Here is a 120,084-nt window from a genome sequence, read left to right on the forward strand (position 1 = left end):
ATACCATCGTACCCAAACATGCTCCGATGGGGACCAAACTTTGCAAGCATGTGGGGGGGATCCACCCCCACATGCTTGCAAAGTTTGGTCACAATCAGAGTATGTTTGGATTGGTAATTAGCGCCTAGTGCGGATTTTTCAAGTCTCTTGGTGCTTAAGAGGCCATGGAAAATCCAGGCCTTCCCCATACCGTCTTACCCAAACATGCTCCGATTGCAAAGTTTGGTCCCCCCCACATGCTTGCAAAGTTTGGTCCCCATCGGAGCATGTTTGGGTACGATGGTATGGGGAAGGCCCGGATTTTCCATGGTCTCTTAAGCACCAAGAGACTTGAAAAATCTGCACTGGGCGCTAATTACCAATCCAAACATGCTCCGATTGTGACCAAACTTTGCAAGCATGTGGGGGTGGGTCCCCCCCACATGCTTGCAAAGTTTGGTCCCCATCGGAGCATGTTTGGGTACGATGGTATGGGGAAGGCCCGGATTTTCCATGGCCTCTTAAGCACTAGGAGACTTGAAAAATCCGCACTGGATGCTAATTACCAATCCAAACATGCTCCGATTGTGACGAAACTTTGCAAGCGTGTGGGGGTGGGTCCCCCCCACATACTTGCAAAGTTTGGTCCCCATCGCAGCATGTTTGGGTACGATGGTATGGGGAAGGCCCGGATTTTCCATGGCCTCTTAAGCACCAAGAGACTTGAAAAATCCGCACTGGGCGCTAATTACCAATCCAAACATGCTCTGATTGTGACCAAACTTTGTAAGCGTGTGGGGGTGGGTCCCCCCCACATGCTTGCAAAGTTTGGTGCCCATCGGAGCATGTTTGGGTACGATGGTATGGGGAAGGCCTGGATTTTCCATGGCCTCTTAAGCACCAAGAGACTTGAAAAATCCACACTGGACGCTAATTACCAATCCAAACATGCTCCGATTGGGACCAAACTTTGCAAGCATGTGGGGGTGGGTCCCCCCCACATGCTTGCAAAGTTTGGTCCCCATCGGAGCATGTTTGGGTACGATGGTATGGGGAAGGCCCGGATTTTCCATGGCCTCTTAAGCACCAAGAGACTTGAAAAATCTGCACTGGGCGCTAATTACCAATCCAAACATGCTCCGATTGTGACCAAACTTTGCAAGCATGTGGGGGTGGGTCCCCCCCACATGCTTGCAAAGTTTGGTCCCCATCGGAGCATGTTTGGGTACGATGGTATGGGGAAGGCCCGGATTTTCCATGGCCTCTTAAGCACCAAGAGACTTGAAAAATCCGCACTGGGCGCTAATTACCAATCCAAACATGCTCCGATTGTGACCAAACTTTGCAAGCGTGTGGGGGTGGGTCCCCCCCACATGCTTGCAAAGTTTGGTCCCCATCGGAGCATGTTTGGGTACGATGGTATGGGGAAGGCTCGGATTTTCCATGGCCTCTTAAGCACCAAGAGACTTGAAAAATCCGCACTGGGCGCTAATGACCAATCCAAACATGCTCCGATTGTGACCAAACTTTGCAAGCATGTGGGGGTGGGTCCCCCCACATGCTTGCAAAGTTTGGTCCCCATCGGAGCATGTTTGGGTACGATGGCATGGAGATTTTCAACAAACAATATGATAGCCAAAGTGTTAAAAAATATAATAAAATCAAGAACATCAACTAAAATGTAATGATACTCAATAATGAAAAAACTCATAATGATATAAACATCAAATAAGTACATCTGAATGAAAATGAGCTACCCCAACTAGACTGAGGTTAGTCACTGCCCATAAAACTAAGTACAATGTAAGTGAGCTAACCCAGCTAGTCTGAGTTTTGTCACTATCAACGGCAACCCAATCAAAATCGTCATCTCTAACTGCCGGTCGACGTGCGCGTCGAGGCTGCTGTGCACGTCGAGGAGGCTGTGCCGGCTGCGGGGGTCGTCGAATGTCTACGGGGAGGTCTGCCTCAAAGGCAGGATCGTGGGCTGGTGCCGGTGTACTCGCGAGCTCACGAGTCCCAAAAGCTGCTATAGCCCTCTCTCTCTCTCTCTACGTCGTGCTAATGCAAGACGTCTCTATCTGTAAACCCAAAATCTATAATCTGCAATGGTACGTGTCTGCCACTCTGCTCGTGTAAGCTCCTCTGCTGTGAGGACACGCTGCTCATGAGAAGCAGCACTGCTGGTAGCACCATCACCCGAGGTGCCACTACTAGGACCAGCACCCCCCACGCGCTCATATGCTGTGATCTGGCTCTCATGTAGGACTCTCTGGTATGCATCAAACTCATGTGAGCTCCACTCAATCTCTGGAGGCACCTCAGGCTCCTGATCTCTATCATCGAAGGCGTCGAGTCCCAAGTCAATAGAGCTGATGTAAAATCAATAGGCCTGCCAGTCCTAGCATCTACTCAAACGAGGCCTGGGTGAAGATCGTCAATGCCCAAAACTCTGTATGTCTCTAGGTCGACGCGTGCACGGCAAGAGGGGCATGCTGAGAACCGTACTAGCTCTTGGGTGATGCAAGACAAATGGAAAAAATGTCCACATCCCAGGGCATATCCACCAGTAGTATCAATGTCCTCGATACATAAAGCGCAGCACGCATCACGTAGGAAGGGTGGTGCATCCTGAGGGAGAGGTCGTCGAAAAACCTCTGTAACAAGCCGTGGATATAAAGGTAGGTAAGGCACTGTCACGTCCGAGGATCTGCGAAACTCTCGAACATGCAGTATCAACTGCTCTGCCCTATGCTGGGCAATCCGCTCCATAATCTGGTGATGCTGTGCCTCAGCTCTAGAGCTCTCTACCTCGGTTTAAGCCTACGCAAAAAAGTAAAGCATAAAAATAATTGATTAGTCTCTCTCATTAGGCATTACTTAAAGAAATTTATAACTTAGGACCTTAATTATAACTATTTTACGTGCAAGAGAAACCTACCTGCTGGATGTCGGACTCTCTCAAATGCTGTGCCTCTGCAGTAGCTGCCTCTGCCGTCTGTAATGCAGCTCTAAGGCGGTCAATCTCCGCTCTCGCCTCTACCAACTCCTGAGTGAGTCTCTCAGTGGTAGGTGTGGGACCCTACGTGACACAATCAACCATGCCGCTCATGTAAAAATATAGAAAAGTACATATAAACATGTAAATAAATGACTAAAAAAACTTAAGAAGTAATAAATATATAAATACCTCAACATCTGTCGTCGGTATCGATCGTGAGAATAGGCGCACCACGTGCTGGGGATGCTCTCCTGGTACTCCGTACGTCGATGCCGACCTGGGTGCCAAGAGCCTCTACTGTCGACATAGGCACAAATGAAGGATCTGTAGTAGGAGCTACACGAAGGGCTGGTGGAGGCCGCCTACCCTGGTCCTGGAGACGGCCTCGGCCAGCACCACCACCCGGCCGATGGCTAGTGTAATCCACCTCCTCCCCTAAGACAAACTCCGCATATAATTGCTTTGTGAAGTATATGGGAATCTGGCGGTTGTTCGGCATCCTCCCATATGCGGCAACATATCAACTATAGATATGTGCCGCCATACGAGGATGCGAACACCGCAAAATAGTAAGGGACTTGCCCGCCCCAGGCCTCATCCCACGACTATCGAGGAAAAGATCTAAGTAGGCTCCATCCCTAATCGGAGCAAGATCACAGACCTGACGATATGTCAGGCCATGTGACACAGGAGCAGTGCGATGGTGGGCTATCCACTCATCTACATAAACAATATCGTGAAGGCTATGAAGGGACGAAAGCATCGCCTCTCCAAGTCTGCCACGATATGTAATGTAGACGGTGTGTCTCTAGCACTCCTACGGATAGCTGCTAACTCGCGGTCTATCTCCGCGATGAGGTCCACAATAGATGAGCGGCCCTCCTCGTGGCCCTCCATGCTAAAACCTAAGCCTAACACAAAGGTCCAATGTGAAGGGTCCAATGTGAAGGGTCTAATGTGAAGGGTCTAATGCTTAGTGCTAAGTAGCACTAATGAAGCTATAAAACAATGCTAATGGGCCCACTAATGCTAATCCAAATCAAGAGAGCAAGGAGAGTGAAAACGACTTCTGACAATGAGGCAAAAAAAAAGTTTTTCGATTTTATAACCTCGATCGAGGTTCGGTTAATCATGCCATTTAGGGTTTGCAAGATTAACGCTCTGGATTTTAGGGTTAGTGAAACATACGGCCAAGATACACACTTAATTTTAGGGTTGGTGAAGGATCGACGGCGGCTGAGATTTGATATTACTATCTCGTTTGAGGTATATTGACGGCTATGATTTAAAGTCATTACCACGACCAAGGTATGTCGACGGTCGAGATTCATTATATACCTCGATCGAGATATTTAAACGGCTGAGATCGCATCTTCCAACGTACCTAAATGGACGGTAGAGATTGCGTCTCTGTAACTCGAACGAGATATTTGGACGGTGGAGATTGCATCTACGTATCTCGAACGAGATATTTGGATGGTGGAGATTGCATCTACGTATCTCGAACGAGATATTTGGACGGTGGAGATTGTATCTCTGTATCTTGAACGAGGTATTTGGACGGTGGAGATTGGATCTCAATATCTCGTTTGAGATACGTGGACGGTGGAGATTGTATCCCTTTACCTCGAACAATGAATGGTCGCGATTTGATTTTAATTTCTCGTTCGAGATACATGGACGATGGAGATGTGCTAGTCAAATATGCCTAGGGGGATACAGCGTGGCCCTGATGTGGATCCGAGTGGCATAGATATCTCGATCGAGATAATGTGGTGGCGGTGACATGTAATGGTGACATGGATGATGACTGGAAACCCGGACCTGCTAGCGTGGCATTAGTTGGCATCTCGATCGAGATATGTCGATTTAGGCTTGGGAAACACGTGTCGTGTTTTAATTCACGGCGCTATCACGATCGAGGTACTCCGCTCGCCGAGATGCATGGATGTCCCAATTTTTAGAGAGAGTGAACGAAAGTGAGTACCCTCATCTTGCAACCTCCCCCATACATCAATAGTGTTTCAATAAATGATATTACAACCACCAAAGTTTACATGCTACAAACTAATCTATCCATAAAATGGTAGTTTCAATTTACAATAGTACAACCATCAAAGTTTATAAGGTCAAATATTATTCAAGTCAAGAGCTTATATTAGCCTTGGTGAATCAAGTGCCTTTTAGTACTCTATCGTAGAGCCATAAATGCAACTTTTCATGTAGGTGTGCTAGCTCGTTCACATCCTCATGTTGTCACATTGGAATGACCTCTATGGTACCTTCAGAGGCTTCTACAAAAACATACACAACCTCTAAACAACATAAAGACGTGATTCAAGCAACAATGCATTGCAATTGAGACTATGTAAACAAACATACACAACCTCTAAATAACATAAAGACATGATTCAAGCAACAATACATCACACATGCAATTGAGACTATGTAAACCATCGAAAGTCTGATAAGACATCTCTCCTCTCTTGTACAAACTTTGGATATAATTACATGTCCTAAAATCTACTATGAAAACATACACAATCTACTATGAAAACATACACAAATTTTGATTTTAAAAGGGAGTTTCTCAACTTTCTCTCTCTAAAACTACACTCTTAATTTATTTAAAAACATAATACCTTTCCTAATCTTTACACGAAAATGCATGTATGCATGCAAAAAGAATCACCAATTATTACTACATGCATGTGTATGTAAGTTGGTTACTCATTTACACATGATTTATTTCAAATAAATTAATGATAGAACTTTTCGTCACATACTTCAATTTGAGAAGAACCTTTGTTGTTGATGGTGCCCAATAAAATGGCCAAAAGGTTGCATTTTGAGTCATTTTTGCTCTACTACTTCATAAAGAGTGAGGCCTCGACAATGGATCCAAGTGATGTGCAACCTCACTAAATATAAATGTTGGGGTTCCTCAATTGTGACCTTGTTGGGTGCACAAATGTTGGGGTTCCTCAATTGTGACCTTGTTGGGTGCACAAATGTTGAAGTGCAAGAAGACAGTGAAAGAAAATTTGCACCATAGATGTCACGGAGTCTTTTTGTACTTCTTGAAGAAATAATTAAAAAATCACAAATACATCAAAAATTAAAACAAAGACTTGAATCAAATTAATATCAAAGAGCATAGCATAACATTAGACAAGACAAATAGAATAACATCACTATCAAGATAAGATCGGGTGCAATCTCTCTCTCTCTCTCTCTCTCTCTCTCTCTCTCTCTCTCTCTCTCTCTCTCTCTCTCTCTCTCTCTCATGTGTGTAGCTCCACTTCCACGACATGAGTATTTTGAGAATTCTATTCCATAAAAATAGCCCAAGGAGCTAATAATAGATGTGCGTACAGTTTGGGCTTGCTTTTTTTAATTTTGGATTTTGCTTTACATATTATTAACCATATCAAAGTTCCTAAGGTTTTTACATATCAAAACCTTTGCCTAAATATAAATGCTAATGGACCTTGACACCTGAAATAACTTTGTGCACATTTGCACATATTATAACCTTGTGCACATTCGCACATTCTATTAAGTCGATTTCTACACACATTAAATCAAGCATATTTTTTCTACAATTATTAAGCATAAAAAATATGATAAAAATATTATTAAGCAAAAAATGCTATAACAACGTTATGCTCGTAACTATTTATGTCATAACTTGCAATGTAAACTCAGAGGTCCGAACATGGCTCAGAGGCTGATTAGGCATGGCTCAGAGGTTCTTATGGACATGGAATACCATAAACAGACTCGAAGGCTCATTGACCAAGAATGGCTCAGAGGAGGCACAAAGGCATGGCTCAGAGACTCAGGTGAACATGGACTGCAACAATAAAACTCGTGCGACACCTAAACTTGTGATACTCGCACTCATCATCAAATCACAAATAATACGGAATAATATAATATAGACAAGATCCCTTATGTGCGACACTGCACTCCTCATCATCTATTTCTGTAAACATATCCCAATTAATTGACAATTAATCCCAATATGACATTTCTATAAACATATCCCACTTAATTGCCTTCTGTACAATTAATCCCAATATGAAACATTGATAGGCACAAACACAACATATATTCACCACTTGTTTCACTATGATGAGAGTATCATTATGTACCATCACTTTGACCGTGTGCAGTTGTTTAGCATAGTCCACTTGTTTCACTTGACCACAATACAGTTGTCAAGCATGGCACTACTTGTTACACCTCAACAACACACATCCATCAAGCATGGTCTCAAGCTATGCCAATACCACTAGGTAATCAGTATATTTAATGTGGAGTCACCCATGATACCAATTCACTAGGATGGCACACTAGTGTCTAGGCGTCCCCGTACAACTAAAGGGTGGACATTATGTAACAATAGATGGGGTTGAGAAAGAGATATTATGGTGACATAGGGGATTTTATTAACATAATTAGTAGGGTTCCTATGATAATATAACAAAATCAAAGCTTAATATGAGACTAGAATCCCATTAATATCCATCGAATTCAAATATAAACATAGATATTAGTGTAGAGCATGAAAAAATCTACACTATATGTAAGTGCAACAAGCTACATAAGCTTTGAAAGCTCTATAACCTATGTAAAACTATGATCAATTGTGTTCAAGATTTTACCAAAGCTTTTTCACCATTCCCTCTCATAAGTTACAATACACAATAGTAGAAGTATTCAACTTGAGACTTCATAAGCTCGGATGTCACCATCACAGGTTCTTCTTGGCTACTTTTGACACATGTTCCTTTCATGTATTTAATCAAGAAATCCTTGAATTGGGAGATAAGATCTATCCCTATCTTGAGCCCACATAAAGACCCCTCATGGCTACTTTTTTGAAAGTCTTCTTTTTCCACCTACGACTTCTAGAACGATTCTTCTCTTCCACACTCCTCCACATGCACTGCCCATGACATTCACAAACTTCCGCAAGCTTGGCAAGAGTTTACCATCTTATTTTAATAGAGTTACTAAGCAATGACATAAATCCCACTCCTATTTTATGATCATCACTAATTCCACAAAGCATTAACACTATTTCCCTTACCAATGTATTGATCATCCGAACATATAATATTTACAATGTAGCTCTCCACGCCCATTCCCAGACCCAATACATAATATACATAGAAATCCTTCAAATCCTTCATGTGAGATAAGATATTTGAAGTCAAATTACCACAAAGCCAAGCTCTTCCCAAGTTTCCCACTAATCTCATGAGACAAAGATTTCACATAAGCATTAACATCTTCTATATGCCCTTTTCAGGTGAGCATTACTGGTATACCAAATGCCGGGTTCCACATGGATAAACACCATACATACATATCATACACATTACAATAAGGAAGCCTCAACAAAAGGAAAATTTTGATATTACATACCCTTTTTAGGTTGCCTAGCTTGTGAAGTACAAGAGGACATGGGAGTATCTTTCACAACTATTAAGAGAGTGCGCAAATAACTTCCACTTCTCATATATCCATTGTTTATACCATAAAACCTCACCTTTTGATAATAATTCTTGGTGTTTTATTAACCTTCTCATGTTTTCTTATGATTACCATATAGCAATAATACCTTGAGGAGACATCTACATTGATTCTTCTTATGCCATGACTTTGCCACACCTTTGATAACCATTCTTGATGTTTTCTTCACCTTCTCATGAATTTTTATGATTATCATAGCAATAATACCTTTAGGAGACATCTACATTAATTCTTCTTATGCCATGACTTTGTAATTACACTTAAATTACTACAATTTACTACAAAGTGGATTAATGCAAAAGCATTTAAATTTACAGGCTCATGACCAATTGGGAGATTGTTTTAGTGTGTTATAACCTATCATGTGTGTAGAATAGGTACTTTATGACCGTTTAATTCACATATTTCTATATAGTCCGAGGACCCTTTCTAGGTTACATAGCTTGTGAAGTACAAGAGGACATGGGAATATCATTCACAACTGTTAAGAGGGTGTGCAAATAACTTCCACTTCTCATGTTTTCTTAACCTTCTCATGTTTTCTTGTGATTATTATAACAATAATACCTTGAGTGGACATCTAAATTGATTCTTCTTCTCCCATGACTTTATAATTACACTTAAGTTACTATAATCTACTACAATGCAAATGCATTGTAGTAGATTATAATTTAAATGCAAAAGCACTTAAATTTCAAGGCCAACCAATTGGGAGATTGTTTTACTTGATGAGTTCACTACTTTCTCTTAATGTTAAACAAACTTTGATGAAAGATTGTGACAGTGTAACAATAAGTAGATTAAACAAAAAAAATATTCTATAATAGTAATGTCAAAAAAGAATTCAATTTTATAACACATGCACATGTATAAACACACAACACATGCATGCGTGTACATGAACACACACATATGGTTGCTTTGTGTGTGTGTGTGTGCACGAGAGAGAGAGAGAGAGAGAGAGAGAGAGAGAGAGAGAGAGAGAGAGAGAGAGAGAGAGCTCACACACACTTTGTGTGTGTGTGTGTGTGTGTGTGTGTGTGTGTGTGCGCGTGTGTGCGGGGGTGAGAGAGAGAGAGAGAGAGAGAGAGAGAGAGAGAGAGAGAGAGACACACACACACACACACACACACAAAACAAACATCTCTCTCTTTCTCTTTGAAATCAAGAGGAACAGCCCCTTATCTTACTGTTTGGAGAGACCGAGCAACCAAGACTGAATTTCGTAAAAAGAGGGTTGCCCTTCGGGGCACGGAAATATATCTAGGCCATAAGTTTAGCTCTAGGGAAGGGAGAAATGTTCTTCCGAGTTGGAGACAAGTAGGCTAGTTTGAGCTCTCTTGCCATGGATCCATATGGTTGACACAAAGGGTCTTTGACCTTTGAATCGCGAGTACTCCTAAGGGAACTCTTTCATGAGATTATGTTCGAATTTTTGAATGTGTTTCCAAAATGAATTTCTACATGGTTTAGTGCCTACAAGGAGTGTAGCCCATAAGATCAACCTTATACCTAGGGCATAACCAATATTTAGGCAATTTTATTGAGTCAATATGAGAAATTTCCACATGCTTTACTACCTACAAGGGGTGTAAACCATAAGATTGAGCTTACACCATCAAATTAGGATATATGAGAATAATGTCTTTAAGACATGTTTTCAAACCAAGTATGGACATTGTGAGTACTTGGTTTTACCATTCAAACTCATGAATGTACCAGCTACTTATCTGATGTGAGCGATATCTTTTGTTTATATCTAGGAAAGTTTGTAAGTCTTTTTGGATGAGATCCTCATGTATAGTAGGGCCTTTGAGGAATATGCCTAGTATTTAAGGATTATATTATATATTCTTAGAAAAGAATTCTTATTTGTGATTTATTTAAGCAAGAGCTAATGTACCTAGGACAAGTAATTACCATTAACAATGTCCATATTGATTATGAGACGATTAGGAAAGTATGTGACCAAATGACCATCACCCAAGTCAAATCCTTTTAGGGATTTATGAATTTCTTAACATTTATCTAGAATTATGCAAAAATTGCTTTATCTCTTTCTAATATTTCTAAAGGGGTAGAGAAAGGCAAGTACAATAAGTAAAAGCATGTGGAATGGGCTGAAGGAGCTAGACAAATATTTCAAACATAAGACTACTATATCTTCTATGCTCCAAATTGTGGATCGGGGTACACCTTTTGTGGTTAAAATGTATGTTAGGGATTATGCTATTGGAACTATTGGAGTAGCATTGTTCTAGGATGTAGGCCAATTGCTTTCTTGAAAGTAAAAAGATGGCACACCCACAATTCACATGGTTAATGCATGAAAAAGAGCTTTATGTTGTGATGTGGGATATTGTCCAAGATGGACGACCCCTATCTCTATTTGTTTGAGAGAGTATTCTATTCGTAATGGTTTGCTATTCCGAAAGGGAAAGCACGATGTTGATGGTACGAGGAGTTGCGAGTCACATCATATTTGAGTGTCATAAGACGCCTTCTACTAGGCATCTTGTTGGTGTACTGAGGATTGAGCATTTGGTAAAAAGGGATTTCTTATGGCCAAAGCTGAAAGCCTCAAAATTGTGAGCAGCAATGCCAAGTCAACAAAGCCGAGTAAGATGTGGTAGCTTGTGCCATTTGAAATACGTGAAAAGAAATGGGAGAGTATTTCTATGGATTTTGAAGTTGGATTACCACAGATTTTAAGGGAGAATATTTCCACATGGATGGTGAGATCTTTTCTTATGAAAGAGAATCTCAAATGTGCAACTTGCTCATCTATTTATTGAGAAGTTATTTAGCCTTTATGGCTTGGCAGTTGTGATATTGTTGATGATCTAGATCCTAAGCTCACTAGAAATTTCTTGCAAGAGGTGTTCAAGAAATTCAACACAAAGCTGAGTATGAGCTCATTTGATCATCATGAGTCTAATTAGACAAAAAGAGCCTATGAATCAGACCATGAAGGACATGCTACATACATATGTCTCTATGAGAATTTGATTGGAAAGAGTATCTTTCATTAGTAGAGTTGGCTTACAATAGTGCTTAGTATTCTACTACTAAGACGAGCTCTTTTATGTTGATGTATGGCTATCAACCTAGAGCCTTGTGGATGATTGGCTTAGAGAGTTTGAGTTGGTGCTACTGCAGTTGACTTTTTGAAACAACATCAAGAGATATTGTAGTTTGTAAGAGAGAGCATAAAGAGTGCGCACAAGAATAGAGCTCAATTTTATGCTAACCAAAAGCGATTAACGAGTCGTGGAAAAAGTCCAATGGGTTTACTTTGAGAATTAGATCGAAAAAAGCCTATAAGGTGTCTCCAAGATTTGTTGGACCTTATATGATCTTAAAAAAGATTAATGAGGTTGCTTATAGGTTGTGTCTTTGGGATGAAGTATGTGTGCATCTTGTCTTTCATGCTAGTAGACTCAAAGAGATGTTGGTGGGTGCATGAAATAAACTTGGTTTCCAACCGAGAGCTTGTGAGACTTGAGGATCTATTTGTCTATGTTTTCCATAAGCCAATGGCTACTATGGATTGTAGGAATTGCATCCTTAGCAATGTGATTATTTTTGAGTGGTTGATTAGATGGAAGGATGGTACGAATGAAGACACAAATTGGAAGAATGTTGCTTCACTACATCACTAGTATTCGATTTTGTCCCCCAATCTTCCTCTCATTAGCAAGGGGAGAATGTTATGTGAACAGAACGAGGCCGATCACACACAATTTATATAGTGTAGCGTGAACTGGTCATTGCGCTACGTAGTTTTTTTATATAGTAGTGTGAACTAATTATTGGGATATATAGTTGGGATTGTGGTTTGTCAGAGTTTATGATTAAAACTCTACCTTCGGAGAGGTGTCTTCAAAGGGATCCGTTATGCTGTATAAAGCATAAATATGACTTGTCTTTAAGACATGTTCTTTGATACTCAAAAGATATCACCCTTGGAACATAAGCTATTTGTTAAGCCCTACAACTACAAGAGCCATGCTGTACCTAGTCAAGGCCCAAGGTCATCTACTTGGTTTTTTCCATTCCTTCCTCTCTTTGCTATCAATAAAATTGTGGCTTTATTGCTATAGCTTTCTTGGAGTATTTTTGTGGTTTTGTGGGTTTTGGTCCACACAGTAGTGTTTCACTATCCAAATTTTTGCACAACCTCCAATGTATAAATTTCGTGGTTTTGGTGTCCACAAAGTAGTTTGCACCCAAAAAAAAAAAAGTTACACTATTCCAAATTTTGCACAACCTCCAATGTAGAATTGATAATGATGTTAGATCCTCACAAGAAGACTTCCAATAGGTCCTACACTACTTGATCCCCTGTATGCTTTATCTCCTCTCTTCACATAAAGTCACAAGAAGACTTCCAATAGGTCCTACACTACTTGATCCTCTGTATGCTTATCTACTCTCTTCACAGCAAGAAATCCCCGTTGCGTTTCAATAGTTTCTTGTAAGCCATGGTAGGAAAATCATATACATAAGGATAGCAAGTCAAGCTCCAAAAGAGTGGAGGGGGAAAACAATACAATTCAGGTAATAGGATAGCCCCCATAAAATGAAGCGAGTTTGCAAAAAATCATGATCTCCAAAAGAGTGGAAGGGGAGAACAAGACAATAGGTAATACAATAGGCCCCATAAAATGAAGTGCGTTTGCAAACAACCATGATCTCCAACTTTGCATCTCTTTGTTACACAGCAGCATGGATTATTATTAGTATTATTATTACATGCCTGAATGTGCCTACAATGATACAGCTGCAAGAAACAACACTCTGTACAACAGCAATATGGAATTATTATTACATGGCCACAAAATGTGGAATCCCTCATGTCCAGAAAAAGGATCTAAATCTAACCACGCTTTATATACCAACTCATCCCTCATCTGTACCTGCTTGCTAGTCATCATTGTACAAAACTTTCCAAAAAAAAAAACTTCACTCACAGAAGTACGTACACCACATGTACTCTTCATGTAAAGTACAGCTCTCCTCAGCTACCAAGGAGAAATGCCTTGACATCAAATCAGCCCAGAGGCCGATTTTTCAGAAGTTCTTAAGCTTGGAAAGCCAATCTTACTATGATCATATGTATTGACATAACGGCCTCCCGTGACTACCGTCTCAATGGCCGTTTGTTGCAAGCACACCGAACCATTCTAATCACTCTGTTTTCTCCTCTTCCTTGGACTTAGTGGCTGCTTTGTCCTCAGGCACCACCCCTTCTTTCATAAGGGACCCGTTTGTAGTCTGATGAGTTGAGTGTGCGAGAACATCTACAAAGTCATTCTTTAAACATTGGAAAAGACCCTTGGTTTCTCCCTTTGGTTCCTTTTTATTTATTTTGTCAGCATCAATGAAAGCAGGCTGGTTGGTTGAGGAGAGCAGCCGTGCCCACATTCGATCAGCAATGTTCACACGGTTCTGTTTTTCTGTTACTCTCTGCACCAATTCAAACAGTTTAAGTTCACCTTATTAACTGCCACACGCATGGATGATGCATGCACACACCTGCCACACGCACACTTAATAACCTAACAAGGCAAAAATCCTGTCTCCAAAAAAAAATTCAACAAGACAAGAAACTTGGTGATGACATACCGAAATTGGAATATATGCGTGACGACCATTTACAGGTCCAACTGTATATCCAGTATAACCTGCCATAGCTCCATGGATACCACTTTGGGCCAGCAAAGTACAATACACATTGTCTGCTGCATTGCTAGGAATAGCACGAATCATGTACGTGGGATCTGCAAAATGATCAATAATCAACAAATGCACAAAAAACACTCAATCATGTGTGCATGATCTCCCATACATGAGCATGTACATGTGCATACATATGATACATGACTAGGCCAGCTTGACAGGCAGTTATGCATGCAGTATGTTCACGTAAGCATTTCCATATAGTCCGTAAAAGCTTCCTGCTTACCGATATACTTCAAGTTCAGAACCTCTCTCTTTGTAGCAAGAAAATGATCCTACATTGAATCATCACAAGTATCAATTACTACAAGGCATAGCTGGAAAGCAAAGGGGTATACTTAAGAGTGCTTCTTTACTCCGTCCTTATGACTTCCACATACCTTGAGCTTCTGAGACATCCACATGCCTATGTCACGAAGCAATTGGTTTCCAGATGCATCACATGCATTTGTACTTTCCTCAAGAAGTTCTTGTCCTGCCCCTTCTGCTACAACTATTACCATGTGTCCACTTTCTCGTAGACGTTTTTCAACAAATTCATATAGCCCACCCTCACCTTCTAAATAGAAGGGTACCTCTGGTATCAAACATAGATCCTGCCATGATAAAACCCACGATAAATCGAAAACAAATCACAAAGTTGTGAGAAGCGTGCCTTTCTACAATCACAGTCAACAATTATACTCACCACATCACGACTTGCCAGAGTAGCATGCATCGCAATGTACCCTGTAAGCAAAGTACTAAAAACTTTCAGTGTATATTATAAAAAAGTATTCCAAAAACCTGTATGTATTATATGTGAAAGAGCCCAGAAAGATAATGAGATAGCAAACTTTTACTTAGCAGCCCCACCCCCCCCCCCCCCCCCCCCCTTTTCAACAAAGACCCTGCAGTCCCAAAATAAATAAAAACATAACTTCTGTCATATGCAATAAAAGAACATTTGGAGGAAAATGTTGTGATTAATATAATCACAAATCTAACAACTGAGCACTCATGTCCACAAAACAATAAAAAACTTGTCCTTGATTGAAATTTATTTTAGAGTTAGCCAAGTTATAGGGCACACCGTGGGCATGGGATTCCAGGTGAAATCTATGAGCCTTATGACAAACTCTCGTGATAAATGCTTCGGCAGCCTCTTCACTAGACATCCTGTCTCTGATTGGCTTTCAAGGTTCATAATCCTTGTTGGTGCGATTATCTCTACCAGACCCTTAAAGATGTTCTAACATTCAGCGAAAGTTTTGCTTTATTTTTTACCCAAAAATAGTACCCGTGCCTCTTTGCCCCATGTCCTGCTTTTCTTGGAGAACAGGGTGGCTCTGCTGAGCACCATTTAGGTCTGGCCCACAGCCATACAAGGATGCCTAATTTAACCACAGCCATGCCCAGTCCGTATGGCAACCCCCCCATGCTGTCTCGGCCCCCCTGTACTGCCTGTTCTGCAAGACCTGCACACTTCCTGCAAAAGGCCTTCATGCACATTGTGAGCCTCCCATGTGGATCAGTCACCCTAAAAAGGACCTGGCACAGCCCGTACACAATAGGGTTTGCCTGGACTGCCTGTGCAAGCATAAGTACCAGCATCCAGCCCTCCCATGGAGGATGCACACAGTACAGAGCCCACACAGAGGCCCGTTCCTGACCCTCTGCACACAGCACTTTGGACAGCTTGTCCATGTCTCATAGGCTTGCAATGAGATCCCTACAGAAGTGTCCACGCTCATGGGCATAAACCTAGCAAACTTTGCGCTGAGGCCCCTGCCCCCAAGGATTCCACCCATTCCGAGAACCATTATGAGCATTAATGCCTGGATCTTGTGCCGGGTTTGACAAAGGATTCTCCGAGCCCCTCTAAAAGCGAGCCCTCGGTGGACCCCACTGCCTCCCCCCTGGTGCGCCCCCCTCATCTTCCACCCACTCCCCTCCTCTGGCTTCTTCCACCCTTGGGGTCCGGCCACCACCGGACCAGGTCCCTGCCCCCCAAGCCTCTTCTCAGCCTCACCCCCCTCTCCTCCAGCTTCTCCTTAGCCACACCACCTTCCTCCCGCCCCCTCTGCCCCTCCCCAGGAGAGTATGGTTCACCCCCTTGCAGCAGTAAACCTCCGCGCACCTAGTACTAGTCCTGGCAGCAGTTCTCTGACCCAATGGCTCCCCGGCCGCATCTCTTCCCCCCGACTCCGAGGGCGCCCCTCCATGTCTTATGCATCACACCCACTGGATTATTCTTTTTTACATTGCCTCTCTTAGATGCCAGTTCACTCGAGGAGGGAAGAACATATCCGCCTCAAGTGCCTGCAACCGTGCAAGGGTAGTCACTACTCCCCCTCCAAACCGTCTTGGAAAGCCTCACTAGCCAAGGAGTAAACCTCCGCACACCCAGTACCAGTCCTGGCGGTTCTCTGACCCAATGGAGACCCTCATTTGCTCCTCCCCAGCCTCATCTCTTCCCCCCGACTCCAAGGGCGCCCCTCCACGTCTCATACGTCACCCGCTGGATTTATTCTTTTTTCCATTGCCTCTCTTAGATGCCAGTTCAATCGAGGAGGGAAGAACATATCCACCTCAAGTGATTGCGACCGTGCAAGGGTAGCCACTACTCCCCCTCCAAACCATCTTGGAAAACCTCACTAGCCGAGGAGAGGCCCTTCAGGGCCCGCAGCCTCTTCGCTTAGTCATTATTGGTATTATCTGAGTCTCAGTTGTGTAAGGCTTATGTCTTGTCCAGTGTGAACACCACTTATTAGGATTAGGTCAGAAGATAGGCCTTGGTGTCTATAAAAGCATTGTGCATGGTGGGAGTATTATCACGTAATACAATCATTCTTGTTTGATGCAGCTCTCTCATACTTGAGCTCTAACTCTCTCTTGCTCTCTCTCTCCCTCTAACCCTTGTACTTCGTTACCATGGCTTGCGGCTTATCTCTTCTTCCCCTCAAGCCTACTCACACACATCTTCATGATGAAGCTGTTCAAGCCTCCATAACCTGTGGACCTCCTGTATTTTCTACATGGTATCAGAGCCATGTTCTACCAAGCTTGAGCCCATCCATGAATGCACTTTTGCCTTGCGTTTTCCCCTTTGAAGAACCTGTTTGATCTCGTTGCCACTGCCACCCCTGCCCACTGCTCCCATGCCTCGCCATCGAGCACCACCTTGCGTTTTTTCTATCAGCCGGCTCTGTTGCTCGTCGCTCTACTCCCTCTGTCAGGATGCTTCCATTGCTTGGAAACAACGCCACAAAAGGGTCTTCATCAGCATCGAGGGGGGGTTCTTCCTAAATTTTTAGCTTTTATTTATGTTTGAGTCTAGGGTTATCTGGTCCTCCAAAATCTGAGTATTTTTGGATGTCTTTCTGGAGTTTTTGTCATGCCTTGATGCTATAAAAGGCAAAGATGTATTCTTATCCCAGTTAGGAGTCGGGAGGGGTGACTAAGCAATAATCTCAGCTTCGGTCATAAGCTGAATGGGAATAGTTATGGCACGGGAGGTGCGCATGCTAGGTCGCCTCTCTGCACTGATGTGATGGAGTTGGAGGTTGGTCACTTCTTTTGCATTCGGGTCTCACCACCTTCACTCTGAGGGGAAACAAGAATTATTGTATTATGTGATAATACTCCCACCATGTACAATGCTTTTATAGGCACCAAGGCCTTATCTTTTGACCTAACCCTTAATAAGAGGGTGTTCATACTGGACAAGACCTTACACCACTGAGACTCAGATAATTCCAACACCGGTGCCAACTCTCTCATACTTGAGCTCTAGTGCATCTCTCTCTCTCTCTCTCTATCTCTCTCTAACCCTTGTACTTCATTACCATGGCTTGAGGTTCATCTCTTCTTCCCCTCAAGCCTATTCTCTTCATGATGAAGCTGTTCAAGCCTCCATAACCTGTGGACCTCCTGTGTTTTCTACAGTCATGTGGATAGCCTCGTGGAATATCCGAGGACTAGGTGGCGCATTTTGCAGCAAGCAGAAAAAGGTAGTGTGCGAGGTGCTTCAGAGGGGGAGACCGAGACGCCCTCATGCTATAGGCGCATCATCTGACCAGGGGGCAGGACCAAAGAGTGCAAAAAGATTCTCCCTGAAGCTACCACATGATATCTCGAGCAGTCTCTGCTGGTGGCTCCAGTCTCCCCTCAAAGGCCGTGAAACACCGGGCCCTCCAGGTGAACCAGATGGTGAGGCTGCTGAGGAGCTCCCATCGTAAATCCCTCTCCTGTGTCCAGCTGGCGGACGAAAAATCCGGTGCCGAAACCAGGCGAGGCTGGCCCCTAATGAATCTAATGGCCTGACTGTCCTGCTCCATCTCATAGCCCATAGCAGGCCCTGACGAAGTCGACCAAGCAGCGGCACCCCACGTAAACATACCCTTTGGAGAGAGGGGGGCCAGAATACGCAGCATCTGCAGTCAAATCTGCTGCGCCTGAGGGCAATCCCAAAGGCAATGTCTCTGTGTCTCCATAGGGTGGCCGCATCGGACGCAGGCTGCCGGAAGACCGCTGTAAACAAGCCAGGTGCCAACTGCTGAGCCCCTGTGGGGGCGACCAGCCACTGGAAAGTCGAGATCCTGCGGGCCTGTCGACTAGCCCAGAGCCGAGCCCAGAAATCCTCCAGGAACTCCTGTGAGAGTCCCTGTAGCCGCCAATGCCCCGCTGCAGCTGGAGAGACCATCCTCCTCGCCATCAAAATATGTCTCCCCAGCCGAACAGTATACTGGAAAAAGGTGATCTCTGTGGCCTCAAGGGATGCATAAGGATCAAGCCACTCGTACTCCCCAGGGTCCCACTGTAACCGGGCCAAGGGGCGCGCTGCATATGCCCATATGCGCCAATCCGGGAGCACATCAGCAGGGTCGGGGTCAATATGCCACTTCCGAGAAGCGACAGCCACTACCCGTATCCTCTGAAAGGTGCACTCTGCAACCAAAGGCGACTCCACCTCCACTCTCTGAAGTCTGCCCTCATCTTGAATCTCATAGTAGAGGCATCTGCCATCCTCAGTGCAAGCTCTGACAGCAATCAGGATCTCCAACTGAGTAAAGGCTCCCATCCACCGTGGGGCCACTGGCTCGAAAGGCGTGAACCACTCCTCTGTGAGTGCCTCCTGAATATCATCCCTCATAATCATCCCCCCTCTGAAGTGACTCAGCCTCTCCACCTGGATCTCCTCTGGGAGACTGCAGAAGGCCTGCCAGTCTCAAAAACTGCGTGCTGGGCCTGCCGCCGCTAAAGGTTCCCAGGCTAGACGAGGCCGAGAACCTAGCATATGACCCTGCTCTGTGCGAACCGCTGGGCTCCAGATGAGCGGCTGTCTGGCCCGCTCCTCAACACAAGAAGGAGGTCGCTGAGAGAGCCCCGGTCTCAGCAGCTCCCAAGCTCTCAGGATACTCAAAGCAAATCTGTCCTCCCATCCTCTACTACTGAGGCCTGTCCTCCTCATCTCTATGAAGATCCAACGAATCTCTGGTGCCCAAGTGCCCCCTGCTGGGGGAGCCCGAGCCTGCAGCCGCTGCAAGAGAAGCTCTTTCCAAGGCTCAGCGCCTGGAAGTAGCCCCCGAACAATAAGCTTCCCCAATAAGGCTCTCCTCTGATCGACAGGATCTATAATGCCCAAGCCTCCCTGAGCCAGCGGAAGTGTAATAACTGCCCATGCAACCTTTGCCCGGGCTGGCTGACCGTCCCGCCCAGACCAAAGAAAGTTCCTGATCAGCCTCTGTACCTGGCTGATGCAAGAGCTCGAGAAGATCCAGCAAGACGTAATGTACCACATGGTCGCTAGCAGCACCTGATTTGCCACCACCACCCTCCCAGCCAAGGATAGTCGAGCTGTACTCCAATACAAAAGCTTCTTCCGAATGCTCAGAAGAAGCGGGGCAATCTGCTGCTCAGGTGACAAATCTAGTCCAATCTGGCATCCCAAATACCGCACTGCTGTGCCAGGAGGAATCCATCTAAAACCGGGGTCCGGGCTCCATGCCGGAGTGGGAGCACTACTGATCCAAAAGGCCACTGTCTTGCGCCAATTGATCAATGCTCCCAAAGCTGCACTAAAAACCTGGAGCGACTGCTCTGCCCAAAGAAGATTGGCCTCTTGGCCATGCAAAAATAAGCCCGTGTCGTCTGCAAACTCAGCATCAAGCAGGTCCTCCCCTTGGACTGGGAGCTGCAGTCCTCTCAAACCAACCTCCTCTCCCGTCAAATACATGCTCATAACCTCCGCAAAGAAGAGAAAAAGAAAAGGGGCGAGGGGACACCCCTGTCGGACTGATCTGGTCAGCTCAAAACTCGGCCCTCGTCCTCCTGCAATTAACACTTAGCTACGAGTTGTGGAGTACAAAGCCGCCACCCCTCTGATCCATCCTGGCTCAAAGCCCAGGCGAAGCATAGTGCCCTCTAAGAAACCCCAATCAACTCTATCGTATGCCTTCTCAAAATCGAGAAGCATCACGACCAAGTCCTCGCCAAGAAATCTAGCTCGGGCCGTCGCCTCCCAGAAAGTAAAGATGTTGTCAAGGATACTGCGCTCCTTGACGAATCCTGTCTGGGTAGCATGAATCAACTCTCCCAAAAAGGGCTGGATCCTCAAACTCAAGGCCTTTGCTAAGACCTTGTAGACAGTGTTGAGAATCGTAATAGGCCTCCAATGCCGAATATCATCTGACACTCCCTCCCCCTTGGGGATAAGAAAGATCAAGCCCTCTGAAAAGCTCTGTGGCATCACCCCAGTGTCCAAAACATACTGAAAGCCCCTGCGGAGGCCTGGCCCCAAAAGGTCCCAATAGCGCATAAAAAAGGCCGGCATCAGTCCGTCCTCCCCTGGGCAACTATGTCGCGGCAGGACCCTCAAGGCCTCGGCAAGCTCAATCTCTGAAAGAGGCGCACCAAGAACTGTACGCATACGATCTGTGACCCTCCTCTGCACATGGGCCCACACAGTCTGTCTGCAAGCATCTCTGTCCTCAGTGGCTGGCTCCGCTAAAAGCAGGTCTCTATAAAATGCAGTGGCAATGGCTCTGATCTCCCCGGGCTCAGTAGCTACCGATCCATCCGGTCTACCAAGCTAACGGACTCCTGCCGGAGCATGGCGGGGTCTAGTGATCTCAAAAAACTCCCCAGTCACTCTATCACCAAGCTACGTCCACTGAGAGGCCTGACGACGATAGTAAAACTCATATCTCTGCTCCTCTGCCTCTCTAACCTCCTGGCATGCCTGGCTCAGCTGTGACGCCAACCACTGTAAGGCTTATGTCTTGTCCAGTGTGAACACCACTTATTAAGGATTAGGTCAGAAGATAGGCCTTGGTGTCTATAAAAGCATTGTGCATGGTGGGAGTATTATCACGTAATACAATCATTCTTGTTTGATGCAGCTCTCTCATACTTGAGCTCTACTACTCTCTCTTGCTCTCTCTCTCCCTCTAACCCTTGTACTTCGTTACCATGGCTTGAGGCTTATCTCGTCTTCCCCTCAAGCCTACTCACACACATCTTCATGATGAAGCTGTTCAAGCCTCCATAACCTGTGGACCTCCTGTATTTTCTACATGGTATCAGAGCCATGTTCTACCAAGCTTGAGCCCATCCATGAATGCACTTTTGCCTTGCGTTTTCCCTTTTGAAGAACCTCTTTGATCTCGTTGCCACTGCCACCCCTGCCCACTGCTCCCATGCCTCGCCATCGAGCACCACTTTGCGTTTTTTCTATCAGCCGGCTCTGTTGCTCGTCGCTCTACTCCCTCTGTCAGGATGCTTCCATTGCTTGGAAACAACGCCACAAAAGGGTCTTCATCAGCATCGAGGGGGGGTTCTTCCTAAATTTTTAGCTTTTATTTATGTTTGAGTCTAGGGTTATCTGGTCCTCCAAAATCTGAGTATTTTTGGATGTCTTTCTGGAGTTTTTGTCATGCCTTGATGCTATAAAAGGCAAAGATGTATTCTTATCCCAGTAGGAGTCGGGAGGGGTGACTAAGCAATAATCTCAGCTTCGGTCATAAGCTGAATGGGAATAGTTATGGCACGGGAGGTGCGCATGCTAGGTCGCCTCTCTGCACTGATGTGATGGAGTTGGAGGTTGGTCACTTCTTTTGCATTCGGGTCTCACCACCTTCACTCTGAGGGGAAACAAGAATTATTGTATTATGTGATAATACTCCCACCATGTACAATGCTTTTCTAGGCACCAAGGCCTTATCTTTTGACCTAACCCTTAATAAGAGGGTGTTCATACTGGACAAGACCTTACACCACTGAGACTCAGATAATTCCAACACCGGTGCCAACTCTCTCATACTTGAGCTCTAGTGCATCTCTCTCTCTCTCTCTCTATCTCTCTCTAACCCTTGTACTTCATTACCATGGCTTGAGGTTCATCTCTTCTTCCCCTCAAGCCTATTCTCTTCATGATGAAGCTGTTCAAGCCTCCATAACCTGTGGACCTCCTGTGTTTTCGACAGTCATGTGGATAGCCTCGTGGAATATCCGACTAGGTGGCGCATTTTGCAGCAAGCAGAAAAAGGTAGTGTGCGAGGTGCTTCAGAGGGGGAGACCTAGACGCCCTCATGCTATAGGCGCATCATCTGACCAGGGGGCAGGACCAAAGAGTGCAAAAAGATTCTCCCTGAAGCTACCACATGATATCTCGAGCAGTCTCTGCTGGTGGCTCCAGTCTCCCCTCAAAGGCCGTGAAACACCGGGCCCTCCAGGTGAACCAGATGGTGAGGCTGCTGAGGAGCTCCCATCGTAAATCCCTCTCCTGTGTCCAGCTGGCGGACGAAAAATCCGGTGCCGAAACCAGGCGAGGCTGGCCCCTAATGAATCTAATGGCCTGACTGTCCTGCTCCATCTCATAGCCCATAGCAGGCCCTGACGAAGTCGACCAAGCAGCGGCACCCCACGTAAACATACCCTTTGGAGAGAGGGGGGCCAGAATACGCAGCATCTGCAGTCAAATCTGCTGCGCCTGAGGGCAATCCCAAAGGCAATGTCTCTGTGTCTCCATAGGGTGGCCGCATCGGACGCAGGCTGCCGGAAGACCGCTGTAAACAAGCCAGGTGCCAACTGCTGAGCCCCTGTGGGGGCGACCAGCCACTGGAAAGTCGAGATCCTGCGGGCCTGTCGACTAGCCCAGAGCCGAGCCCAGAAATCCTCCAGGAACTCCTGTGAGAGTCCCTGTAGCCGCCAATGCCCCGCTGCAGCTGGAGAGACCATCCTCCTCGCCATCAAAATATGTCTCCCCAGCCGAACAGTATACTGGAAAAAGGTGATCTCTGTGGCCTCAAGGGATGCATAAGGATCAAGCCACTCGTACTCCCCAGGGTCCCACTGTAACCGGGCCAAGGGGCGCGCTGCATATGCCCATATGCGCCAATCCGGGAGCACATCAGCAGGGTCGGGGTCAATATGCCACTTCCGAGAAGCGACAGCCACTACCCGTATCCTCTGAAAGGTGCACTCTGCAACCAAAGGCGACTCCACCTCCACTCTCTGAAGTCTGCCCTCATCTTGAATCTCATAGTAGAGGCATCTGCCATCCTCAGTGCAAGCTCTGACAGCAATCAGGATCTCCAACTGAGTAAAGGCTCCCATCCACCGTGGGGCCACTGGCTCGAAAGGCGTGAACCACTCCTCTGTGAGTGCCTCCTGAATATCATCCCTCATAATCATCCCCCCTCTGAAGTGACTCAGCCTCTCCACCTGGATCTCCTCTGGGAGACTGCAGAAGGCCTGCCAGTCTCCAAAACTGCGTGCTGGGCCTGCCGCTAAAGGTTCCCAGGCTAGACGAGGCCGAGAACCCAGCATATGACCCTGCTCTGTGCGAACCGCTGGGCTCTCGATGAGCGGCTGTCTGGCCCGCTCCTCAACACAAGAAGGAGGTCGCTGAGAGAGCCCCGGTCTCAGCAACTCCCAAGCTCTCAGGATACTCAAAGCAAATCTGTCCTCCCATCCTCTACTGAGGCCTGTCCTCCTCATCTCTATGAAGATCCAACGAATCTCTGGTGCCCAAGTGCCCCCTGCTGGGGGAGCCCGAGCCTGCAGCCGCTGCAAGAGAAGCTCTTTCCAAGGCTCAGCGCCTGGAAGTAGCCCCCGAACAATAAGCTTCCCCAATAAGGCTCTCCTCTGATCGACAGGATCTATAATGCCCAAGCCTCCCTGAGCCAGCGGAAGTGTAATAACTGCCCATGCAACCTTTGCCCGGGCTGGCTGACCGTCCCGCCCAGACCAAAGAAAGTTCCTGATCAGCCTCTGTACCTGGCTGATGCAAGAGCTCGAGAAGATCCAGCAAGACGTAATGTACCACATGGTCGCTAGCAGCACCTGATTTGCCACCACCACCCTCCCAGCCAAGGATAGTCGAGCTGTACTCCAATACAAAAGCTTCTTCCGAATGCTCAGAAGAAGCGGGGCAATCTGCTGCTCAGGTGACAAATCTAGTCCAATCTGGCATCCCAAATACCGCACTGCTGTGCCAAGAGGAATCCATCTAAAACCGGGGTCCGGGCTCCATGCCGGAGTGGGAGCACTACTGATCCAAAAGGCCACTGTCTTGCGCCAATTGATCAATGCTCCCGAAGCTACACTAAAAACCTGAAGCGACTGCTCTGCCCAAAGAAGATTGGCCTCTTGGCCATGCAAAAATAAGCCCGTGTCGTCCGCAAACTCAGCATCAAGCAGGTCCTCCCCCCGGACTGGGAGCTGGAGTCCTCTCAAACCAACCTCCTCTGCCGTCAAATACATGCTCATAACCTCCGCAAAGAAGAGAAAAAGAAAAGGGGCGAGGGGACACCCCTGTCGGACTGATCTCGGCAGCTCAAAACCCGGCCCTCGTCCTCCTGCAATCAACACCTGGCTACGAGCTGTGGAGTACAAAGCCGCCACCCCTCTGATCCATCCTGGCTCAAAGCCCAGGCGAAGCATAGTGCCCTCTAAGAAACCCCAATCAACTCTATCGTATGCCTTCTCAAAATCGAGAAGCATCACGACCAAGTCCTCGCCAAGAAATCTAGCTCGGGCCGTCGCCTCCCAGAAAGTAAAGATGTTGTCAAGGATACTGCGCTCCTTGACGAATCCTGTCTGGGTAGCATGAATCAACTCCCCGAAAAAGGGCTGGATCCTCAAACTCAAGGCCTTTGCTAAGACCTTGTAGACAGTGTTGAGAATCGTAATAGGCCTCCAATGCCGAATATCATCTGATACTCCCTCCCCCTTGGGGATAAGAAAGATCAAGCCCTCTGAAAAGCTCTGTGGTATCACCCCAGTGTCCAAAACATACTGAAAGCCCCTGCGGAGGCCTGGCCCCAAAAGGTCCCAATAGCGCATAAAAGAGGCCGGCGTCAGTCCGTCCTCCCCTAGGCAACTATGTCGCGGCAGGACCCTCAAGGCCTCGGCAAGCTCAATCTCTGAAAGAGGCGCACCAAGAACTGTACGCATACGATCTGTGACCCTCCTCTGCACATGGGCCCACACAGTCTGTCTGCAAGCATCTCTGTCCTCAGTGGATGGCTCCGCTGAAAGCAGGTCTCTATAAAATGCAGTGGCAATGGCTCTGATCTCCCCGGGCTCAGTAGCTACCGATCCATCCGGTCTACCAAGCTGACGGACTCCTGCCCGAGCATGGCGGGGTCCAGTGATCTCAAAAAACTCCCCAGTCACTCTATCACCAAGCTGCGTCCACTGAGAGGCCTGACGACGATAGTAAAACTCATATCTCTGCTCCTCTGCCTCTCTAACCTCCTGGCGTGCCTGGCTCAGCTGTGACGCCAACCACTGTAAGGCTTATGTCTTGTCCAGTGTGAACACCACTTATTAAGGATTAGGTCAGAAGATAGGCCTTGGTGTCTATAAAAGCATTGTGCATGGTGGGAGTATTATCACGTAATACAATCATTCTTGTTTGATGCAGCTCTCTCATACTTGAGCTCTACTACTCTCTCTTGCTCTCTCTCTCCCTCTAACCCTTGTACTTCGTTACCATGGCTTGAGGCTTATCTCTTCTTCCCCTCGAGCCTACTCACACACATCTTCATGATGAAGCTGTTCAAGCCTCCATAACCTGTGGACCTCCTGTATTTTCTACATGGTATCAGAGCCAAGCTTGAGCCCATCCATGAATGCACTTTTGCCTTGTGTTTTCCCCTTTGAAGAACCTGTTTGATCTCGTTGCCACTGCCACCCCTGCCCACTGCTCCCATGCCTCGCCATCGAGCACCACTTTGCGTTTTTTCTATCAGCCGGCTCTGTTGCTCGTCGCTCTACTCCCTCTGTCAGGATGCTTCCATTGCTTGGAAACAACGCCACAAAAGGGTCTTCATCAGCATGGAGGGGGGGTTCTTCTAAATTTTTAGCTTTTATTTATGTTTGAGTCTAGGGTTATCTCATCCTCCAAAATCTGAGTATTTTTGGATGTCTTTCTGAAGTTTTTGTCATGCCTTGATGCTATAAAAGGCAAAGATGTATTCTTATCCCAGTTAGGAGTCGGGAGGGGTGACTAAGCAATAATCTCAGCTTCGGTCATAAGCTGAATGGGAATAGTTATGGCACGGGAGGTGCGCATGCTAGGTCGCCTCTCTGCACTGATGTGATGGAGTTGGAGGTTGGTCACTTCTTTTGCATTTGGGTCTCACCACCTTCACTCTGAGGGGAAACAAGAATTATTGTATCATGTGATAATACTCCCACCATGTACAATGCTTTTATAGGCACCAAGGCCTTATCTTTTGACCTAACCCTTAATAAGAGGGTGTTCATACTGGACAAGACCTTACACCACTGAGACTCAGATAATTCCAACACCGGTGTCAACTCTCTCATACTTGAGCTCTAGTGCATCTCTCTCTCTCTCTCTCTATCTCTCTCTAACCCTTGTACTTCATTACCATGGCTTGAGGTTCATCTCTTCTTCCCCTCAAGCCTATTCTCTTCATGATGAAGCTGTTCAAGCCTCCATAACCTGTGGACCTCCTGTGTTTTCTACAGTCATGTGGATAGCCTCGTGGAATATCCGAGGACTAGGTGGCGCATTTTGCAGCAAGCAGAAAAAGGTAGTGTGCGAGGTGCTTCAGAGGGGGAGACCTAGACGCCCTCATGCTATAGGCGCATCATCTGACCAGGGGGCAGGACCAAAGAGTGCAAAAAGATTCTCCCTGAAGCTACCACATGATATCTCGAGCATCCCCTGCGTACAAACACATAGTAGACAGTGCTGTGGTTCACCTCTCAACCATAGCTCCTGCGGAGCACTCCCAAGCAAGCGTCTCATACCACCTTCGCCCACCCCTCCGAGGTGTGTGGCTAGAGTTTAACGTCTAGGCCTTGCATGGGTTGATCCCCCTTCGTTGGATGTGCATTTATGAGCCAATAACTCATTTATATAGGCTTGGGGCTAATAATAAAGCAAGAGAACACTTATTAATAGATATAGTTAAATATAGGCTTTCACATTAACCCACACCTGTATAGTGTCCATAAGTAACTTATTCCCTATGCATCCCCTCTCGGACCACACCCTTGGTATAAGCCTAGCCTCAAAAACCCCATCAGCTGTTAATGGTGGCCAATAGGGCCCGTAGCATTCTCCCTCCTTTATTCTAAACCTCCCACACATATGTTAAAGTAGTAACTAGTCAAAGAGATAGGGAGAAACTCCTTAGAGATTTTGCAATCTCATAAGAGCTCTCAACTTTCAGTATGACCTCTCCACTTGTTTGACATCTCTAGAACATTCTTGTTCTTAAGTGCAAACTTAAAAATATCCAAAATTCATTCTGGTTTTAGTGGAACATTCCGAGTCCGCTCTTTGAGTTAAACAACTCAAGCCAAAAATTCTCTTCACATGTCCATTTTACGAAAGGAGGGAATTTGTAAACTAGAGATAAACGAATTGAATAATCTAAAGCTTAGCTCATTACTAAGCTATATTCTCACAACCTTCAGTTGTATGAGAAAGTCAAGTACATCTCGAATCTATCAGTCAATAAATATGTGGTCAAAGACCAAACACAGTTTTCGCAATCGGAAATTAATCTCTCAAAGCAGGTTATATCCCCAGCCACAACTCCTACGTCCCATACATAGAACAAATCACTTCATATACCTTATCACCTCATTCAACCTTACAAATGAACAATAGTCTATCAACATTCAATGTTTCTAACACCTTACCTAATTGAGAATGTCCTAGGTGATAATCACCCATTCAATGTTTCAACGTTAACTAATTGAGAATGTCCTAGGTGATAATCAACATGTTCATACTGGGCTGAAAAGGTGCCCGACCTTCGGCCACTTGACCAAGCTGGTTTACACATGCTTAGGTGGCCCAAAATTGGTCCAAAACTGCCCCAAATCAGTTCCTAAACTGCCAAATCATGTCCCCATGTCACCAAAATAATTGGTACATGAGACAAAGGCTCGGGCCAAGAATTAAGCTGATGGCTGGGTGGTGAGTCCACTAGCTCTATGAGTTTCTTGTTCAACCATAATGCATAGATGGGCTTGAATACCCAAACTGCATGTACCTTGGTCCTCTTCACCATATTCAAATATGTAAGCGGTCACCCTTGCTACATACAATGCATAATACATACATACATAAGCAGATGACAAAACCTAACAAACCGGGCACACGGGAAATGCGAATTGAAGACACAACATACTCACCACTATATCGGCCCATCAATTTGACAAGACCAATACCATTCTGCACACTCTCTGCTTCTGTATGTGCAGCATTGATAGCCCTTTGAGCCTCCTCCACAGCCGTATCAAAACCAAAAGACCTATCAATCACCTAAAACAAAAAAAAGATTAAGAGCAGAATCATCACCCCTGGTGCATTCTCTGCATACATAAGAAAAACTTAAAATGCATAATTAGCAACTTTAACTTACAGAAATATCATTGTCAATTGTCTTTGGTATCCCTGTAACAGCAACCTTCAAACCTCGCCTTCTCACCTCCTACATGCCATCAGATTTAGAGGAGTTGATTAAGTGAACACAAAAAGAGAAAGCAAGCTTATGAATAGGCCCTAGTTTTCATTTTTTATTGTATCTGTTTACAAGCAATTCAACATAGACAACTGAAATATGCCAAAAACAAAAGGCAGTCATCACCTCATATATCACGGCTGCACCTTTCTGGGTTCCATCACCCCCAATAATATATACCTGTTCAAAAAAACACATGATTTTCTTGCCCACACATCCAGCCAAACAACTCTTTCCCCATTTTTCCATTGATGAGAAAAAAAAAAACGTTCAAAGCGCAAATTACCTGATTGATGCCACGGTCCTCGATACTGCTCACAATTTTGGTAGTATCATGGCCACCCCGCGAAGTCCCAAGTATGGTCCCTCCACGCTTGTGGATATCATTGACAACTTTTGGATTCAAAGGTAGAGTATTTCGGGCATAAAATCCTCTGTAACCACCCTGGATAAACACCAAAATTTAAAGGTTAAAGCATTTCAAAGGATCTCTAGCAATAAGCATAACACAAAAAGCCAGCCTTGGACACAAGGACCAAAAATCTACGAGTTTACTTCTTCCTCCATAAGCATGGTAGAAGAGTTAGAGAAGAACAAGGAAAGAGTCAAAGTCAGATAGAAGACGAGAGAGAGAGAGAGAGAGAGAGAGAGAGAGAGAGAGAGAGTTCTTGAGAAAAAAAGAAAGAAAGTTATATTAAGTGTTTACAAAAAAAGAAAGAAAGAAAGTTATATTAAGCGTCTACAAAAGACCCGAAGGGTCTATAAGACCAAGAAGTGTTACAATAGCTACAGGATCGTGAATACAAAACAAAATAAACTAGATACATCTGTCATAGCGGGCATGGGGAGCATGTGGATACATGTGAAGGGAATATCTCCATATCACTACAATACAAAGAAGTCTGCACAGGTAAAAAGCCCCTTATCAACTCTATGACCCTAAGGCCAAGAAGGTGCAAGTGAGCAGAGATGTCCAGATTCAGGAGTCGTCTTGACAGGTGAAGGAAAAGCATTCCTCATCTTCACCTAGCAGTGGGCAGAAGCAAATCCAAGAAATTACACCACCACTAGCCATGGCGCCAGTTCCCCTTCCACCATGTCAGGGGCAGCAGACAATCCTACTTAACGAATCAGATGAGGAGAAAGAGCCTGCAGTGCCATGACAGGACAAGCCATTCCCTAAGTGATACTTGCAACTTCTGGATGATGCAGCACCGCCAGCCACTGAGGAGGTTGCACCTAATGTTCAAAAGTCCAGACGAGTTCAGGAAAATTTGGTCAATTACACACTTGTGGTGCAGCGCAGTGCACGAGCCCGTGAGGTGCGAGAGGCCCCTCATTGTATGGCAGCCATGTAGACAGAGTATGACTCCATTCTTTGCTACCATACTTGGGACCTTGTGCATAGGCCTCCACGACACAAGGTTATCGGGACCAAGTGGGTCTACATGGCTAAGTACAGATCCCTGATGACACATTGGAGAAGTACAAGACCCGGCTTGTGGCCAAAGGTTTTGCACAGGTGAAAGGTCGTGATTTTCAGGAAACCTTCGACCTCACAGCTCCCATTTGAATGGTTTTGGCATTGGCAGCCCACGAAAAGTGACCCATATACTAGATGGATGTGAAATCAGCCTTCTTATGCAGTGACCTTGAGGAGGAGATATATGTGGAGAAGCCCCCAGAATTCGTTGTCCCGAATTCAGAAGGCAAAGTGTGCACATTACAAAACGCACCACATTGTTTAAAACAGGCTCCACAAGCTTGGTACCACTGGATTGATTCCTTTTTTTGAAGGTATTGGTCTCACTTGAAGCCCATTGGATGCAAACTTGCATGTTTTTCTTGATAAGCGCAGGTGCATGGTCATCGTCTTGTATGTGGATGATCTAATCATAACAGGTGGTCACGAGGAGAAGATTGTTCATACCAAGGAGATGCTAAGACAAGAGTTTGAGATGACAGACCTCGGTCTCATGCACTATTGCTTGGGCATTGAAATCTAGCAGGAGTCAATAAAGATCTTCATCTCATAGCAACAAAAGTATATAGCAATTATACTTAAAGCATTTGCCATGGCTAAGTGCAAGGCAGTTGTGACGCCTAAGGAGGTTGGGTCAAAGCTTAAGCTATTATTGCAATGGTTGTGTCAAAAGGTTTGGTAGATGAGACCTTGTACAAGGAGTCTCATTTTATTTTTTTCTTCTTTTTTTTCCCGACTGGCCTTAGGCCCAAGATCCTCTCATAGTTACCACTTTTCACTGCCTGTAGGCTGCCCACCCATAGGCGATGCCGCTGAGGAAGCACATTGTGGGATTTTGTCACCATTTGGTCCCTCCACCAGTCTTGACCATTGTTTTACACACTGAACGGAGCCAAGGTGTGAATGGGGATTTTCCACAGAAGCAAGCTGAAGCATTCACTGGCATATTTTGGCCTGAAAGATGGCAACAGAGTATGAACTACATGGGATTCTATTTGTTGGTGTAACTTATAAGGTTTATAAGTCAACAGATTCACACATCATTAAAGTGTGGCCGGACTTATCACCTTCTGGGCATGCATATGTGGACCAAAAGGATGCGCCTAGAGGAAACTTGACCAACAAGCTGGGAAAAGCATAAAACTTGATATTTTTGGCAACTCAACCACTTTGGCTCAGAAGAGAAAAAGCACAGCTATGTTGGGGCTGGTCAACTCCATGTAAAGGAGGAGGGATGCGCATGAGGACACACAAAGGCGGGCAGCAGTTGCTGAGTTCTCTCTCTCTCTCTCCTGAGCGCTGGCCGTACAGCAAGGCAGTAGCCTTTCCTCTCTCTTGAGCGCTGGCCGTACAGCAGGGCAGCAGCAGCCGACTGGTTTTCTTCTCTCCTACAGCACTGGCCGTACAGCAGCCATCTATTGGTAGTACAGGACAGCACTTTCTCTCTCTTCTTCCAGATTTGGCCGTTGATTTTGGGGATGTTTCAAGACTGCTTTGGGCAGGTTCTTGGTGCTGTTGGTATCTCGGTCTTGAGCAAGAGTGTTTGCTGAAGTGTTGTGCAAAATCCAGCATCTTGTTTCTTGTAAAAACTTCCATCTGTAAAAAGCTTCTAGTACCCCAGATTGGTTTCAGGTTTTGAACCCAGGACCTCCTGGTCCTAGACAAACACCTCTACCACTTGACCTATCACCTCATTGGGAGAGAGTCTCGTTATCTTGTGTAACACCAAGCCAGACATCAGCTTTGTTGTTAGCGTCTTACGCAAGTTCTCCGACCAGCCACGAGAGAACCATTGGAAGCAAGGCTGTGGGTGCTACACTATGTTTATGGACCACTAGCTTTTGGCATCACCTACACTACAGTCAAAACTCTTTGTAGGTTTTGAGACTTTGACTCAACTGGTGATTCAAGCACCAAGCACTTAGTGATAGATTATCGCTTCATGCTTGGTTCAAGATGCATTTCTTGAATCAGCAAGAAGCAGCCTAGTGTTCCATACTCGCACCATGCACATTGAGATTCAATATCACTTTGTGTGTAAGCTTATTATGTCTGAGGAGGTTCAGATGATCTACTGCCCCACGGCAGAGGATTGTGCCAATATGTTCACCAAGGCTCTTGGTAGAGACCAGCTGGAGCGGCATCAACAACAGCTCGGCATAGGGCCTTGCACTTGGTTCATCTTGAGGGTTCATCGAGAGGGGGTGTTGGATATCAATGTCCCGCCTCACTCTATTTTATATTAGCTCATGTTTTGTAAGGCCTCTATTATGAGGAGAACCCATGGTTGAGCAACTTGACACAGGCCTGGGTTATGGCGGCCTAAGTGGCTGGATGGTCAAGACTCAAATAGGCTTCATGTAGGTGTGGATTGTTAACCGGAAAAACAAGACATATTGATTACTCTTGGACAGCATGTCCTGACATTGCAGGACCCAAAAAAGGCTGAAGATAAGCTTGTTGAGATATCGAGCTCAACTAGTGCTACGGCGGACATTGATGACCCGCCTGGGTAATAGATTCCGCATCTACACCACTGGCATGGTTGGTGAGATTATGGGTGATATGCGGCCAGTGGGATAATAGGCTGTGTGACAGCCATTTTGGATTACTAGAGACTGGCATAGTTATAGCGCTAGCTCATTTAGTCGGGTTCACATTATGGACCAACCCTTGTATATTATTGTAGTAGTTGAGTACTAACCCATATAGTGTGTACTCTTATCTTTATGTTATGTTAGGTGAGTAGAGAAGAAGAAGATAGAAGAAAATTCAGCTATCCATCTCTCTCGTGTCTTGCTCTCTCTTGTGTGTGTGTATTTGCTTGCTAGTGTTTGAAGCTCTCCCTCTCCCCCACATTCTCTTTATGGTATCAGAGCCTGGTTCGTGTGAGAGCTAAGGAGGCAAGCAAAAGGCAAGAACAAGCAAGAAAGGAAGCGGTACTACACGGGTAAGAGCACCATCATCTCTTTCCCCTTCTTGGTTTAGGTACAACACCCCCTCAGTAGCTCTGGGAGCTACACATCTCCGATTAAGGAGTTGTCTTCGCGGGAGCGGAGCTACAGGGTAGGTATACCGTCCTATTGGACAATTATTTTTCGGCCAGATTCGCGTTTCGGGCACGTTACGGGCTCCATTATGTCACTGCGGGGTATGTTCGGCAGTTTTCTGTAAGTTCTAGTAGAGAACTGTTTCTGCTCGAAATCTGGTTATTGCAGTGCAGCAGTACATTTTGGAAGTGCAAACAGGATTTGCACATGTATTGTTGATTCTGGGTGTATGTACATGTACTCTCGTCACATTTAGTGACACACAGGCCGTGATGAAGTACCGCTATTGCAGCAGCTATAGGAGATACTGCTGTATTACAGGTTGCATACAGAAGTTGTCTGTTTGCAGGTTATTTGATTGCTGTAGGAAAACATGTCTGACGGAATTAATTAAATTGTTAGTGAGAAGCTAGATAAGAATAACTTCCATGCCTGGAAGTTCAAAACGACCGATTTCCTAATGGTTACAGGATTTTGGGATTATGTAGAAGGAGACAATGAGGAGCCTCCAGAGTTATCTGAGGAGAATGCTACTCTTCCAAATATAAAGGCATTCAAGGATTGGAATCAGGGTGCAAGAAAAGTCATGTACTGGCTTTCAATTAGTGTCATAGACACTATGATAGGACACATACAGGATGCAAACACTCCAGCAGTTGCATGGCAGAATCTAGTTCAGATGTTCCAGACTAACACAAAGGCAAGAAAGTTGCAGTTAAAGCAAGAGTTGCATACTGTGGAAAAGAAAAGCATGTCCATCAATGAATATGCCTTAAAGATCAAGAGCATTGTTGAATCCCTTGGGTCTATCAATGTATCAGTGGAGGATGATGATTTGGTGAGTGTCTGTCTGAATGGGCTTGGCAAAGAGTACAAGCCATTCAAGACCTCCATTGCAGTTAGGAAGAATATTCCCAACTTTTGGGATTTGATATCTGGTCGAAGCCAAGGTGGTGGCCGACAAGGAAATCAGAATTCTGGACAACAACAATCCAATGATTCACAGAAGCAATCATACACAGGTGGAAGAGGCTAGTCTAGAGGCGGAGGGAGTCAAAGAGGCCGAGGTGGTTGGCAAAGAAATCAAAATGCAAATAGCATAGAGTGCTATTACTGTGGCAAACCAGGACACATGGCAAAGGACTGCTACAAAAAGCAGAATGACATTAAAAGTGGGAAGTTGCAGCAAGGAAGTTATGTATCATCTAGCAAACATGGAGGTGATGACAGAAGTGAGCAACTGTTTGTGATACAGCACATGCTTAGTTTCATAACAGGAGATGTGTCAGGATCACAAGATATATGGTATGTGGATTCTCGCGCCTCTAACCACATGACCAGCCATGCTAAGTGATTTAGAGATATGCAAAAAAATGAAAAAACCAGGGTATGTAGAAACAAGTGATGATATTACGCATCCCATTGCGCATGTTGGTAAAGTGCCATTGTCTATGCAGGATGGCAAAATGAAGTACTTGGTTGATGTAGTTCATATTCCGAATATTACAAAGAACCTGGTTTCTGTTGGACAAATGGTTAAGCAGGGTCTGCAAGTGAGGTTTAATCCTCAAGAATGTTTTGTGGAAGATTTCAAAAATAAGTGTCCCTTGGTTGCAAAGGGTAACAGAAATGGCAGGATGTTTACTTTGGATGTGAACATGCTTGAGATAAAGGCAGCCATGTTTGCGCATGGAACAGGTGTCATTGCAGATATTGACATATGGCACAAGCGCATTGGTCATGTGAGCGTACAGCGACTAAAGCCTATGCAAGCCCAAAATATTGTTGCAGGTTTGCCAAAGTTTAAGGTTGACAGCATGCATAAGGTATGTGAAGCATGCCAACTTGGTACGCAGGCCAAACATGCTTTCCCACATAAAAAGCATGTCAATGCAAGGCCATTGGATGTCATACATTCAGATGTATGGGGACCGACCAAGACTGCAACAATTACAGGTTGCAGGTACAATGTTACATTCATTGATGACCACACTAGGAAAGTGTGGGTTTATTTCATGAAAGAGAAAAGTGAGGTGTTTGCTCACTTTCAGAGATTTAAAGCCTTGGTCGAGAAGGAAAAAGGCATGCAAATAAAATGCCTAAGATCAGATGGTGGAGGAGAATATTTCTCCAATGAGTTCAGCGATTTCCTGAGAAAGCAGGGAATCAAGAGGTTGTTTACGTGTAGGTACACTCTACAACAGAATGGTGTTGCAGAAAGGAAAAACAGGCACATTGCAGAAGTGGCACGTGCCTTGATGGCTGCAAAGAATATGCCACATTACTTTTGGGCAGAAGCAGTAGCAATTGTTGTGTACATTATGAACAGGACACCCACTGTAGTTGATGTTCTTGATGAAGTGAGAACAAAGTTGGATCCAAAGACAGAGAAATGCATCTTCATTGGTTATGCTATGGAGCAAAAAGGTTATAGATGCTATAACCCTACCACTCGTGAGATGCGAGTAAGCAGACATGATGTCTTCGATGAGATGAGTAGCTGGTATGCACCAATAGTAAAGGCAACAGAAGATGCAGATGTTGCACCACATGTAGAGCAGCAATCACACGTGCTGAGTGGACCTAGGGAGTCCTCGAGCAGCGGATCCAATGTTAGCCCATGGTCAGGCAGGTTGAGGAATGATGCAGGTACACATGTATCACGGAAAGGGAAGGAAAAGATAGATCAACCTTTTGTGCCTGATCTGTCGGCAGGTCACTCATATATGGATAGTGACTCTAGTGGCTCTGAGCAGAGCCTTAATGAGGAACTTGGCATTCCGTCAGTGGTTACTCCTGGTGTAAAGAGAACCAGGGATGTTTTGAGGACACCTGGCAGTGATCCAGGTGTTCGCAGGTCTATGAGGGTAAGATACCCTATTGACAAGTTGAGATATTATGGATATACAGCCCATCATTATGCTTACATGGTAAAAGCAATACAGGAGGTTGAGCCCACCTGCTTTAAGCAGGCAATTGGAAATAAGAAATGGGAAGATGCCATGGATGAGGAGATGGCAGCATTGGATGCAAATGCAACATGGGAGTTAGTGCCTTTGCCTAAGGAAAAGAAGGAAATTGGATGTAAGTGGTGTATAAAGTTAAGCACAATGCTGATGGTTCAGTGAGCAAGTACAAGGCAAGATTGGTTGCCAAGGGCTATGCACAGACTTATGGCATAGACTATGAGGAGACATTCAGCCCAGTTGCAAGAATGGCAACCGTGAGAGCTGTCATTGCTATGGCTGCAACGAAGGGTTGGTCTTTACATCAAATGGATGTAAAGAATGCTTTCTTGCATGGTGATTTGCAAGAAGTGTACATGATGCAGTCACCAGGATGAGAGTGATGCATATCCAAATTTTGTGTGCAGGTTACGCAAAGCCTTGTATGGCTTGAAGCAGGCACTCTGAGCATGGTCAAACAAGATCGGGGAGTATCTTGTTACCATTGGATTTTAGATATCCAATGCAGATTTTTCACTATATGTGAAAAAGACAGATAGAGGGATCATGCTATTAGTCATCTATGTGGATGACTTGATTATCACTGGTGATAGTGATGCAGACATACATGATGTCAAGATGCTTTTGAAGCAGAAGTTTGAGATGAAGGATTTGGGTGAGTTGCGGTATTTCTTGGACATAGAGGTGGTGAGATCACCTCATGGCATTTTGCTATTGCAGAGGCAGTATGGCTTGGACATGTTGTCCAAGTATGGTATGACAGGCTGTAAGCCTATTTCAGTGCCATTGGAGCAGAACACAAAGCTTTCCGTAGATACAGGTGAGCTTTTGGAGGACCCCACTACATACAGGCGCATAGTGGGTAGTTTGATCTACATGACCATTACAAGGCCAGACTTGAGCTTGGACGTGAGTCAGTTTATGCAGGCCCCTAGGAAGCCACACTCGGATGCGGCTAGACGGATCCTCAGGTACATAAAGTCCACAGTTGATTATGGACTTTTCTATGAGGTTGGTACAGAGATATAGTTGCATGGGTACACAGATGCTGATTGGGCTGGTAGTATTGCAGACAGGAGATCTACCAGTGGTTTTATGTTCTCATTTGGGAGTGCTGTTGTGAGTTAGAGCAGTAAGTAGTAGCCAACAGTTGCCTTGTTGAGTACAGAGGCAGAGCACAAGGGTGCTGCTATGGCAGCTTGTGAGGTAGCTTGGTTTCAGAAGCTACTTGGTGACATGGGAGAGCCCGTGGATAGGACAGTTGTCATACATTGTGACAACATGAGCAGCATACAGTTGGCCAGTAACCCAGTATATCATGCTAGAACAAAGCACATTGAGGTGCATTATCACTTTGTGAGGGAGAAGGTTCTAGCAGGAGATGTAGATCTGGTATATGTCAGCACAGAGGATCAGGTGGCTGACATCTTCACGAAGACATTGGGCACAGAGAAGCTCCACAGGTTTAGGAGCTTACTTGGAGTGCAGTGTGTGGAGTTAAGCTCGAGGGGGAGTGTTGAGATATCGAGCTAAACTAGTGCTACGACGGACATTGATGACCTGCCTAGGTGATAGATTCTGCATCTACACCACTGGCATGGTTGGTGAGATTATGGGTGATATGCAGCCAGTGGGATGACAGGCTGTGTAACAGCCATTTTGGATTACTAGAGACTAGCATAGTTGTAGCACCAGCTCATTTAGTCGGGTTCACATTATGAACCAACCCTTGTATGTTGTAGTAGTTGAGTACTAACCCATATAGTGTGTACTCTTACCTTTATGTTATGTTGGGTGAGTAGAGAAGAAGAAGATAGAAGAAAATTCAGCTATCCATCTCTCTCTTGTGTGTGTGTGTTTGCTTGCTAGGGTTTGAAGCTCTCCCTCTCCCCCACATTCTCTTTTTAAAGCCCCAATGTCCGTGGGAGATAGAGCTACTGCGTAGCAGCTTCTAGTAGTTCTTCATGGGCCGTGTCTACACCACAGATGGTGCTCTCTACAGAGTTCATCACCCATCACTGTGTGTTTAGCTCCTTACCTTATAGCCACACTCTTCACAGTTCTTGCGGCCATCTAAGCTCCCTCCATGGCAGTGCATGAGTGGGGAACACAGCCATCATTGTATCTTTGCTTAGTGCAATATACTCTACTTCTCTCTATCATTGTCTTATATTGAGCTTACGCTCTAAAGTTCCTACATTTTTTAGTGTGCTAAGATTACACCGCTATTGTAGGTTACCTTACAATAAGCATTCATGAATCTAGCTCCTTCTCTCTCTTATGCTTTCATAAAAATAACCCAGATGACATATCACTCTTCTAGCACGAACGAGAACAATTCCTTGATTGGCTAGTAAAACGTGTACCCCAAAGCTAGTCAATCCTATGCAAGTCAAACATTGGTCAAACTTTGGTCAACACTAAGCCCGAATGGTAACCTCTAGTCAACATCAAAGCAGTCAAAAATGATTGCCTCTAGTCAAACCTGGTCAAAAAGAATCATTACTACACAATTTTTGAAGTTCCAGATAGCTTGGAAATTGACCGTTAACTACCATTTTGTTCTTTACGCAAACTACCTTCTATTCTTTATGCAATCAACAGAATCACAGACAACTCCTACAAAAATTGCACAACAAAAGTCATGTCTAAAATGGTTGCAAGAAACTCCCAAAACTCTGGGTTTTGAGACAGAGTTGCAAGAAACTCTCGAAACTCCGGGTTTTTGAGCCATTTCAGCCGTTTTAGGGGGTCCAAAATTTTGAAACATGTTTCAATTGTTTCATCCGTATCCATTTCCGAAACATGCGTTTCAATTATTCCCCCCGTTACCCCCGTGCCGTTTTAGCCATTTCCCCAACAACATCTATTGTTTCCCTTGCAAAACCCCAATTTCAAGGCGATATTAAATGCTCTTTTGTTCTTTCTTCTCATTGATCTTCTTTTCTTTAGTTTCCAGTCATATACTCTCGTATTTTCTTGCATCTCCATGTATTTCTTTCTTTCTTTTTTAGAAAGGAGACTTCTCTTAAGTATGAAATTTTTTTACAAAATGGAGATTTCACACCAAGCAAGGTGAAGATCTCAACCAATCAGGAGCCCTATGCTGCCAATAGGGTCCCGAATGAGAGGATGTGAAAAAGATACCAATGTCCCACTCTCTCATAAACTGGCTGCGCTTCCTCTCCGCAGCCCTCGAAGATCCCTGGATTCTGGCCCAGGTAGCCATAATAGTGTGAATAATATCACTCCAAATCCTGCAAAGACACTGAGAAACAAGAACGGGAGTACCCTCAATGGCCTCAGTGCATCTGGCCTTCCAGATATTCCAGACTGAGATGCTAGCAATAATCTCCCAAGAGCTGTCTAACCTCAAAGCCGAAGGGACAAAGTGTGAAAATGGCAAATCCTGAAGACAACACTGTCGAGCAACTCCTTGCCTAACCAGAATGGCCAAGCTCCTGTCAGTCCCCTCAAATCTCAGCTGAGGCCCAGACTATGTCAACCAAATGATAGAGCCAAAAGAAATGATAGCATCCCTCTTAATCCTACCAAAGAGGGGTGCAATCGCAGACCAAACCCTCTGTGCTTCCCTGCATTCCCATAAACAATGGTAAACTGACTCCGAAACTCCTGCACATCTAGGGCATGCTGGGCAAGCACCAGTAATAACAGACCTCCACTGATTGGTGGCCAGACCACCATGAAGAGAAACCCAAATAAAGAAGGAAATATGTGGCTTCCTATAAGAATGCCACAATCTCTGCCAAAATACCCTTTGAATGTCAGTTGAAATGCCGTAAGATTCCCAATGGGATCTAAGAGTAGGGACACTCTGAATGTGACCCAAGATAAGATGTCTGGCATTCCGCACCGTATAACTGAAAAAAGGCATGTTTTTCAAAGGGTTACAAGCGTCCTTCCACTCCCACTCACCGGGGTCCCAATGCAAATGTTTGATAGGGCAGCCACCATACAACCAAAGGCTAACGCTCTCTGTGATCATCCCTAGGGGAGGGTCAACAAAGACGTGCTTCCCTAACCTGCCAACAACTTTGACTGGACGAATCTGGGGGCTCTCAATAAGGTCCTGCACGTCACATCTCTCCACCTGCCATCCATCCTGTACAAAAAAAAAAGACCGGTACATCATCCTCCCTAGGCAAGGGGAGACCCATAACCTGAAGAGGAACACCTGTCCCAGAAAAAACCCCAAACCAAGAATGATGATGGCCTTCCAAGAAAGATCCAGTAATCCAGTGGTTGGGAATGGCTGCATCAATCTGTTCAATCCTCCGGCTAGAGCCTCTCAAATGCTGCGTGAAATCCGATCTCTGCACCGGTGAGGCTCTGAAGCCTCTTCCAAGCCAGCACTGTGGGACATAGGGCCTCCCAGCCAGCCCAAAGAATATGCATAGCTGCTCCAAGAGGCCTACCATGCACATCTAAGATCAAATCATTCCACAGAATGGGCTGTCGGTTAGCTTCCTCCACTGAACGCGGGGGGATGTGTACCAAAAAACTCCTCAGGCAGTCCCAAGCCCGTAGGAGGGATCTAACCAAGGGGGATGATGGGGAGCGGTGAACTCCATCCGAAAAAATAAAGCGTGAGCTGAGAGTCTAGTCACCTCCGCGAACAGGGACACACTTCGTGATCTGCTACATGAGAAAGTCCTTCCACGGCTCAGTGCCTGGAAGAAAGCCCCTAACAACAAGCTTACAAAGCAAAGCCTTATATTGCACCTCAGGGTCAATGATATTCAATCTCCCTTCCTGCTTAAGCCTGATAATGGTTTCCCAAGCAACTCTGGCCTTGGTGTGTGCATTTCCATCAAGCCCTGACCAAAGAAAGTTCCGAATAAGGCGACGAAGCTGGCCAATGCAGCCCTTATGAAAAATCCAGCACGAAGCGATAAACCAAGCCATGGCTAGCAAAACTTGGTTAACCACCAAAGCTCTAGAGGCCAAGTCAAGCTTCCTCCTGCTCCAGTGATGAAGTTTGCTTTTAATGCTTAAGAGCACTGGAGTAAACTGTTGTGCAGGGGAGATGTCAACGCCCACCTGACAACCAAGGTATCTCGCAGAGCATCCTCTCCAATCCAAGTAAAACCAACATCTGTACCCCAATCTGCAAAAACCAACTGACTTATGCCAATTGATAGTAGCTCCTGCTGCCAAACAAAAGGCCTCCAAGGCTGTCCGGAAAGCACATAAACAAGCATGTGAAGCCTCAAGGAACAACGCCATATCATCTGCTAACTCACAGTCCAAAAACTCTTCCTCCGTGCATAAAGGCAGCCTGAGACCCACAACACCAGAGGCAGCCCGAAGAAACCTGCTCATAGCCTCAGCTACAATGAGGTACAGTAAAGAGGCGAGGGGACAGCCCTGCCTCACTGAACGGGAAATCTGAAAACGCTCGCTGCGCCCCCCACAAGCTAAAACAGTGCTATGAGCCTCCCTGCATAGGTAGGACACCCCTCTGATCCAGTTTTGGGAAAACCCCATGTGTGCCGTAGTGCCCTCCAAAAAATCGCAATCCACTCTGTCATAAGCTTTTTCAAAATCAAGCAAAAGAATGGCAAGAGGCTGCTGACTAGACTTTGCCCACTCGACAGCTTCAAAAAGAAAAGATGTTATCAAATATACTCCTTCCTTGGAGGAACCCATTCTGTGTATCATGGATAGTCCTTTGGAGAATCGGCTGCAACCTTATACTCAAGGCTTTAGCTAAGATTTTATATGCAAATCCAAGGAGGGTGATGGGACTCCATTGCTTGATGTCAGTCTTGTCCCCACTCTTGGGGATAAGGTGAATCAGCCCCTCCGTGAGGTATGGCGGCATCATACCCGACAGCCACATTTCCTCAAGGGCAACAATGATAACATCTCCAATATGATCCCAAAAAAGAATAAAGAACGTGGGAGAAGGACCATCATCCCCTAGGCATGAACCACTGGAAAGAGCATGCAGTGCGTGAAGGAATATCCTTCGAGAAAGGGGCATCCAGGGAAGAACACATAGCATCTGTAATGAGCCTGGGCATGCACTCCCAAACTTTCTGCCGTGCCACATCTCTCTGAGGAGAGGGCACCTCTGCAGTCAACAAAGACCGATAAAAATCTGAAGCAATACCCCTCACCTTATCAGGCTCAATCTGAACCTCACCCTGTGAATCCTGCAAGTACCTCACAGAATCCCTGCTATGGGAAGGCCTGTGCACTGAGAAAAACTCTTTGTTGCATCTGCCACCCATCTGAGTCCAAAAAGCCTCGTTCGCATGAAACGCGAACTCAGCCCTCTTGTCCATGGCCAACTGCAGCTCTGCTCTCTAACTGTGGTCAAGAGGTCTGTAATCCAAGACGCATGTGGATGCTTTTCATGTTCCCTCTGAAGAGCAGCAGTCCTACGCCTAATAGCTCTCTCCTTGTCCAGAGCCTCCTTCTTCTTGGACAGTGCTATGATAATGATGGCTGGTCCTCTCAAGAGCCAACGCAATATTATGACGAGGATCAGGACCTAATAGCTCTCTCCTTGTCCAGAGCCTCCTTCTTCTTGGGCAAGGCAGTGCTATGATAATGATGGCTAGTCCTCTCAAGAGCCAACGCAATATTATGACCAGGATCAGGACCGTCACAAGATCTCTCTCTCTCTCTGATCTCAAGGGAGATGTCAGCATCTAGATAAAGAGATTCAGGGATATGGACACAAGGAGAGGCCGTGCAGGCTCCTTGAGACAAAACAACGGCGCAATGATCGGAATTGGTGGTGCCATGCATAATAGCAATGGTGCCTCCTCTGTCCAAGGACCAATCATCCACATAAAACCTGTCCAGACGTGCAAAGATGCTCTCATCCCCGCTCCTACGGTTATGCCAAGAGAAAGATAAGGAGTTTGGCCTTCTCTGGAAGTCATCCTCAGTCCAGCAATCCCTGCCAAAAAAAGAAAGCGTGAACCTCTCCCATGAGGTTCGCTCCAAAGGGTGTAAACCCCCTTCGCGTCCACCCTTCTTGTCAGAAGGTTGCTCAACCATATTAAAATCTCCTCCCACTATCCAATGATCAACCTGAGGAATGACATTTGTAATGGTGTCCCAAAAGGCCACCCTTTCACCTCTCACGTTAGGAGCATAGATATTCAAGATTCCCAATTTCTGACCCTCATGCATGATCAAGATCCACTGCGTTCTAGCACGGATGATAACACCGTGCCCAATAACATGAGGCATAACAGATGCTGCCCACACTGAAATGCAAACACCCCCTCTAGTCCCGATTGCCGAGGACCAGAAGGTGTGGCCAGAAAGCATCTATCCAATTTGTGTTCCTGCATGCCTTTTTTCAGTTATACGGTGCGGAATGCCAGACATCTTATCTTGGGTCACATTCAGAGTGTCCCTACTCTTAGACCCCATTGGGAATCTTACGGCATTTCGACTGACATTAAGAGGGTTTTTTCGCGGAGATTGTGGCATTCTTATAGGAAGCCACAGATTTCCTCCTTTATCTGGGTTTCTCTTTATGGTGGTCTTGCCACCAATCAGTGGAGGTCAGTTACTGGTGCTTGCCCAGCATGCCCTAGATGTGTAGGAGTTTCGGAGTCAGTTTACCATTGTTTATGGGAATGCAGGGAAGCACAGAGGGTTTGGTCTGCGATTGCTCACCTCTTTGGTAGGATTAAGAGGGATGCTATCATTTCTTTTGGTTCTACCATTTGGTTGACACAGTCTGGGCCACAGCTAAGATTCGAGGGGACTGACAGGAGCTTGGCCATTATGGTTAGGCAAGGAGTTGCTCGGCAGTGTTGTCTTCAGGATTTGCCACTTTCACACTTTGTCCCTCCGGCACAGAGGTTAGACAGTTCTTGGGAGATTATTGCTAGCATCTCAGCCAAGAATATCTGGAAGGCTAGATGCACCGAGGCTATTGAGGGTACTCCCGTTTTTGTTTCTCAGTGTCTTTGCAGGATTTGGAGTGATACTATTCACACCATCATGGCTACTTGGGCCAGAATCCAGGGATCTTCGAGGGCTGCGGAGAGGAAGCGCAGCCAGTTTATGAAAGAGTGGGACATTGGTATCTTTTTCACGTCCTCTCATTCGGGACCCTATTGGCAGCACAGGGCTCCTGATTGGTTGAGATCTCCACCTTTCTTGGTGTGAAATCTCCATTTTGTAAAAAATTTTCATACTTAATATAAGTCTCCTTTCTGAAAAAAAAAAAATTTTTGTGTTCCTGCAACAAAAGTACATCCATAGACCCTCCTGTAACAGCAGGGTGAAGCTGGTCCTGCAGAAGGCGATTCCTACCACAGGTGGGAAGTCCTCCAAGGCCTTGAACATTCCATGAGACGATTCTCATGGAAGAGAAGAGGGTTTGACTCCCGATCTAAGAAGACCATGGGCAGCCTGAGGACGCCTCTCATAATGTTGGAGGACGGGATAATCCACGGGGCAAAGTCCACTGACATGCCCTTGTCCGAGGCCCTACACAGTACCTGCATATGTACGAGAAACCTGTTCGCCCTGCGGGGCATCAAGGGCAATTCATGCTGAAAATCCTGCAATACATGATCCCCGCTGCACTAAACATCCTGCATATCGTCCTCTCCAAGTAGAGAGGACTCAACAAAACCATCCTGATCTGAGATATCATCTCTCTGCAAAGATGCATCAGCTGACACATTCCTCTGACCAAAAACATCATCTATCTGTACATGATCCGAGGAAGCCTTCCCATCAATCGCACCAGGAGGGGCGGGTGTGAGTGAGCTCGCCACACCTGGCGGACTGAAGGATGGGAAGGAACCAAGGGAGGTGGCGCCTGAGAAGCACGCTTGCAAGGCCTCCTGCAACCCGGAACCCGAGGGCAATCTCGAGAAAAGTGACCCTGTTGGTGACAAACCCGACACTGATCGGGTTTACCTGCAATCTCCATACGGTGCTTCAAAGGGCCACAAGGGCCCGGAAGCAAAACATAGTCCTCAAAGAGCTCAATGTCACAGGCAAGAACCATGACCCTGGGGACAGCATCCGCCGAGGCAATGACCACCTGGGCAGAAGATGTCGGCAAGGCGTGGAGGGGGGCACTTGAAGAACCAGCCCAAAGGCGGACCCGATAGCCTCTAACATAGGCCAATATGCGCGAGGAAGACCTGGGAATCTGAGAGTAATCGGGAAACGGTTCCGGTCTTCCTCAACAAGGTCAAAATAGCTGGAGTAGGGAAGAAAGAATATCTTCCTCGAGCCCAATGGCAAAGGGCTACCCTTCAAAACCTCTGAGGCTGCGTCCTCAGAATCAAAATCCACTTGGAAGAAACCTCTTCCAAGCAACCTGACATCTCGAAAGTGTGAGGCGAGGTCGGAGGGCAGAGCCGCCAAGACCCAATCCCAAGCCTGGAGATGGGAAGGGTGAGATCCAAAGATTCTGGCAATGAGGGTCGTTTTGGAGTCTTTCTCGATTTGAGCGTAGAGGACCGCGAGCTCGGCTTTGGAGAAAACAATGGCTTGCCCGGGCGAGGGAGATTGATTAGCCATGATGCTAATCGAAGAAAAAGGCCGACTTGAACCCGGATGAGGAGCAATCCGAACCAAGGGTAAGGGGCAGGTAAGGAGGCGGAGGAAAGGAAGGGAGGGTGGAAAAGGGGCAAAAACGGAGGGAAGCAAGGTGAAGGGAAGAGGGCTGGACACACAGGCGAAGAAGGGCGGGGGAAGGGTAGCACAGCAAAGGCTGCGCAGAATGGAGGAGGCGGAGGAAGGAGGGGAGACATAGAGAGGAGGGGAGGCGAACAAGGAGAGCAGGAGGGGAAGGGGCGCAGACTGGAGACAGCAGTAGGAGGAAGAGGGGCAGGCAGAAACAGGGGCGAACAGCGGGGGAGGAAGGAGGGGGGACGGAGGAAGAATGGGGGGCGACACAATCGACAGAGGCGGGGGTTCGGGGAGTTTCTCATCACGCTCGCTGAGGATAGAGCCAGGGAGATATGAGGGCATACAAAAGGAGCAAAGGATTTGTCAGATGTGTACCACTGGGGAGGTAGAGACAAAGGAGCACTATATCTCGAGATGCCCAATATTTTTTTTTTCTGGGAAAAAGATCTTTCAATTAATTAAAGAAAAACAGCCACTAAGTACAACCACGAAGGGCTAAATACAAACTCACCTCATATAAGGGCGGGAAAAAAGTGATCATAAGGGAAAGAGATGCTTCACACCCGGCTAGTCACTCTGTGAGGAGAAGGCCATCTCATTCAGGGGGAGGGGGAGGGAACAACCACACAAGTGGTCTATAATGCCAAATGGGGTCACCGCCTCTATCTTTGAGGACAGGGCCAGGCCTCCAAAGTCTCAAGAAGGCTTCCCGCCGCTTCCGCATGTGGTCAGAACCTCCTTGTAACTTCCCCCACTGACCGCAGAGGGTGTGAATGATATCAAGCCATATGCTCATGATGGTCTCAGCCGGCCGAGTGTGGGTACCCTCGATGGCCTCATTGCATCTAGCATGCCAAATGTGCCAAGCTGCGATGCTACTGCAAATCTCCCATCTCTGGCATGAGCCTGGCCGCTAGTCACCTGTAGGAGGGGCTGTGACTGGTAACACTGCAATACGATGGTGAGAGACCTGAAGGGCTAGTCCTCCTCCATTCTCCTCATAAGCCCTGATCGCTCCAGCCTCTGTGGCCCAAAGCAACAGTGCCCAAAGTGATGATCCAAGTCGATGCCCTGTCCATAGCAAAGATGCAAAGAATCCGCTGCCAAATCTGTTGAGCCTTCGAGCAATTCCAAAGGCAATGTCGCTAAGACTCTTGATGGTGGCCGCACCGCGGACAAGCCACTAACCGACCTCCTACTGCCAACCAAGTACTGACCGCCAGACTCCTGTATGCCATCAGCCAAAGAAAGGGTGTGATCTTTCTAGGCCGAAACCTGTCCCAAAGCCTCTTCCAAAAATCTAAAAGGAAACGGTGTGATAGGCCCTGTGTGACTGCCCATGTACTATGACATTCAGGGTCAATACCATTGCCTATTCAGGGAGGGATTTGGCCCTCTCTCTAGGGTGATGGATTACGATGACCAGCATTGGCCTATTTCTGCTAGAGATGCGTCACCATAGAGAGAGACTATTCAGCGCACGGAGACCAAGACGGGACACATCCACAAAGTCCTCAGTTTTTTGCCAAGACAACCCCCGAGGTGACCAAATGTCATACCCATCAGCAAGAGCTACCCAGAAACACCCATCAGCGAGGGGCCACCATTGAGAGAGCATGCCAGATCCGACGGGCCTGACGTCCACAACCACCCAGGTGTAGACCCCCAACACAACAGCTCCAGATCCAGGACATACTTGGGCAGTATCGGAACCGCATGCACCCCCCCCCCCCCCCCCCCCCAAAAGCAGTGGATGTGTCTCACCTCATAGATGTAGATGTGGATCGCATGGACACACCAGCTACATGATGTACACATGCCCCAAGGCCCAAAGCCTTGGGGCTTTAGCTAGGCAGCATTATTTGTCTTTTTTCGTCCGTTTACCAGTTTTTTTGTAACACATAATCTTTGTGCTCCCTTATGTCTCATAGACCTTACGGTATTTTGAAGACGTTTAATATAACTTTCTTTTTTTCTCCCCTCCCCCTTGCTGATGTGGCGTTTCCCCCTTTTCAACCCCCTCAAAATTACTGTTTTCTGTTTCCCCATTTCTTGATCTAAGAAGCATGGCTAAACAGTTTGTACTTCTTTAAGTTCTTATAGTTTGCTGAGTTTTTGTCCCCCACCATATGGTCAAAATATCACATTTTGTGTCACGAGCATAAGTTGGTTACCAGGAGGTCCTGGATTCAAAACCCCACAAGGTGCTTCCACGGCAGCATAGCCTATGGGCAGATAAAAAAGCACCTACTACTATGGGCGGGCGGCTACAGTAACTACGGGAGGATCTTGGGCCTAAGGCCAGTCTCGGGGGGATCCGTATTAGTTCAACTATTGGAAAACCCTCATTAGGCCTCCAGATGCTCAGGATTCCAGCTCTTCACAGTCTCACTCAGGATTTTTGCTCCACCTCAATGCGGTTTGGGAAGGCGGTGGAAAGGAGGTCACTGAAAACGAGTACCCATATGTCTAGACCATCATCTGATTGTGCCTTAAATTGATGACTTACGAGCATAATTATAAAAGAGTTGAATCTTGTCAAGGAACAGAAGATAACACTTACAAGATCTTTTTATTTGAGAGAGAGAGAGAGAGAGAGAGAGAGAGAGAGAGAGATTATATATAGGTGCCAGTGTTCGAAACTACAGGCCAAGGCATTACCACCCAGGCTAGAGCCCACTGCACAATTACAAGAGCTTTCAACATTGATATTTGATTTAACCATAATAGGAAAAGAAAAATAAGAGGGAATACAACATTGATATTTGATTTAACCATAATAGGAAAAGAAAAATAAGAGGGAATACAACATGATCAAGCCTGAATGCATGGCTTGCAACTTACTTCAATACCAATGATGTCTGTAACTCCATATTGATTCCATAATCCACATACTATTTCACGAATGACAGTATTCAACCCAGGGCAAAGTCCTCCACAAGTAACAACACATGCTCTAACTTCCTCTGGTTTAAAGTACACCTGTTTTTCATGAAAAAGACTAAATTAGGACCACTCCTTTTGCCTAGTAAAGAGAATAAATAAACCTCTCTGGACCATACTATAGAAAAACCCTTGGGTGAATGGTTGAGAAGTAAAGGATGCAAGCTCTATGGAAACTAGAAATCCAAAAATCAAATTTGGAAAACCTTCTCTCTGGGGCCTGCCCGTCGAAAATGACTCCCATCTCCCGGAGATTGCAGCGATGTGACAACCTTCAAAATAGGCCCACCATAAAGAGTTTCAGAGGAAAAATCAACTCAAACTTTCAAGTCTAGGCATTTAACACGCTAAAGATTCCAAAGGCAGTAAAGTTGATCCCACATTTCTTGCAACCACGTCATCAGGGCCTACAAAATAGTGCCTGCAAGACAATTTGGAATTTAGTGACTTCAGCTCAAAGGCAGGCTACACAGAAGTAGTAGAGAGTGAGACCCAGAAAGGTTTCTTACCTCCCAGTTGCATAAGCAGGATTGTAATTGAGAGGACTTGGATATGTCTGCAACAGCAGCAAAACAACTAGCAGATAAGATCCAACAGAAACTAGCATCTCCAGCGAGACTGAGCCAGAATGTCAGGTATTATAATCAAGGCTTTGTGTTCACTCTTTCCACTCATCAGTAAGACAGTAGACATAACTACTTTGTTTATAGAAGAGAAGGAAAAAAACCTCTATATGGACTTCTATTTACTCAAAAACGATTTTCAGATTAAGAGTGAAAGAAAATTATACTATGTTTTGAGTGGAAGCTGTAATATTTGAAAAAATAATAATTTACACCACCCTCTCTCTCTCTCTGTTTGGGCTGTATATATATGAGATCACATTATTTGTGGACAGATCTGCAGGGACAGGCACATTGTTTGCTCAAACGGCGGTGCCCATCTTGCTATATGTAGATGACATGGTGCTGATTTCCAATTCTGCAGAGGGGTTACAGAGACATCTCAATACATTGCAAAGATTTTGTGACGAGAGAGACCTTGCAGTCAACCTCGGCCAAACCAACGTCATGTTCTTAAACACTTCCTACCGAGTGCGGGCTGGCCAGTCCTTCCTCTATAGAGGAGCCTGTTAGAAGTCATCTCCTGTCTTAATCAGACACCAGGGCTTCTGTTGTGGGTGTGCCCGCCCTGTAAGGTGTTTTATCCCTCACTCCCCGTATTTTTTCCCCATTTTTCCATGGTGTGGTTGGATGCCACATGTTGGCAGGAGCCCCTGGTGCTGGCCGACTGCACCTCATGTGCTCCTGGTGGCTGGCCGACTCCCAATGATGCAGTCGTGGAGGTGCTGATGCTGGCCGACCTGTTTTATACAGTCGTGCAGATATTTTCTGCTGGCCGACTGCTTTATGCAGTCGTGGAGAGCCCTCAAGCGCTGGCCGACTGCATCCATGGGGCATATAAATAGGCCTCATGTTCCTCACCATTTTCTCATTCACTTTTGTACGGGATCTTGTGTATAGAGAAGAGTTTACACGCCTATCTCTCAGTGTCTCTTGTGCTGTCTATTTTCTGCACTCTACTTGCTCTTGTGGACCCAAGTTTGGTTATCATTTCCGCTGCATATTTTGACATGGTATCAGAGCCCTAGGCTCTTGATAGATCTTGGGAGTTTTCTGAGCAAGAGGGGGATAGTTAAGTTGCTGAGGCGGGCTAAGGTGCTGGACAGCCACTTGCAGGTTTAGAGTTTTTTTTTCCCACCCACCCACGCAATGGCAGATTTGTTAGAGATGGCTGAGAAGCACGTGAAGATCCCAACTCTCCCCACGTTCCCTGTGGACCGTCAGTTGGATGGGAACAATTACGGCATCTGGAAGGTTATGATGGAGTCTGTGCTAGAGTCATATGACCTTGCTGATTTCATCGTCATCGGGGTTCCACGGCCGGAAGTAGAGGAAGGGGAGTTACTATCGATGAAGAAGGACCGAGAGGCACAGGCACACATGTGAGATCGTGTCAACGCCAGGGTCCGGTCATTTATTTTCCTCAATTGCACACCACAAGTAATCAATCACATAAAGCACATGACGCTGGCCAGAGGCATATGGCAGCACTTGGCTTCTCTTTATAACAGGGTATCACCCATGAAAAGGATCTCCTTGGAAGTGCAGATGCGGGTTATGAACCCTGCAAAGTCCTCGACGATGCGGGAACACATTAACAAGCTGCAGGCCCTTCAGCAGAAAGTCCTCCACGCTGGGAAGGAGATATCATCTGGAAGACATGGCCATCACTTTGCTGTCCCACTTGCCTGCTCAGTATTCTGCTTTATACTCCTCGTTGATCACGAGTGGCAAGCTCAGCACCATTACATGGGAGGAGCTTGTGCCAATGGTCTTGGACCAGGAGGAACGTTTCACGAACCCTCCTCACAGCGGCGGTTCGGAGGCCTTAACTGGCCAACGGTCGAAAGGCCGGAATAACTACAAGGGCAAAGGGAAGGCTTCACCGGAGAAGTCTTCTGAGAAGAAGCCTGACTCAGAACGAGAGAAGCTGAAGGCCGAAAGATCCTGCAATGATTGTGGCGAGAAAGGCCACTATTGGAGGAAGTGTCCTAAGCGGGCTGGGAAGAGTGGTGATTCCTCAGCCTCAGCTGCAAAGACTCCTGCATTTGTGCACTTAGAGATGATGGACTCCGATGCTTCATCGTCTTCAAGCGAGAAGGCAGTTGGCTTCACCGCGAAGGATACCCGAGAATGGATTCTTGGCAGTGGTGCTTCCAGGCATATGACTCCGTCCCGTGACTTCTTTTTGGATCTAAAACGGCAGTCAGGTCGCATCTTTATTGGTGACAACTCCACTATTCCGATACATAGTGAGGGCCGGATGGAGATTATTCCCGACGGCAAGGGGGGCAAGCATGCTTCCCGTGTTCTTTATGTCCTTGCTCTGGGTTTTCATCTTCTGTCAGTGCATGAAGTATGCAAGACTGGCTTTCGGGTGGAATTTGAGAAGCATTCAGTTGCTCTACGGGACCGTGAGACTGGCCAGGTTGTTTGGGAAGGCGGTGTGGAGAATGGTATCTACAAGCTCTCTGCACTCTCCTCGTTGACAGGTTCTCAGGTCGGAGATTTGTGGCACTTTCGTTTTGGCCACTTAAATGTGGATGCACTTCGGCGAGCTTTCCGAGACCAGATGGTGGTTGGCTTGCCAGATGTTGGCAGTAGGCAAGGGCGTTGCAGTTCTTGCATACGTGGTAAGCAACACAGGGAATCCTTTCCGAAGCAGGCTTCCAGGCGGGCTTCGAAACCATTGGAGTTGATTCACACTGACTTGTGTGGACCTCAGCAGACACCATCTTTGGGAGGATCTCTCTACTTTATGCTGCTGCTTGATGATTGTACCAGATTCACGTGGGTCTACTTTCTTTCCCAGAAGGACCAAGCTTTTGCACGGTTCAAGGATTGGCACGTGATGGTGGAGAAAGAGTCTGGATTTCAGGTAAAGACTCTCAGGGCTGACATAGGAGGTGAATTCTCCTCAACTGTATTTCTCAGATTTTGTGCAGATCATGGAATCAAGAGGGAACTGGCCAATACAGGATCGCCTTCCGAGAATGGAGTTGTAGAACGCAAGAACAGGACTGTGGTGGAGATGGCGAGGACCATGCTGGAGCATCATGATCTTCCTCATCCACTTTGGGGAGAGGCTGTGGCAACGGCTGTCCATACCCTCAACCGACGACTTCAGTACCTCATATGACTCCATTTGAGGCATACTTTGGCAGGAAACCTAATGTCTCGCACTTCCGTGTTTTTGGGAGTGATGCGTATGTACATATTCCGAAGAAGCACAGGGGGGAGCTTGACTCCAAGTCCCGCAAGCTTGTATTTGTGGGGTATAATTCTCTTTCCAAAGGATACAGATTGTATGATCCAGACAGGAACGAGATTGTTGTCAGCCGGGATGTGGTCTTTGACAAGCATGTTCCAGTATCCACTGTCGAGGAGCTGCCACTTCTTGGAGATCCAGAGGAGTCTGATGATGATTCCCAGACCATTATTCCAGTTGATCAACCGCAATCAATACAGGAGGTTGAGCCCGCAGCTGGAGTAGAGCCCCCGCGCCCACAGGAGGCTCCACGATCTGTTGGAGTACCTAGGTGGTTGTTAGACACCCTTCGGGAGTCAGGTGTCACGGAGTTACCCTCCGAGTGGACCACGGAGGACGGCCCTCGAAGATCACACAGAGTCCGAGATAAAAGCAATACAGCAGAGCTTCTTCAGGTGAACTATGCTCTGATGTCTCGTATTATGCGGGACAACGAGCCCACTTCCGTCAAGGAAGCCCTTTCACAGGATACTTGGAGGAAAGCCATGCAGGTGGAACTTGATGCCATCGAGAAGAAGAACACATGGGAGTTGGTACCGAGGCCGTCGAAACGGTCAGTCATTGGTGTCAAATGGGTCTTTAAGACCAAATATGCGTCTGATGGGTCGGTGGACAAACACAAAGCCAGACTTGTGGCTAAAGGTTATGCTCAGTGGCCAGGCATCAACTACGAGGATACCTTTGCACCGACAGCACGAATGTCCACGATTCGGACCGTTCTTACCCTTGCTTCTTCTCAGAGGTGGCCCGTGTATCAAATGGATGTTAAATCTGCGGTCCTTAATGGTGACCTGCAGGAGGAGGTGTATGTTGAGCAGCCTCCAGGCTTTGTTGTTCCACGATCAGAAGGGATGGTTTAGAGGTTACGTAAGGCCTTGTATGGTCTTAAGCAGGCTCCCAGGGCTTGGAATCAGAAGATTGATTCCTTCTTTATTCGGACTGGATTTCAGAGATCGGTTGCAGATCCTAACCTGTATCTCTTTCGGGAACGCGGCATGGTTACGATAATCATCCTTTATGTGGATGATCTCATTCTCACCGGCGGTCATGTGGAGCGCATTGGTGTGACGAAGGCTGCCTTGTCCAAGGAGTTTGAGATGACCGACTTAGGCTTACTCCACTTCTTTTTGGGATTGGAAATCTGGCAGACCCAAAGGGGGTTTTTTTGTCTCTCAGCAACGGTATGTTCATGAGTTGCTTGAGGCCTTTGGGATGGAGAACTGCAAGCCTATTACTTCGCCGATGGACCCAAACACAAAGTTAACCGTTACTGATCCTTGTGAGCCAGTTGATGCCTCGCAGTACCGGAAGTTGGTTGGTTCATTGATCTGGTTGCTGAACACCAGATTGGACTTGAGCTTCTCTGTGGGGCTGTTGAGCTCTTTTATGCAGACGCCATTGAAGTCTCATTGGGACGCAGGATTGCGGATCTTGCGGTATCTGCAAAGTACGAAGGATCTAGGACTCTTTTACACAGGAGGGGATGGAGTCAAACTCCAAGGTTGGAGTGACTAAGATTGGGGAGGAGATCCAGACACGAGGAGATCTACTTCAGGATACAGTTTTACCCTCGGCTCAGGAGCAGTTTCTTGGAGCAGCAAGAGGCAGCCAACTATTGCCCTCTCTTCGACAGAGGCAGAGTACCGGGCTGCTTGTGGTGCTGCTTGCGAGGTTGTGTGGTTGCGGAGGCTGCTAGGCGAGATTGGGTTTCCACAGAAGGAGCCCACAGTCATCCAGTGCGATAACCAGAGTTGTATAGCTATTGCTCGGAACCCGGTCTTTCATGCCCGGACCAAGCACATAGAGATACAGTATCACTTTGTACGTGAGAAGATCTTGGCTGGTGACATCTTGCTACTTTATTGTTCGACGGAGGACAATGCGGCAGACCTCTTCACAAAGTCTCTACCTCAGGCTACGCTCAAGCGGCACTCCAGCTCCCTTGGGTTGATTGCACAACCAGGAGCTGAGAGGGGGTGTTAGAAGTCATCTCCTGTCTTAATCAGACACCAGGGCTTCTGTTGTGGGTGTGCCCGCCCTGTATAGGTGTTTTATCATTTTTCCTCACTCCCCGTATTTTTTCCCCATTTTTCCATGGTGTGGTTGGATGCCACATGTTGGCAGGAGCCCCTGGTGCTGGCCGACTACACCTCATGTGCTCTTGGTGGCTGGCCGACTGCACCTCATGTGCTCTTGGTGGCTGGCCGACTGCACCTCATGTGCTCCTGGTGGCTGGCCGACTGCCTATGATGCACTCGTGGAGGTGCTGATGCTGGCCGACCTGTTTTATACGGTCGTGGAGATATTTTCTGCTGGCCGACTGCTTTATGCAGTCGTGGAGAGCCCTCAAGCGCTGGCCGACTGCATCCATGGGGCATATAAATAGGCCCCATGTTCCTCACCATTTTCTCATTCAGTTTTGTACGGGATCTTGTGTATAGAGAAGAGTTTACACGCCTATCTCTCAGTGTCTCTTGTGCTGTCTATTTTCTGCACTCTACTTGCTCTTGTGGACCCAAGTTTGGTCATCATTTCCGCTGCGTATTTTGACAGAGCCCAGGTGGAGATCGTCTCATATTATATATACCTAGATGAATCTAGGAACATGCCCAAATTCACCTTTTACAAACGTGCATGTTATATACTCATGGTAGTCAACCCACAAGACTATATAACTATCAACTCCATTACGCATAGTATGGACTAGATACTATGACATCCCCACTAACGTCATCGGTGCCCAATAGTAGGTGGGTGTAGAACTCTTTATTAAGATATGCTCTCACACACGCACTCCACACACACACACACACACACACACAAACACACATAAGAGCATATATTCACACAAAGCCCTTCGTATTGAGTTTCTATCAAACCTCCAAAGATGCAGGGCAGACTCAGCCATAATGAAGCCTAGCACTAAGGGAAGTAACAAATAGAAAGAATTAGTACATCAAATAAGTACTTGATAGGGCAAATGCACCGCTAAAGATAGAAAGAATAAGCACAATATCAACTGGCCGCAACTCGGACGAAAACTTGACAATGTGAAATCTGCATGTCCGCTAATACAGCTGAATTATATACCTAGATGAATCCAGGAACATGCCCAAATTCACCTTTTAGGAACGTGCATGTTATATACTCATATTATGTCTACCTCGAAGTGGTCTTCAAAATTCACAGGCCCAACCTTCTCCATGATACCAGGCATCCCTAGCACGCATGGAGAGTGTTTCTAAGCCCACTTCCAAGAGCATCATTGTAGGAGGGGATGGTTTATAACAAAGGGATTTTAGTATGCACATGCACATAATCCTCCTCTTGAATTTACAGCAAAAAGGCTGCAAGTAGGTACCCAGTGTAACGGAAGGGAAATTGTAATACGGAAACCTTCTCTATCATGAATATTGATCAAACACATAAACATGCCAGAGAAGAGAGAGAAGAAAACAGCTCTGCACAGTACACCACACTCGGGGCCAGAAGATGGGCTTACGCCCCCCCTCCCCCCTTTATGGTTAGATTACCAAAAAATTACCAAAAAGGAGTCTGCTTCAGATACAACCTTGCGGCGGGTGCCCAGGGATTCTCCACTGGCATGCACCTGAATCTTCCAGTACAATATGAAAACAGAAACAAAACATATGCCGAATTCACTGTTTCTCAATAGAACTTGAGACTTTCCCAGCTTTAAGCACATGCAGGATAGCCATGGACAGCCCACAACATTCCCACATCAGCCCGGGACAACCCTGTATGGTTGTCTTCAATCCTGCCAAGCCCACAGAGTAAATCGACCAACCTCAAAGGGCTGTACCAGGCACTCAGAGGTTCCAAAAGGAGTCATCCAGCAACCTTTTCATGCCAGAAGAAGTCGGCCAGCACATAGGAAACAGTCCACAAGTCGATCAGCCCTCTGGCACACTCGGGAGAAGTCGACCAGCAGCTTTCTTATGCCAAAAAGCAGTTAGCAGCACATAGGAAGGCTCAGATCCAGTCGACCAGCACACAGGAAGGCTTTTATCCAGCTAGCCAGCAATTTCTACTCTCCAAAAACAGATCGACCGGTCACTTTTTAAGTGAATGTGGACCTGCATCAATAAATATTAGCATGTGAAAGCATAAAGCTATAGATTAACTGCCTTTTTATGCTTAGTTTGAGATCTTTCTATGGCTGTCCGAACCTGTGCAAATGTAGTATCCAAATCTTTGACATACTTATCTGCTCCAAAGATTTCATCTTTAGTTTGTAGGATAGGTGGTAGCAGTACCTTGCCATAAACTACCTCAAATAGAGCCTTGTTAGTTGAAGAATGCACGGTATTGTTGTATGCAAACTCAACCAAGGGTAAGTATTTCTCCCAATCTATTTTCTGCTCAGATACATAACATTTGAGCAAATCAAGTACGGCTGAATTTGCGATCTCACTTTGACCATCCGTTTGAGGATGATAAGCTCATGGAAAATTTAACTTCGTGCCCATGTTATCAAACAATGCCCGCCAAAATAAACTAGTTGTTCGAGGATTCCTATCTTCCACAATATATTTGGGCATGCCATGATGTTTGAAAATCTGAGCCAAGCATAGTTTTGCCATGTGTTCTCGGTTAATTATTTTCCTCACAGGAATAAAGTGTGCATGTTTAATAAAGCGATCAATGATAGTCCAAATCGCATCATTACCACGTGCAGATTTTGGTAAATCCGTAATAAAGTCCATGACAATGCTTTCCCATGGTTCATGTGGAATGGGTAAAGGCTGAAGCAAACCAGGTGTTTTGTGCATATCAAATTTGGCTTGACACACTAAGCACTCACGAATATAAGTTTCAATATCCTTACGTAAAGCTAGCCAAAAGAAATATCATCCCAAAGCCTGTGTAGTAGCTAGAATGCCACAATGACCTGCACACGAAGAAGCATGACACTCTTCCATAACCTTTTGAAACAAATCTTTGACCACACAAATGCGGTTTTGCATCATTAGAAAACCATCTCGTACCAAATAAGATGGAACAGCAATACCCCCATTCAAATCAGCCCAAATAAGCTGAAAATCTGTGTCCAATGAATACATACAAGTCATTGATGGTAGGCAGTAGTCAATGCATGCACTTGAGGCCTCGGTGACAAAGCATCCGCTACCAAATTCTTCTTGCTTGGAGGATGCAAAATCTGAAAATGAAACATGGACAAGAAATTCGCCCACCTTAAATGCTCCTCTGAGAGCTTAGGATGTGTGAGAAAGTGCCGTAAACTCTAATTATCTGTTTTAACCATTAATTCAGCCCCAAAAGGTAATGTTTCCATGTTTGTAGGGCATGAATGACGGCTAATAACTCTTTCTCATAAACCTACAAATACAAGTCTGCATGTTGTAGGCAGCGGTTTTCAAAAGCCACTTCATGACCCTCTTGATTCAAAACAAGCTCCCAAACAATCTCCACATGCATCACACTCCACCACAAAGGGTCTACGCAAACCTGGAATGATAAGAACACTCACCCTAAGATAATGTCATCCTTCAACTTTTAGAAAGTTGTTCTCTCTGAATCAAACCAACGGAATACAGCTTTCTTCTTCGTTAAATCATGTATCGGAGAAGCCCTAAAATAGCTGAAAAATATGGGAAAATCCCTGATTACATCATATAAATATTTGGGTAAAAAGTGGCATAAAATGGAGTAAAATGGACTCAAAATAACATGTCCAACACACGCGTCAACGTTGGTCCTCTAGTGTGGCAACCCGGGCTGCCGCCTGTGTTCGAAGCTCTGCCTCTCATACCTGCAATTCATGTAACGCACGGGAATGCTGTGTTAACTACTCTATGGAGATAACTAAAGCCTGGATTTGGGAAGAAATCTCGGTGACGACTAGCGGAGGAGAGGGAGGGGAGGGAATGGGTGTCAAGGTTTCTTGAAGAGGCATCCTTTTCTCCAAGGCCTGTATAAAAGCCATACATGCCTACATTTGTTTTCCTTGTCATGATATGATGCGCATAAATTTCCAGAACATAGCGTTCGTGTCATCATTGATGACCTGGCTTCTGGAAGCAATCACTGTCAAATAAACAGTTTACGCTGGGATCTGGTGTTCCCTCTCATTGTCAGAATTCGCCATAGTGCGAGTGGTCAAGATTTTCCCCAACCGCAACAATGCCATCCACTATGTGTAGCAGACGTTTTTGGTCGCTTCCAGAGGCTAGAAACCAACCGTCCTTCAAGGGACAGGAGTTACACTAGAATGGGAGTGCAACCAATGTTTGAAAACCAACCACACAAGCAAAAAAATATATATATCTTTTTTTCTTGGCTGAATCTCTTTACCAAAAGGCAAAGCTCTGATAAGTGACTAGCCATCAAAGCCTATGCCCTATAAGGGCTGGCCACACATGCTTAAGGGCTTTATGGGCCAAAGCTATGGCCCATGGAGCCCAGAGTGTAGGGTTCCACTCTACACTCCATGCAAACCTACATGCAACTACATGTTCTTCTCAGGTGCCTGGCATCTGGCTACAAGCTAAATACATGGAACACCTGTCATCATTCCAGAGAGTGACTCACAGTACGGACTGGCACTACTTAACGTGCGAGACTTGCACACTTGACCAAGACCATGTACGGGACTTGTACACCTAACCAAGACCATGTGCGAGACTTGCACACCTGACCAAGACCATGTACGGGACTTATACTATTCTTAGTGGAGCTTGTGATGGTACCTCACAAGTTGATGTGATGCTGGGCGGATGTCATCCGAGTAGTGAGTCATGTCGTGAAGACAATCGTCCGAGACCTTAACCCATATCGGCGAGAATGGGTGTGCTCCTAACACGCCTCGTGTAAGAACAAAGGCGACTCTCGAGTGTACTATGCCAGGCAGGTCTGGGTTGGAGGCACGAGTCGGTCACACGACTCTAGTGCGAACGTAACCTAGAGTGCTCATGCCTTGGGAAGGATATGGCCATCAGAAGCAGCTCCTACCGATCTGGGATGCGAGACTTGTGGGCTCCTCATTGCATGGTAGCACAAGTTAAAGTGCTCGGGCTCAATGGTGCATATCTTCTTGGTTTGGGGAGCAAAGGTGTACTACGAGGAGATATTTCTGGATACATGTGATATTATTTATATTTACTAGTTGGATGATATTCCAGAGTTTTCAGCATCATTCTCAATATGTATGTTTTTCAGTACTTCTAATGTATAAAGGTTTTGAGCGCAATGTTAGCTTTCAAAGGACTTGTATGCCGTGGAGTGTGTGTGTGAACTATTTTTCGTTGCTTCAGTTGGGTGTGTGAGTAATGAATCAGAAATATCAATTATGGGTGTGTGAGTTCACGGCAGCTCCATAGGCCCACTGGTAGGGCGACAGGCTAGACCCAAGGGATTGGATGGAGTCTAGGTTGTGCCTATCGATCTGGACGAAGTAGAAATTGGATACGCCACTGGAAAGCGGGTGGCAAGGTGGACCCGAATAAACAGGTGCTTTCCAAACAAAACCAAAATTCTGTTTGAAAAAGCAAAATGGGAAAAATCAAGAAATTAGACTCTAGGAGACGATGGAGTCAATCCAAGGTGTAGAGGCTGTTTGCGTCATGACCAAGGAGTAAGACGTTGGAGAGTGTTGTACGCATTGTACGAAGCCACCAATCATCTCTTACTTGTGAGAATCATGAAGGGACCTCACAGGAGAATTCCTACACATTTCTTGGTGCAAGGTTTTTCTCGGCAGATACAGGACGTATGCTGCTAGTTAGCCGAATGCTAGGCCAGTGTGTATGACGCCCCTAGGTGGGATTCTCTACCCGATACATGTGCATGTAATTACCATGCTTTGGAAAGACGTATTGTATAGTATATAGGGGGTAGGGGTCCTCACAGCCACAACTTTCTATGAAGGAGGTAGTTGTATCACCTTGTAAGAGGTTAGATTCCAGAATCTCTCTTTCCCATGTGTGTGACTAGCCACGAATGTGATGTAAGAACTTTGGAAATATATATATACCTAGATGAATCCAGGAACATGCCCAAATTCACCTTTTACGAACGTGCATGTTATATACTCATGGTAGTCAACCCCTCCATTATGCATAGTATAGACTAGATACTACGACATCCCCACTAATGTCATCAGTGCCCAATAGTGGGTGTAGAACTTTGTATCAAGATATGCTCTCACACATGCACTCCACACACACACACACACACGAGCATATATTCACACAAAGGCCTTCGTACTAAGTTTTTGTCAAACCTCCGGAGATGCAGGGCAGACTCAGCCACAATGAAGCCTAGCACTAAGGGAAGTAGCAAATAGAAAGAATTAGTACAGCAAATAAGTAGTTGATAGGGCAAATGCACCACCAAAGATAGAAAGAATAAGCACAATATCAACTGGCTGCAACTCGGATGAAAAATTCACAATGTGAAATGTGCATGTCCGCTAATACGACTGAATTATATACCTAGATGAATCCAGGAACATGCCCAAATTCACCTTTTACGAACGTGCATGTTAACGGTGATGAATTGTTTACTGAGGGAAGTCCCTTGAAGACATGACAATAATTTTAGAAATGGTGCACTAATAATGTACTACTTGGGCATATGCTTTTTGAATTAAAGCAATATGTGACCATATCGTTTATGCTGCATCTACCTGATGCTAGAAACTATGCTACTGGTGGTACTATGCTCCTTGAGCAACCTCCTTTACCTTTTGTGGTACATAGGATAACTAATGCACAGGTTTGTTGAAGGTGCTGCCTTTATGGAGCAACTTATGTGGTGTGTGTAGATAAAGGTATTTCCTTTAGACTTACTGCACAACTTTTGACCCTTGGGATCAAATGGAGTCACTATAGGACTTTGTTTTAGGAAATATATCCTCTACGCACACAATGGCAGATGACTTGTCTCGTGAGTTATCATGGAGACTCAACATGGTCTTTATTCTCTTCCTCCAAGGCATTTGTAATGAATGGCCAGTACTTTGAATAAAACTTGGCTTTGGGTCTATGAAGCAATCCCAATTGGATCAATTGACTCATTGTTTTGGAGGAAAAAAAAATTCGTGTGCCTTTGGGCATTTGTATTTATGCATACCTAGTAGGAAGTAAGGTTTTCTTTAATGTGTCATGACAACCCATGAGCTTAATATTTAGAAGTGCGAGATAATTTGGACCTACTACAGTTTGTTGTTGGAACAAGTCTCTAGGGCATCGGTACCAAATAGCTAGACACTTGAAGGACTAGTGTTATGGGACACCAGTACTTGTGACATGATGTATAGTAGGTCCCATGACTGTTTTTATAATGCCTCTTAAGTCAGGTATGTTCCCACGATGAATATAGAAACTATTTACATCTTGCTCAATTGATGTGATTAGTAAGTCTATTCATTGCCAACTCCTTTAGCAAGTAAGATAATTCTTGGGATAAGTTGTTTGTAGACCTTAATTATCTAGTGGTGAAAGTGTTTGTGGATTTGGACATTTAGCTAAGCATAAGTTGAGTAAATCCTCAATGAATCTCAAAGAGCTTGTCTATACCTTAGAGAGTTGTACACCTAAATTGGTGGACCTTTGTGGTGTGAGACATAAGGGTTGTGGGGCTAAGGATATAGATTGGTCGAAGAGATTACTTTCCAATTGTGTTTGGACTTCAGCCACGAGTTTTTTCTTGACTATTGGTTGATAAACTTAGAGATGTAGTTGACTTTCTTATTCAACTTGTGAAAACTAAGTCATGGCATAGCTTAGGATTAAGCTAAGCTTACATCCAAGGTCTGAATCCCCGAGGATTTAAAGGCAGAAGATTTTACATGCATTCTCCTTGGTAAAATGGACATATGGAGAATAATTTGTTTGAGTTGTTAACCTCGAGAATCATAATTAGTACGCTGAATTAAGTGTGCTTTCCTACTTTATTATTAGCCCCAAGCCAACATAAGCGAGTTACTAACCTCTGTCTCCTTTGAAGCATTATGTGGGGTTGGAACCTCTCTTTGAGTGTGCTTCAACAAGAGTCTTCAAGGCAGCAACTATTATGTAAGAGATGCAAGAGCTATAAATTATAAACTGGCTGAATATCAGCATATCAACAAAGCAGCAGGAGGAGTCACACAAAACATGAAGAGTCTTCAAGGTCGCAGCAACTATTATGTAAGAGATGCAAGAGCTATAAATTATAAACTGGCTGAATATCTGCATATCAACAAAGGGGCAGGAGGAGTCACACAAAACATGAAGAGGGGTGTATTTGTATAGGTGATGCAGAGGCGCTTCTGACAAAACGAGTTGGCATGCGGAAGCCTTGCTGTACTTGATAGAGTCCTTGGGAATATTGATGAATAAGCAATGAATACACAGCAGAGAGAAGAGAGAGATGAACTGTATTTTCAGTATATATATATGAAACCTGATGCAAAGCTCTATCTCCTAGCCCCTGTTCCCATGCAAATGGTCCATCTCCATAAATGTCCCTTTATGGGCTCACAACCAGAAGATGACCATGTCTAAAAATAGCATCTTTAACACATCTATGTGTTCTAGATTCTTAATGGAAAACATTGATATGTAGCTGTACTTAGCTACTTCAGATGATGTGGCTACACGTCTTGGCTCTGCATCACCTGTCTCTGAATGCCCATGCATTACCTTTATGTAGGAATCTGATGGTAGGTCGTATGCTGGTCAGCCACCCATTTTCAGGTCCAAAAACATCATTTAAAATGTCATAAAATGTGCCCATATTATGGCGAAAATTTATCCCAACCATTGGTGCATGTCCTTGGCACCTCAGAGAGCCTAAAGGGCAGGATGCAATGCTGCCTAAGAGCTTACACAGTCTACTCAATAAACATTAATATCATCTCTCTCTCAAAAAAAAAAAAAGTAATTGTGATTTTTACACGGACTTGGAAAAGATATTGCTTCCTGTGAAGGCTAGGATTCTTACAGGTAAATCAGGAAGGTAGTCTGTGAGGTGAGGGACATCTTCAAGAACCGCAAGGCCGTGGGAATCCGTGCCGATCTCTGTCCCGGGATGGACACCGATTGAAGCATGAGTAGAAGCATGGATGCTCAATTGCCTCCTACTCGCCAAGCGATCTCTCCACTGCGTTCCTGTACACTGGGTTCTGCAAAGCCTAAACTGCAGAGCTCTGCCGTAAGAAGAAAGAGAGGTTAAGGTTTCTGCACGGCATTCGGACCGATGCCGGCACGGCGATCGCAGAGAAATGTCCGATGACACAGAGCAAGAAGACGGTCGCAGAAAGCTCGGAGATGCCATGAAATGATTTGTTCAAGGTGATCTGTGATGGTAAAATAAACGGGGCCGATCTCTGCAGAACTTCAAGCCTTCCAGAGGCCCTCACTGTGGCGGATTCCCAAAGCTTTTGAGAATTCGGCTATGGCGACGAGCTCTGATCTTCCAAACCCTTATGCCAGATACCCTCAAAGCTTCGAAGAGATGAAGCGCTCTCTCTGCATATATGGGAAGCTGTTGTCGAAGCTTTGTTTTGAAGAGTGAAATTTGGCCGAGAACACTGCTGACGATGCGTTGACGTGAGCCGGCGACTTTTCTATGGCACCTGCCAACCTTTGACGGGTCAGGGACTCACGTTTTGGGCTTCCAAAATTTCCTGCTTGCCGACCTATATATACTTATATTTCTTTGAATAAAGCACCAAACTTGGCATAAATATAAATCAAGCATACCAACTCAATATAGTGTTCACAATCTCAACACACTTGAACAAAGTATTCAAACAATCTTTGAGCAACGGATTCTCTCTCCTTGGAAGCCTGAACTCCTCGCCTCCATCTGGCAAAATATATTTAAGATAAAAACATTAGACTTTGTAAGGTAGAATTTTGGAAGAAAAAAAAAAGATTAAAGATAAAACCTTACAAAACTCATTTGGTGGATCAATATTTGAGATGAATGGCGTTTGAACAGACTTGTAGACAGCGAATCGAAAAAATTGGTAATGTTCAATGCCTATGCATCGAAAATCTAACTTATTAGGCTTTTCATAGTCTACAAACATTACATGTACATGTAGCTCATCTGTAATCTTTCGCAATCTTAGATTGTAAATTCCAAGGAGTCCAAAGCTCTCATTGTAAGTGTCTCGACAATACGAACCTAGCAATAATCTAGGTTTCAAAAAATATAGATATTCCTTGTTATTAAAAAAATGTATCAATAATAATATCATTTTTTTAAATACAAAAAATCCACATAAAAAGTAAGTTTCTATATATATCGTAAAACATCGATGCTTTCTAATAGTTCGATAATTAGAGATGTTGTTGCTTGTCCTTACCAAAATGGAGGGTCTACAATTGAGCCAAGAATATTAAATAGATTATGAAAAACAATGATCCCTATATTATAGCAACCGTCGAAAAAAATACCTTCAATATCTTGTCCATCACCATAAACAAATGAAAATGATCCCCTTGCCACATCCGTACTAAGCAATATACCCATGATATCACCAAAAAGTGTAGCATCAATGTGAGATAAATAGAAGGATTTTACATCCATCTCCTATTTAGCATCAATGTGAGATAAATAGAAGGATTTTACATCCATCTCCTATTTAACATCATGTTTTCGCATCGCTATATAATTATTGTCATTGTAAAAGAAACATCAAAATGAACTTCAAAGCATGCACACTTACTGAAAGACAACATAGATTGCACATGTCACATCTTTGCAAACATTCTCGTTTCAAATGCTTACTTCTTTGATATAGAGATATCTATGAATGTAGTCTCTATCTTTTGGGCATAGATTTCATTTACATTCTTCTACATGCCATTTGCAATACCTCTTTGTAGATAACATTGGTTGTTTGAACCTTCTATGTTGTTTTTCTGATCCATAGTTTGCTTCACACACTTTCACTGCCTAAGATGAGCCTAAGATGATCTAACACGTGACATAGCAACGTACAATTGTCCATGTGTGAATACTTGTGTGGCTAAATAAAGTCCCAACACACTAAATATTTGTCCTTGGGACTTATTTATTGACATACCAAAGACTAACCTCACAGGAAATTGTCTCCTTCTCATGTCAAAAGGCAATTGAAACATAGTTGGTAAGAATGTTATCCTGGGAATAAAGACCATGTCTCCAATGTTTGTACCTGTAATGATTTATGCTTCTATCACCTTTGAGTGAAATTACTTACATATCAATCTGGTACCATTACAAAGTCCCCATCGAGGGTCCAAATTGTAAAGCAGCATAATAGGAGCATTAATCTTTAGAAGGAAGCGGTGAGGAGGGTAGCCACCACCTAAGTTCAAACTGTTTAAGTACTCAATTAGATACAACATTATGTCATTCTTTGAAGAAACAACTGAATCTGCACTGAGGTATTCTCTTTCAAGACCAGGTAAGGCACTCAAGACTACTAGTTCATTGATCTCATCAACATCTAGGTTTCGTGGTGTAAGAATAGCATGGTCTTTGAAGAAGCATGCATAATCCTCCACTCTTTGAAGATCTTCGTATACCCATTCTACCAAACTCAAAAGGGAGTTCCCATGGATCAACATTCGTGGTGGAATTACCACTCTACCTTCATTGTTTGGATAGCCTATAGAGCCATCTCCAATTTGTAAAGTTCATTTGACAAATTCTTGTTCTGTACAATTATAAGCACTCTGTCTGACCCACAAGTTTTGGGGGAGCTTTAAAACATTCACATATCTCCAAATATGTGACTGGCAGAACGTTGCATCAATAATATCCTTATGCGATCCCTTTGCCAACAACAGATAAGATTTGCCTGGAGTCACTACTAAAGAGCATAACTTTTCCACCAAACACTATACCACTTTGCATAATGTCTTTCAATGTCCTGTCCAAAGCCTCGTATGCATACTGATGCATCATTGGAGCCTCATCCTAAATGATTAATCTTGCAAGCTTCAACACCTCAACCAACAAACTATTAGATTTGATACCACATGTGCTAGAAGCATTAAGAATCAATGGGATTTTGAAACGTGAGTGTGCTGTATAACCATTTGAAAGTAACAATGCAGCTGTTCCAGATGATGCACTTACCAAAGAAACTTGATTCTCTCCACGTAATCGAGATAGCAAGGCATTATAAAGATATGTTTTGCTTGATCCACCTGGTTCATCGAGGAAAAATACACCACCATGGTTTAAAGAAACAGCCTCAATGATAGTATTAAATGCTCTTGATTGGCAACTATTTAGACTCCTTTCCATGGAAACAGACAAATCGGTCTACTGAACAAAATCAAACATCATCTCTTCCATTAGCAAACCATTATTGACAGTGGCAACACTTGATTTATCAGGAATAGGCAACCCTTCAAAATCATGTAGCCGCTTTCCATATTGTTATAAGATGTCTTGCATGTGCAACAAAGCTTGATTCTTCGCTATAGATTGACAAACACCAATATCAGTACACCCTCTCTGCTGCAAGGCATGGAAAAAATCATCTGAAAGTTCGGTGGAGAATTTATTTCAAAGCTGTCCATGGGATATAGGCTCACAAAAAACCAATATAATGATGAACAGTTGACGCAGCTAGAATCCTGTTTTCTAAAATGTAGCTTCTTGAAGACATATATACCACTCCTAGCATTCCTCTAGCTTCACATGCAGCCTTAAAACATGGATACAAATGTCCATTCACTATTCGTATATCCTCAAAAGATTTACAGCATTTGCACAATGTGAGTAACGAGTAACATGCATAAGTAATATTGCTCACTTGCACTCAGGCTAACATTATACATGTGTCCAATCGTATTTTCCTTTTTTCTTTTAGTCCATGATCGAAGAGCTATATTCCATATCCACTTGCAAGGGAAATCAACCTATAGCAAGCTATTTGCATCTATATACAAGTGATTAGCTTTGAACCATTCGGTGAGAGAAGTTCTTTGATATCTGTCAAAACTAATTACATCATGCAAATCATCTTGATCATTGAATATCATATTATTCTACATCGAGAGATGAACATGCAACCTTTGTATATCATGCTTTTCATCATGCAAATCATATTGGTATAAGCGCTAGCATGCCTCTAACATGGACATGTACCGTGTGCATCCAGATGACATCCAGATATTGACTAACCTCGTCAATAACCCCATGTGTATCTTGAAACTCTATAGTTGCTCTATCATGTCCTTTGTATACATACTTATATAAATACTTCACTACTGTAATGATAGAGCATACTTCTATGTTAATATGGGTTTTGTATCTCATAGAGACAAAAGGGTTATATGGGACAACCCATCGATTATCCACCCTATGATCCTTTACTTAGATGAAACTACCATTTTCAACTTGGATACCCATTATCATCAATGCTATTAGTCTCAGAAAACCTTCGAGGGTACCGATGTTTGCAACTCCCATTAACCATGCAAGGAGGAGGCAAGGAGAGTGCATATTTAGTTCCCAAAAGGTCCATGGACATTGCAACTGATTATATTATGCAACTCAGGAAACATCACCTTATCAGGAATTTCAACACATACCAACATATCATAGTAAGCAATCTCAGTCGGTTTGCATCCACTTTCCAATATCAATAATACATGTGCATGTGGCAAGCCTCTTTTTTGAAATTCAATAACAGAGACAAATCCCGCTACCTTTCTAAATAATTCATTTTTCACCAATAAATGCATCATATCCTTATGCTTCTCATAAAAGACCCATGCCATCAAGTCAGGTCGATCTTGGGCAGCCTGACCCGGCAGTAAAGTATTGCTTATTTCATCCTACTTAGGATTGCAAGTAAAAATAATAAAGAGATCATATTTACCCATCTTCCTAACAATTGCCATTGGATCCTGGTATAATTGATGCATATATTGAGGCCCCCTAGTATATGTAGATACTTCATCACGCAATGCTTTTTGGTTATTGTGTATCCATACTAATCTTGATTCTTCCATGCTTCTATATGCATTAACAATGTACTATTGCAAAAGTCGACCATCGCACAGAAGGTAGGCATTTGTATCTTCCCTTATCTACAATCTATATGTATATAATATTGTCATTGAGTTACAATATTTGACACCTCATTTGAACCTTGTCTATTTCTACCATAGACTGGAATTCCAACATGCCAACCATCCTCTCCTTGAGGAAATAGAAGAACATATAATAAAGGAATATATGAACGATTCAAGTTAGATATTTTTTTATAGCACATGTGCGAGACATTATTTGAATATCTCTATGTCCCACATGAAAATCATCTCCTTGACCTGGCATGATAACTACTACCTCACTTCCTGTAGGAACCAAGTACTTCCTTGACGTTATCGTGCTTCAGTGTGATGACCATATTCATACATCATTGTTTGCAACCTTTTGAGCACGTTATAATTTAAAGAAGGCATCCCATGAAGTCTATTATCTAATTCATGCTCTATATCATACACACATAATTAGGCAAATTTGGGAGCCGCATCTCGTGTTTCATCAAGTATTACGGACCCAACACGATGATAGGTAGTACCATGGATTCAAAAATTGAATACTCCTCCTCTCCTAGTAAACTGATTATCCAAGTGAGCACCTAGTGAAACGAATGCCAAGGAATTGTTATAAAAGCGTATATTCTTCTTGTATTCCTTACTTGCACTATCATTACCAACAACCCAACCAATGCAGGAAGAGGGTTTTCCAAAGGTAGTAAAGAGATATTCCCACTTGTACAACAATGTTTTCCGACATATTGTCCAAGCTTTCTTGACGCCTCACATTTCCAGATTAAAGCACAACAAAAATGGCACTTATAAGAAAGGGCTCCTAAATGAGTGAAGAGTACAATCTCCGAAATATACCACCATAGTTGCTGGGTGCTTAACATTCCAAGGAGGAAACGAAAACACACACCTTATAGAGTGACATTTGGATTTAATACCTTTCACATCACCAACGACACAGCAAATAGATTGAAAATTATCAATAGGAGCGGTCTCATCTATAGGTAGCTCATTTAAATCAAAATAAACAAGGCCGCGTGCCATATCTCTATGTGCCTGAATAGTGTGATGTTCATTGATAGATTCTTGAAATACCGTATCATTAGCAATTGCTCCGTTATTTGAATCCAAGTGGGTTCTACCATGGAATTCTCTATGCTCTTCCTCATTTTCAAACCTTCCAAATGTTTCAGTTTCATTGTCATTAAAGTACTCCGTTAAATTAACAACAATTTGTTTTCAAATCTAAGCCCTTCTCCATGAACAATTACTGTGAGACACACGTGTTGCATCCAAAATTTGAAGCCGACAAACTTGGTTCAAACTCATGTATATACAACTCCTAACTATCTTCAACCTCTTTCGAAACACAAAATAACAAATACTAATTTTCTTTTTACAAACTTTCTTAACTTCAAATGAAAAACATAATATCACCTTGTTACATGTATTCTACTTCAAGTGTCATTATCACAATGTAACCCTACTCTTAAATAGACTCCGCATAGTAGCAAACATGATGTAATTATTAGAGAGATAAGTGAGTATAACGTATAAATCCATCTCCTTATGACACTAATAAAAGGAAACCTCTCTCCGTCTCCAAAGAGAGAGCGAGAGAAGAAAATAGAAGAGATGTAAAGAATTTGAGAAAATAGGTTTATAACTATCACCCCACGGAGAGCTGGATCTAGAAAGTTACAATACAATATGTCCCTTGAGCAAAAGCATCATTACTGTCACAATATCTCTAGGTAATTACCCTAGTTTCCAACATACGGCTCACCTTTTTTCATAATAGCATTGAGTCAATTAACAGATATCTTTAGACTCAACACCTCCAAGCCTAATGTATGTATTTGCTCTTTTAGAGAATCGACTTATTCTTTACATTCCCTATTATATCCACCTAGACGTTCCTAGTTTAAACATGCGTATTTTCCATGAAAGAAATCATATCTAGTTGGTTAGCCTCCATGCGACCACTACTGTCAAGAACGCGATGGAGATGATGAGTCAACTCGTCTCTTAGCGTATCTCCCATTTGGCTGCAACTTCCATGGATCTCATCCCAAAGGGCATCTAAATACTCCTTGTTGCAAGCAACCTGGTTTTTCTCAGTGCGCTCGCATATGTCCATAATAGTTTGTAGACATTTAGAGCTTGGCTGTCCAGATGGAGACCTTGACCGAGCAAGGTGTTTTGCAACTCGAACATTCATCAACTCAGGCAAGGTAAACAAAGCTACTTCTGCATTGGAAGCATCATTCACAGCCACTATGACATTGGAGTTGCTGTTATCATTCTAGATCTCCATTTACTGAAATCTAAAATGAATATCTTAAGGCTCTACAAACATCTCTTTATATCTTTGTCAACATATAACATAACCCTAATAAATGTACTGTATCTAAAATGAATATCTTAAGGGTCTACAAACATCTCTTTATATCTTTGTCAACATATAACATAACCCTAATAAATGTACTGTATACTAGCACTATCTACATGTAGATACCTCGTTGTTGAAAAGACATACAATGATAACTCTTAGCTAAAATAATAATTGTCTCTCTAAAAGTCTAGTATTGCAGAAAGTTCTTTACTTTTTAAGAACATCTCTATGCTATTCTAAGGGTACTCTAGTTTAGTTTGTATATTCTCTAAGGCCCATAAATTCTCTCTCAATCTCAAAGGTAGTGGTCTAATAAAGGATAGTTTCTAGCTTAGATAACCAAGTATATCAATATTATAAATTGGATTTAGGCGCACACACTAAAGCATATATTCTCTAAGGCCCATAAATTCTCTCTCAATCTCAAAGGTAGTGGTCTAATAAAGGATAATTTCTAGCTTAGACAGCCAAGCATATCAATATTATAAATTGGATTTGGGTGCACACACTAAAGTATTACACATGGCAAAAATCGTTATTACATTAACATTTGCCATACAAATTATCAATACTAAAACACTCGATGAGATAGAAAGAGATATACACAATAAAGCCATCTAGTAATCCCAATGCCTCTTTGATTAAGAGGAGCTTGAGATTGTCATTTAGCCTATTAAGACTATATAAATATGCCATGGATTATCATCATCCCATCCATCAAATCCAAGAACTTCCAATTTCGAGCTAGATTGGTATCCCAAAAAACCCAATTGTGGCATCTCCTCAAAGAAGATTGTATCTGGCAATTTATTATTGGTATAGGTCAACTTTATAATGTCTAATGCCATGTTCTACATAAAACATAATAAAACTATACATTAATAACAATCATGATCTTTTTTATAGTTAGCAAAAGAGAGAGAGAGTGTGTAATAAAAGCATGAAAAGTCAAACACAGTATTTGTATTTAAAAAATTACAAACTATTCAAATACTAATGGTCATAGAAGAAGAATATAACCATATTTATTTTCGAATTAACTTGTGCTTTGGGATACATTTAATAACTTCGTCAAATACTTTACATACTTGATCTCTATCACTAAAGACATTATAGTCTATTTCATAAAAAATCAATCAAGCCTAGACTTTCTTTAATATTCATTAGCGTAATATTTTCATCTAATTGTTCTGAATCTAAACATATAATAATTTTAAAAACATCGTTCCATCCAACATCTTGAACCGACCATGGCCCAAACCAACTTAGCTCATTAGCGTAATATTTTCATCTAATTGTTCTGAATCTAAACATATAATAATTTTAAAAACATCGTTCCATCCAACATCTTGAACCGACCATGGCCCAAACCAACTTAGCTCATGAAAAAAGCAATGCTCAAATTATGTAGCCAACTTCACCCTTTCCTCAAAGGAAAGAGTACTCCTCATATGCTTAAAAAAAATGAGTGTCACCTCTTCCATCTCTCTCAAACATACATACATACATATAAGTAAGTAGATGCATAACTACTGTGTGCGAGTGTGTTAAATCATTATTGTAAGTACTATATTAGTGCGCATGGGTGTAAAAATCATAATTATAACTACCATGTGTGTTTGAATTTGTACATTTGGGTGCTTACCCCTTTGTGTGTGGTACATGTGTGTTTGAATTAATACATATAAGTCCTTATAATTTTCTCGATGTGTGTGTGTGTGTGTGTGTGAGAGAGAGAGAGAGAGAGAGACGGAGAGTGTGTTAAATCATAATTGTAACTACTATATTAGTGCGCATGGGTATAAAAATCATAATTGTAACTACCATGAGTGTTTGAATTTGTACATTTGGGTGCTTACCCCTTTGTGTGTGGTACATGTGTGTTTGAATTAATACATGCAAGTCCTTATAATTTTCTTGGTGTGTGTGTGTGTGTGTGTGTGTGTGAGAGAGAGAGAGAGAGAGAGAGAGAGAGAGAGAGAGAGAGAGAGACAACACTTCTTCATTATTTACAACATCATAATTAATCGAATAAGATAGTAAAATGTGTGTTTTTAACACACTAACCATGAATATAAAGAAGTTTTTCGTTAAAACATTATAAAAAACTTTCACCTTCATTTAAAAAACTCTCACACACACACACAATGAAACCAATCTCTCTCTCTCTCTCTCTCTCTCTCTCTCTCTCTCTCTCACACACACACACACACGCGCGCGCGCGCGCAACTCACTTGCTTGCTATTCAAATTATTAAAACATTTAAAAAAATCACCTTCAATAAAAAAAACTCTCTCAAATACACACACACATACACAATGAAACCAATCTCTCTCTCTCTCTCTCTCTCTCTCTCTCTCTCACGCACACACACATGCACGCACGCATGCAACCCACCCGCTTACTAATCAAATTATTAAAACATTTAAAAAAAATTCACCTTCAATAAAAAAAATCTCTCAAATACACACACACACACACACATAAAATGTAAACAATCACTCTCTCTCTCTCTCTCTCTCTCTCTCTCTCTCTCTCTCTCTCTCTCAAACAAAGAAAAAGGATATGAAAGTGTCTTAAAAAAAGAAAATAAAAGTCTGCACTTACTCTCTCTCTCTCTCTCTCTCTCTCTCTCTCTCTCTCTCTCTCTCTCTCTGTGTCACACACAATATAAACAATCACTCTCTCTCACACACACACACTCTTTCTCTATATCTCTCTATCACACACACACACATGAGGCCTACTTACGATGGTCAATCTCATGTACATTATCAATCCCAAAAATATTACACACACAAACTTAAAGCACATAAACATCATATTTAAACAAAGTAAGAAGAAATTAAAAGATTGCACTTACTAATAATATTAAACATCATACTTAAAAAAGTAAGATGTAAGAAGAAAACAATAAAACTTATAAAGTTTTTTATTTAGGTGTCATTAGATACTTAAGGAGACATTAAGGGATGAGAGCAATGGCAAGCATGTCATCTCTCTCTCTCTCTCTCTCTCTCTCTCTCTCTCTCTCTCACACACACACACACACATACACACACATACACACACACACACACACACACACTTAAACAAAGAAGAGATTATTAAAGTGTCTTAAAAAAGAATATAAAAGGTTGCACTAACTATTTCTCTCTCCCTCTCTCTCTCTCTCTCTCTCTCTCTCTCTCTCTCTCTCTCACACACACACACACACACACACACCCGATCTACTATGATGCTGACTCTCAAAAATATTACACACACAAAATTAAAGCACATAAACATTATATTTAAGCAAAGTAAAAAGAAATTAAAAGGTTGCACACACAAAATTAAAGCACACAAACATCATCCTTATTAAAATAAAAGGGCGTTTATAAGCTCTTATTTCTCCCTCCCTCACTCACTCTCTCTCTCTCTCTCTCTCTCTCTCTCTCTCTCTCTCTCTCTCTCTCTCTCACACACACACACACACACACACACACACACACACGGCCTACTACGATGGTCACTCTTAAAAGGTTACACACACAAACTTAAAGCACACAAATATTACACACAAAGGGTGTTTATAAAAAAATAATAAAACTACAGGCTGCCTCCTCCTCTGTCTAACCATGCATGTTGTCGCCTTTGCTCAGGAATGAGACAATGAGAGAGAGTAGGAGGAAACTTACCAACAACAATAGCAGAATGTGACGCAACCACCAACAACAAAACTTGAAGGAGAGTGCGAGGAGGCTCACCACCGAGTTATCCTGTAGAAAAAAAAATAGACAGCATGGGCTGAGAGAGAGAGAGAGAGAGAGAGAGAGGGGGAGAGAGAGAGAGAGAGAAGGAACTTACCAGGTGAGGTGTAGGCGACCAAAGGGTGAAGGAGAGGAGCTAGAGGCAGAGAAGTGCGATTTAAAAGGTCGAGGAGGTCTTCTGTGTTGGCAAAATTGCATGCAGTTAGACGTAGACCGCCCCCTAGGTTTACCGTGTTTGTGCCTCTCTCCACCCACACACACACACACACATCACTCCTATGTGTTCAATTTTCTGAATCACACACACACAGACATACTTATATACCGTCTAACAATGCAAGCCGTTTTTTGAATCACACACACAGAGAGAGACATGCATGCATACCGTCTGACCATGCAGACCATTTTATGAATCACACACACACATAGAGACATGCATGCATATTGTCTGACCATGCAGACCGCGCCTTTGCTCAGGAGAGAGAGAGAGAGAGAGAGAGAGAGAGAGAGAGAGAGAGAGAGAGAGAGAGGAAATTCATCATGCAGGCTAGCCGCCTTCTCTATCTAACCATGCAGGCTGCTGCCTTTGCTTGGGAATGAGACAGTGAGAGAAAGCAATAGGAAACTTACCAGCAGTAGAGCAATTAAGACTTGAAGTAGAGAGCTAGTAGCACACGCAGAGAGAGCGAGAAGTCTCATCACTGAGTTATTCGCAGAGAGAGCAAAGAGTCTTACCACCAAGTTATCCGCAGAGCTTGTAGAAAAACCAAAAAGGAATTAGACAACGGCGAGAGAGAGAGAGAGAGAGAGAGAGAGAGAGAGAGAGAGAGAGAGAGAGAGAGAGAGAGAGAGGAAACTTACTAGGTAAGGTGCAGGCGACCAAAGCGTGAAGGAGAGAAGCTAGAGGCACATTCAAAAGGCCGAGGAGGTCTTCTGCGCTGGCAAAACTGCATGTAATTAAACATAGTAACATGCTAACAAACGGAGGCGCTGGCTGGGGCGCAATCAATTCCTGTGCAAATTTCTTCAAACGGTGGGGCCTCTTCTACATGCAACTGTATTCCTGTAAATTACCTCAAATGATGAAGGCGGGGCCTCTTCTCGTGCATGCGATGTAGGCGGCTCGTGCTGAGGTGGCCCAATCGCCTAAAAAATGTGCCAGTTGAGGCCACCGCCTATAATATATATAAAGACTAGTAGAAAGCTAGAAAGACCCAAAAAAAAATCAACTATACTCTAATGATAGTCAACTTGAAAAATCAAAATAAATATTATGAATATAATATAATTACTCTAAAATTTCTTTAAAGCCGTCCAAAATATCTCCATGGCAGGCTACGTTGCTGAGTAGACTTCAATGCTCTTCATCGCTGTCGCCCTCCCTCCAGAGACTGCATTACAGAGGCCGCCTTCTTCCTCGATTTAAATCTTCTCCTGGATTTAAATCCATTCATGTTCCTCCTCGCTATCGTTGCGGTTGCTGGTTGCTATTGCTATGGGTGAGTTCTCTCTCTCTCTCTCTATATATATGTGTGTGTGTGTGTGTGTTGCTTCTTGACGTCTGTGTTTGTGCCGACTTTTTGATAGGTATTGCTCTCTCTCTCTCTCTCTCTCTATTCTGATTCTCTCTTTTGTTGTTGTGCAGGTCGGCAAGGTAACGCTACCTGCACATTTGCAAGCAGATTCCCCACTTCATTAAGTAAGCCGCGCTGCGATGTTTCTTTTTTTTTTCCTTTGAAAAGCCCATGCAAATGCAATGGTTATGAAGCTTTTAGCATGTGTGTGGGGGTGTATGTGCGCACGCGTGCGAGAGAGAGAGAGAGAGAGAGAGAGAGAGAGAGCGAGCGTATGCGTATGTGTGTGTGAGAGAAGCTTTTAGCATGTGTGTGTGGGTGTATGTGCGCACGCGTGCGAGAGAGAGCGCGCGCGCGCGCTTATGCGTGTGTGTGTGTGAGAGAGAGAGAGTGAGTGAGAGAGAAAGAGAGAGCAGCACCTTTAGCGAGAGAGAGAGAGAGAGAGAGAGAGAGAGAGAGATTATGTCTTACCTTTGGCATGGTGGCGATCAACTAAATGCATGTCCATATTTCTCTTCATGTAATGTAGAGCTTTTTTACACCAGGTGAACACGTGAAAATAGTTCACCTGGGGGGCTAAAGTGTGTGTGTGTGAGAGAGAGAGAGAGAGAGAGAGCTTGCGTGTGTGTGTGTGCATGAGAGAGACTGAGACAAAGATGATTAGGGAGGGGGGTGGGGATTTAATTATGTGTTTGAAATAGAGCTGCAGTCCAGGTATTGTGCCTCTCCATCTTGTATAATTAACACCTACACATGAGAGAAAGTTAAAAACATCATTTCTATTTGTCACTGTAATATATTGTAATATTTTACAAAAATAAAGTCCATGAACTGCAAGAGAGAGAGAGAGAGAGAGAGTCTTTAACCATTAACTTTACATCATATTCATTGCTTTCCATCATTGGTGGATTTACTCTGTCAATTCCACTTCGGTGTTTTCATTAATACCTTAGGTTTGTTTACAGGAGAGGTAGGCGATGACAAATTTTGATGATGTAAGGCTTTGACTCCTTTAGTGTGGTTGGTCAAAGAGAGGTCCTTGGAGTAGAGGCTTTATTATGAGGGAGTGCTGATGTAGAGATAGGTCTTGATTCTATTTGTCATTGTAATCTATTTTTCTCTGGTGTGCAATTTAGTTGCTTAACCAACATGTCTATTTTAAAAAAGCAATCTTGATTCTTACAAATACATCAACCAATCCTCAGTTCAATTTAAACACACAAACATAGGGATAAGAAAGCATTTCTTTCAAACATTAGTCGAGCCACTAAGAGAGACTAGATAGACAATCTTCAACCAAGGAGTAAATATACTATGAAGGGTAGGGTGATAAAGGAGTGTAGTTGTAATGGTAAGGATAAAGGGTAGGATAGGTAGTATTGTTAAGATATATAAGTTACAAGGCAGTTATTAGGTTAATCAAGAAGTGCAGTTTTATATATGAGTAGTTTGAATTAAAGTATATAGTATACTAAATATACTCCATCAATAGTGAAAATGTAATATATATTATGCAATATATATTTGTAGTTATAAGGTATGATCCACAAGTAGAGTTTTATGTATGAGTAGTTTAAAGGATAATATATAGTACACTAAATATAATCAATCATGAAAATGTAAAATATATTAAGAAATATCCAATCAAACTACATTACATAGTAAAAATAGGTTTCTCAGTAGGACTACCTTGAAAATAAATATATATATAGAGCGTGTGTAGGCAACAAACATGCAAATGTTACTTGTAACACACACATACACACACATGTTGTCTTTAAAACCAATTAGGAGAAGAAATTTTAGTGTCTATATATAACGACACGAAAATTTTTTCTCCTAATTTGTTTTAAAGATGACATGTGTGTGTGTGTGTGTGTATAGACACGAAAATTTCTTCTCCTAATTGGTTTTAAAGACGTGTGTGTGTGTGTGTGTGTGTGTGTGTGTGTGTGTGTGTGTGTGTGTGTTACAATTAACATTTGCATGTTTTTTGCCTTTGAATGAATGTGAGGCAAATTTGCAAGAGTTTGTAGAGAGTATATTGTAAAAAGATATATTAGAGTTAAATGTTTCATAAGGTTATAAGGGGTTGTGATTTGAATTTGCAAGTATATTTTACATTCCTATGTGCAATAACTTTGGCATGGTAAGGAGTATATATACAATGAAGGGTAGGGTGTACAAAGGAGTATAATTGTAATGGCAAGGATAAAGGGTAGGATAGGTAGTATTGTTAAGATATATAAGTTACAGGGTAATTATTAGGTTTAATCGAGAAGTGGAGTTTTATATATGAGTAGTATTGTTAAGATATATAAGTTACAGGGTAATTATTAGGTTTAATCAAGAAGTGGAGTTTTATATATGAGTAGTTTGAATTGAAGTATGTACTACACTAAATATACTCCATCAATACTAGAAATGTAATATATATTATGCAATACATATTTGTAGTTATAAGGTATGATCCCCAAGTAGAGTTTTATGTATGAGTAGTTTGAAGTAAAGTATATAGTATACTAAATATACTCAGTCATGAAAATGTAATATATATTGAAGCAATATCAAATCAAACTATAAAGTATCATTACATAGTAAAAATAGGTTTCTCAATAGGCTTACCTTGAAAATAAATGTGTGTGTGTGTGTGTGTGTGTGTGTGTGTGTGTAATTATATGGTGTACCTAAAAATTTTATTGTGATATAACAAAAAAAATGAGAGAGAGAGAGAGAGAGAGAGAGAGAGAGAGAGAGAGGGGGGGGGGAGGAGGGAGAGGTTAATTGGCAAGAAAATATTTACAATTTTACTAGAGACAAATAAGAAATTTATCCTTTTCGAGTTACACCCCTCATTGTTCGAGGACGTTCTTTGAAAAATACATTTGTGTATGCCTTTATTATGGACTCTCAAGATTTTTTAACATATACATTGCTTTTTAATTTTCATGTTTTCTAAATCATAAGTATTTATTTATATGTTGTTGCATACTTGCACATATCACATCTACATATATATGTCATACATCTTACTATATATGTATGTATGTATGAATGAATTACACAAATGGAAGAGATGACTCGCATATATTTTGAGCACATGAGGAGCACTCTTTCCCATGAGGAAAGGGTGAATTTGGCTAGAGAGTTCGAGCACCATTTCTTTTATAGAGAATGGGTTGAGCCATGGACTGTCAAAGCTACTAGATGGGATAATAGATATCCCATAATTATTATACATCTATGGCCAGGAAAATTAGATGAAAATATAGTTCTCATGTATATGGAAAAACATTTAGGTTTAATAGATTTCTATGAAATAGATTACAAGGTCTTTAGAGACGAGAATCGCGTGGCAAGGGTATTTGATGAAGTAGTTAAATGTGTTCCAAAAAGCATAAATTAATTAGAAATTAAATATGGGTGTGTCTTTGCTTTGTGACCATTGGTGCTATAATTTTTTAAAAGTATTTCAATTGTTTATAATTTTAATGTTTTTTTAATATGTATTGTCTCTCTCTCTCTCTCTCTCTCTCTCTCACTCCTTTCCTTTCTACTCTCTCTTGCCCATGTAACGGTGATCTATGAAAATACTAAATTGTCAGAGATGCGTTCTTTTTTAATGGGGTTCTACAATTGGGTGCTCTTGGATACCATGTATACCAACACCGCCCAAAATGGGAAGTTCACAGATTTGATGGATGGCATGATGCTAATCCCTGGTATATTCATATAACGTTAGATCCCTATAGGCTTGATGACAATCTTAAGCTCCTCTTAATCAAAGAGGCATTAGGATTAATAGATGGATTTTATATTGTGGGTAGTAGATGTAGGATCTCTCAGGAAAAGCGCTACATTTTTAGGGAAATAGTGAAGTGCATTCTGACATAGAAATTGATAAAGATAATGATGTAATAATCTTTAAGATTATTAATGGATCTCTCTCTCTCGCTCTCTCTCTCTCTCTCTTTACATCTCTTTGTAAGTGTTTGTCACTCATCCACGCAACATGTAAATTTTAATGAGGAGTTAGCATTGTCATTCTCTCTGTGGCACACATGTCCACTCTCTCTATCTTGGTCCCTCTCCTTTTCTCTGTCTCTCACACACACATATGCTAATTAGTTCTTCTCTCTCTCTCACACACAAACATACAAATAAGCAAATATGTTAGTTCTCTTTCTCTTTGGCTATTACACACACACTATCTCCCCCTCATGGTCTCCTTCCCTGTAACTCTCTCTAGCTATTATACACACATGCGCGCACATATATAACCATGCTCTCTCTCTCTCTCTCTCTCTCTCTCTCTCTCTCTCTCTCTCTCTCATGTAACACACAAATAGTTCCTCTTACCTTTTGTGTGTGTTTGGTGTGAAACGTAGTAGAGACAGCACGAGAGAGAAATAGAGAGAGAAAGAGAGACCATAAGTTTTTTGTTGTTTTAGTCTGTGTGTGTGATTATATAGAGGCAAGGCACAAGGTTGATAGTAGCCAACAAATATCATTCTCTCTTCAACTTGAGATTAGTTTTATTGTTGCCCTTTTTCTCTCTATCTATTTGTGTGCTTGCAGTTAATATATGATGCATAGATAAAGAGATTTACTTATGGAGATATGTTTTGTTGGTTGAGAGAGAGAGAGAGAGAGAGAGAGAGAGAGAGAGAAGAGACCATACATTAAAATAATTTCTATCTCTGTTTCTCTCTTATTGAATGTTTTATAATTGATAATTGGTATAGTAAATGTGAATGTAATAATGATTTTTGCGTGTTTAATACTTTAGTGTGCATGTGAATAGAGTTTATTATAGTTATATGCAAGGTTGACTAAGCTAGAAACTTTTCATTTATTAGACCATTACGTTTGATTGCAAAGAGAGTTCTAGAGAGATAATATATGGGCTTTAGAGAATATACATATGTTAAATTATTTGAGTACTTTGCTTAGACTATATTAGCCTTAAAACAATAGAGAATTGTGCTTAAAAGTAAGGAACTTTCTTTATGGTTGTTAATACTAGAATTTTAGAGAGAGGATTATATGGCATGCTAAGAGTATATATTGTTTCCTCTTTGTAGCTATGAGATATCTACATGTATATGGTATTGATATATAGTTGGGTTATTAGGTTTATTTTATATGTTGACTAAGATTTAAAGAGATTTTTGGAGAGACTTAAGATCATTTTGGATTTCAGCAAATGGATATCTAGAATAATAACAATGGCTCAGTTGCCATAGTGGCTATGTATGGAGCTTCCAATTCTAATGTAGCTTTGTCTACCCTGCCTGAGTTTATGAATGTTCGAATTGCAAAACACCTTGCTCGGTCAAGGTCTCCATCAAGATATCCTAGCTCTAAACATCTACAAATTATTACGGACATATGCAAGCACACTGAGAAAAATCAGGTTGCTTGCAAGGAGTACTTAAATGCCCTTTGGGATGAGATTTTTTGGAAGTGGCACCCAAAAGGGAGATATGCTAAGAGATGAGCTAACACATCATCTTTATCGCATTCTTGATAGTAGTGGTCGCATGAAGGCCAACCAACTAGACATGATTTCCATAATGAAAAATTTGCATGTTGAAATTAGGAAACATCTCTAGGCAGATGTACTAGTAGGGAATGTAAAGAACAAGCCAATTGTTTAAAAGAGCAAGTACGTGCTCTAGGCTTGGAGGTTTTGAGTCGAAAGATATTTGTTAATAGACTCAATAACTCAAATTTAGGAATTTTGAAAAATATGCACAATTTTGGGACAATTCTTTATTAGATCCAATACAATGTTTACTGTGCGATATGCAAGATTTATTATTGGATGTTCTCAACAAGCATTTGAATAATGCGATATAGTTTATGTACTATTGTACATTTGTAAAACAAGTATATATGATGTTGGTGGGATGTAAATTTGCCTGCACACACACACACATGCACACCAAGAATTAAGTTTGTTTATATCTCATAGCCTCCAGTTGACCATCCAACACAGAAACTTTAACAAAGAAAGGATATTCAATGTAACTTTAAGTTGTAAGAAAGACTAGGTGATAGAATTAAAAAGATCACCATCTGTATTGAATCAAAATTCTTGAACAATGGGTGAACCATAAATCTAAAAGCTTAAGAGAGCCTTACAATCTGAATAATGATTGACCTATGAGTTTGGTAGCTTCATACAACATTGCTAAAAGATTATGAAGCTAGTTGTCCATGTGCTAACAAATCATTCTTGCTCAACTGCACTGACGTGTGATGGTGTCTCACTTTCATGTTGATTCAATTGATTCTGTTTGGCCTTGAGTATTATAGCCTTTGGAATCTTGATTTTCTCTGGAAGTCATCCATTCTTGGGCTTCCATGCCCAAATGATGCAACTAGTGTCTTCCCAGCGCTGAGGATCATTTCTGTTCGATCACCAATACTTGTTCCAGCAATCCTTATAAACCTCCACATCACTTGCATTCTTCTTCTTTGAAATTGGTGCCCAATATTGTATCTGAACTTTTTTATCGAGTTGTTGTTTTGATCAACATCACTTGTTGTCACTCCCAACCATATTAGGTAATTTGCATCACAAGGTTGTACAAGCACAAAATCTCCTTGAGACACATCAAGAGTGGGGTTGAACTCTTCAGCAGGTGTGTTGGGTATTGGACCACAATAATGGTCCTCATTTACATCAAACCTTTCATCTACATCATCCTTCACTTGAAGGTTAAGAGGCTCAGCTTTTTTGCATAATACACTCCTTGGCCAAAAGTCATGAAATCCAATATCTTCCGTTGCACTAGGGGTTTGCATGTGTAGCATAAGATTCTCCCACAACCTTGGGGATGTCTTCCAACACAAGGCACAATCTCAAGTTGAGCGATCTTTACTTTGCCCTTGTAAGTGAGGCTCAAACTTAAGTTTGACCCTTATGTGAAAGTCTTGGCAAGTAATATGGTTTCTAATTCATTATGGTACATCACTCAATGTTGAGTAATCTTAGTTTGGATACAAAGTATATGTGTAGATATAAAAATGACTAGTATTGTATTAGTCTTGGTGTATTATTTAAATCCTAAAAGTAATAGCATTTTATTTTAATCTTACAGATATATACAAAGAAGGGAAAGACGAAGATAACATTGCTCAACTAGAACATCATCATGAAAGCCCTACTAGAAATGCTAGAAATAATGAAGACAACATGGTAGAGGTAGATCACATCGATGATTTAGCTTTACAAACATCTTCAAGGCCTTTAAGTGATAGGACTAAAGAGACTAAGGACATTCCTGATTTGCAAGTTAATGTTGAGGTTAGTGAGAATAAAGATAAAGTTAATGAAGAGCTTCAAGAGACCTTTGCAACCAAGGAGAGACAAGAAGAGATTGTCGAACAAATTGATGAGGCTACATATGCTACAAATAAAGGGAAAATAGTTGAAATCAAGGACTCTGTGGTGGCAGAGGATGTTGAAGAAATTGACGAGGCTACATATGCTACGAATAAAGAGAGAATAGTTGAAATCAAGGACTCTGCGGGGCAGAGGGTGCCAAGAAAACTAAAGGTAGATCTTTTTCAATAGGATGTTATTTAAGATGATTTATTCATCAATTTTGTGTGTTAAAAAGTATGTTTCTTAGCGAGAGTTGTTTTTGCAGGTACAGCTGCTTCTAACAATCACAAGTTAAGTGCTAAGGAGCTACGTTCTGATACACAAAAGAGTAGGCCTCTACGAAGTTCATATTTTTTTGAGAGAGATGGAGATAGATTAGTATTTCAATCTTTACCAATCAATAGGGAAATGCAATCAAGTCTAGGAGCCATCATCATAGATGAGTATGGGAGCATGAAACGAAAGTAAACTTGTGGATGTTTTGTTTAATTAGCTCTCATTGATAATATAGGATCACTTGTTTTAACATTGTTAAGTATGTAAACACATTAAGTATGTAAACATTGTTAAAGTATGTAAACACATTAAAGTGTTATCATTCTTCTGTATCGTATGTAGAAAATATTCCTCGTGCAATCACCATAAAGAAACATGCACTTATACTTGATTTTAATGGAGTTTTACTCAACAAGGAAGAGAAGAGGCATCCACAAACAAATTGTATTCAAATTGATATTGGTCACACCACAGTTGTTATTCGCCCCGGGTGTTTTGAATTTTTGGATGAGATTTGCGAGTACTTTCATGGTGGTATTTGGTCCACCATGCTACATAAGAATGTTTGTGCCTATGTAAACACTCTTGAACAGTATGCACATAAGAAATATCATTTCTTTATGGTGTGGGGACAAGAAGAATGTTATATCCATAATCTTTGAAAAGTATATAGGCCAGATAAGCCTACTGCTGAGGCTATGTTTAAACCTTTACTCAAGGTTTGGAATCAGTGCCAAGATATTTGCAATAAGAAGAATACATTGCTTATTGATGATGATGATAGCCCTTTCAAGGGATATGTTAATCCAAAAGACAATTATCTCTTCCCTGAAAGTTTTCAAGGAGGGCACGACTACGTACTGTGCAATGACCTTCTACCCTACCTTTTAAATCTAAATAATACAAATGACATTAGGTCTATTATTTTGCTTAATTGGCTAGGTCAATCTCCTATCACACATGGTCATAATTTATTTATCGATTTTCAAGATGTACTGGAAGAATGGCTCCAATTCACCTTCTATCACACATGGTCATAATTTATTTATCGATTTTCAAGATATACTGGAAGAATGGCTCCAATTCACCTCCCAATTTTTGCAAGAAGAGCTCAACGAATATTCAGATGAAGTGGAAAAGTCATCTTGTGCATCTTCACACTTACCATTGTATGGTGAGATAAGCTGAAGTATGTCCAATCAAGAGGGAAAAAAAGAGAAGTAGAATCCATAAGCAAGGATCTAGCAATGTTGGCATCCAAAGCTGGAGTACCATTACTATCCAAAGACCAATTAAGCTTGTTAAAAGTGTGTTACAAAATAAAGATTTTGAGTGATCAACACGCTATTGCTTATGCTACTCACTTGGATATGATCGTGGTCATCTCATAAGTGGAGTTGCAGCAAAAACATACATATCAAGGCTACAAAAGGCTTACTTGAGCTTATGGGTAGGATAATGTCTGGTTTCATTAAACATTGAGTGACAGTATAATCAGATTCCAACCTAACCCATACTAGTTGCTGCTGTGCAGGTCGAAGGAAACCATTGCTGAGGTCTAAACGTGCAGTTTGAAGTATGGGATCTGCACAAATATCAAGACTTGTTGGGTGCAGAATGTTTGGAGCCATTTTGTACTAAAAGCCCATAAGATAGACTTAGGCTTTGGCCAAAACAATGTGCTTAGATGGGTTTAATTTTTGGATTATACGAGCCAAATCTTTACACTATTGTATCAAGCAATCAAATGCCATTATACTCCAAACTTACTGTCATTTGATTATCTCTTTTGTCAATATTTACAATTCGATTGCAATGAAGATGTGTTTGTTTTTATTGAAGATATTGCCTTGTCAAGGTGTAAGGCTATGAATATTATAATTTAATTTGGATAGACTCAATTATCTCAACAGTGAAAATCTTTTATACATCATATTCAATAAATTTGATGAAATTTAGCATTGACAATATACTCGCTCTTTTATTTTTTTGGTTGAACTTCTGAGGTATTGGAGCGTTTGTCTATGAAGGTTTAAGACCATCCATATCATGGATGAATTTATATTGTTGGCACATAATATATTTATTTAAAATTTTGAATGTCCATTAACCATACATTTTGTTTTCAACAAGATATGTTGAAGCATATAGCTATGTTTTCAAGTGTACAGAAAACTTACTATTGAGGTGGCACCAATCATTGGTGACTCATGTACCTAGAAGCAAAAGAGTTCCACCACCTCCAGATACAATAAGGAAACAAAGAAGAGTATTGATACTTGAACTCAATGGTGTTTTACTTAAGACCATTGAGATGCAACATGGTGATGTATGTCCAGACTGGGCCAAACATATGCATCTTGTGGAAGAGAATACAAGTGTTTGGCATTTGATTCGCAAAGAAGCATTCACTTTCCTTGATTTTTGTATGCAATGGTTTGAGGTATGGATCTAGAGTACTAATAGACTACAAAGGACTCGACGCATTCTTGAGTTGTGCTTTTCATCAAAAGTTTAAGGTCGTAGCAGGGCAGGCAGCATGTCAAAAGTTTAAGGTCGTAGCAGGGCAGGCAGCATGTCAAAAGACGGATCTTCTAATTGGATATCGATTTGTATACCACAAAAACTTGGATGTAGCATGGAGAATTTTTCATGACCTGGATGGAAGGGGTTTTTGTCTTCGGATGAATTGTAAACTTGAATGTAACAATCTCATTGAAATTTAATTGCTTCTGGTGTTTCTAAACATCACACTCTTTGGAGATCCCTCAATTCTAAGGTTCCTTTTTCAAGTGTTCTTTGGCATTATTATCCCATGTTTTTACTTCAATGTCCCTCAAATTTGAGCATATATATCATGATTTATAATCTTGATATAGTGTCTAAGATGGGTTTTTATCTGTGGATCAATCGTAAACTTAGCACATTGTTACTGTCATTGAGATTTACTTTTTGTTTTGTTGTTTCTAACACCACACCCTTTAGAGATCTCTCATTTTTAAGGTTCCTTTTTAAGTGATATTTAGAATTCTTTTGGCAAATTAAATAAAGCCCATGTTTTTACTTCAATGTCTCAAAGTGGAGATAGTATTTAACATTATCTTCTTCATATGAAAGGTGTTGTATAATCTCAATTAAGTTTAGTGTCATGTTTCCCTTGTCCTTCCAATATTGTTGCATTGACATATGTATCTCTACAACTACAAACAAATACACTAAATAGTTGTGTCAAGATATAATCTAATGGCACAAAGAGTGCACCAACAAATAGATGTTAGCTCAAACTACACAAAAATACCGAGTTTCCAACCAATCCTATAAGAAATGGGACTCGAATAATTCCCAAAATTCCTAAATTTGTCTTCAATGCTATTATGAAGAAGATGAGCCATATGTTGGAAACCAAGATAGTTGCCTAGAGATTTCGTGAGAGTAATGACTTTTTGTTGGTAGCTTCATAATTGATGTATTTGTTCAAGGGAAAAATCTTATTACAACTTTCCAGCTTTGTCTTCTTCGTGGTGATATTTATGAATTCTCTATTTTCTCATTATCTTTGTATCTCTCTTTGTATCTATATTCTCTTGTTCTCTCTTTTTCTGTCTCTCAACATGTTTTATAGTTCTATTTCTCTCTCTCTCTCTCTCTCTCTCTCTCTCTCTCTCTCTCTCTCTCTCTCTCTCTGGAGTAATGTGTTTGTTAGTTTATCAATTATTAGTATCATACATAGAAATTAGAGATGTAAAGTCGTGTTTATTAGACACACTTTTGTATTTTGAATTTCTCTAATAATTTCATTATGTTTAGTATTGTGTGAAATCTGTCCCTGAGAGTAGGGTCACATGTCGCGATATAGGCCTCCAAGATCATAAGTGAGGATAATGACACTTGAAGTAGAATAAATGTGATAAGATAATATTTTATCGTCAGTTTGTAAAAGCAAAATAAGCAAATTAGTATTTGCTTTTTTTTTAAAGGAGGTGGAAGATGGTTAGGAGTTGTATATACCTAAGTTTGAACCAAGTTCGTCGGCTTCGAATTTTGGATGCAACACGCATATCTCACCATAATTGTTCACAAACAAGGGCTTGCATTCAAAAACAAATTGATGCTAATTTAAAGTACTTTAATGTAAATGAAATTGAAACATTTGGAAGGGTAGAAGATGATGAGCATAGAGAAATCTATGCTAGAATCCACTTATATTCATGTAATAGAGCAACTCCTACTACTACAATCCTTCAAGAACCTATCAATGAACATCAAAATGTTCACGCACATAGAGATATGGCAAGAGGCCCTATTTCTTTTTATTTAAATGAGATGTCTATATATAGATGAGATTGGTCATATTGAAAAAATTTAGCCTATTTCCTATGCTGTTAGCGATGTGGAAGGTATTAAATCCAAATATCATTCTATAAGGCATGTGTTTTCATTTCCTCACAATGTTAAGCACCCTGTAACCATGGTCTTATATTCACGAGATTGTACTCTTCACTCTTTAGGGGCCCTTGCTTATAAGTGACATTTTTGTGCTGGACTATTTTGAAAATGTGAGGCGTCAAGAAAGCTTTGACAATATGTGGGCAAACACTATTGTGCAAGTGGAAACATCTCTTTATTACCTTGCAAAATCCTCCTCCTACATTGGTTGATCTGTTACTTGGTGATGATAATGCAAGTAAGGAATACAAGAAGGATATAGCTCTTGTAACAATGCCTTAGTATTCTTTTCACTGGGTGCTCACTTGGATAAATAGTTCACTAGGGGGGAGGTGTATTTAATTTTCAAATCCATGGTACTACATATTATCAGTTGGCTCTGTAATACCTAATGAAACATGAGATGCGTATCCTCAATTTGCGCAATTATATGTGCATGATACGGAGCATGAATTGAAGATATGCACTTATTGGTGAAAAAAAAATTATTTGAAAGAGTAGTGGGATTTGTTTCTATTATTGAATTTCATAAAAGAGGCTTGCCACATGCACATATATTATTGATATTGGAAAGTGGATGTAAATCGACTGAGATTGCTCACTATGATCAATTGGTATGTGCTGAACTTGCAGATAAGGCGATGTTTCTTGAGTTGCACAACATAATCAGTCATTGTAATGTCCATGGACCATGTGGGGAACTAAATATGTGCTTTCCTTGCATGGTTGATGGAAGTTACAAACATCGTTATCCTCAAAAGTTTTCTAAGACTACTATCATTTATGACAATGGGTATTCAACTTTATTGAAATATGTTACATGTCATGTCATGTATGGGGCACATGTATGTGAGAGCAAGGTAGATGAAGCCTAGAATGATATGAAATAGGAATAGATGAAGGTTAAGGTTTTTTGGGCATATGAATGGATGAATGTAAGAAGGAGTCAATGGGCAAAAAGTAGGCACATGGAAAGTGCAAGGGGGCTCAAGGCATGTGGGCATTTATGGACACATGGATGGCACAAGGGTGCATGAAGCATGTGGATGAGAGCTATATAAACATGTGGATGAGAGCTATATAAGCATGTGGATGAGAGCTATATAAACATGTACTTGATTCAAGCTAATATGATGAGATTATTGAGTTTGTGTCTTAATCATTGTATCATTGATGAACCTATATCTTAATCTTGTATTATCATTTTCTTAATCTTTTATTATAGCCTTGATCACTTGCTATAAGCCACCTTAGCCATGCTGAAATTTAACACGGTATCAGAGCCTCTAGGATTGGCCATAGTAATTGATTAGAGACTGCATTAGGACTAGTTTTAATTATCTTATTGATTAGGGTTTCGTTTGTAATTTTTTGTGTCAAGGTTATTCATTGGTTTTTTGTGTGTGTGAAACTCCTCCATGGCAGGAAAACCTTTCATGGAATCAAACGTCAAAGGCCCCATGTCTACAAAGTGTGCATCATCATAAAGGTGAAGGTGACTTAGAAATACAATAATCCAAATTGTAATTTTAATAATAATTATACATAATGCTACATCAAAGAGCATTTAGACTTTGAATGAAAGTTCTCAATTAGTAGTCATATTAGTGACCTTGAAGGAAACCTCTCACCTCAAAAAATTGCCTCCACATTCACACTAGGAATTGTGATTATATCATATGGATAGAGCAGTATATGCCTTGATCACAGATGCTTGCAAGCCAAAATAGATCACCAAAAAGGGTAGCTAACTAAGAAATAACACTTTTGGAATAAGGCCGCCATTTCTTGTTGTCATTTCCAGCGATACCATGGACCAACCCACATCTTCTAACCCACAAGGCCATGTTGGAGGGACTCAGGAGCATACTAGCATGATCTTAACCTTCTTAGATCCTAGAGTTGCCCCCACACCCAAGACAATACTAGTACATTGCCTCATCTAGTGGTGGCAAGCACCACACTACCAACTATGGCACACCTGAGCATCTGCACTACACCTCCAAAAGTTGCCAAATGCAAGCAAGTCTCTGTTTTAAAAAAATTGCAATTCTTTTTACTATTTTTTTATTGTGTCCTCTCATAGAGTCTAAACAATATAGGCTCTCTAAGTACATGCAATTAAATCCCATTTAGCTTGAAAGTGGTAAATTTTCATTTGAAGATATCTGTCAAATTTTAAATCACTTGCAAATAAAAAAGGTAGCCCTTGCACCATCTCTGCAATTCTACTCACTACCTATAAAAATTTAAGTAAGAAACATGTCGATAATAGCAAATGGTACCTTTAGGCATTGACTATAATGGCCCAAATTGGTATAGCAATATTATTAAAGAAATAATAAGCTTAGAATGATCAAGGAGATCAAGAGGAAGCCAATGGATTAAACAACATAGAAATCGAGCACTCTAGCATGTTCCACGGGCATGTTCTTAATTTTGTGTGTGTGTGTGTGTGTGTGTGTGTGTGTGTGTGTGTGTGTGTGTGTGTGTGTGTGGGTTTTTTAGGCTGTAAGCTTTTTCCTACTAAAGTGTTTTTAGTAAAGTTGAACCGAGGATATGATAATATCCAGTGCTTCTTCGGTCTTGATGCATGCCAAAACATGCTGGCAGGCCTTTGAACGGTGAATGGTCAGGAGGAATCTCTACCCCTCTGAAAAGGGGCAAAATCTTTGAGACATAAAACAGAGTATTAGTCAAAGGAAAGGTACTATTTGCAGCTAGACTTCCTAAAACCAGCCAACCTAAGGGCACCACGGCTGTGAGCCAAGCTCCAACCTCAATCAGCATACAATTCAATCTTTAAGACTATCGGCTAAAAGCACAATGATAGCGAGAATTGTATACGGCTGAGGTATAAAGAGTTTGAGTATGAGTATCTGGACTATCTCCGAAGAGAGTAGTCCTTGTAGCTAGAGTGTGTGTTTTCGTTTTAAACATAATACAATACCCTACACCTGAATACCAATTTCAAAAGACACTCTATACTCAAGATATGAATGGAAACATGATATATTTCATCATCTGTGTAATACATCATGTTTTTGAAGCACTAAGTCTCAAGTAAAACTTTAAGATGAAATTTAGATCTAGTGAGAGAAAAAAAACACAAGCAGCCGAGGCAGATCCTCAGTAGAGACACCCTTTTTCACACATGCAATCCAGAGAAGGTGAATCCTGTTACCTGCATCCATACAAACATTTGGTCAAAAAATCTTAATATGTACATGTAGAATATATGGATGATTGTTTCCTAATTACAAAGTAAATAAGAACTTTTCCATTCTATACAAAATTTGCCTGTACAAAATTTGCCTATTGAGGCAAATCTTTAATTGATGCAAAGTTACCCTAGTCTTTACAAAGTTCCCTGTAAGGTTATTATTCAGATTATTTCATTCAGTTTTAGAAAAGTTTTTTTTATTGTTTAGATTTAAGATCATCCAAACTAGTCTAGAATTATAAAATTTTATCTTTTTGGTAAAGTAAAAGTGATAAAGTAAAAGTGAATTTATCAAAACAGAGAATTGAATTGTGTAGCATTATAAAATCTGAGTGAGTACCTACCATGTACCAAAGTGTAAACAATCTATTCAAAAAGTAATTTGGAAAACTAAAAACAATAGAGCTATGTGTGTATCAATAGGCTCATCAACAAAGCTAGTTTCAACATTTTGTTAAAAGATGAGCACTTGGCACTTTTAGCATACTTACCTTCTAATAGTATATGAAAAAGGGCACTTGGCCAAAAAGGGTGAGCACTTATAGCCCAATCAAGTACACTTGCAGATGAAAAAAATTCAACAGTAAATTCAAAAACCAACAGTATCAAGCCACTCATGTTTAGGAGCAATACTAGCTAGTCCAAGATAAGCAGCAATCGTATTATCAAAAAGGCCAGCTACTAGAGGCAATAGTTAGCCTATACAGTCTAAAATACTACAAGCAATAAGAAAAAATTCTACAAGTATGAGCCTGCAAGGCAGAGAATCTCCACCCACATTCATAGCAAGGGAATGTGTGAAACAGCCCCATTAGCTAGCATCACAACATACCATGTACAACAGAGTATGTGAATCATAAAGCATGAACTAGAATGTGTGAAGCAGCATAGCAGAACCACACCAGGTGATAGAGCTAATTCTCTGCACATAGAAAACTAGTAATGCCCAGAACCCTAATAATATGTAGGGTACCTCCAAGTCAACCTATGACATGAGTAGTAAGACTTATGGTATAATATCTCCACAAGGAACAACACTGGCTAGCATCGGCCTCATCTAAAAAGGGTAGCTACTAGAGGCAATATTCAAACAGTCCAGTTTTGAAAGCATATAAGCTGCAAAAAATAGTTCAGTAGTCTAAGCCTATAATTCAAAAAGTATGCATGCCAAAGCAACAGACAAGACCTCCTATAATCATAGCAAGAGGATGTGTGAAACTGCACTAGTAGCAGCATATCATAATATGTTCATCATAGTATGTGAATCATACTGAATATCTCAAAATGTGTGAAGCAGCATATCAAAACCTTCTACAAGCAATCAAGAGAATCCTCTACACAGAGCAACCTACAAATGCCCAAACCCCATCCAATATGCAGGGTACCCTCACGTCAACAAAAGAAATAAGTCTCATGGTAAAAATACCTCTACAAGATTTTGCCAAGTAATATCTAGGTCCATGTCTTGTGTGGACATGCATTACCCACCATTAATCATTAGAAGTGAAAGTCCAGAGGACATCTATCCCAAAGAGATGAAAGCAAATAAAGTTCCTAATACAGAGCTCCTATGTTAACAATACCTATAGCATACTAGTATTCAGACCCTATTTGCCCAAGTAGTAAGCCAGGGTAACTTACCATACATCATGAAGCCAAGCAGATTATTTAGTACATAAGCCACAGGTTCAGACGTGGAACCATTCTGATGAGATCAGATAATGGCATGTAGTCTGTACAAGTAATGCATTCCACCAGCAATTATCTCTTATGTGCTATGTAATCATTAGTGAAAAGCAAAGGGTTTTAGAATAGAGCTCCATTATCCAAATTAAAGACATTGTGCTACCATATTAGGTAAAAATAGAAATTCAAATATACATTGCACCTGTGAAGAAGGTGCACTGATCATAGTAAGCAATAGAGCCATGATCACAAAACATACCCAAAGAGCTAAGTGAGGGACCTGAGTAAGCAATACACAAGCAGACTAGTGAGTGTGTGCCACTCACCCCAAATTTGTCTTAATTTATAGAGTTGAGGCATCTTCATGCATCAGTAGCCTGGCCTCTCATCATTGCAGGCATATAGTGGAACCTTAAATAGACCAGTCCAAAAGCAGAAACGGTGCTATCATCTTCTCTGTCTAGTGTTACCCGTCTCCTCATTGTAGAGCAAGAGTTAGGTTTAATATGATAACAATAAAGTTACTCAAATTATGTTAACCAATAAGTTATATTTTGGGACTCCTCCAAGTTAAAGTATATAGCTTGGTGCCCACATTAAATTAAAAAGGTTATCCCAAGCAATAAATAAAAAAGATTTGACATTATGAGAGGTATGATGTGTGTATTGTGTGTGTGTCCTATAGCAATAAAAAAGCCAAATTCATTTATGGTCTCCAGATGAAAATCCAAGAGAAGCTAAAAAGAAATCTCAGCTCATACCCCATAAAATGAATGAAACAGAAATTCTAAAAGAGTAGATTCCCGATGCCTCGAATTGACTATATTCGAGAGGCTGAATGGAGCAAAGGTGTTCTCAAAACTGGATTTAAAGAGTGGGTACCACTAGGTACGGATTGTGGAGGGGGACATCCCCAAGACAGCCTTCCGTACGGAACGGGCCCACTATGAATTTGTGGTCATGCCATTTGGCTTTTTGACAAACGTCCCAGCTACATTTAACCGCATGATGATGCGTGTTTTCCGGGATTTGATTGGAAAGTGTGTTCATATTTCTGGATGACAAACTCATATTTTTAGCTACACTTGAGCAGCATGAAGAACATGTTCAACATTGCCCACAAGTTCCCAAAATTCTCAGAGAAACAGGTTAGAAAATTCAAGGGTCCAATAAAAACCCTTAGTTTAGAAAAATTAGGTAGCAAAATTGTATAAGTTAAGAGAGATATGTGTGTGTGTGTGAAAGTGGGTTTTTTAGGCTATAAGCTTTTACCTACTAAAGTGTTTTTAGTAAAGTGCTTTCCGTTGTATTTAGAAAATGAAGATTTTTCCTACTAAAGTGTTTTTAGGGAAGTGCTTTACATTGTAATTTTCATCTTTTAGTGACGTGCTTTCCATTGTAATTTTCAAAATGTGTTTTTAGTGAAGTGCTTTCCATTGTAATTTTCAAGATGAAAAGCACTTCACTAAAAACACTATGAAAATTACAATGGAAAGCACTTCACTAAAAAGCTATCTTGAAAATTACAATGGAAAGAACTTCACTAAAAACACTTTAGTAGGAAAAAGCTATCTTGAAAATTACAATGGAAAGAACTTCACTAAAAACACTTTAGTAGGAAAAAGCTTACAGCCTAAAAAATCAACTTTCACACACACACACACACACACACACACAAATTAATAACATGCCCATTTTTTCATTTTCTAAAAACAATAGAAAGCACTTTACTAAAAACACGTAGTAGGAAAAAGCTTACAGCCTAAAAAACCCACTTTCACACACACACACACACTAAATTAAGAACATGCCTGTGGAACATGCTAGAGTGCTCAATTTCTATATTGTTTAATCCATTGGCTTCATCTTGATCTCCTTGATTATTCTAAGCTTGTTATTTCTTTAATAATATTGCTATACCAATTTGGGCCATTATAGTCAATGCCTAAAGGTACTATTTGCTACTATTGTCAACATGTACCTTACTTGATAGAGCCATTGATAGAGCCAAATGGCTTGAAAGGGACATTGAAATGGAGGAATGTTGGGAGGCCCTTCTGAGACTAGGAAGAGAAAAATCTCATGGTTGGGATGGGTTGAATGTGGAGTTTTTCATCGCTTTTTGACCTTCTCTTAAGGAGTTTGTGTGGAGAATGTGCCTTGAAGCCTTCAAGTCAGGAAATTTGGATAGAGACTTAAAGGAAGGGCTAGTGAAATTGATCCCTAAGGAGAATGCTTGACGACAAGTTCAATTAGACACCAACAAAATTGATGTAAATGCTATTCAAGAGGCACTAGATGAAAGTGGAGTTAGCAGAAAAGGCCACACCTGTATCTTCAAGGCTGTGTCATCAACTTTGAAAGATCAAAGAATCAAACGTGTGCTTTTGCCTACACCTATAGAAGTTTGGAAGCTGAGAGGCCTACTAAATCAGCAAGTGGATGACTACATTGGCCAATGCTTCCATATTGGACTGTTTGAGGGTGAGAAGGAGAGTACTATATATAATCCTTGGAACAACATTTTTGTTGATCTCCAACAAGTGCAAAGAAGAATGGTTGAGTACTATGGTATCACTTTTGAAGAGTGCCAAGGACGTTTGAAGTTTGTTATAAAACTGGATGAATGTGAAATTGTCAAAGAGAAAAAGATTGAGTGTATGATAATCACACTTATGAATAGAGCACTGGACCCATCAATTATAGAAGGTAACCCAAAATATTTTAGTGTGCAATCAGAAAAGCACATTTGGTGGTTAGGAGCATTAGAGGTTAGTAAACATTATGTCTACTTGCATATTTACTCTCACCCAAGGGAGAAAGTCTAATTTACTGTTGAATGGAAGAGTGGCTAGAGGATTTAAGCTTCACAGATCAGTGAGACAAGGCTGCCCGCTTGCTCCTCTTCTCTTTGCTATTGCCTCTCACCCTTTGATTAGATCCCTTGAGATGGTTTCCTCTGGTGGGAGCGTGAAGGGCTTGAAGTTATGTGATGGGGAGCAATTGGTTATACAATGTTTTGCTGATGACTCCTTTCTCTTTTTGGAAGCTGATAATGATAATGTTAGATTGGCTCTTGATATTATACAAGAGTTTGTTGATGCTTCACGTTCCAAATGTAATATTCACAAGTCTAAACTGATCGGTTTGTCTAAGGACAATAACGTTGATCTAGAGAGATGGGGGGTGTGAGGTGGTGAGGAGAGGTCAGATTGTCAGATACCTAGGGGTCCCTTTTTGGGTGGATGTGACAAATAAACAATGAAAAGAATGACTGGGCATTAGACAGGTTTTTTGTGAAATTAAAGAAGTGGGAAGGTATCAGGGTCTCTTTTCATGATAGGGTGGCTATATTATGCAACACAGTATTGAATTCTTATATTATGTTTCTCTTCCCTGTGCTAGATTTTGTAAAGGGCACTAGCAGAAGATAATCAGACCCATTAGAGACTTTGTATAGAGGAATGGAGGATCTAATAAGAAGACTCTTGCCTGGCTTGCCTAGGATAAAATTTGTATGCATAAATATGATGGTGGGCTTGGCATTCTTCATCTCCCCTCTTACACCATTGCTAGACTGGCTGTGTTTCTGCCCAAATGTCTTAACTAGAAGGAAATATGGGCTAAGATGTTAAGGAAATTAGTGAAATGTTCAGCTATGTATCTGGATGGAGTGTAGCAGGGTCTAAGCTGGAAGGATAAAGTGTTTTCTCGTGCCTCTCTCAAAATAATTGGGTCCCCATTGTGCAAGATGCTATGTTCTAAATGGAAAGAGGTGTTGGAACTCATGGTATGGGATGGATGTGGCAGAGCATAGGGATATGGTGGACTCACAAGTTCAATTCCCCCTTAGCCTTACAAGACCCCAGAATAGCCAAAGGATTGAATAATAATGGGTTGAGGAGATTTAAGGATTTCTGGGATAATGCATCAGTGGGATGGAAAGAGCCAGAGCAATTGGAGATGGATCCTGCCCTATCTAACAGAGAAGCACAGCTGGTCAAGTATGTGTTGGAGGAAGTGTAGAAAGGTTGGACATCCACTGTTGTCGATGATACTTGTTAGATCAAGGATTGGACCTGGTTTAATGGCTGTAAGCTCGATAATGACATAACTAGAGTTTTGTACAGTGCTTTGAAGGAAAGTGAAGATAATGTCACTCACTGCTGTAACAGAATATCAAGAGTGAATTGGAGCCCTAACTATTGGAGAAGGAAGTGGAAGGCAATATGGGAAATGGAAATACCTACCAAATCTTAGGTGTTCTTATGGAGAGTTTGTATGGGAGCTTTGCCCATTGGCTCTAAATTGGTTCAAAGGAACTTCACAAGTGGATGTTTCCCCAGATGTAGGACTGCCTTGGAAGATGGGAAATATACATTTTTGGATTGCCCTGCTAGTAGAGGAGCTTGGGTCAAAATTGGGAAATGGGTCCAAATTTTTTTAGTACATGGCCAATGGGGGGACTAATTGTTTGGCAGATGGGCAGCTAATGATGAACATGTGGATGTGATCTTTAATATCATCAGGTGCTGCTGTTTATGGTAAATCTGAAATTCTAGAAACTGCATTGTGTTTCAGAAAGCTTGTGATACATGGATTGATATTAGTGGATTGATGCATAAATGTATTTATATGTGTTGGGTTGTATGTTTGATTAATAGAATTAGTGGAGCTGAGCTGTTTCAGGTGATTTAGTCTCTGCAGTGTGCTATCATCTGAGCCTTCTCCATGGGGGGTTAGGCAGACATATTGGGCTGTGCCTAACTTCTAGGATATTGTTGTGCAGGATCTCAGAAGGTAGAGGGTGAAGATCAAGACAACCTGGTATGGTCCTAGAACAAAGAGGTGGTAGAAGAAGGTCAAACAAGCTAGCTACATCTTTGTGGCATTGATTGAAAAGCCAGTGGTGTCCAGACCAACTGTTAAAATATGGTTTCAAAAAGGGGAGATGAAGGGTGAGATCTTGGAAAAACAGACCCCTAGGGGTTGCACATCTAAAGCTTTGATTAAGGCATGTATCTTGCTGGGATATCACTTATCTTGGGGTGAATCTTCTTTTGTTTCAAAGGATGATAGATGGGATTTGATATGTAGTTTGTTGAATGGCAACTCTTATGCTGATGCTATAATAACGGCTGACTGTGGGCATGGAAAGAAGTTTATGTAAAGCTCTCTTTTTATTTTTATAATATATATATTATTGGTCCAAAAAAAAATATTTTCATATTTTGTATATAAAGGGCAGTTGGCTCACATAATAATCATCAAGTTTCTGAGAGCTTCTCCAAATCTCTTTTTTATAGTGGTATCAGTGGTATCAGATAGCCTGCGCACATGTCTCTGACTAGTGGGCTCCGTTTGGCAAAAGAGTGACCGATCAGACCTCACTGGACGGAGTGGATCTCACACATGTTCTCCAAAAATTCCGAGCGGTGGCAAAGAAGTTGATGGACATCGCCGGATGGATCTCGCACATGAAAGTCCAAAACTAGTCGACCACCGGCACCAATAAACATGCACAAACAAAGTAATCGAGCCTGAGGGGAATCGAACCCCTAAGTAGCCACCATGGTAGGCCACTCTATGACCAAGAGGCTCCCCTACCCACCCCTCCATAGTTAGTAAAAGTTAAAAGAGAGCAAACGATTAAAAAAACAAAAAAATACCTTATTTGTCTTTGCATCTCCCTTCTCAATCGCAAACGAAAAGATTTATGCACATGCATATGCTTCTCCATATGCATTATGCATGCGCATAAGTCCATATACATGTATTAAAAACCCGCTTGCTTATGTAATAAATCAAAACACGAAAAATAGTCATGCATGTATTTACAAAACAAGAAGTAATTAAAACACGGGAAATAATCTTCACACATCAATACATCTGATGATAAATTGACGAACCTCCTTTGCAAAACACTGAATTTGCCCGTATGCTCTCCAAAACGAAGTTCCGTGAACAAAGGCAAGTGCGGCTCCGAGAATGAAGGGAAATGCCCCCTAGATGGCCTTATATATTTGACAACTTCTTATTATTGGTGGAGGCTGTGAATTGGTCATTCGTCGGATGCTTGAGCAATAGATAAAGTTTATTTGATCGGTGCGCGTGGTCGGCTGATATAATTTTACCCGTTTTTGTAAATATATTTTGGAATGGCTTGTTAGTCGCCTTTGGTTCATGTGCGAAGGCTAAGAGCCGTGTGCCGACGGTGGCAAGCAACGAGTGTTTTGGCTCTATTGAAAAAGTTACTTTTTCGGCTCTATCAAAAAGTTACTTTTTTGGATCTATCGAAAAAGTTACTTTTTCGGCCTCTGTAAGAGGATACTCAGGCTATTGACGGGACATAAGGCCCAAGGAGTAACAACATGTCTCTGATAGTGTTACAACATTAAGTGACAGGTCACACAACGAGGTGACATGCAAATGGCAACATAATTGACATAGGCAATGATAGTGGCAACATAACTGACATCAGTAACTTCCATCATCCGACAGCAGCAACACAACTAGCGACACACTCGATGGCAGCAAATGGTAGCATAATCAACATTGGCAATGTCTAACACCCCATGGTGGTAGCATAACTGACATCGGCAACTTTCAACACCCAATGGCAGCAACACAACTGGAACAACTATCCGGCAAGAAAGGCGTCATTGATTCAAGTAATAATTCCACACATTGAACATTGTGAATCGACTACTGTTGTTATGTGGGAAACGCTTTCTAGCATGTTTGAAAGTGTGTCAAAATCTCACAAGATAGAGCTTAGAGGAGAGTTGTATACGATTTGAGAAGAAGAACTTATCAGTGTTTGACTATGTTGTAAAAATCAGAGGTATATGTGATCAATTGCCATGATTGGTGCACTAATTAAAGACAAAGAGATGGTAGAGATATGAATTAGAGGTCTTGAAAGAGACTTCAAAATGTTCATAACGTCTATCTTGTCTTGAGATTAGTGCTGCTGAACTTTGAGGAACTTGTGGCAAAGATGATTCTTGAGGAACAAATTCTTGGGGGAAGCTCATCAAAAGCAGATTAGAGTGATGAAAGCACTCTATATACTAGTGATGGGAAATCCAGAGGAAGAGGCCGAGGGTGAGGACATCAAGGCCAAAGAGGTGCCAGCTTCTGAAGAGACCGAGGTAACAATAGCCATGTGACGACTCCACAATAGGGGGAGTTAAAGAAACACTCAAAGAGGATGCGATGGAAGACTATCCTCAAATAGAGGAGGCTATAAAAGGGGAAGAGGACAAAATCACAAAGATGCATGCAACTATTGTGATAAAATGGGACATTGGGCCTGAGATTTCTATTTGAAGCATAGAGACATTAGGAATGGTACATTAAAGTAAGGGAATTATGCTTCAATAGAAGGAGAGAAACAAGAAGAGAACAAACATAACTTGTTTGTTGTGCATCATTAACCACCTGAGTAGAGTCTGTGGAAAAAGACAAATGGTACATAGATTTGGCATGTACAAATTACATGACTGGAAGAGAAGAGTTATTTGCATCAAAACAAGAGGTTACTAATAAGACATTGTATCCACAAAAGATGCTACATCACATCCTACTACTTATTGAAAGTATACCTTCGGAGATTCCCGAAGGAGGAGTTCAAAATTTAAGCAATGTTCTTTATGTTCTAGACATTACAAAGAACTTGGTGTCAGTTGGATAGATTGTAGAGCAAAATATGCAAGTAACAATGAATCAAATGAGTGTGTTGTACAATATTATAACACATTCAAGGTTTTAGCAAGATGTGAAAAGTTTGGAAGAATGTTTATTTTGGATGCTATGCCAATGTGTTAGAGGCATGTGCATATATATGTGTCAGGTGTTGAAATTAGAGCATTGTGATGAGCTATGGTGGATCAAACACTAGAATCAACATCATTAACAAAGTGATTAGCAAATAATTAAGATGTAATTAGTGGGTAATTAACAAATAGATTAATGTAAGCATGGATAATCAAAAACCAGCAAATTCTCATTAGGGCAATTCCTCAATTTATAGAGTTTACGTCAAGCATCAAATCCCATTGATTTCTCCATGATTCACTCCCAAAATATCTCCACCTCTTGCTTGATTCTCTCCACCTCTTCTCTTTTCCCTGAATATCTCCCATAATAACTCCACACTTCCCAGAATATCTCATGCTACCCTTTATTCTCTCCCAATAGATTCTTCTCACCTTTTCACAGGTTCTTTCACATTTACATCTTCTCTTTTATAGCCTCTAACCAAGGGCTTGTTCCCACACATACCCTATTCACTTGTATTTTCAACACCTCCCCTCAAGTGAATACTCTCTAGCACACCTGGACCCTATACCAAGTTTCCCTCTTACTTGATAGCCCGCGACCAGTGCCTCAAGTCCCTAAACTCCATAGTCCTTGACACTCTCTCTCTCTCTATGTGTCCAAGGCTACTATAAGTGCCCGTGACCTTGACTAAAGTGCTCACTCATACATCTACCACGTGGCCTACATCATCGGTGGCTCAGAGGTGGTTTTACTTTGTTGGGGTAGGTTACATTGGGTTGTGGGGTCTCTCTCTCTCTCTCTCTCTCTCTCTCTCTCTCTCTCTCTCTCTCTCTCTCTCTCTCTCTCAGAAAAGATGATCCGACTCCACTTCCTTTGGAGCCTCCATGAAGTTTGCCGATGTCATTCCTTCTCCATGATTCACTCCCAGAATATCTCCACCTCTTGCTTGATTCTCTCTACCTCTTCTCTTTTCCCTGAATATCTCCCAGAATAACTCCACACTTCCCAGAATATCTCATGCTACCCTTTATTCTCTCCCAATAGATTCTTCTCACCTTTTCACAGGTTCTTTCACATTTACATCTTCTCTTTTATAGCCTCTAACCAAGGGCTTGTTCCCACACACACCCTATTCACTTGTATTTTCAACATCAGGAGATTGAGCTTTGGTTGGTCACATAAGTATTTCCCAATTTTGAAGGAGATAGCTTATAAATGGGTTGCCATAACCATGTGAAAAAGAAAATTCATTAAGAAATCCTTTCAATAAAAAAGGCTATGTTTATCAAAATCCTTTAGATCTTATACACACTGATCTATGGGGTCCAACATAAACACAAAGAATTGGAGGAGAAAGATTTTACATAACCTTTATTGATGATTATTCAAGGAAGGTTTGGATATATTTTTTGAATGTTTAAATCATAGTTTTTGATAAGTTTCAACAGTTCAAAGAAAAAAGCATAAAAGAAAAGTGATCTCAAGGTCAAAATCTTAAGAAGGACAGTGGAGGAGAGTTTATGTCATGGGAATTCTACAAATACTTAAAGCAACAAGGTATTAAAAGACAGGTGACTCCAAGATACACATCACAAAGGAATGGAGTGGAAGAAATAAAGAGCCAGCACATTGTAGCAATGGAAAGAGCGTTGTTGTATGAGAAAACACATGCCAGACTATTATTGGGTAGAGGTATGTAACTATGCAATTTTCGTGATTGATCGATCTCCAACATCGATTGATCCAAACATAACTCCAGAAGAGAAGTTCACAAGACAAAAGCCTAATGTGGCAAACTTGAAAATCTTTGGATGCTTATGTTATCCACATGTACCAGATGAGATCCAAATGAAGCTTAAACCAAAATGATGAGATCTCAAATGCTTATGTTATCCACATGTACTAGATGAGATCCAAATGAAGCTTAAACCAAAAGCTTTGAGATGTGTGTTTATTGGAATTAATTTACAAAAAGGTATCTAGAAATGCTATGATCCTATAAACAAGCAGATGTATATCAGATGTTACCTTTAATGAGATGCATAGGTGGTATGACAACCACGAAGAGATCATCATCATATATGAGCCAAGTGACATTCAACCTTTATGTAAAGAAGCAAAAAAGAGGAGAAGATGTCTCCATGGAAAGGAGACCTTCATACCATGCCAAGTACTAGTGATACTCAAGAAGTGATTCCTCAAATCAATCAAGGGAGACTTTGAAGAAATTCAATCAAGGGAGTAAAGATGTTGAATAAATTTAACCTCGAAGATCTACAAGGGTAAGACATCCAATAAAGATTAACCATGACTATTTTATGGTTAAACATTATTCTTATATGACAAAGCTAACAAAATTGGAAGAGTTTAAGGATGCTATACACAGCCATGAGTAAAAAGTGGCTATGAAGAAAGTGTTTGCTTAAAGAGAATCAAACTTGGGATCTTATACCATACAAAGATGAAATGAAGGTCATTGGATGCAAATGGGTTTATAAAATCAAATACACAACTCGGATGGAAGTGTAAATAGGTTCAAGGTAAGACTTGTTGCCAAAGGATATGCACAAACTTATGGAGTAAGCTAAAATAAACTTTCTCACCCGTTCCAAAGATGGCAATGATGAGAACCATTAATTCTTTAGGAGAAAATCAAGGTTGGGTATTTCATCAAATGGATGTGAAAAATGCATTTCTCAATGGTTACTTAAAGGAAGAGGTGTACATGGAACAACCTCAAGGATATGAAGATGTACATCATCCAGCACATGTGTACAAGTTAAAGAAAGCTGTATATGAATTAAAGCAAGCACCTCAAGCACAATTTACTGGATTCTAAAATTATTTTTTAAAAAATTTAGCTTCAACAATAGTTGTGTAGATCCTTCACTCTTTGAAAAGATAGAAGGAGGAAACATTATAATTTTGGTACTTTATGTTGATGATTTTAACTTAACAAGAAATAGTGAAGAATACAAGCTAACGGTATATAGTATAGAAACATCAAGACTCCAATGTGTAGATAAATCTTGCCAATTATTATTCATGATTATGCAGGTAAAACCTATGGTGGATAAGTGTAATCAAGTCGATTTACATAAAGTACACGTGGGATAGCAAGATGACTAGGCTTATTATCTCTGCAAGGGGATGAAGAGCCACCTCCAAGCCCGTCAAATCAAGGTGGTAAATCCATATCTAGTCAAATAAAGCTAATTACCCATGGTAGTGACATCAAACTACCAAAAGAACTAATAAAGGTTGCACCTCCACCTCCTTAGGATTAGGAGGCAGACTAAGAAGCCCTCAAAGAGCCAATTGCTCTTATTGCCACCACCAAAGAAATCCTTGCAAAAATAGGAAAAGAGAGGGTAACAAAGAAGAGATTGAAGAAGATGCCTCAAAAAGAGCTGAACTAAACCACAAGGTGAGACAACCCAAGAAAAAGAAGAAGAGAAGAATGTGGAAGTATGTATCATTGATGACATGCCACCACTATCTTCTCTACCTAAATTCAAGTACACAGGTTGGATGTGATTGTACCATAGTCGAGATAGAGCAAGAAGCCCTCAAAGTGCCAGTTACTACTCTTATTGTCAGCACCACCCAAGAAGATTCTTACAAAACTAGGAAAAGAGAGGGTAACAAACAAGAGATTGAAGAAGACACCTTGAAAAGAGAGGGTAACAAACAAGAGATTGAAGAAGACACCTTGAAAAGAACTGACTAAGACACAAGGTGAAAGAGCCCAAGAAGAATAAGAAGAGAATAATGTAGAAGCATGAGCTATTTACCGGCTCTTTTCTCTTGAACCTATGTGTGAGACAAAGAGAGAGTTGAGAAGATTAGAGGTTGGATTAATTCTTAGTATATGTTCCTATCTATGCTTTGTGTGTGAGAGAGTAGATAGTGATGAGAGGAGAGTCAATCCTTGTAGGAGGTGAAGCAACTTCCTTGGTGACAACTTGGAAGTGAGAACTTAAAGGAGAGGAGCTCCAAACCACTAGGTGACTTGGATGGCTTCAAGAACAAAGTTTGGAGGCAAGGTAAGCTCCCTGTGATGATTGTTGCTTGAGACCCAAGATTGGATGCAAGGTAAGCTCCCTATGACGATTGTTGCTTGAGACCCAAGATTGGATGCAAGGTAAGTTCCCCATGACAATTGTTACTTGTTTTTTCTCTACGTGTTGTTATGTGATGAATGAGGGATTTCTAGAGAGATTTGTAATATCTATAATATTGCTTATATCCTTATAATCCTATTAAGTTTTGGATTAAGCATTATTCCTTCTAATATCAATTTTAAAAACAAGCTTATTAGACTTGTTAGATTTTAATCAAGCACATAAAAAACAAGCTTATTAGACTTGTTGGATTGAGCTTCTTGATTAAGAAATGGATTTAAGTGTTAATTTTCTTGAGTTAAGGTGTTAATCTCCTTTAATTATTGATTAATCAATGGATTTAGGTGTCAATTTCCTTGAGTTAAGGGAATTGACACCTTAATCAATGGATTTAGGTGTCAATCCCCTTGAATTAAGGTTTAGATTCTTAATCTCTTAGATTAAGTGTTGGCAACACTTAATCAATGGATTTAGGTGTCAATCCCCTTGATTTAAAGTTTAAAATCCTAATCTCTTAGATTAAGTGTTGCCTTTTCCCCCAATACTGAAAGAATCAAATCCCTTGTTCTTCTTCTTCTCTCTTTCAAACCTATTGTTTTCTTGCTCTTATCACTTTTAAATCTAAAATAATCCAAATAATGAAAGTCCTGCAAAAAAAGATGTTCTTGTAACTGCTTCTAATAAATTAGGTCTTCTGCAAACTAGCCTTATTGGCAAGAGTACACATGGGACAATCATATCAACCTAGTTTACACATACCACAAGATGAGACTGCCAAGGGTCCCTTAGACTAAAGGTGGTTCACAAAGTTTATGTTGTAATGGAAAAATTAAATAACACAAAGTATATGATTCATGAAATAAGAGACAACATATTAAAAAGTAACCATTGATGAGATACCCAACTTTATAATGGTGTATGTTTTAGGGGACTGTATAAATTTTAAAGATAGACATAAACAAGATAAATATGGTGGTACGTATTTTTGATATCACTTTATGGTTAAATTTCTAAAGCTTTAGTAAAATGCATGTAAAACTTTGACATTGAGGTAAATTAAAATTTTTAATTTCATAGAGGTGGGGGTTGGGGGGAGGCTACCAGCTAATAGGTGGGAGAGACATGATAAGAAATATGAACAAAAGGTGGAGAGTTGCTATATACTTTAAATAACTCTCAAATATTCTCTCTTTCATAAAAGATAAGAAATTTACTACATGATATGTATATTTTTTAAGATCAACAAAAGATAATACTAGCGTGTTTTTATAATTGCTTGCACTTCCCACTTAATGGATCACCATAAAGTCATGAGAAAAATAATGAGGAGTAACTAATGTTTATTCCCTTACATGAAGCTATCACATCTCCCAGTTCAAGAGTACATCACTCTACTCAATAACATGCCACTCTACTTAATAGCACCAATCTACTTAAGGAGACATCTTAATGCCATAGCTATCAACTATGAAGCTTATTGATTTTGATGAGCATGGAACAAAGGTAACAGAACTACACCTTAGGGAAATTGGGGTAGCAAAAGTTTTATAAGATCATGGAAGTATCATTGTATATTAGCATTTATTAAATCAATCTTGTGGCTTAGAATTTGAAATGCGTTTTCTATAAGATCTAAGCCAAAAGGCCTTATTTTTCTCCTTTCCTTTTTCTATAAAATCTAAGTCAAAAAGCTCCTTTGTATCATGAGATCCTTTCCTTTTTCCTCCTTGATCTAATCTATTTATTTTTAAAGCTCATCAACTCACCCTAGTTTCCCAAAATATTCTAATTGATAACATATATGAGTTCGAATAGTTTCTTTTTTATTACAACTTGGAGGAAGTTTACTGTGATCACTTATTTCTATGTTTTTCTTTTTTTTTACTCTCTCTAAGGATGAAATTCAATACCTCATATATGGAATTTTTCAAGCTGTCCTAAATTTATCTTTCAATATTAAACAAAAAATTAAGATATTTACTATGGTCCTAAAACAAATGGTATGGTGAGAAGTGGCATAATTGGTTAAAGTAAACAATGGTAAGTGATAAAAGTTAATGCTCCACCCTCATCATTTGTCGTAATTTATTACCCCACTTCCTCATGTTTGTAATAAGGAGTAGCCATGGTTGAGAAATTGGGTATCCCAGTCTAGACATTAGAGAAAATTATGTGCAGTCAGAATGGTAATCATTAACTACTAGTAGGTAGAATATATTACTAGACCCCGGTCTTTCAAACCCATGACATGTTCATGATTAGATGAATGTAACTTTGGACTCCTTGTTTAGTTGTTTTAGGAGGGCCTTTTGATCTCTAATAAAGTTAAAATGCTAGCCAATATTGTATACATTTATGAGGAACCTAAGTGGTCTGAACCCAATTTTATAAGTTGACTCTAGCATATAGGAAGGGATTACACTTTAGTTAGATCACTTAATTCTATGTAAAGAAGAGAATACAAAAGAAAAATCACAACTTTGTGAAGAATTCAACATGAAGGACTTAGGAGACCTAAGGTATTTCCTTGGAGTGAAAATAATCGAAAAAGAAAAGGTACATGTGCTTTTATAAAGAAATTATGTCATGGACATGATGGAATAATACGATTTGACAAATTGCAAACCTATCTTGCTACACCTTTGAAAGTAAATATGAAACTTGAATTGGACAAAGGATTAATATTTTAGGATGAAACCTTGCATACACAACTTGTAGGAAAACTTATTTATCTCACAATTACAAGGCTAGATATTGCTCATGTAGTTTGAGTGGTAAGCTAGGTTATGCAAAACCCAAGGAAACTTATTTATCTCATAATTACAAGGCCAGATATTGCTCATACGATTGGAGTGGCAAGCCAGTTTACACATGGATGGTGTGAGAAGAATCTTGAGATATGTCAAAAACACAATAAATCATGGACTTCACTATGTGAAGATGAGTTTAAACTTCATACATTTTACGATGCAGATTGGGCAGGTGAGATTGGGCAGGTGATCTATCAACCCTCTATCAATAAGAAGAAGCACCACAGGTATGTGTTCTCTTAGTTAGGAATGGTTTTGTTTCTTGGACATTAAAGAAATAATTTACAGCAGTAGCCTTGAGTACTACAGAAGCATTATAGAGCTTTAGCACAAGGAGTATGTGAAATTGCATGGATGCAACAACTTTAGTAGATTTGGAGATAATCTTGAAAGAGAGAGCACCTATATATAGTGATAGAATCCAGTGTTTCATGCTTGTATGAAACACATTGATGTACATTATCACTTTGTTAGAGAAAATGTTCTACAAGGTCAAGTTGATCTAAGATTTGTGAAGACTAAAGATCGAATTGCAAATATTTTGGCAAGAGAGAAGTTTGAACAACTTGGAGTTAAAGACATGAACTTGAGCTTGAGGGGAAGTGTTGAAGAAAAAACAAGCTCAAGATGATCAAGGAGATCAGGATAGAGCCAATGGATTAAACAACATTGAAATTGCAGCACTCTAGCATGCTCCATGGGCACGCTCTTAATTTAGTGTGTGTATGAAAGTGGGTTTCTTAGGCTGTAAGCTTTTTCCCACTAAAGTGTTTTTAGCAAAGTGCTTTCCATTGGTTTTAGATTTTTCTACTTTTCATAAGTTATATATAAAGGGCTATTGGCTCCCATAATAATCATCAAGTTTTTTGGAGCCTCTCCACATCTCTTTCTCCAAATATCATCTCACAAGCTTGTAAGAAAACCCACATATTAAAATTTATTAATCCACTATATTCGCATTACTCTGCTAAGCCCCCACTTAAAAGGTGATAAAATTTTCAACATAAGATTGCCAAGTATAACAAATGCATATCTAAGCCCCCACTTAGAAGGTGACAAAATTTTCAACATAAAATTGCCAATTATAACAAATGCATATCTTTACAAAATTAATTATTTCTAAAAAAAATTCAACCAAGAAAAAAATATACACCATTGGATTCTAAGATTGAAGACCACCGTTCCCTTAAACCAAGACAAAACCCCAACTCCCACAAAATCCTACATTAGGCAGCAAGACCAAAAAAACATTCAATTCCTTAAAATATTTTAGAGCTTTTTTATTTTTGACGAAACAACCCTTCTAATGAACAGGTGCAATTTTTTGAAATGCTAAAATTTTATGTTCTTGGTATTTTTGCACAATGACTTACCCACACACCCTTTATTAACCCCCATCTCTTGGTAGAGTTGGGGGCAAAAGTGAGTTTTGAACTCATGACCTCAGCATTCAAAGCATAAGCTCTACCATTGGGTTATTTTCCCTACCCCCAAGTTTTTTGTACTACAGGTTTTCAGTAGTTTTTCAACAGTAAAAATTCTAAGTGTTAAAATTAAGTGAAAATTCAAGTTTGAGTTTTCTATTAGTTAATATGCTCAAAGGCAACCTTTAAGTGTGTATATGGACATGCAAATTGAAATTTCATAAAAAAGTAAAACATGACCTATTTTTGGAGTCGACTTTCCCATACAACTGATTTTAGCGATTCCGCCCGCGTTAGGTTGTAGGCCACGCATTGTAACAAAGTGGAATGGTCTCATATGAATAATGGTCCCAAGGCCAATCGACCATGCCCATGGACAACACTTATGATAGTGTGAAAACGGGGATCTTGTATATAGGCCACATACACCATATTTTGGTACATTTTGATAATCAAGAATACACAAGTCTTTAATTCTCTCTTATCTCTCTAAACCTAGGCTAATCTTCATAATCTAAGCTAATACAAGACTAATTAGGCTAAATCTAGGATAATCTAGTTGCCACTTTCTTTCATTGGTATCAGAGCTACGTCTTTGATCCATTTCCATATCCTAGTTTCAAGAAAATTTGAGGAATTCTTGGATTTCTTGATTTTCATGACTTTCTTGATTTTCTTAATTTCTTAATCAAGAAATAGGTATGGTGATTGTGGGATGATGGAAATCTCTTTGATTTTTTGGTTGTTCTAAGCTTTTAGGGGGATATGGGTCACTATGGACCAAAATCTGGGGTAGCTGCTCCAAATTTGAATGAGCGGGACTAAAATTGGGAAAAAAAACTACTAATCTAGATTAGTGAGTTAATCTAAAATGCTTAATATTCCCTTTCTTCCTTGCTTGATCTTGAGGGAAAAAGGCATTTAATCTGTGTGGGAGCTATGTCAATGACTTAGGCTTTTGAGGGGTATCATCTTCATCTTCGTGCCACACAAGAGCTTCTCCATGTTGGGTTTGACAACCGTTTGAAGCTGAGAGCTGCGGGTCGCATTCGCGTTGCATTCTGCTCATTTCGTGTTGATTTTTCTTCATTTTTGTAGGCCGCCTCAAGTGCAAGAAGAGCCTTGCTTAAGCTTGGAAAAGCTTAACCAAGTGACAATGGAGGCCAGCTATGCACGAGATTAAGACTCTTCCATTCAGCTGGCTGTGCACAATTTGTGCCCTAGAGGCTGCGTTTAAGGACTCCATTGATTCAAAGTAAGAATTCAATGCATGTTTTAAATTAAATGGCTTTTCAATGGTTTCTTTCTCCATGATGCCTTCAAATCTTGCAAAGATTGGTACAATGGTGAGCAAGTAGTCTACCTTGGGCTAAAAATTTCTGCATTTTCCAATTAAGAGAGCAACCTCTTTCAAGATAAGATTCACTTCCCACCATTTAAGCCCATTGAATACATTTTTAAGTTATGTGGTCAAGATACATGAGCAATGGAACCTCCATGCTATTCTTGATTGTATGGGGTTATCATGACCATATGCAACTACATGACTTCAATTGATGCACTAGGAGAGCCCTAAACAAGAATTGAGCATTCTTGTCATTCTCATGGAAGCCACATATATGCTTATGTGGTATTGATGGTTTGCACTTGAGTCTACATCATATTGGTGATTAGTTTTGGCAATATTAGTTTTACATGGTCAAGATTGATTGCATTGTGGTGACATTGGAGTTGATTATGGCACATTGTGTGCATAATGGTGCATGGGAGATATGCTATGTTTCACTTGGTTGGCTTTCATGTGTTTCCTTGAGCCTTTGGTGAAGGATTTGGTACCAGATACATTGAAAGCTTATGCTTATGAATTGTAATGATGGGACATACATCTATAAGTGCCAAATTGTAAGTCAATTCATATACACTTTTAAGTTCATGCTATACAACTCACACACACTTGTATTTGCATTTCAATTCCTAGTAATCAAGTGATGTGTTAAGGTACCTCAGCATTTGGAGGAGAGGCCAGGGGGAGTATGTATTGAGTCGGCCTTGCCTAAGTGCCTTGGAAAAGTGGTAAGGTGGAGGATTAGGTACCGCTGGGGTGAAGACATGGCCCCAACTTGTGCCTAGTTTCGACCGAGGTACAAGGGTGGGAAGAGCTTGGTCGGGAGATCCGCAAGTTTCAACGCTCTACATCGACTCTCAAGTGCTTATGAAGGATGAATTTTGTTGGTCAAAGGATTGGTAAGCATGTGATTTAGTGTTGCAATTGATTTTCAATCAAGTTTGTATTGAGATTTGGTTGTAAAAACAAAAGGAGATGCTGTCGAAATTTGGTCAAAATCCATGCATAAGTGTAACTTGAAAACTTAATTCATTCCATAATCGAGACGAAGCTAATTTGAGGTATTATACATAGCTTGAAAGCTTGTACTAAGGGCTACAATTCAAGCTATCAAGCACTCAATTTCGACAATGATTGCTTGTCTAATTGGAAGATTCTGCAAACAGGTTAGTGGGGCCAGTCAAAAACAACGCTTCATATTGGCAAAGTGAGCATAGGGTTAGGTCCCCATACCCTAGCCTTAAACCTCACCATTCGGACACTCGAGCTATCCGCTACACCCATTTTTCCACTGGATACCATGTTTCTGTAGATATTAGGGTTTCTGGACTAAACCAATTTTGACATCATAGCTAGATAGTATGCTCTTCCCTCATTTCAGAAAGCTAAAGACTTCAAGAATGGGACTCCATTTGCTTGGTCAAAGTGGCAAATTACTCACCGGTTGACTTTCCAAAGAAGTCAAAACATAGAGTACTTGTGCATTGACCTTGGTCAAAGTGATCATACATGGGGGTTCTACACATCATTGCCTCTCTATAGAGCTAAAGAGCTTGTAAATTGGAGTTCGGGAACATATCCAACTTGAATTTGGTCGTTTTTCAATGGCATCCAAGTCAAAGACCAAGGCTACTTTCAAGGAAGTGGTTGAGCATGAGAGTGGTGTTCCGGAAGCAAGGCAAGATGCAAGACAAGATGCTCAAGAGCATGTGCAAAGTAATGTTGACTTGCATCAAGGGTCACACATACCACAAGGTTCCATTAAGAATCTAGGGATTGTGCAATTGATGGAGAAGATGTATCTTGATCAACAAAATACTATAAACAAAATGCTAAAGCTTATGGAGGGCTTAGGCCAAAAATCTCAAGACGATGCAAGTGAGGAAAAATTCTTTAACCGCTTGGATCAAAGCTTTATAGCCATGAATCAACAATTCCAAAGAGTTAGTGACACCTTGCATGATGGGTTTGTTGAGATGAAGGAAGGTTTCACTAGCTTAAGGCAAGAATCGGGCAAGGGAAAAGAAGTCTCCAATGATCCAATGGTTTCTCAAGCATTGGGACCCCAACCTCTTGGATCTACCATGGGCACTTTGAATGCAAATGCTACACATCTACCTCAAGTTAGTCCTCACCAACTTAAATCAAGTCATGGGATTCCTAAGATGCACCAAGGTGGAACAATCACATTTGGAATGTGGATGCAACAAGGTGGTTATGGGATGCCTATACATGGTCCTATGAATGGGATTTCTTCAATGCAAGGGAGAAATGTGGACAAAAGCAAAGGCATTGTTTTGGAATAATCAAGAGTGAATGGAAGTTGGAATCACCCACACATGAGTGGACAACACTTTGATGAGATGGATCATCGTCCACACATGAGTGGACATCACTTTGATGAGATGGGTCATCATCCTTCACACATGGGTAGTCATCACTTTGATAAGATGGGTCATCATTTTAATGGTATGAAACCTAATCATGGTAGACCTAATCACTTCAATGAGTTTGGGGGAAACCATGTGAGACCAAGGGAGCATAGACCGCATGCTCATCATCGAGGTGGTGATGAAGATGAGTTTAAGGGAGTGAAGGACAAGTTGACTTTTACCAAGTTCAAGGGTGAAGTCTCAACCTAATGAGGAGTTTGAAGAATGGATTGACAAGATATAGCTTTACTTTGAACTTAGTCCTCATAGTGATAGGTCCAAGGTTTTGTTTGCTACTTTGCATTTAGAAGGTTATACTCATGCATGGTGGCAGCACTTGAATGCTCATGGCTATTTGGTCACTACTTTGGATGATTTCAAGAATGAGATGAGGAGAACCTTTGTTTCAGCCCTTAATAGATCAAGGATGGTGGAGAAATGGGATGATCTCACTCAAACGGGCAATGTCAAGGACTATGTGCACAAGTTTATGAAGTTTTCACTTCATGGGGTGGAAGGCTTGAGTGAAGAGTAAAAATTGAGAAAGTTTATCAAAGGGCTGAAAACACATCAAGGTCGATGTGGATGCTCAAAGGCCCGACACCATCAAGGAGGCCATGCTTCTTACAGAGATCTATGAGGCAAAATATAAACATGCTAGTAGATCAAGGCATGGATTTGGGGCTGATATTCGCACTTCAACTTTGGGCAAACCTTCAAGTGGAGTTGCTTATCACACAGGTCCTCCTAGATTCCCAAACGTCTATGCAAGAGGAAATTTCAGATTCGGTAATTCTTTTTCTCGACCTCCAACATGGTGATGGGAAGCAAGTTGATGCAAAAGCATCTAACAAGAGCAAGGTTTTGGAAGAAAATCGTATTAATGACTTGAAGGAAAAGGGTTTATGCTTCAAGTGTGGTGAGATAAATGGAACAAGGATCATCGGAAGGTTTGTAAGGCCAAGAAGATGACCCTAGGCATGATTCTCACTGAACCTTACCATGGAGACATTAAGGAGGATGTGGATGAGTATGAGGAGTACTTTGAAGATGCCAAAAATGAATTTTAGGATGTAGAGAAGGATGGTGAATTTCCCTTTGATCCGGATGGATTAAAGGAGGGAGATGTTGACTATGATGATGGGTTACCAATGTCTATGTGTGCTTATTATGACAAAGATAATATGGCTACTCTATGCAATATCTCAAGTGATGCCTATGCTAGTTACAAAGGAGCCAATACATTAAGGTTGAAGGCATGCATTAATGGAAGGGTGGCACATGTTTTGATTGATAGTGGAAGCACACATAGTTTTATCAACACCAAATCCATGTGCAGTCTTAAATTACACACCGTAACATTGTCTTTGTGGCATGCGGTTCAAGTGGCTAATGGAACAAAGATGGATTGCACAATGGTATGTAAGGATGTGAGGTTGATTCTCACAAATGATTATACTTGCAAGGCTAATTTACTTTATTAGATATGGGTCCCATTGACATTGTTTTTGGATGCGATTAGTTGGCAACTCTTGGGTTGTTTCACATGAATTTACAACAAGGGTATATGAGTTTTATGCATGGAAACCATGAGGTTACATTGACCGGAACTCATGTGCCTAGTATCAAGATAATAAATGCCACAAAACGCAAGAGGGAGCTAAAAAAGATGGGATGCATATATGTTTTGAAGCTTTGCAAAGAGGAAGGCAATGAACAAAAGGGTGAAGTTATGCATAAAGGTATGAAGGAATTGTTGAAGGAGTATGAGGATATGTTTCAAATACCAAAGTGCTTCTGCCAAAAAGAGAGGTAGATCATGGGATAGAGCTTGAGCCACATACCAAGCCCGTCAACAAACCACCTTTTATAGATTGTCAAAAGTGGAGAAGAGTGAAGTGGCAAAGCAAGTGCAAGAGCTTATGGTGGACATGGGATGGGTTACTCCTACCAATAACCTTTTGCATCACCCATACTCTTGGTCAAGAAGAAGGATGGCACTTTTCGTATGTGCGTGGATTATAGGGACTTGAATAAATCTACAATCAAGAATAGATTTCCCATTCCACGAATTGATGACTTACTTGATAAATTGAAAGGTACATCCTTCTTCTCCAAGATTGATTTGAGATCGCGCTATGACCAATTGAGAATCAAGGAAGGTGAGGAGTAAAAAATGGCATTTCGGGCCAAGAGAGGTCTCTACCATTATTTGGTTATGCCGTTTGGGTTATGCAATGCGTCGGTAACATTTCAAGCTTTAATGAACAAGGTGCTTGGACCTTTCCTCTACAAATGGGTGCCTGTATTCTTTGATGATATCTTGATATATAGTAAAGGGAAGAAGAAGCACTTGATGCATGTAAGGGCTATTTTGGATGCTTTACGAGCCAACAACTTATATGCAAAGGAGAGAAAATGTACATTTATGGCACAAAAGGTTGAGTAGGTTGGACACATAGTGAGCAAAGAAGGCATTATGGTGGACCCTAATAAGCTTGAGTGTGTTAAGAATTGGCCCATGCCAACAAATACCACTCAATTAAGGAAATTCTTGGGCTTGTCATCATTTTATAGGAGGTTCATTAAGAGATATAATCATATTGCCGCACCTCTCACCGACAAGCTTAAGAAAGAAGCTTTCTTTTGGGATGCTATAGCCGATAAGAGCTTCCAAGAGCTCAAGGAGATGCTCACATTAGCCCCTATACTTGTATGCTCGGACTTCTCGAAGCCATTTATGGTTCAAGCCAATGCATGTGGAAGAGGCATTGGGGCTATTTTATTCCAAGAGCATGGAGTGATCGCTTTTGAGAGTCAAAAGCTTAATGAGAAGGAAATGGTTATGCATGTCTATGATCAAGAGATGTTGGCAATACTTCATGAAATAAAGAAGTGGCATCATTACTTGTATGGGAGTCATTTCTTTGTATAAAGAGTGATCATAGAGAGCTTCAATACTTCATGTCTCAACCTATACTCTCTCCCAAGCAAAAAAAGGTAGGTGGCTACATTGCAAAATTATGACTTTGAGATCTCTTACATGAAGGGGAAAGAGAATGTTGTGGCGGATGCATTATCACGCATATGGGTATGTAGATGCATGGCAATATAGGAGGTACATAAAGAATGGATTTTGGATATCCAAGAAGAGTACCTATTAGATAAGGAAGTGGCACCATTGTGGCAAAAATTACAGCAAGGATCCCATGATGATTTGCTATATTTTTAACTTCGTAATGGACTCATCTACTACAAAGGCAAAGTCTATCTTGTGCCTACATCAAGCTACAAGAAGAGGGTGTTAGAAGAGATGCATTCTTCTCTATTGTCGGGGCACATGGGGCTGTTTGAGAAGGTGCGAAAGAGTTTTTATTGGAAGGGAATGTGAAAAGATGTATATACTTTTATGACAAGTTGCTTGCCTTGTCAACAAAACAAGGATCCCACGCATAAGCTTGGTGGTTTGCTTTAGCCTTTGCTTGTTCCGGATAGCAAATGGACACACATCTCCATGGATTTCATCATGGGGCTTCCTCATACAAGGAGGGAATGGGATAGTATATATGTGGTGGTAGACTGCTTGACAAAAGTGGCACATTTTATTCCTTCCAAGGTCAAATTTTCAACATCTATGGTTGCAAAACAGTTTGTGGATCATGTGTTCAAGTTGCATGGAGTGCCATAACAAATTGTTAGTAACTGAGATGTGAAGTTTATGAGTTCATTTTGGAGGACATTGTTTGAGATCATGGGGACTGTTTTGACACCTAACACCACTTATCACCCCGAAACCGATGGACAAACCGAGAGGGTGAACAAATGGGTGGAAACTTACTTAAGGCACTATTGCCATGATATGCAGGGTGTTTGGGATGAGTGGTTGCCGCTTGTCGAGTTTGCTCATAATAGCACGCATTATGAGAGCATTGGCATGTCACCTTTTGAGGCACTTTATGGGTACAAAGTGAATATGCCAATGATGATTCAAAAGCAAGAAGGGGTGAATCCTAATGCTAAACAGGAGATGGAAAAGTTGGATGCACTCTTGCAACAATGCAAAGCTAATATGAAGCAAGCTCAAGAAAGGATAAGGCATCATGCTAATGCAGCAAGCTCAAGAAAGGATGAGGCATTATGCTAATGCTAATCAGAGGCCATTAGAGTTCATGGAAGGTGATTGAGTATTCTTGAGGATTCCCAAGACAAGATATGGTTCTCTCAAGGGCACGACAAATACTAAGCTAGCGCATCGCTGCTATGGGCCATACAAGGTGGTGAGGCATGTTGGTGAATTTGCTTATCAACAATTGGCACTTTCATCAACCTCAAAGATTCATGATGTGTTCCATGTATCACATCTCAAAGCTTACCTTGGGGGTAAGAGGTATTTGTGCAAGATGAATTGCCTCTAGTGGATGAGGAGGGAATGATTATGTGCCAAAAGGCGATTTTGGGTACAAGAGAAAGAGTCCTTTGCAACCGTACATTAGTGGAGCACTTAATCAAATGGCGAGGGCTACTTAAGGAAGAAGCTTTGTGGCAACCTGCCTCTACATTGGAAGGATTTAAAGGGTTGTTGGATGCATTTTGTAAGTCCAATGAGGGTCATGAATAGTGAATTAACTTACTGGAAATTATTGTAAATTCACTGTGGACAGCCCTATACCCTTGGGAATTGGATGCATAATGATTGGAAGCTAATCAAGGTTCTTATGCCATTTTGGGAAAGAATTTATGGCTTATTTTGAGGGCTTATTGAGCAATTTACAGCCATATACATGTGATTTTGATATCCCATACATGGTGTGAGCATGAGCTTCAAGATTGACATGAGTCCATTGACATATACTCCATCCATGAGAATTGTAATTGTACATATCAATGGTTTCGAGGATGAAACCTTGTGGGTGGGGATGGTTCGTAACAAAGGAATGGTCTCATATGAATAATGGGCCCAAGGCCAATTGACCATCCCATGGAGAACACTTATGATAGTGTGAAAAGGGGGCTCTTGTATATAGACCACATACACCATATTTTGGTACCTTTTGATAATCAAGAATACACAAGTCTTTTACTCTCTCTTATCTCTCTAAACCTAGGCTAATCTTCATAATCTAGGCTAAATCTAGGATAATCTAGTTGCCACTTTCTTTCACGTATGTTAATTTTGGATAACCACATAACTAGTTTCTGATAATTGAGCACGAAGTTATACCTGTTGTTTGCAAGTTGCAGCTCTAACAGTAGATCCAAGAAGGCTGGCAAAATCTGCAAACAGCATTCCAAAGCTTCTAGAGAGTAGATTTGGATTCCAAACACTCAAGACATCATCAAATATATGAGGGAAGTACACACACTCTTCTTTTATTAATCTTTCTTTGTATTGTTTTGAGATTAAGTAATTAAGTCAATTATTAAGAATTTGATTTGATTTATGGCATGCCTAATGATACATAGTTTTTGACTTTCTTACTTACACATGATTGACTTGGTCTATGTGACTCATAGAATAAACACCTTTGGAGGTAAAGAATTAGAAGATAGAATATTTGACTAGTTTAGGTATAACCTTCATTAGAGGCTATTTTGCGAAGCGTTTATCTTTTCGTGTGTTTAGAATCGGATTTTAATGTAAACCTGAAAGTTTTAGACGGCAAGAAACTCTACAAGAGTGCATGAGACTCTAGAAAGCCAAATCCCTTTTTGTTTTTAGTTATTCAAGTGCAAAGTGGGACACTTAGCTGTTTTTGACACTTTTATGCTAAAAACACAACTTTGGCCATTTTGAATGCTCTCAAAGAGACCTTAGAACTCATTTTTGGAGAACCATCACCGAAATATGTTTTATAAAGCATTAGAAGTCCTAAAACTTTGTAGTTTTGACTTTTCTCTAATTCCAAATAGATTGGAAGATATTACTCTTCTAAAGAGACCAGTTGTGAGGCTTTGCCTTAGAAATTGCTATCAAGATTAACTATCTTATCTATATAGACCTGATGGACTAACACATAAGCATAGTTAAGACTTAGCTATAGCGACTAGAGATGATCCCACTGGTTAGAACATGATAATTGATTATGTTAAAAACAAAGATTCCCATATGACTTGAAAGAATTAAAAGAATAAGAGAAGT

General features: G+C 41.7%; 2 protein-coding genes across 2 annotated transcripts; both read right to left on the reverse strand.

The window, feature by feature from the left end:
- Positions 1 to 13,323: 13,323 nt before the first annotated feature.
- On the reverse strand, positions 13,324 to 64,805 carry LOC147633379 (ATP-dependent 6-phosphofructokinase 6-like). The gene is made up of 14 exons (XM_086806442.1): positions 64,212 to 64,805; positions 49,862 to 49,908; positions 49,734 to 49,773; positions 49,559 to 49,624; positions 49,254 to 49,391; positions 29,549 to 29,707; positions 29,389 to 29,442; positions 29,164 to 29,232; positions 28,934 to 29,063; positions 14,955 to 14,995; positions 14,647 to 14,862; positions 14,493 to 14,541; positions 14,153 to 14,307; positions 13,324 to 13,993 (listed from the first exon to the last, which is right to left on the reverse strand). The coding sequence occupies exons 1-14, from the start codon at positions 64,542 to 64,544 to the stop codon at positions 13,715 to 13,717; spliced, it is 1,776 nt and encodes a 591-aa protein (XP_086662568.1). The 5' UTR covers positions 64,545 to 64,805; the 3' UTR covers positions 13,324 to 13,714.
- On the reverse strand, positions 22,805 to 26,332 carry LOC147633380 (uncharacterized). The gene has a single exon (XM_086805844.1). The coding sequence runs from the start codon at positions 25,703 to 25,705 to the stop codon at positions 22,835 to 22,837; it is 2,871 nt and encodes a 956-aa protein (XP_086661970.1). The 5' UTR covers positions 25,706 to 26,332; the 3' UTR covers positions 22,805 to 22,834.
- Positions 64,806 to 120,084: the final 55,279 nt, after the last annotated feature.

The sequence above is a fragment of the Cibotium barometz genome, chromosome 12, assembly GCF_041138505.1.
Source record: "Cibotium barometz isolate CiBa-2024 chromosome 12, ASM4113850v1, whole genome shotgun sequence".
Lineage (NCBI taxonomy): Eukaryota > Viridiplantae > Streptophyta > Polypodiopsida > Cyatheales > Cibotiaceae > Cibotium > Cibotium barometz.

Excerpts from the sequence above, each read along its gene's own strand:
- LOC147633380 (XM_086805844.1), bottom strand. The coding sequence starts at position 25,705 with ATGCGTACAGTTCTTGGTGCGCCTCTTTCAGAGATTGAGCTTGCCGAG.
- LOC147633379 (XM_086806442.1), bottom strand. The coding sequence starts at position 64,544 with ATGGCATCTCCGAGCTTTCTGCGACCGTCTTCTTGCTCTGTGTCATCG. Across the intron at positions 49,392-49,558 it reads GGGCAGGCCCCAGAGAGAAG|GTGTACTTTAAACCAGAGGA; the intron begins GTTTTCCAAATT and ends CATGAAAAACAG. Across the intron at positions 29,064-29,163 it reads CAATTGACAATGATATTTCT|GTGATTGATAGGTCTTTTGG; the intron begins GTAAGTTAAAGT and ends TTTTTGTTTTAG.